Genomic DNA, 144,179 nt, shown 5'->3' with positions numbered 1-144,179 from the left:
ATCATCCAGTGAAGGCATCATTTGCGAAACCTAGCTGGCAGGCAGTGTTCACCACAAGTAGTCTATGCCTGCAAGTAGTGTATGTCGACAGAATCATCCAGTAAGGATTGTTAGGCATGTTGGTCCTGGCACACAGCTGGCACACAGATACCCTACTCATGGGCCAGAAGTAGAGGTTGTGACAGTCCTCCCCATCAAAAATAGACATACACAGTTAACGCGGGCATGCAAATGTGTTTTATGGATTATTTTATCAAACAGGGCGCGTGCACAGTGTCCCTAGGTTCCTACAAGTACTCTTCTGTACTATATTCCTTTCCCGGAAACTAGATACCATGGTTTGCCTCTTTGTTTTCTGCTGTCTCTGGTACTGCATACCACATACTCTATATGAGATTTGATCTCCCCTCGCACTAGCAAAATTGAATCTAGTCAAGAACTCTGCGAGGATATCGCAAGTTTTTTCCTGAACAAGGTGGAGGTTATTTTCTCCGCGTTCAATTGTAGTAATATAGATCATATTCCCCGTCAGGAGGGAGTAGAACTTTTAAAGGATTCCCCCCAGGTTTTTAATACATTTTAGGATATTTCCTCAACTGACACTATTAAACTCCTTTTGACAGTGAGATCTGGCTCGCCTTTTGATCCATGTCCGGTCGCAGTAGTTAAGTCTGCCCCAAACCCTGCAGCTCAAGTCCTCACCCCTCTTTTTAACAGCACTTTTGACTCAGGCCTCTTCCCAAAAATGTGGAAAATGGCTTCAGTGTTACATTACTAAACAAGGTGAATCTTGACTGTAAGGACCCTAATAACTTTCGCCCGATTTCTCGCCTTCCTTTTCCAGCTAAAATGCTGGAGAAGGAAATGAATAGGCAACTAAGTGCCTTTCTACGGGATAACAAAGTGCTGGACCCCACGCAATACGGTTTTAGAGAGGGTCACAGCACGGAGTCAGCACTTATAAAATCAACAGAAGAGATTAGGGAGGCCTTAGATGGGGGAGTGAACGCTGCCTTGGTTTTGCTGGACTTGTCGGCAGCTTTCGATACGGTCCACCATGGCTTATTGATGGACCGTCTGTCAGATTGTGGTATTCAAGGGAAAGCCTGGCTGCTTTTAAAGTCCTTTTTATCAGATCGTTCACAGACAGTAGCATTGGCCAATTTTCACTCTAAGCCTTTCTCCTTGCCTTGTGGAGTGCCTCAGGGGTCGTCTCTTAGTCCCCTACTTTTTAATGTTTACGTTTCCTCTCTTGGCTCACTGATTAGTTCATTTGGTTTTAAACTGACCTCCTATGCCGATGATACACAGATTGTTGTATCACTACAGCCAGGTCAGGATTTGGAAGTTTGGAAACAATTCCATGATTGCATGGAAGCGGTGGGAACGTGGATGTCTCGCAACTGCCTTAAATTGAATTCAGGTAAAACAGAGGTCATCCTGGTTGGGAATGATATAAACTTCTGGACTCCTAATTTATGGCCTACCACCCTCGGTTCTCTTCCCACACCATCTAAAAAGAACATAAAAAACTTAGGAATCTTGATAGATGCCTAGCTTCATTTTGGTGACCAGATTAATTCTATCTCATCGGCAACCTTTTTTATCCTCAGGATGATCAAAAAGATCCTCCCCTTCTTACCGCCTGAGAGTCAACGTACAGTTGTTACTTCTCTCGTGATGGCCAAGATTGATTATTGTAATGGTCTATATTTGAGCCTACAGGAATGCCATATGAATAGACTGCAAACGGTTCAAAATGCGGCAGCTAGGCTACTGTCAGTTACAGCTAAGTTTGCGCCTATTTCCAAAGAAATTAGCAAACTACACTGGCTTCCTGTGAGGAAGCGGGTCTGTTTTAAAGCCCTTTGTATTGTGTTTAAGGCACTTCATGGCATGGGCCCGGAGTTCCTGAAACAAAACATCCAATGGTATCATCCTAAAAGGACTTTACGGTCAATGGAAGCCAGGCTGGCAATAGTACCGCGGATAAGGAAGGCTTCCTGGGGCGGAAGAAGCTTCATTTTGCGAGCCACCAAGGCATGGAACGCCCTTCCTCCCTATCTTAGAATGTGCCCTGATCTTCTGGCCTTCAGGAAGAGCCTGAAGACCTGGTTGTTTAATAGGTAGTGTGAAAGCTTTTGTCCCCTCCTTTAGGAATAATGGGTAGCGCCAGGACACCCTTGGGTTATCGCGCGCTATATAAATCCCCGTAACATAACATATATGGTCTCCTACCACCACAGGTAGGGTTCGATCTTGGTTGTTGTTCTTGCTGGGTTTAAAAACAAGGTGTGGAACACCAGATGAATTGTCATGGTTTTTGGGAGTTGCAGTTTGAATGCTACAGGATTGATACATTTGAGGTGTTTGAATGGACCAATAAAGCGTGGACGGAACCTATACTTGTTCTTAAATTTGAGGTGCTTGGTGGACAACCACACCTTATTGCCAGGTTGATAGTCTGAGCCTGGCTTTCTGGTTCAATCTGCAAACTTCTTAAAGGTAGTCTTTGTTTGGCTATGTTTTTGCATAATTGAAGTAACACGTCTGTCATTTCCTGTAACTTGGAAGTTACATGTGGATTCTGTGTGTTGCTCTTTGATACCAATAAAGGCAAGAAACGGGGGTGGCATCCATGATTGTCAAAGAATGGTGACATGTTTGTGGAAGCATGACAGAGAAAATTTTAAGTGAACTCAGCTTACCAAAGCAGATCAACCCATGACCTTTGTGTAGTAGCTAGATAACAAAGCAGGTATTGTTTCAGTCCCTGATTAATGTGTTCCATTTGCCCATCTGACTTAGGGTGGGAAGTGGTTGACATATTGCTTTTGATGTGTAGTGCCATAGACTATGCTCTAAATAATTTTGAGGGGAATTGTGAACCTCGGTCTGATGTGATTGATGGCAATCTGTGGAGTCTGACCACATAGTACAGCAACATTTGTACCACTTCAGTTGTTGTTCATACTTCTGAACATGCCACAAAATGAGCCATTTGGATGGATGATTGACTATCAACAAGATGGATTTTTTACCTTCTTCCTTTAGAAGCTCTGTCACGAGGTCAAGAAATCTGAGTTGGCATTGGTAAGGGGAGCATTTAACCCCCTTTCAGAGAATGGTCAGTCTTGGATCATATAAACATAAGAAATGATGTATTTTTTCTAACTGGGCCACTAGAAACGATGACTGACTTACTCCAGTGTCTTTGTACAGCCAGGATGACCTGACAATGATTGTTTGTGACACCAGTTAAGGATCTGTTTTTGTAATCTTTGTGGAGGAACATGCAACAATTTTCCTTGGAACGGAAGTCCATCAAACATTGAGTGTTTCTTATCCCTTTGTTGCCAAAGGAGCACCTTCAACATAGACATGGTGTTTTTAATTTCTTCCAGAAAGTAATTGGAAATTGTGATTTCGATGATCTGATTGCTAGATATCATAGTAGGTGGATTTGCATGTTTATTGACCTTTGGCGTTCCATCGTTATGGGAGAGGGTGTATGCCTTGTTTTTAGCAATACCTAGTCTGAATGTTCTGATATAATCATGACCCGAAAGATTGCACCAAGCAAGTATTGATACCCTTCTTGGAAGGCTAGTCTAATGGCCAACAGTTCTTTCTTTGCCACTGTATAATGTCGTTCTGTAGGTAAAAATGTCTTGGAGAGATATGCCACAGGATGAAGGTGGTTGGCTCCTACAGCCATATCTGAAGCATCAACTTCCACTATGAACAGTTTACTTGTATCTGGGTGTTTGAGTTCAGAGGCTGTGATGAATGCTGTCTTAATATCCTGAAATGCTTCTTCGCTTCTGATGTCCACATAAAACTGATCCTTTTCTGATGGAGACATGTTAGTGGTGTAGCTTTGGCAGAGACGTTGCTAATGAATCATCAGTAGAAATTCGCAAATCCTAGGAATGGCTGCATGTCCTTAACTGACTTAGGTTCAGGCCAATTCTGAATAGCTTGTACCTTGTGGGCAGCCATAGTTAAGCCAAGTGGTTGAAGAATGAATCCTGGAGACTCTAGTTTGCTGAAATGAAATTTGCATAATAGCAATTTGCAACACAGGCCATGATTGCACAAGGATTTCAGGATGGTCTTTACATGTCCTTTGTGATGGGCTTGTAAGTTGAAGTATATTAATAATCATCTATATAGATGATTGCAAACTGATCCAGTTATTAATGAAGAACATTGTTCACTAACAACTGGAATGCTGCAGGGGCATTGCACAGTTCAAACACCATTACTCTATATTCAAAAAGGGCATATTAGGTTCAGAATGCCATTTTGCATTCGTCCCGGCACGGATGCGCACTAGATAGTAGGCCCCACTCAGATCTAGGAGCACTGGACTAAGCGGTAATGGATCCCAGTTCTTAATTGAGATATTATTTAGTGTCCTGTAATCAATGCAAGCATGTAACTAGCCATTACTCTTAGGCATGAAGAAAAGGGGTGAAGTGGCCATGAACTTGGAGGCCGGAAAAACTCATTCTTCAGGTATTTATTCAAGTATTTACGTAGATGTTCATTTTCTAGCTTGGTTAGAGCATAAATCCCACTACAGTGTATTAGGAAACCTGGCACTAAGTTTATCTCACAGCTGTAGGTGGGATGGGGTGGCAAAATCTCTGTACTTGACTCACTAAAAACATCTTGGAATGGTTCATATATAGTTGGCAACTCTATATCTTTTTTTGCTGCTGTGGCTATGAAATTGACACTTGCTGTGAACTCAGGTTGTCTTCTCTATTAAGCTATCACGATGATCTTCTTTTGACAGACACTCTCTCTTGCTGACACCATTCTGAGTTAAAGGTAATCCTTTTGGCCCAATCAATCGTAGGGTTATGCTCTGTTAAAAGAAAGAAAGTTCGAACACGCACACCTGGAAAATGAGTAGCTGGAATGTTGTTGTGTGCTCCTGGGGTATCACTCCTTGACTTGGGTGTGAAGAAAGTTCCTGAAGTTGCAGTGGTTAAATTAAGTGGCGGCCCCCTGGGCACAACATTAGAGTCTCACCGAAGGGAAAATGTTTTTTAAATGTAATGAAGGTACATCCAACCTGATTGATTGTAACCATCAATTGAATTTTAATTCACTCCCTTCAAACGATGTTAAAATGAATTTTAATCCGAAAAAATGCACAACCAAAATTTCCAAAAGTTCAGCATTCCCTATGAATTTTGGGCTCTTGGCCCTTCTTCAGGGGAAATTATCTGAAAAACAAACAGCATTTGATACCTTACTGATACCAAAAACACAACATATGAATTGAGAATGCAAAATGAGGAAGAACCACTGTGTACCGTGATTTGCGCAAAAAATACCGAAATGAAAGATGAGTGATAGGTGACGGAAAAAAAACCTTGAATATACAAGGTGAGCGAAGGAAAACACTAATTAGCGTAGAGGATCGCATTCTATCACATGAAACACAAACGAGAAACAAAGAAGTGCTGATAGGGATGCAAGTAATCATGCGGAGTGAGTGAAACACCGTATGAATTTTTATGCGATAAACGGAATGCGTGGTTAATAGAAAAACAGTGTTCAGGCGTTGAGTTACCCAAGTATTAAAACCAGTGTATCCCAACGACAGAATGCGCGTCTAACCCATAAACAGTGTTACATAAGGAGCCTATGAATACTAGTGAGCGAGCGAAGCCAGAGTATTAAAAAATAAATAGACTTACATTCGGAGTGCAATTCGGCAGATTCACACGGAACTCTGCTGGTCGGCTGTGAACTCCGAGTGTACGCGGGAGGATTAGTTGTATTAGTGTGAAGTAAGTGACATAAAGATTGAACTAAATAAAACCATAAGCGCCCTCTTGAAATGTGCAAACCATCACAGGTGTTTTGTAGCAAAGAACGGTTTCAGTACAAGACTAGATTGAACATTTCATGGACAGAATGTGTAAGAAAGAAAATAAACACAAAAAGAACAAACGACAGACCAAGGTCCAGCTCAACCAATCCACATGTCCCAACAATAATACGGGGGTGCAACACTCTTCCTGCACCCGTCGTTCAAGGGTGCAAATCACAGCCGTAATTTTTCGAAAGAAGATGGACGGTGCACTCATAGCCAAGTTAAACACGTGAGCAATAATTCTGGGAATACTTCTTTTATTAAATCAGTCCTTAAAAAACGGCACACAGCCAACACGTTTCGTTCCCAGAAGTGCCAAGAAGGAAACTTCGTCAGGGCTCTTTAAATGTATAACCAATCAGTGAAGGGCAAATAATATTTCAACAGAGCACGTCCAAAAGGCACAATACACCTCACTTCATTGAATAATATCACATACAGAGCGCCACCGATATATCAATAGATCCTAACTGGTATTCTTACTGACACCTCTTTGACGAGGTCAACAGTCTTCCTTGCAGGCCACATGTTTGTTCGGGTTCTGCTTCGTTTCCCTTCCAGCACACCCCTTATCACAGTGCCTGATCTGATGATCTGAACATCCAGAAACGTAATGGAGTGTGCATCAAATTCATAGGCGAATTGAATCCTCTCATTTATATTGTTCAATGCATTCAGTGCTTCTTCAAGATACCGTAGGTGTCCATTCCAGATGACGAAATGTCATCAATGTATCTAAGAAAGGTGGGGGCATGTCTCATCCAATGTGTGTTATTCAAGATGTTGTTCTCTTCAAAATACTTCCTAAAGATATTCGCATATGAAGGGGAGGCACAATTGCCCATCGATGTTCCAGACATTTTTTAAAGATAATATTGGTCTTCCCATTTAAAATAACTCTGATATAGAGTAAAGTGTATCAGCTCCATGAGGAAAGTTTGAAAATCTCGATCAATATCGGACTGTAGTAGTGCATTTTCCATGGCCTCCTTCCCGAGGTCATGGTTAATCGACGTGTACAAAGATTTGATAAATGTTTGTAGAATTTCTCACCTTGTTGTTTTACAGCTCTCCTTCTCTCCTGTTCATAGGTCTAATTCTGGAATAGATTACATCTTTTTCACTTAATCATCTCTTCAATTCATGACACATGCTGAGATAGACTCAATTCCTATCTCAGATCATGCCCTTATCATTGTAGATCTGGACTTTCCCACTCCCACACCTATTTCACGGAAATGGCAATTTAATAATGCCCTTTTGTTGGACACTCAATTTACAGAACAATTTTCATTGTTTTTACCAGAATTATTCAAGAATAATCTTCCCTCGGACTCACGTATGAACTTTATTTGGGATGCATTTAAAGTATCTGCCAGGGGAATTATAAAAGATTTTGTTGCCAAAAAAAAGAAGGCATTTAAAGATGCGCCACTAATTTTAAAACAAATTAAGGCCTTAGAACACAAATATTTTTCTCCAAACCATGCAGATACTTTGTCCAATCTCATTAAATTGCAATATCACAAACAGTTCTGGGATAATGCATGTGGTAGTCTGTTCAAATTTAACTCAAAAATGTACGGCGGTCGGAATAACACTGGCAAATCCCTAGCTAACTACCTCAAAATTAAAAAACAGAAATCCAAGATTGTTGCTATTATGGACAACACAGGGGTTAGGCATATTAGTGACTCTAAGATATTAGAATGCTTTACTGAATATTACACTACTCTATATACTCCTGGGTCCTCCCCTTAAACTGATCAGATAAATGCATATTTTCAAATCATCCCCAAATCCTCAGAAAACACTGTTGACCTGACATCTCTCGATAGTCCAATCTTAGAACAAGAAATTACATCTATTAATCAACTTCCAAAGGATAAAACCCCTGGGCCGGATGGATTTTCTGTATGTTTCTTTCTCCATTTCAAACTATTACTTGTTCCTTGTCTGCTGCTTCTCATAAATCATTTTTTAGCTACTGGAAAGACGCAAGGATCCTTCACTCAAGCTATGCTCTGTTTGATTCCCAAAAAGGATAAAGACTGTTCTTATTGTAGTAATTATAGACCTATCGCTCTGATTAACATGGATTGTAAGATGTGTGCCAAATTATTAGCCCTCTGCATTAATCAGGTCATTTCTGACATAATTATTATATAACAAACAGGGTTTATAAAAGGAAGTTCAATTATAGATATTATAGAACTTTCCTTAATATTATTCATTTGGCCTCCAAGGCTGATTCACCGTTTACTGCCATAATGTTGGATGCCAAAGAGGCTTTCGATAGAGTAAATTGGGACTTCATTTTGGAGCATTAAAATGGCATGGCTTTAGTCCTCACATCATTCATTATATTAAACTGTTATATTTTGCACCCTCCACCTCCATTTGGGTTAATGGACGTCAATCCAATTACATTGCACTTCACAGAAGAACCAGACAAGGTTGCCTTTTATCTCCACCCTAGAACTTTTTGGGGAAAGAATTCGCTGTTCTCCACTGTTTACGGGCTTTCAATTTAAAAACGTTGACACTAAATTTACTGCATATGCGCATGACATCTTACTATATCTATATAACCCTATCACGTCTGTGCCGGTATTTTTCTCATTATTGAGGGAGTATTCTATAGTTTCGGGATATAAACTCAAGATAGATAAATTCGAGGTCCTGCCCTTAAATAAATATTGTCACCAAGACATGTTTAAAATACTCAAAAGTATTAAATGTTTAGGTATTTTATATATGAATAACATTAAAGAGACGATTAAAATCAACCTTACTGAGATAATTACAAAACTTACGGCATTAATAGATAGTTGGCCCCTATTATGTTTGTCTTGGTGGGGTAGATTAGCAATAATTAAAATGATGTTGCTTCCCATACTTAAATTTTATCTGTCCATGCTCCCTATTACTCTTCCACTCTCTTTCTTTAAAACCATCAACTGTTCCTTGATCAAATTCTTGTGGAATAAAAGCAAGGCTAGGATCCCATTAAACCGTCTTCAACAACACAAAGAATTAGGAGGAGTAAATTTCCCTAACCTTAGACGTTACCATTGTACATTTACAATGAAACAAATCTGGACTTTTCTTTCAGATAACCCACATACGATATGAACTACATGGAGCCTATTAGAGCAGGCCCAGTATACACCATTTTCGTTAAACACAGCAATTCTTTTATCTCAGCCTACTAGTAGCATTTTATTCCCTATACTCACCCATTCTGCAGCTGTAGCTAATTCTTTGGTTGCCTTCCATAACTCTCATATTGATATTATTGCACAAGCTCCTATCTGGTATATTAAACAGCTGAAAGATTGGAATAACAAAGGCATTATTACCATTGGTCATATAATGACTGATGGGTCTCTTATGGACCTCTCAGAGATCCCAAAAATAATACAACATATCCTTTCATCATGTCACTCATTACCTTCATCTTAGAACTTCTATTCTTCATCTCCTTTCTCAGAATTCTTCCTTGGCTCCACATAATCAGACCCCCTCTCTCTCTTTGGATTTCTCCACTCAGTTTAAAGCATCTGCTATTTACAAGATTTTGTATCATCACACTGTTTTGAGAATTAAATCTAAGGTAGAAATTGTATGGGAAAAATATTTACAACAAGAATTCTCCTTCCAGACTTGGGGTTCCATATGGGCTAAGATTCACACGTCCTCTTGATCGGCAAGTACAACACAGACATTGTATTATTTCTACAATAGTTTGGGGCAGATTTATGTTTCTAAGCGCGACGCAGCTCCAGCAAGGCTCGGGAGTGCCCTATTGTTACAATGCTGCGTCAATCCTTACGCTTGCTTCAAGCAGGCACAGGGTTTTGACGCAGCATGGCCGGAAAAGTGACTGAGTGAAATCTTGTAGATTTCACTCAGTCACTTTTCGGAGGCGTTCCTGCGCCGGAACCCCCCCCCCCCTGTGCAGGTACGCCCACATGTGGCGCAAGCTTTACAACGTGACGCATCTCTCTAGATGCGTCACGTTGCAAATGGGGCGCAACATGGCGCAGGGTTTACGCCGCCGCTGCGTCACAAAAGTGATGCAACGGCGGCGTAAAAGTGGCGCAAGTCTGCCCCTTTGATTCTAACCCCCAAGGATCTTCAAAAGTTCAAGCTAATTGATAATGCAAAATGCTGGTCTTGTCCTCATAAAAAGCGTGATTTATTACAAATGTTTTTTCTTTGTCCTTTGGTTCAAAGATTTTGGATACTCATTTGGAAGAAATTGAATGAAATTTTGTCCACAAATATCTCTTTTGATATTTTGCACATTTTCTTGGGAGGTTCCTCCCCTATATGGTACTCTCAGGGGAATGTGGGTAGGTTTATTGATTTGATAATATCTTTTACACTACAGATTGTTACTACAAATTGGAAGGATACTACTAAAATGTCTTATACTGGATGGTGGAATCTTTTATACCATCATCATAGATTAGATCATGTTCATGCTACCTCTGTGCCTTTAATGATTAAAAAATATTTACTATGGTCATCACTCATGGCATTTCTATCTAGGCATGCTGTTCGGCCCATTTCTATGGTGACAAGAAATGAACCTCCTTAAATGTTAATATGTTTAACAAGTTATTATTGCAATGCTGTTGTGCTTATTACATGCTTTTCATTATAACTTTCCCTTTTTTTCCCTTCCTTTCCATATCGTCCCTTGCTTAAAAATTCTAAAATGCATATGCTTTTGTAAAACTGTTTATATTGTTTGAATCGGTTTTTGGTGTTGTAATTGTTAAATTGTTCATATTTTTCTTTTTTATTCACAGTAGTTGATTAGAAGTGATAGAAGTGTTTGACAATTGTAAATATATATCTTATACTTATGTTTTACTTCAAATATCATATCAATAAAGCATTCTAAACTTTAAAAAAAAGAAGGTTTGAAACTTTGTGGAATCCTCCAAAACCAGTTCTGGGGAGGCCAATGGAACAGTTTGCAGTACCATTACCGATACCGTAGGTCCGAGTAGTGTTGTCCCAGAGGCGGATGGAGGCAGGTGACCAGCTGGGTGCTGCGTTTGCATCTGCACCACCGTACTTGCTAATGTTGCCGTCTCAGCTGTTAAACGTTTTGCATATTGGCCAACATTTTTATTACAGCATTTAGTGAGGCCTTGTTGGCGATGCTGCTCGGAGGAACCAAGTAAGTGGATAGATTATTCTGTCAGAGTTCAATTGCTCCTCAGGAGCAGCACTAAATGAGCATCAATAATAAGTTCCTGAATTTAAAAAGGCTTTGCAAACAAACCTCAACAATGTTTGCCTGCACAGTTTAAATGTGGGCGAACACGGCACTCTTTGATTTGGATGCAGTGGGTCTTTGAAAGTGCGGCCGATTACCGAAGGGCGGTTCAGGAGCTGCCGAACCGCATGTTTCTGCTTCCTATGAGCCTCACTAATCCAGCGGTTGAATATAGTCACATTTATCGTGACTGGAACCTAGATGGCAGCCATGATGCGGGAAGTCTTATGGGGCCACCAGAAACTAAAAAGAAAAAAGCACTGTAAGTTGAAGGAATATAATTTCTGCAAGGTACATCGTGCTCCTGACTAGCTTCCCTAATAACACTCTTTTGTTTTCCCAAGCAATAAGCATTGCTGGCTATGTAGTTGATCGGTGAGCTTGCTGTCTGCACAAGCTACCATGCACATACTGTTCCCTTGAGCTTGTTATCTGCACAGTGTATCATGCTGATAAAGTTCCTTTACAACCACCATATAGTTATTATGGGGAAACATGCCTGGCAGGCAGTCTACACCACAAGTAGTCTATGCCTGCAAGTAATCTATGCTGGCAAAATTAGCCATAGAGGGTTATTAGGTGTGTTGGCCCTGGCACACATCTGGCACACACATACCCGACTCATGGGCCAGCAGTAGGGGTCATGACACATTGCCTCTAAAGTTAAGCCTCACTGCTCTGTGCAGAGCTACCAGAGGGTGAGCACACGTTAATTTAGTGTGTGGCTGCTGCTTGACTAAGGTTCACACCCAGTCAAACAACAACCCATTTTAGAACAGTTACATTTTGAGATAAATTGTGGTTGGAATTATTCAAAACCTCTAGATCAGTGAATAGTACTCATGTTGGAGGTGTAGATGGGCACCAGGACGTGTTTGCAATTTCGAACACTCAAGGAGCTGGGAAGGCAGAGAGATCCGTGCACACCACCATTGCCTTTGAGAGACCTCCAGTGACTAGACCCTGAACAAGCAGGGGTGTTGCATACTGTGAATTATGTTGAGCACCAAGATGGGGGCTGCGTATGGCAAGAGGATCATAGTGGGCTGATTGCCTGGAGCACAACAACCCAGACTTTGCTGTGGTGTACTTGCCGGGGGGGCGGCCTTTAGTGTGTCTCTGCATCACAGCAAGACCCAAAGCACAAAGCACTTCTCAGAGGAACCCCTCCTCAGCTCCTGTGCCCCCATGAGACTTTGGATCTATAACTATTGGGAGTCACTGGAGGCGCACTGTGTGGGCAGCATGCCAAGCCCCCACCAAATCTCAGAGCTTGCATGAGGCTTTGAGAGGCCTAGCCCAGACAGCACAAGAGGCAGCACAAAAGAGTCATCAGAGAACAGAACAACCTTAAAATCTTTAGTAGTACTGTTCCCACTCCAACTCCTGCTGCACCTTTGTCTCTACCATCTTCTGCCACCAATTCAAGTTATGTAGAGAGTAAAGTGGGCAGAGAAGGCAAGAACAGGCCTACTGTACAGGTCTAGAATTTCACTCCGCAGAGACAGCCAGAGTCCTCAAACCGCTCCTCAAGTAGCCTGAATCTTCCCCAGGTGAGTGTGGGGACCTCTGGTCAGGCCTGGACCTGTGACAGCAACTGGGATGTTGGCACAGGTAGCCGGTCTGGGCTGACTGGTATAGGTTGCCTTGCAAAACAAGGAGAGGGGCTCAATAAAGTCCAAAGGGATAGAGCGCCAGAAACTATTTAGTTAACAGAATTTTTCCCTTTGAGCTAAAATAGAGGAAAATGTCATTTATACAAATCTAATAACATTAATTCATTCATGCACTTCCACAAAAAATGACAAACACCCCCAAATGTAATGTTGGAAAGAATCAGTAGAGAAAGTCTATTTCTTAAAGACCATTGGTCAAGATTTATTAACAAATTAAAAAACACTTATTAATAAAATTACATTCAATAAAATAATCACAATCAGGTTGTTAAAAAATCACCTCAGAGAAATGAGGATAAAGAGACAGCATGTGTACGTTGTATCTGCACAACAATGAACTCTCACTTTTGAATACAAATTCAAAAGGAAATAAAACAAAAGTACAATTATATGGTAGGAGGAATAATAGCAGACAACAAAATTATGTCTTAGATGTGTGAATTCGTGATTACAGTAAACAGAAGAAGTCTGGTGACAGTGCACCCTTGTTACTTGAAGTTCTGTTCCGTAACAAATTCCACCCCACAATCTATGCGCCGACGCGTTTCGGTGGTATGTCGTGATAAAAACCACCTTCCTCAGGACTGACAAATTAAATCCTCCACAGCATAATTCTAACAATAATCCCTAGATATAAAACATAATACAAAAATTTAGGGAATGGAAAGTGCATAATCTAATATACATATACATTCATTTCATTACACAGTAGAGAATGCATTATTTCATTGAATAATAAATAGTGCCATGTGTACATTCTATGCCAACATCAATCTAAATAATATCACCTGAGAATTTCCAACAACCCATTTGGAGTACCACCTTCTACACAAAGAGGGGGAGGGAAACAAACTTTCATTCCACATTCACATCACCAATAATTTAGATAAGTTTAACAACTTTTATACTTAGAACATTTTTCATTTGTCACCCAAAAAGGCGTACACAACCTCCTAGTCCTGATACCCGATATATTATTATTAAGTGGGTGTACTATAAGTTGTCTTAATCTAATAGTATAAAGGGAGTTAGATGAATACCTACATTTTTGTCGCAATGAAAATTGATGACAAGTGGCTACGAGGTTAAGAAGAAGCCTGCTAATGATAAATCACTTTATCTAGAGAAGATGGAGAAGGAATAAATCATATCGTACTTCATTTTTAGAACTAGATTAAATTCATTGTTAATCTTATTTTCACTCGTTGTCAATAAAAGTAATAATAATCAGGGTGCTTTTTGACTGTATTGTCTCACCTTGGGTCAGTAAGATAGAGCCTCACTTCTTCCACAAGTTCATATTCATTAGTATTCCAGGGCGTTTATTAATGAAAAGGAGAAAATCTCCAAACTGTTCAATAGCACTTCGGGGGTGGTACGATCTATAAGGATGAGTAATAATCGACATCTATTAAAGCCAATATTTCTTGTATATATTAGTCACAGGTCAGGATCATACTAAATCTCTTAACTGTGACACTTACCCTGTATGTGACAACTTTAATAAATTAGTTGTTGGGGTGTCGATACACCCTTTATGCGGACCGTCCTATTGAGGCAAGAGCATAATTTTCTAGTCCTCCCGGAGTTCAGGGTACTCCGGGAGGACTAGAAAATTATGCTCTTGCCTCAATAGGACGGTCCGCATAAAGGGTGTATCGACACCCCAACAACTAATTTATTAAAGTTGTCACATACAGGGTAAGTGTCACAGTTAAGAGATTTAGTATGATCCTGACCTGTGACTAATATATACAAGAAATATTGGCTTTAATAGATGTCGATTATTACTCATCCTTATAGATCGTACCACCCCCGAAGTGCTATTGAACAGTTTGGAGATTTTCTCCTTTTCATTAATAAACGCCCTGGAATACTAATGAATATGAACTTGTGGAAGAAGTGAGGCTCTATCTTACTGACCCAAGGTGAGACAATACAGTCAAAAAGCACCCTGATTATTATTACTTTTATTGACAACGAGTGAAAATAAGATTAACAATGAATTTAATCTAGTTCTAAAAATGAAGTACGATATGATTTATTCCTTCTCCATCTTCTCTAGATAAAGTGATTTATCATTAGCAGGCTTCTTCTTAACCTCGTAGCCACTTGTCATCAATTTTCATTGCGACAAAAATGTAGGTATTCATCTAACTCCCTTTATACTATTAGATTAAGACAACTTATAGTACACCCACTTAATAATAATATATCGGGTATCAGGACTAGGAGGTTGTGTACGCCTTTTTGGGTGACAAATGAAAAATGTTCTAAGTATAAAAGTTGTTAAACTTATCTAAATTATTGGTGATGTGAATGTGGAATGAAAGTTTGTTTCCCTCCCCCTCTTTGTGTAGAAGGTGGTACTCCAAATGGGTTGTTGGAAATTCTCAGGTGATATTATTTAGATTGATGTTGGCATAGAATGTACACATGGCACTATTTATTATTCAATGAAATAATGCATTCTCTACTGTGTAATGAAATGAATGTATATGTATATTAGATTATGCACTTTCCATTCCCTAAATTTTTGTATTATGTTTTATATCTAGGGATTATTGTTAGAATTATGCTGTGGAGGATTTAATTTGTCAGTCCTGAGGAAGGTGGTTTTTATCACGACATACCACCGAAACGCGTCGGCGCATAGATTGTGGGGTGGAATTTGTTACGGAACAGAACTTCAAGTAACAAGGGTGCACTGTCACCAGACTTTTTCTGTTTACTGTAATCACGAATTCACACATCTAAGACATAATTTTGTTGTCTGCTATTATTCCTCCTACCATATAATTGTACTTTTGTTTTATTTCCTTTTGAATTTGTATTCAAAAGTGAGAGTTCATTGTTGTGCAGATACAACGTACACATGCTGTCTCTTTATCCTCATTTCTCTGAGGTGATTTTTTAACAACCTGATTGTGATTATTTTATTGAATGTAATTTTATTAATAAGTGTTTTTTAATTTGTTAATAAATCTTGACCAATGGTCTTTAAGAAATAGACTTTCTCTACTGATTCTTTCCAACATTACATTTGGGGGTGTTTGTCATTTTTTGTGGAAGTGCATGAATGAATTAATGTTATTAGATTTGTATAAATGACATTTTCCTCTATTTTAGCTCAAAGGGAAAAATTCTGTTAACTAAATAGTGACTGGTATAGGTCCTAGTTGGGTAGCAAATCAAAAGCATGTTTAGGGGTGCTGATCTATGGGTAACAGAGGGGGTGACTATATCAAGATAAAAAGATGATGGACGGAATGTTGAACATTGTTTACCATTCACCCCCATTCACAGATGTGGGTTCAATACATCGTTCTTTTTCTCACCATGTCACCCAAGTGTGGACCCAGCCATATGCAAATCAGTCTTGATCCTGCTCCCCATGGAAACGGTGCAGCCGGAATCACCAGACCAGGTCCTTCCTGACTGGAAGCAAACATCCTCTGACCGGCTTCAGGGTATATATGTCTGGGCATGCTCGAAGGGGGTGAGGCAGCTTTGGTTGAGCTTGAGGGGGAATCAAATATCACTATCTTTATTTCATCCTTAATCCCCTTCGCTGAGCGTCAGCCTTGGACCTCCACATAATCAACAGAAGCCCGCACAACTGGCAAGGCAGATTTATCCCTAATCACATGTGCCCAGAACAGTCCATAATAGTCACCACAAAAGAACTGACTTTAGAGTGGACCACCTATTACATCACAGAACAGATTAGTACCTTAGTTCACACGAAGTTTTTCTTCAAAGGAGACCCAATCACGGACCCCAGCTCAATCCAACGGAGCACCAAATTTAACACTAATTACAAAAACAACTTTGACTTAGCTTACCGAATCCTGTTCCTGAGTAAGCTAATAACTGTTTCTGCAGAGAACCAAAGTGAACCAATGTTCTAAAATCAGTGAACATGCCCATTAGCCCATCAGTCCAACACCCAGCAATCCTATTTCAGATGCCAAGTGAGCCATAGCCCCTCAAGGGAAATCTGCTAGCTCAAGGCACAAAATGCGAGCATTGAGCCAGATATGTGCCAGACAAAAGAAAAAACAAGGGTCTATAAAAGCTAACGACCTGCGGCAGGGAACATCGGAACATTGGACTCACTGGGAACCTACTGGAAATACTTAGTGAATGTATAGTTCAAACTAATTAAATATATAACAAGGTCCTACTGTAGCAACAGGAGAAATTGAGGGTAGATCGACAGGGAGAGTGAGAACTACCAGGACCTCAAGACAAGAAGCGAGCCACCAAACATAATTTAGCCCCCTTGGAGTAGGGGGATAAAGAGGAGTTAACAGCTCTCTCAGAGAGCAAGTCAGAAGCAATCTGATAACACCCACAGACACATTCGTAAAACAGCATGGGCACTTTGCAACATGAGAACACCTTGCAACAACAACAAACCACACCTCCCACTGAAACCAAGTGTAGGAAATTCTGATGTGCTGAGGCATTAGTACATAATTACAATAACCTCTAAACCATGCACAATCAATTCTAACACTGTGTGACTTCCTAATCCTGGATTATATATCACCTGGATACCTATTATCTTCCCTAGAAATCTTGGCTGAACCTGAGATCTGAGCAATGATAATACATTTTACACTACTGGATAAGAAGTTCACTGCTTCTCTGTCAGCATCCAATCAAAGAACTGGCTCAGTAACAGAGGTGAATGAATCAGCAGCATATGTCCGGGATCACTGTAACTCTGCACTAATGTGTAAGGCAATGATATAAAGACCAACTCAGAGAAAAATCTGAATAACGATAATAACAACTGTTATTATTAATCACAACATGATGGAAAAAGTAAAAGAACATGTAGTACTTAATTCTCATAAAACATATCAGGACCAAGTGGTACCAGGAGACACAGGGCAATATAGATCCACAAAAGACATACAAGATGCAGTCTCATTGGACAACCCAAAGTATGGACTGATGGAATCTCCTAGATCAATCATCTCCCACCTTTTCTGTGAAAGCATATTAGAACACAGGTTCAGAACTGACCCACTGGCTGAGACTCTGAACTTTGTTGTAGCCCTACCAGCAATAACAGTTGAAACACTGAATAAGAAGTCACACAAAAAATATACAAATTGACAGACTGTTGAAGATTGCATTACAACTACAAAAGTATGAAAAGAAATCGCCTCTTTAATATCTTTAAGAAAACATGAAAAATATGAGAATAAGGTAGGGTTTAAGCAAGAGAGCAAAGCCAAACTGGAGACACTCTCCAGCATCTTGCATTCTATGACAAACTCCTGGCAAAAGATTGTAAGGCAAGGAAAAATAGGATGATTGCGCACTCCAATTATCAATGTTTATCAAACAAATATCTCCCAAATTGTTTAATACGTGTGCTACTCTCCTTAAATGCCTGCCAGGCACTTGAAATCAACAGCATGGGGGGAGGCCAGATTTACTAGATCACTTGGGCTGGAAAGTGCACTGCTATGTGGGGCATGGAGGCCTCTAATTATAATCAATTAATTTAGCTGTCGTTTATGTGTTTGTCGTATGGATAAATTTAATTTTCAAGATTAACTCATGTTTCTATTCAGGTGTATATGTGTCTGTATGTTTGACATCACATACCATGTTCATTAATGATTAAACAATAACAACGAAATAATTGAACAATGAAATTTAATTTTCAAAATTTTCTCATGCTTCTATTCATGTGTGTTTGTGTCTGTATGTTTGACATCACATACCATGTTCATTAATGATTAAACAATAACAACAAAATAATTGAACAATGTACATATACATCAAGTTGCAACAAAGGTTAATAAGAGCCCAATGCATTTCGGGATGGTGGTCCCTTCGTCAGGGGCATAACCTGTGAAAATACAAATAAAGAAATACAACAAAACATAAATGCAACATGAAGCTCCATGAGGTTATCAACAACAACCAGTTGTATAGACAGTAGTTTCTCCTTATAGTGAAATGCATATCACTTTAGATTTGTGTCTTTTACAAACCAATGGAAAAAGTGTGTTGCTTGTCAAACCAAATGTTTATGTGTTCTGGTGAACTCGTGAAATCTAATGATGTGTATTAAATACCGTTCGCCATACACACGGACTGCGTGAACCCATGCATGAAAGACAAAACACTCCCGTCACCTTAGTGCTAATATCGCGCTTTGAATACCTTCTCATTTTCTGAACTTCTATGGGCTTTCCTGGAGCTCCATCTTCTGCTAACACCTTCATGGCGAAGTTTGAGGAAGACCATATTTTGAACAACAGAGCTTGGCAAGCAGGACTAGGCGTTACATAGATGACATTTTTCTTATTCGGAACATAACAGAAGAAGCACGGGTGGAGAACATTCGGGCATTGATTGCCAAAGACCAGCGTATTCAATTCACTCACAACATTAAAAAGACTGGAATAGCATTTTTAGATGTATGGTTAAAGATGGAGACAAATAAGATTTCAACTAGTACTTACAGAAAACCAACGGATCATAATAATGCATTAATGTTTGACAGCTTTCATCCTCCAGCATTGGTTGGAAATCTACCATACTCAATTCCTACGTACCCGCAGAATAACATCAGGTAATGAAATCTATATTACCAACATTGAAGAACAAAAAAAGCAGTATATGAAAACAGTTTTTTGCATTGGGCTCTTATTAACCTTTGTTGCAACTTGATGTATATGTACATTGTTCAATTACTTCATTTTTTGTTTAATCATTAATGAACATGGTATGTGATGTCAAACATACAGACACATACACACCTGAATAGAAACATGAGTTAATCTTGAAATAATTGATTATTATTGGAGGCTCCCATGCCCCAAATAGCAGTGCATTTTCCAGCCCAAATGATCTAGTAAACTTGGCCTCCCCCCATGCAAAAGATTGAAAAAGACATGATAGAGCATGCTATTGAGCAGATGAGTGCTTTGGCAAGCATATCCTCTAAACATGACAATAATAGGGAGACTTTGCCATTGCAGTTACCTTGCTTGTTCTTATCGCTGGGAGCTCTCTTTCTTTGGACCCATCGCCCCTCTGGTAGGTGGCTGTGCGGGTCACTCCATTGCTGGCAATTAAGCTGAGAATTGCCCCATCACCCAGGAAGAAGCCTACAACACTGAGGGTGCACCATCAACAGCGCAGCTGCCGTGAGTGAGGGGGAGGCGTGGTGACCGCGCTTAAAGTCCTGCCTCTCCACCTGCGACGTGGGACATGCGTGGGACGAAGACGGGATGAAGCCCGTACAAAGGGCGGGCCCATCAGAGCCCGTCAGACACTGTCAGAGACTGGGCTGGGCCACCCTCCTAACGTCCCACTTGTAAGCATTATATTTGCTAGCCCTTGTTGCTGATTTTAAGTCATGACTAAAATGAACAAACGTAAGGGGGGTGTGGGTTCTGGAGCTGTGGGGACATTAGACGTGTCATTTTCTAGGGCTGAATCATTATTGATTCATGAGATCCAGCTCACTGAACGCAGATTGTCGCTGGAGCCCTCATTACCTTTGAGCAGTACAATATCGATGTCGCTCTTCGAGTGCATCGTCACTAATTATCCAACTTCACTGACTAGTCAGACTCCACCGGCACCACTAAATTCTCCACCCCCTGATTTGGGGAACATAGCCAACACCCCCGTGACCCCTATGGTTCACACTAGGAGTCAAACGTCGAGCCAGGCTCATGGTGGGGAACCACCCTCAAAAAAAAGAAAAGCTCGGGGTCCCACAAAGCCCAATCAGCAGGTACTTAGAGCAACTAAACGTAGGGTGGGTGAAAAAGGGTGTGAAGGCAGTTCTAAGATTAATATTTCCTCTAACAACGCCTGTATAACCAACTCCAACATAACTACTGATCCAGTATTAGGTCCGTTTGAGGCTGTACTCTTCACATGGATTGAAAATAAACTTTTAGCCCTGATAAATCTGCTCCTAGACAAGCTGACCCTGATAGAAGGAAGGTTGGCTAAAATAGAGCAGTCTATTTCCAGCACCCTGCTAACCAATTCCAACGTGTGGCAGGGCGAAGGGTCAGCTTCTCAGTTGGTGAGCGGAATACACTCCAGGGCACTTACAAATACTGCACCCTGCCATCCACCTCCAGCCCCTGCAGCGTTCATGGCCAAACTATCCGTGCATCCCATTCATAGCGGCACAGCTCCCACATCACCTCTGATGGCAGGGGATTCCCGCATTCGGGTTCCCCAACAATGTGTTTCCAGCAACTTTTATGCCCACACGTCCTTAAACCTTCCTCCGGAGGCCACACCCTATACAGTTGTTTTGGCCAATGTCCCAGTGCTACCGCCTGCAGCGCAGGAACACTGGTCTTTAATGAGGAATAGGGCATTTCATCTGCTGACCGTCAGGACAGGTATTAAGCACGATCTCTTCCCTGATTTTAAAATGGTACGAAGAATACCCTGGATTGGTAAATCACATAAGTCCCTATCTGGGGACTGTGTGGTTCTAAGCTTTGGGTCCCCAGGGTTGGTTCAACATATCTTGGACAGGGCAGGAAACTGACAAATCAAGATGGGTGATATTAACATCCTGCCCCTGGGTTTCTTTTACCAACCAACTACAGATAACAGGGGCACCAATCGGGGGGTAGCATCACTAGCTCGAGGCACATACTACTGTCCAGTCCCTGTACAAAATCGCTTTGACATTTTTGCCTCTTTAGATGATATCGATTGACTTGGAACTGACATTGACCTATCGTTCTCAGGCTCACATGATTTCATAGGTAGTTGTAAGACCGGGCCAGATCCGAATTCATTGTGTATTATGGAACCACTTACAAAGAGGCACTCCAAACAGGTAGGGGTAGGACTTGCGCGAGGCACACATGACTTGGTGGATACTGGCCAAGGTGGGGAGGACAAGAGCAGTGTAGCGAAGGAGGACCATTTCACCACTCCCATTCTTGCAGGGCTCCCCATGTCCAATAACGGTTCTAGACAGGTGGATATGGATAATATCACAGGTTCCTAACCCCCTGGTCTTCTCCAACACTCCTATCCAAGGGCCTAAAAAACCTAACTTATCACTAGTCTGCTGGAACATTGCTGGCCTATTAACAAAAACTTCCTCAACTGAATGGTCCTCATTCATTGATAAGCATGATATTTGGGCATTTCAGGAAACCTGGGCAGTTGAACAAATTTATCTCCCAGGCTTCCTAAATTTTTTCAAACCAGCCCTGGGGGGATAGAGGGGTCGACCCACAGGGGGACTCGTATTTTGGGTCAGACAGCAAGCAGGCTATACAGTGGAGGTAGTCCAGGTTGATAGTAGAGATATTATTGTCATCAGACTCCGGATGGGAAATGTACCGGATATATTGGTCATTAGTGTTTATGCAAGAGGGACCCCAGGGGGCAGAGGTTCTAGCACAGTTGCGCTTTTAGATGGGTTTTTAGATCAGCACAGGGGACGCAGCAATTTGATAATTGTAGGGGATTTCAACTGTACCTTCGAACCCCTTGAGCATGAGGATGGCAAACTCAGTATTGAGGAGGATGCTCAATGGGACATTCTGTCCCTTGACCTCCCACCTATTAAGAGATGGACTGAGTCCGCATTAGAGCTGAAAGGGCTGAGTCTGGAACGGGGATTAAGGACAGTGAACGGGAGGTCCGAGTCAGACAGGCGGGGCTCTCACACCTTTAATAATGGGAGGAGAAGCAGTCGTATTGATTATATTTTTCTGAATATGGAATTCTGGTCCTCCCTACAGGATATGGTAGTACAGCATCGGCTTGAAAGCAATCACAGCCCCTTAGTACTATTGTTGCAGGTTCCTGGTCTTGACACTCAAGATTGTCAGGGCACAGCGAAGACTACCGTAGAAGTTGAGCTTACCAATGACTCTAGGAGAGTCAAATGGGCTAAGGTTATTACCAATGAAGGGTACTTAGAGCAGATGAAGGTGTTGGTTGAGCGTTCGTTAGCTACCCTTTTAAATTGTGACACTCAGGAGGATATAAATGTAATTATTCTGCAGGTCCATAACGAGTTGTTCTAAAATCTCATAACCTTTTTTACTAAAAAGCCAAAAAAATTAAGGAAAGAATCTCGTCCAAAGGCTGCTTCATGGTATAACTAACCATGTAGAGAGGCCTATAGGACTCTATCAAGAGCCATTAGATTAAAAAACATGGACGACATTAAAAAGGCAAGGGCTGGGTACAAGCAGGCCCTATCGGTAGCCAAAAAAGAGTGGGACGAAAACTATTGGCAAGACCTGCTTAGAGCCAGTAAGGATAAAAATGTGGTTGGTCCTCTGGGGGGCTTGTGGGGTTCTGGTTCTCCTCCGTACTTGCTCCGGCAGCGTCCATTGTGCTTCGCTGTTGTTTGGCATTTGTTTGTGTTTTTTTTTTCCTACTTTTATGGTGATTGTTCCCGCCTGACGCATGTGAATTGCAGGCCTATTGCTTGTTTTTGCTGATTTTTGTATCGTGATTGGCCTTATCACAGCTTTTTTTGCGTTCGTGTTTCACATTTTTGCAGCGTGTCGTTGATTTTAATGCGGTCAGTTGACGCGTTATCTGGAGACTATCGCATGGTACCGCCGTGTTGTGAATACTTGGTTAACACGGCGTAGATTTCCCGCGATGGACTGCGATGTTGAAGGTTGCGTTAAGTTACTTTTGCAATGGTTAGCTCACGTTCTTGAGAATATCCCCCTATGAGTCATTGGAACAGGTTTGCAATAATAACAGTCTATCAGAAGTCAGGAGTGGCATTACCAGGTCCTGTTAGGACAGCTCAACAAGGGGTGATTTCAGTGTTCTGGGTGACATTCAGGGATGTTTTCATAGAGGATGTTTGTAATGCAGCCACATGGGCTTTCCCAAAAACTTCTATCCTATTATATTCTATTTTAATTTATAGAGCTCACAATTACCTGAAGGTCCTGACACTGTAACTGTTCCTAGCCCTGCACATAACCCTTTAATGAAATCAGAACACTTTCAGAAGTTTAAGATATACTGCATACTTTGTTAACCATTATCAACTGCAAGTGAGGGTGGGGTATTTGTCCTCTGATTTTGTGGGACAAGATTTGGATTCTGTAAAGATATTTAAAAAATGCTGCTAAATTACAGTAATTCTGATTATGCTGATTTTTCTTTTTATACTCATCTTTTTGTGGAAACTGGTTCATTAATAGTATTACATCATATTGAAAGGAATGTGGCTAGGATGGCAGATGAGAAAGTACTGATTTAGTTACTTATTGGTAATCTTTATTGCTCTGATTTTTAGTCTTCCTTGTCACAGTCGTAAGCTCCTCCTCGCCTGTCTTTGGGTTTTTGGTAAATCCAGCATCCTTACAAGATGTAAACTTGGTAGAAACAGAAGTGTGTTTATTATGCTCTATTGTATATTGTGAGCACTATGGAAGGAATATGCTGGCACATGCATCAACCAAAAAACAACTCGCTAAAATACCGAATCGCAAAAATCACCCGAGTGGCAAAAAAATATTTCCAATGTATCAACACAAATAGCGAAAAAATAAAGAATCGCAAAATATTTGCCTGGTAAAATAAAGAATCGCAAAAAAATGTCCCGCTAAAATAAAGAATCGCTAAATCAAAAATCGCAAATACCGAATTCACTATTAGCGCCTGGCATTAGCCAATCGCAAATAAAGAATCGCTAATGAATGCATCAAAAGTTGCAAATACTGAAAATCTCAAAAATCGCTATTTTGCATGAGCAGATTAAGGGGGATCAGAACCAGGAGGTAATGTTGCATTAAAAAAAAAAAATCCTAAAAAAAATCTAAATGTGCCACAGATGCTAACAATCAGTAAGCCATACAAATAGGGCCAGGAGACCCTGTTTCCTTGCACAAAATGGCAGCCCTCTACATGCTTGCAAGGAGGATGCGAATTAATGCAGCAGGACAGCGCAGGAGAAGGGTCCAGGAGAGAGCCTTCAGAGTGCGCATCACATTGCTTGGCCAAAATGAGGATGAGGTTTACGACAAGTATCGTCTCAATCGTGCCATGATCATGCGCCTAATTGCAGACCTTGAACCACTACTGCAGCACCAGACATGTCAGACCAATGCTATTCCTGTGCACGTCCAGGTCCTATGCAGCCTGCACCTACTGGCCTCTGGAAGTTTTCAGGGGGTCAGCGCCGTAGCGGGAGGTGTATCACAAAGCGTACTATCACGCTTCTTCCACAAATTCATTGATGTCATGCTGACAATGATACATAACCACATCAGCTTCCCCACAACACCACAGCAGTTGGACCACACCAAACGGCATTCTACCAGGTGGCCCAATTCCCCCATGTCATAGGATGCATTGACTGCACGCATGTCCCCATCTGTCCACCCTCAGCCAATGAGTACATTTTCCGTAACCGCAAGTCCTACCACTCCATCAACGTGCAGATCGTGTGCGATGCCAAGCACATCATCACGGACCTAGTGGCACAATTTCCAGGGAGCACACACGACTCCTACATATTCCGACACAGTGGCATCCACAGGCGCCTACTCAATGGAGAATTTGGAGAGGGACTCCTGCTTGGTACGTACACATACCTCTTGATAACATGAGCATCACACATGTATATTCATTACTGTCGCTAAGCCTTTGCTTCCATCCTGTAGGTGACAGTGCATACGCCCTGCGTGAATATATCCTCACCCCTACATCAATCCAGCAACACCACAGGAGCAAAGCTACAACGCGGGCCACATAAGCACCAGAAATGTGATTGAGAGGACCTTTGTGATTCTGAAGAGTCGCTTCCGAATCTTACATAAGACTGGTGGTGCCTTGCAATATAAACCAGACACCTGCTGCAGGATTGTAGCAGTATGTGCCATGCTGCACAACATCGCAACCAGAAGGGGGATACCCATTGAGGTGGACAGGAATGACGACTACCGGGATGACCAACCACCTGCACAACACCGACAGGCACACGTTCCTAACACAGCTGAGGGCCAAAGGAGGCGGACATACATCACGCAACATCATTTCTGACCCAGGTAAGAATGAGCCATGATGATATCATTAGTGGTGCTACTGTTTAATGCACAGGAGCACTGATGTATGTGCGGTCACACATAAATGCGAATTATAGTTCCCCCAAACAATGAGGACCAAAACATGCCCGTTGTAGTCACGGGTGTGCAATTGTACAATTGGACAGGGCCATGGTTACCCCACCATGGTCAGGGATGCCGTACTGTATGACTAGTGGCGCTTGCCACGAACGCCCAGCCTCCTATCACCTGTCTCCTCCACCTCACCACAGCCTGTCCCTGGTGCTGGTCTTCACCACGGATACGCTGCTGACACTTGAGGCAGCCTCACTGCCGTCCTCCCCTCCCAAGTTGCTGCCACTGAATGTTCTGCTCTGCAAGTGTTCCACTGCAGTGGTCACCTGGCCTAAGGCCTTTGCCACATCACCACAGTAATGGCCAAGGTCCACCTGCAGTGACACGGAGCGTCGGGACAATACAGCAGTGCTGTTGCAGAGCCTAGTGATGGCCCTGGTTGATGCAGTGGAACGGAGCATGTTCTGTCTGTGCCTCCGTCGCTCTCTGTGATGTCCTGCTCTGATGGCACGGGTGAGTTCCTGGAGGTCCTCACTCAGTTTTTCATTCCCCTCTGCCACAACTGTGGTCATGTTCCGCACTGCGTCTGTCAGGGTGCACATTTGCTTAGCAAGACGCGACATGTGTAGGCTAACGGTCCCCATGTGTCTCCCCTGCAGGCGCTGGACACGCAGCATCTGCGCCTCGATGCCGCCATATGGGGAGCTTGCCTGGTCGGCTACATCAGAAGTACTGCGCAGGGACCTGCGCCACTGCGTGACTCGGCCACATGCTGGTGGTGGTGCTGGCGGTGTGACAACTGACGGACTTGGCCCAGTTGGGGTTGCAGGACTCGGGCATGCATCCATCACCTGCATGGGGGGGACTTGTGCCCTGCGTCTTGGTGGTTTGATGCAGTTTGCACAGCAGGTGGTGGTGGTGGTGGTGGTAGTGGTGGTGGTGGTGGTATAGTTGCTGGTGGAGGTGGGGATTGACCCTCCTGCGGAGTGTCGCCATCTGAATCAGCTGGTGTTTCCGAGATGATGAGGCGCCCGCTATCGTCAGAATCGCCAGGAGATGCATCTGTGTGTGAAACACTGCATGGTTAGTTGGATTATTACTACATCTGTTTGTAGATTTTCATACATGTCCTCCTATTAATTACATTATTTGAGTCCATGTTTTGCTTGTACTGCTGATCTATTTGTTTTGGCATTTATGACTATACTTGCACACCTGGCTGACATGACTACGACTCCCATGATGCACTACTGATATGAGGGAATCTGTGTGGTGCACTTCTGGCTGCACACTGTGATCGAGCTAGGGGGATGGGAATGGGTATACAATATGCAGAGTGTGGTAAATAATTTAATTACCGGGACTTAATTTGATACAGAAACATAATAAAATAGCTCAGTAAATAAGAGGCAGAATCCGTGGTATTAGAGGTTCGGAATGGGCTTTATTCCAATGGTCGATTATAATCGGTTGCTCCAAGTTCCATCACCACGAAGGTTCAGGAAGTGAAGTACATACGTTATTGACAATCAATTACTTTTATACAATAGGCATTACAGTGAGGCCAATGCAAGAGGCGTAACAATTGATAGCAAAGATAACATTTCACATGTGTAGCAAAAATAGGCGTAACTGGGAGTGATTTAAAGAACGTCATCAGATGTGATGTCATAAGAGGGCGGTTACATGAAAGAATTTCGCAATGTCAGCAGAAATACTTGACAGAAATGCGCGCGCAGCAGCATGACGTGTGATTGACGTGCAACTAGGGGGTGAAGGGGACTTGACATTTAACTCTACATGTGGCGACAGATGTCTGGAGGGTCAAGTCAACCTAATCCCAAATCATATCTAACATCCTATGTTTAAAGAACTATGTTATCCAAAAGAGAGGTCTCTCAGAGTAGAATCTTATTCTATACTGACTATACTGAATGTTAGTGCGTGTACAAGCGTCTAAGTGTCTACACTAGATGCGAGGGCAGGAGTCTTCCATAGTAACAGGGCTATGAATTACTTGCATGAAGACAGAGAAGCCGGGCCTTTGCTCGGTAGCTGGCAGAATGTTTACTTAAACTACTAGACAGGAATGCATTGAGCAGGAAGCGGAGCAGATAATTTTCGAAGGTGAAATACAGTTCTTGGCAGGCAGCAAGCTGATGTCGGGCATCGTGAGCCGCGCAGAGGATGAGACAAAGTTCATGGTCACAGATGCAGGCTCGGACTGGAGCTTCAGAGACAGAAAGCAAGGAAAGCTTGATGACAGAATCAGGGCCTACTTGCCTGGACTGAAAAAATGGCATAAGTGAACCATATAAAGGCGGTGGCCTTTTGTACTTAGGAATGGAATATCCGGCCTATTCATGGCGGATCTGAAAGAGGAAATGTTAACGGTGGACGCACATGTATTTGCGTCTTCATAACTGGAACTGGAGGGAACATACATGTACTTGTAACATGTACATAGAACCGTTGGGGTCCAAGATAGGGGACATAACTGACCAGAAAAATCCATATTTCCACATTCCCTCCTTGTCCCCTACTTGCCCGTCAAGAGATATCAATCTTCATTAATCCATTGATCTGTTCATATAGCATCATTTGTTCTTCTTTCTTCTTCCGGGATCTTGAATGAAAATCTTGATGTGGAATGCACGATGTGGCACACAGACCACAAATCGCTGGTCCACATTGCAGGCATAAGCAGCAACTGAATAGTATGAGAAGGCCAATACCTAGGAAGGATAGGACCTTCCATCCAAAGGTAAATAATACACTCCAAAACCAACCGGACCAAGTCCAGGTGCCTGGGTTCTGGTGTATCTGGCTTACAATCTTATGAAGGCGGGTTATAGCTTTATATACCGATGGCGAATTTTCTGGTATGAATATGCAACAGCTTGATCCGATGACCCTACAAGCTCCGCCCCTATCAGCCAGGATGACGTCAAGAACAAGACGATTTTGAAGCACAACAATCCGCATGGCAGACTGCTCTTCTGTTAAATTGCCTAGGGCGGAAATAGTTTCGTTCACTACTGCTTCAAGGGTTCTAGTTAATCTACGTATCAGCTTACTATTAGTAACGGTACCTATATAGGGAAAGAGACCTTTATTGAAATCTGTGTATTTTTCCCATGCTGTTTCAGTGTAGTCGACTATTGGGAGATCTCTCCTTTCTCTATTGTGTACTAAACGAGTATTTCTGTGATAATCAGGAGGAGCTAGAAAAACAGGTGGCAAAAGGAATCCAATGTAGCAGGTACCATCCCAATCTAGAGGCAAACGTACATATGCCGTCTGACCACATATAAAATAGGAATGGCGGGAAGCTCTAAATGTCGACTTGCCTTGATCACTAAATTCTATTACAGTGGTGCATCTACTATGGCCCATATGTATGGAACCATTCTTTCTTACACATAGTTCACCTTTTACTGGAAATATTGACATAGCGGGCAAAATTGGAGTAGCTTCGGATTCGACATTTAGGATCATAAGATTAAGCGTAAAATTACCTAATCCATATACTTCATTTTCTAGATCAGTTCCTGTTCTTTTGGGAAGTCCCTCCTTGTTGGGGTGGCAGACTTTAAGTAAAACTAAGTTCAGATTTCCCCATACCCAGTTGTCTTGATAAACTGCAGAATTTGAATCTAAGGAATTGATTAAGCTAAACCATGCTCCACAGGAGCCATTGTGTGTGAACGGGTATGGAAAAAGAGGTAGAATTCCTTTATAGTTCTGATAGGGAGGGAGTCGGCCACATATCCAACAATTTGTAGCATTGCTAACCTGATGGGAATGATGTAACATACTAATAAAAGTGTTATTGCGCAGCGCAAATCTGTATGACAATTCAAACGGAGGTAATTCACTAAAAGAATGTTCAGCAGTAACATTGTAAACATGTCTAGAAATAGGATAATATATGTGCAACAATATACTTGTAGTAATTAAAAAAAGACTTAAGAAAAACAAAATTATTAATGTCACTATGCAATAACTACGCAGTGATTTACAGTACGCCTGTCGTTTCAACATTTTTCGGGTGTTTTCTCTATTCAGGTCCAAGGGATACATGTCAGAGACAATTCAACCGCTTCACCTTGGAGAGGACTTAAACAATCAAATTGCTCGACTGATTGGACCTGAGTTTCAGTTTATAATGTTCAGAATTACTTCTTTCAACAAGAGGAAGTTTTGAGTCAATGGGTGAAGACACACGAGGTGTGGTATTCACATCTGCTGGTAGTCCATGAAATTTCTTGATATGACTTGAATGAATCCAGCCTTTCCTGCCTTCGATCTTCACGGCTGTCCTCGTCGTTAATAACACGAGCTGAGGCGACCTCCACCTAGGATCCAGCTGAGTCTTTCGATCAAAGTTCCTCACTAAAACGAGATCCCCCGGAATTACGTCATGGGGTTTCACTTCAGTGTTGTCAGGAAAAGCTGCAGCTACCTGTGAACGACAAGATTGTAGTGCAGACATCAAGGAAGCCAAATAATCTGTCAGCATATTACAGTCAATATCAGTTATTTTACGTGGTATAGGCGTCCCCCACATATTTGGTGGTCTGCCGAAGATCACTTCATACGGGGATAGCCCCGTTCGAGAGTGTGCTACCATTCTCATGTAAAAGAGTGCAACTGGTAATGCTACTACCCAGTCGACACCTTTCTCCCTGCATACTTTGGACAATCTGATTTTCAAAGTTTGATTATGTCGTTCCACGAGACCTGCTGCCTCGGGGTGTCGGACACAATGAAACTTCCACTGATATCCTAGCAAAAGTGAAACGTGTTTCATTAATTCGGAGGAGAACGGCTGGCCGTTATCTGAGTGAACAACACGTGGTAAACCGTATCGTGGGAAGAATTCTCGAACCAACTGTTTGGCAGTAGTCGGGGCAGTGTAATCTGAAACCGGGTATGCCTCCGTCCAACGGGAAAGAGCACAAACAACTACGAGAACATATTTGAATCCTCGACATCGTTCCATCTGGATATAATCCATCTGGAGGACTTCAAAAGGGTGATCAGGAGGCTGAAATCCACCCTGCTCTACGGGAATGCTTTTTCCTGGGTTGAACTGACAACAGATCATACAGGTACGAACTTTTTGTTTCGCTGCTGCTCGTAAATGTTTGTTGAACCAAATATGTTGAATGCTGTCTAGCATAGCTTTCTCTCCTAGATGCGCTGGACTATGGACAGTGTTAATAATGACTTGGATCATTGAATCAGGAAGGAACCACACAGATTTTTCCTTCGTCATCCATCCTTGATCTGTTTGGATCCCTCCTAACTCAGTCCATTTCCTTATTTCGTCTGGAGTAGCATGTGTCTGTATATCAATTACGTCAAGAGTAGGATCTTTAACCGTCATACAATGTGTTGGCGTCGGGACTATTGTCTTTGTTATGTCGGATGTTTGAGTTTGAGCAGTCTGTTTAGCTGTTCTGTCAGCTAAATCATTGCCTTGAGAAATGATATCAGTAACTTTCGTATGTGCTTTGCATTTCATAATCGATATTGCAATGGGTAAATGTATTGCATCTAATAAGGCATGAATGAGGGGTCCGTGCTGAATGTGGGCACCGTGAGAAGTTAAATAACCTCTCTCTCGCCACAGCACGCCGAAGTCATGTACAACTCCGAATGCATAACGTGAATCAGTGTATATGTTGACTTTTTTATTTGTGGCTTGAATACAGGCTTGTGTCAGAGCGACGAGCTCTGCTGCTTGAGCGGACAAGGTATTTATGCAATTTGTTTCAATAATTTCAGTATCTGTTGTGACTGCGTAAGCGGCCACTAACTCTCCTGTACTTGTTCTCATACATGAACCATCTACATACAACGTCAGGTCTGGGTCTGACAATGGGACATCTGTCAAGTCTTGTCTGGGTTTCGTCGTGATTGTAATAACATCACTACAGTCATGAGCTAGTGGGTCTGTTCCATTTACAGGCAAAAGTGTGGCAGGATTCAATGTGTTACAACGTCTGATTTCTATATGTGGCTGAAACAGTGTTAACTCGTACCCTGTAAGTCGCGCTATCGTCAAGTGTTGTGTTTGCGTTCTATTCACAAGAACCTCTACTGCATGTGGTACTTGTACTGTCAATGGATGTCCTAACACTATGGCATCGCTTTGTCTGATTGCTAAAGCTGTCGCTGCCACTGATTTCAGGCACGCAGGCAGAGCCTGAGCTACGGGATCTAATGTACTAGAAAAATAAGCACACGGTTTGTGTGATCCTGCTTGTTCCTGTGTGAGTACTGACAAGGCAGTACCTTCTCGTTCTGTAACAAAAAGTGTAAAATGTTTTCTGTAACATGGTGTTGCTAAAACCGGTGCTTGACATAAGGCTGTCTTTAAGCTTTCAAAAGCTTGTGTATGTTCCTGAGTCCAAGGGAGGACAGTCGATGTGGCTGCCTCCTGTGTTGTCAACTGAATGAGTGGTTTTGCTAGAAATGCATACTGAGGGATCCACTGTCTACAATATGAAGTGAGGCCTATGAACGCCCGCACCTCCTTTTGTGTCTTGGGTATTGGCATGTTAGCTATTAACTGAATGCGGTCGGGTGTAAGCTGCCTTCCCTCCTTGGACAGCGAGTGACCAAGGTAAATAACTCGCTGGACACAGAATTGCAGCTTAGAAGGAGACACCTTGTGCCCTTTTTCGGCTAGAAATTGTAAAACCGTCAGTGATGCTTTCTCACATTCGGGTTCGCTTCTCGCGGTGATCAGCAGATCATCGACATATTGAAGCAAAGCAGTGTTAACTGGCATGTGGATACTGTCGAGTTCTCGTTTCAGTGCTTGGCTATAGATGCTGGGGCTTTCTGTAAATCCTTGAGGTGCGCGTGAGAATTTAAAGCTACGTCCATTTAAACTAAATCCGAACAAATATTGGCTTTCCGGATCTATTGGGACGCTGAAAAATGCATTCTTGAGATCAATTACAGTAAAGAATGTTGCTTCGGAATCAATAGCTGTCAGTAATGAAGAGATGTCTGGAACTACGGGGTATTGTGGTACAATACATTTATTTAATTCGCGCAGATCAATAACCAATCGATATACTGGCGGGGCCTTCGGATCTGTTCGTTTAAGAATCGGGATTATCGGTGAATTACATACATTGGAGTCTGTTTCCACAACCACTCCTTGGGCAATTAGTTCGTCAATGATTTGCAGTAATGCCACTACAGCATCTGGGGGTAACTTGTATTGTCGCATCCGTGGTAGTACCACTCCTGCCTTTAGTGTGACTCGATATGGTGTAATATTCATGCAACCAACATCAGTAGGGCCTTGTGCCCATAGATGTGTAGGTAAAGTCTGCAGTCGGGAATCCATGTCTCTAGACACATAATGACCTTTAAAATCACGTAAAAACAATCTTACTCCTTCCGGAGAACAACATATTATAGCTCCTAGAGCTTTCAGTGTTTTGATTCCTAACAAGTTTTCTGGACATGATTTAGTAAGCAATAAATCTGTAGTTCGGGTCAAAGGTCCTATCGTAAGTGGAAGAGGCTGTGACACTTCATTAACAATAGGTTTTCCTGAAAAACCAAGGGAAATATTCTGTGAGCCTGAGAGGGGTGCCCCTGGAACTTCACTACGTTTTATGGTTGTTCGACTTGCCCCTGTATCGAGTAAAAATTTTCTATCTTGGCCTAATAATTCACTATGTACATAAGGTCCTTCTTGGTCTACAGGGACCTCAATAAGGGGTAAGTCAACTTCCCTCTCTAGGCTGTTTCATGCATATCGTTGATAATCAGGATAGTCATACTGTGCGGTCTGGTACAGCTGTCGTGTCGTGGTTTGTGTGGCAGCAACAGGCAGCGCTGGTGCAGCTGGCACAAACTGTATAGACTGTGGTGGAGCTGGCATGGCTTGTGCATGTTGCGGAGCTCCTTGTTCATTCTGATCCTGTCTGGGTGGCCGTGGTCTTTCTTTTGTATTACCTATGGCGATATTATGTTTTAAAACTGGACAATCGTGTACGTAATGACCTGGCCTTTTACAGTAATTGCATGTCCCTTTTACAGGTCCTGTTGAATCACCGGAATGTGTCGTACCCTTTTTATGTCCTTCAGCTGGAACTGTCTGAGAGACTAGCATTTTCATTTTCGTGTCTTTCATGCGTCTCTGTTCATGTTCTTGTTCTTCTCTAATTCTATTGTAATGGTACTGTAACATTTGTAACATTTGTGATGGGGTATTACCTTGCCATGTACTCTCGAATTTTAATACTCTATTCTTCACTTGGGGCAAAGAATTTTCAACTAATTTTGTCACAAACAGATGTGGGTATGACTCGCTACTTGCTTTTATACCACTATTTATACCAAAACATTTTTCGAATCGGGCATAGAAATCACTAGTGTCTTCATCTTGCTTTTGTTTACAGGCTGAAATTGCACCCCAGTCTTCCTTTTTCGTAGTTAATAAACGTGGCAGCACCTGTACTAATAAACCTGGTAATGCTTTAGTTTTGTCCCCAAGCCCCGAACCTGGACCTCGGGCCCTTTCCTCGTTTTCTAATGCTGTCCAATCTATCTTTTGGTCTCCTACCTCCCACTCTTTTTCCTTGAGTTTTTCATAAATGCCAGCAGGCATTAATACCTTCAATATTGTCATAATGTCGGGATAGGTATACTCTCCCATGAGTAACATGTCTTTAATTTCTCGGTGGAAACCCGCTGGGTCTTTGTCATGACTGGGTACCACTTTCTTCATTTCTAACAATTCTATTTTTGATATGGGCGTATATACATATACACGTTTAAACTGATTGTCCTCGCCCTTTATTGGGTGTACTTCTCGTAAGGGATTCTGTCTGTCCATGTAATACATCGGTCTTTCCTTGATGGGCAATGAAACATGTTCTGGACATACAAAAAGAATGTACTGCCTTCTGGATTCTAGTATTTCCTTAATTAACTTAGTACCTGAACCTTTCCATCTATTCGTGAGTAATTCAGTCAATATATCAGGTAAGGGACCAGGATCTGAATGTTGGCTTTTATATAGTATAAGAAGTTGTTGAATCATATAAATCCCAGCTAAACGCTGTTCATCTGGGGTGAGGTTCAAAAATGTGTGTGCTATTGTATCATCATCATATTTTCCGGGACTGTCAATCCAATGAACGGCTGACCTGGCTAATTCTTGTTCATCCATAGAATCGAGAAAATGATAACCCCTCCGTTCTCGGAGTAATTTGTCAGCGGTTTGGAACGAATGCTCGGAGGACCTTATATTTATTATAGGTGTATGAGAATTTCTGTTATTTTCTAGACATATCGGACGTATCGGGTCAGTAAGACATCTGGTACTATTACAAGATCTTCCTCTACCTACATAGGCTATGGTTTCTGACTGTCCTGTGGGCAGTCCTGATCCTTCCTCCTCATTTTGTTCAAACTGGTCTACCGCTAATCTCTCTTCGTGTAGGCGTTCTATTTCTTTACGGATCTTTCGGCACATGGCTATTATACAGTTTTGCTTATCATGTCTCCCTTCTGATATATTCTGACTCCATCTGGTAAGAATTTGCATTGCTTCCGGGTCTACCCCCGGTCGGTCTTGATTTCTGATCACACAATTTATAAGGAAACGTAACAGTTCCCCCTGTATTTCCACTTTCTGGTATTCCATAGCTCTGTTAATACATTCTGAATCTCGCCCTGTTTGGACAAAATGGTATATATTATCTAGATGCGCAGCCATTCCTGGTAACTTCCCTAAATACACTGCGGCTCGTCTGATACGTAATGATGCCATGATCATTTCGTCCTCTTTGCCAGGCACAGGGTCATATCTACAATCTACAAGAAGTTCCTTAAGCGTACGGGCATTTATGAGTTTGGGGGTACGTGAATGTGCTGACTCTTGAAAAGTAAGTTTATTTATTCTAGGTGGCGTAGAAAAGATATTGGTAGCACCTCCGGTAGCCCCGTCTGGGGTATCGGGTGTGAAAGGATTCGTTGAACGTGATACAGCAACTATAGGTGTGGATACAGCTATAGAAGTAGCTGTAGGAACAGATGCAGAAACAGATGTGCTTGCCGGAACTTGTGTCAGAACTTGTTGCTGTAGGGATACGGGTACTGGATCTTGGCGTTGAACCTCCCTGGCAGGCGGTCTATGTGGGGCGGGATTAGCATACTCGGGAGCTGCGTCATCTAAATATGAGGAAAGAAAAACATCTTCTGCGGTTCTAGGATGCCCCTTAGAATGTACTTTTATTGGAAATAATGGGGGTGGCAAGTCTTTTGGTATCCCCGCAGTAGCCTTAGGTAATCCCTCGGCCAGAAGGGGATACATACCCTTCATAAGGGCATGTCTTTGTCTGTCTACTTGTTCTGATTTCACTCGTGCACCTTCTTCAATTAATAGATTTTCTCGGACTTCATTTGAATTCTCTTTACTCTTCTCTTCCTGTCTACGTGCTTTTTCTGTACGTCTATACGATTCTTTACGCCATAATTCAATGGCGTCTTTCTGTGATTGTCTAGCTTTCTTTTTCCATAATTCTTCCTCTACTTTCACGATGCACTCTGCATCCCAGGTCCCAGCTGCGGGCCACCTCTGACTTTCTGGTAATTCCTTAGTGTAGTCTACCCATAAATCAAGAAATAATATAGCGTCTAAGCCATGTTTATGATACATGAAGTACCCTGGAGTGTCCCTAGGAGGAATAGGAACGGCTTCTTCGAGTACCCCTTTTCTTGTCGTGATCTGTCTTAATTTCGAAAAGAGCGGCATATTGAAAACTGATCTGATACTTGATTTTGAACAAACTTAATACAGTAATCACAATAATGAACAGTCATTCACACCACAATATGCAGAACGTACTTAAAACATTTAACATTTAACATTTAACTGAGCAACAATGATGATGACGATTAAGAAAACTTAATCACTAAACATAATACTCGACTTTAACTGAATTATTCTGAATTCATATACTTGACATACTAGATATACTGCTAAACAGTACAGATACACTGCTGAAACAGTGCAGACCGGATTTGTGTACCCAAATCCGTCTTGACCGGCACAACCTATGTGCACGTCAGAACGCCTCCCCAGTAATGGTACTCACCGGGTAGCTCGGAAACGGAAGGCCTCGGAAACTGAACTGAACTTGAACCGGACTGGACTCGACTTGAACACTTCGGAAGCCGAACTTGACTTGGGACTTCGGAAACTGGTGGGCCTCTGTATACCTCGGATCTTGCTCTCTCAGCTAGGCTCTGGTCGGGATACTTCGCACTTCTCACCGCCTCGTCTGGGTGTTGATCGCAGCCTCAGTCGCCCCCGCTTGACCGGAGGGAGATACAGGAAATCCTGCTGGTACGCGTTATTGTCCGTCCAGCTGTGGCAGGAGACCGGGCCTGCAACGCACCGCCGGCGCGTGAGATGAGAAAGTGTCCCTGTTCGGGCGCCATTCATGTGTTAAATAATTTAATTACCGGGACTTAATTTGATACAGAAACATAATAAAATAGCTCAGTAAATAAGAGGCAGAATCCGTGGTATTAGAGGTTCGGAATGGGCTTTATTCCAATGGTCGATTATAATCGGTTGCTCCAAGTTCCATCACCACGAAGGTTCAGGAAGTGAAGTACATACGTTATTGACAATCAATTACTTTTATACAATAGGCATTACAGTGAGGCCAATGCAAGAGGCGTAACAATTGATAGCAAAGATAACATTTCACATGTGTAGCAAAAATAGGCGTAACTGGGAGTGATTTAAAGAACGTCATCAGATGTGATGTCATAAGAGGGCGGTTACATGAAAGAATTTCGCAATGTCAGCAGAAATACTTGACAGAAATGCGCGCGCAGCAGCATGACGTGTGATTGACGTGCAACTAGGGGGTGAAGGGGACTTGACATTTAACTCTACATGTGGCGACAGATGTCTGGAGGGTCAAGTCAACCTAATCCCAAATCATATCTAACATCCTATGTTTAAAGAACTATGTTATCCAAAAGAGAGGTCTCTCAGAGTAGAATCTTATTCTATACTGACTATACTGAATGTTAGTGCGTGTACAAGCGTCTAAGTGTCTACACTAGATGCGAGGGCAGGAGTCTTCCATAGTAACAGGGCTATGAATTACTTGCATGAAGACAGAGAAGCCGGGCCTTTGCTCGGTAGCTGGCAGAATGTTTACTTAAACTACTAGACAGGAATGCATTGAGCAGGAAGCGGAGCAGATAATTTTCGAAGGTGAAATACAGTTCTTGGCAGGTAGCAAGCTGATGTCGGGCATCGTGAGCCGCGCAGAGGATGAGACAAAGTTCATGGTCACAGATGCAGGCTCGGACTGGAGCTTCAGAGACAGAAAGCAAGGAAAGCTTGATGACAGAATCAGGGCCTACTTGCCTGGACTGAAAAAATGGCATAAGTGAACCATATAAAGGCGGTGGCCTTTTGTACTTAGGAATGGAATATCCGGCCTATTCATGGCGGATCTGAAAGAGGACATGTTAACGGTGGACGCACATGTATTTGCGTCTTCATAACTGGAACTGGAGGGAACATACATGTACTTGTAACATGTACATAGAACCGTTGGGGTCCAAGATAGGGGACATAACTGACCAGAAAAATCCATATTTCCACAAGAGTATGGGCGCAGGCATGCATCTTACCTTGTTCAGTTGTGGCTGCGCCGGAGGTGTCCATCTGCGTGACTCCCACGACCGCCTTTGCCTCGATGGTCCCCTCGACTAGCTCCTCAAGGGCATTGTTTGCAGGCACTGTGGATGGCCCCTCTCCTGTGCCAACTGCCTCCTTGACCCTTTGTGCGATCCTCTTCTTGGCCCTCTTCCTGAGGTCATACCACCTCTTCTTTAGTTCATCGATGCTGCGGGGCGTCACTCCCACGACATTCACCCTCTCCCTGATGCACAGCCAAATGCGTCTTTTGCCCGCCTCTGGCACCTTGAGAGACAGCTTTCCGAACAGCCTATCATGCTTGCTGCTCACCCCCTCAATCAGGTGTTCCAGTTCCCGGTCAGAGAACTTTCTCTTCCTGGCAGTTTCAGCGGTGCCTGGTGCATCCTTGTCCATCCTGGAAAGGGCAGGGTGGATGGGTTGTCAGTGGGGATTCTGTAGCCTCAGCCTGTGTCCTGTGCCTCCTCCTGTGAGCTCCTCAGGCGAGTGAATGAGGGTGGGGCAGCTTGACTTCCTGGTAGTGATGTCATAAGACCGCTCCCAGTGCGACCCGTTTTTACCGATTTCGCTATTACCGATTTCACTATTACCGATTTCGCTAATACCGATTTCGCTAATACCGATTTCGCAAATACCGATATCGCTTTTTGCTATTCGGTGTTTGCTCTACTCGCTATTGTGGATCCGGTCAATATTAGCGATTTTTAAGAAATCGCTTTTTTTTTCCGAATCTGTTGATGCATTCCGAAATGCGATTCCTGAATAACGATTCCTTATTTCTCGCTAATAAGGAATCGCTTTTCCGAATGTTGATGCATGTGCACCATGGTGGGGCATTTAGAACATGGTAAATAGCATTACCCTAGGGTGAGGTATTTACCATGTGTGGTAAATACCTCCTATTATGTGTTAATCAATGGGGAAATGAGGTATACCATTCAGAATCGACTTTTAACACAATAAATTCTGCTTACATTGCCTTATTATGGGCCTTTTTGCGTATGAACTTCAGGGGACCTTCCAGACCTTCTGGAATCTATCAGGAGAAAACTGTGAGGGTGTGATAGTTGTCACACAACTCGTAATTTTCATCCCAATGTAAACATGATTTTTGCTCTTGTATCAGCATTTACAGGCATATGCATCAACCATTTTTGCAAGCGCAAATGGTACAATTCGCAAAAATCGCCCGTTTGCACCCACAAAAAGGGCTTCTGCAATGCATCAACCTGTCAGCCTCTCACAATTTAAGAAATCGCAAATTATTGAGATTTCTTAAATTGCGATTGCATTTAAGGAATCGCAAATTGCCATTCATTAAATGCATTGCATGATGGAATTGCAAATTGCGATTTTGCTAATAGGGGGCGCAAATTACCATCAATTTGTACTTGATGGTAATTTTCAAAAACGTTGAAAAATGCACTAAAGTGCATTTTTCAAAGTTGTAGGTTACACACACACATGCCCTTGGGTTATGTGTGTGCACAACATGTGTGCACAGATCATTTTCAGGGGTGCAACAGGGTGTCCTTTTGACGCCCTTGCACCCTTGAAATTGCATGCGCAATTTGTGAGTACCTATTGGTACTCGCAAATTGCGCATGCAATCTCCCATTCATTCCTATAGGCGCGTAGGCCCATAGGAATGAATGGGAAGGCAGTCCTTAATTGAGACTCGCAATTTGCGAGTTGCAATTAAGGAATGTTTGGGAATCGCTAATTTTATAGTGATTCCTACATGCATAGGCTTTTGCAATTCCTTAATTGCGATTCCTTAATCATCGCAATTAAGGAATCGCAAAAGCATTGATGCATGTACCTGATAGCTCCTAACTTGCAATCAGAGCCTTAGATGTGGAAGTTCACAGGAATCTGGCCTTTCGCTCTAAAAATCTGCATTTGATTTTCAGTCTGTGGGGGAGACAGATGCCTCACATTGCGAGGCCTGTTGCGAGGAAAACCAGAACTCAGAGTTATGAAGGTTACTGATAGGTAATCAGATCATTGAAGGTCCAAGGCCAGCCCATTTGCAACAAGAGACTACTCTTGTACGCCTTTATTACAATTTACCAATTGTAATAAAAGCACTCAGAAGTAACCTGAAGGTGACAATATGCTCTATACATAAATAAATGAACAAATAAAGCAACATTAATTGACAATCCTTTCTCTGAATTATGGCATTCAAGCCTAAGGCAAGTGAGGCTGAAAAGTCTAATATACTTGTGAAAGCCTAATAAAACTTTCTCTGGATTCACAGCACAAGTTGTACATGCCAAGAAAACAAAAATAAGAAAAAAATGCAAACAGCCGCCTGCTACATTATTTACTGCTAATTGTGTACTGCTGAAAGAGAGTATAATTGATCATCTTCCTATTGCCTTGCCTAATTATTGAACAGTGTCTCAGTAACAATGCAGATAAGTATTTTAATGAGGCTAATGTAGTACATTTAATCAAGGATGCAAATAAATGCCTGATTTTTAATATACTTTAATTTTGAAAAACATCCAGTAGAAAACAATGAAATGAAAACAATGAACATAATAATTTAGAAATTCACATAAATCACGAGAGGCTTTTCTTGAACAAAGCAATTAGGGGTAGGCTTTGATAGGGTGACAGAAAAGAAGGAAGCATTATTGAACAGCAGTTTTATACTACCCACAGCAGTAGGACATGTGGGGCTTATTTACAGTTATGTCCACAGTTTGCCTTCTGTCAGGGTGGTGAAGGTCATTACTTCTGTCACCCTGGTGGATTACCACCTTCCACATTTACAGACCTCTGCCTGCCTGGTTGAGATCTCAATGCCACACTATGCCCCTCTAAAGGTTTTGCAAATTTGCTGAGCGGCAGCCATGCTTCATGCGGTCACTCTGCAAACTTTTATGCTTTTCAAAAACTCACTCTCAAAGAGTTTTCTACCCTGGGAGTTCTCTCCAAGGTTGTTGTGGGCCATTTGTATTATTTTCTGTTCATGATCACCAGGGTTTTCCAAGTGGTCTCAAACAGATAAAGAAAGTACTTCATAACATCCATCCTAAATATCATGCACTGTCTGATGTACATACTCCAGTGACCTCAAGTCCAATGAACCTTCATTGTAAGGTTTCCACTTTAGGAACAAGCTGGGGCTTCACTGGCAGAAACATGATAGTCTCTCTGACTGTAATGGAGTAGGAGGACTGGCAGTTGGCTGCACAGGGGATATTCAACAATTTTTGTACAGAGTACCCTGTCCACCAAACACTAAAAGAGTCTCTGTGTCCTGCTGGTTATTTAAGATACAATAGGACATGATTCACAGAGTACTCCTGGCTTACTCCTGAAAGTCATGAACTTATCACCTAATTTCCACATAACAATCTAGTTTTGGTTCTGGTTTCTTACCTGAAACAGATTAGCTTAATGCAGCTAATTCTATTTGTTACTCTTCTCACAAAAACAGTCCTCAGTATTAATTATTTTAGATTGATCTCATGCTTTCTTCTCTCTCCACTCTAGGTTTTTCAGGTTCTGTTCTAGACAGGTTCTCTTTTTATCTAACTCATAGTTCTTCCTCAGTTTTCTGGGAGGTATCTTCCACTCAGCGTTGTCTTTTCTTTATGGTTTCCATTAGTGTTTTATCTTAGGTCCTTTACTCTTTACTTTATATACAACCCCTCTCCTCTCTTTTTTCTGCTTCCATATTTGACTTCAGCATTTACTCCAAAATATTGTGGGCAAGAATATCATGTATAAAACATTGGGACAACAAAAAATTGTGGGGCATAATAACCAGGATAACTATGGGGTCTTTTAGGATGGCGGTCGGAAAACCACCCCGACGCCATGGTAGCGGAAACCAACGATCTGCCGGTACCACCGCAAAACCGGCGGTCCGATTAGGATCATCCGCCAAAAATATCTGACTGCGGCGGAACAAGGCCAACAAAGACCGCATGTAGCGGACGGAGCAGGCGAAAATCCATCTACGGCGGTCTGATTCGTGGCGGAAACACACCAAACCACCGGCAGGACAGTGGAGAGACTGCATGGAAAATTAGGATATCCCCGATGTGACAGCGATACGTTCCGCTGTTTCCAACACCGCGGTCGCAAACAGTGATGAATGGGAGAGCCGGCAGAAGGGCTGTAGCATAGCCATCGCTGCGGACGCTCCGTGAAAAATATGGCGGCCGACCCAAAAAAATCACAACAAGGCCACCAAGTGCACACAGCAAACTAGCCCTGCCCCCCAAAACACTTTACACATCCCAATGACACACCCCCATGGCAACTTCAAAAATACAACTCCCAGCACAAACCACACAACACACCTGACAGCAATACTCCATTTTGACACACCCACAAAGCTGAGTATAAAACCAGCCCCTTCCCTGACCAGAATGCTTTGCAATACTCCACAACTGTAGGGCCCAACACCAGAATACAAAGGAGAGGCAAATCTGCACACATCACACCAGCACAATAACACACACACACACACACACCACACACACCACCCCACCACCCCCAAAACACCCCGGCACCTCAAAACATTAGCACATCACACACCATGGCAAAACATAAAATGCCCAAGTTCACAGTTGTCAGTCATGGTAGATGAGATAATCAGGGTAGAAATCGTGGACATGTGCTCGTGCACAGCCTCTAATTTAAATAGAGGTTCAACTGAGGTAGTAGAGGTTTGACGTGCTCCTGGGGTATCGCTCTTTGATCGTGAGCGTGTTTAAATACAAAATCAATGGTTCAATCCTGTTGGGTTGAATCCCCCTGGGCACAATCTTTTGCTTTCTATGAAATAGAGGGTTTAAATTTTGAGTTGTACGTTGAATTAAGCAATAGTCGTTTTTGTAATCTGATCAGTTTTATATAATGAACTTCAATTCAATCCATTAATATGTAATTTTCAGAGTCCAACATCGTGATACTTTCAATATTCCAGAATCCAATGCATTTTGGGCAGGGTGCCCTTCATCAGAGATCACTCTATAATTAAACGAATAATGCTTTGATGTAGTGATGAAACCATAATGGAATTCAAAATAAATAATGAAATTCAAAATGAGTGCGCTGGATGTCTTGTGGTGCACGATTTTATTCAGGGTCTAGTGGTGTTAAGTTTGACCATTGCAGGACGAGGTATAAACTGTGAGGTTATGTGCGTTAAAGTGCACGTTATGTAATCTATGTGATTAGATCTTGTGGCTGTTGTCTGATTAATCTAGGGTAAGGAAGACGGTGATTTAAAAACTAGGTATCCGTATAAACATGCAAAGATTATTAGTGCGTCCGTGCTTGAAGAAGAAGTAATCGTGACTGAATTACAACACAGCTAAAATGATACGGCGGCTTACGTTAATGAAAACATGCTTAAAGTGGGTTAAATTAGGTTTTTAGACTGTGGTGCACCAGATAAGAATAACATGCTTTAATAGCATTGTGGCATCAGTGGAAGCATGCTTAAAAGTGTCACAAATTATTATCGAATAGCGACATCTAGATAAAGCGGCAATGACGGCTTATTGTGTGATGGTCTCTATGAGATTATCATGCAATCGTTTGGTCACAGAGTGCAGAAAACATTCTCAAAAGTAGTTGAATGACTGGCCCTGCCATTGCACCTAAAAACATTAACTGCATGGGAGGAGAAGGTGCTTGCCATACTGCATCCAGAGAGTCTCACAGGAATAGCCGGGGGAGTGCAGGCTGGTAAGGACAAACAAATGTAAACCATTACACTGCCATGTACTGCCTTGCACAACTACAAATCTATACCTCCTAGGCCCAAGTACCTTCATATGCACCACAATACCCAACACAGGTACCACAGATGTAATATCCACTCCATCTAAATCACCCCAAAGTTACCCTGCAACATTCCCAGGGTTGCATGTGTACAGGCAGCCAGCACTACTACTCCCACCATGCCCCCTTGTTCCCCAGCTAATCAGGATGGAGCACTCCCTTCCACCCAGAAGCATGTGGCAGCCATTGTATTGTTCACCTTCACCTAACAGATAGGTAGCCATCTTAACAGGGAGGGTGTGTGTGTGTGAGGCCAGCACAACAACTCTCAACAGTCCCCCTTGTCCCACCCCTGAGCAGGATGCAGCACTCCACCACACTCAAAAGCATGCGGCAGCCATTGTATTGTTTGCCTTCACCCAACAGGTAGGTAGCCATCTTACCAGGGAAGGGTGTTTGGGGGTGGGAGGCCTGCACTACTACTCCCACCAGGTACCCCTGCCCCACTCCTGAGCAGGATGTGGCACTCTCTCCCACCCAGAAGCATGTGGCAGCCATCGTAGTACAACAACCAAACTTACAGGTAGGTAGCCATCTTCCCAGGTCGTGCTGTTTGGGGCTGGGAGGCCTGTCTGCACTACTACTCCCACCAGGCACCCCTGTCCCACCCCTGAGCAGGATGTGGCACTTCTACCCACCCAGAAGCATGTGTAAGCCATTGTATTGTTCACCTTCACCTAACAGGTAGGTAGCCATCTTATGCTCTCTTGTTCCACCCCTGAGCAGGATGGAGCACTCCACCACACACCCAGAGAGATGTGTCACAGATTCCACCCAAATGTGACAACAGAACAGGTAAGTAGACAGTGCATGCACCCCGCCATTCCTCTCAAAAAGCATGGAGGCAAATGACAACACCAGCCCTCACATCCCAACAAAACTGACACAGATACAATATCAAATCACAGTGTGCAGACAGCTAAGCATATGTAACTATCACAGAAACAAAAGTGTGACTCATCAAATCCCATGTTGAAGCAAATCAGAGCACAAACATGCACAGCACTGAATGATATCTGTAAGTTCCATGGGGGGTGAACCATATCAAAACAACAAAATCATGGTCTGTAGAATAAATAAATCAAAGCACAGGACATGACAAAGGTATGCATGAGATGACAATGGCAAGTTCATGCGCAGATGTAACGCCTGCCAGACAGAGTATTCAGCAAAGATGGTTCACATCAAGTTGGATTGCCGCCAGTTGTCAGATGACAACATGTCCTCATAATCACAAAATCTGCACGTGGGGCAAGGTATCCATTGACATGTCACACCATGGCAAATTAATGTATGTGCCTCCACATCATGGCATGATGCACATTACTGTGCAGAAATACAATGTGATTAATAGTTAACTGTGTTTTGCATAACCTGTAAATAAGATACATCGAACACCAAGCTTGAGGGGTGCACGTCAATTTCCATTTCCCCTCTGTCCCACAGGTGACCAAGAACTGACTGCAGAGGACGAAAACATCAACCTGCAGAGCCAGTCTCCACCCCCGGAACATGGACTCTCGAATGAGGACTCCCTGGATTTCGAGGACACAGAGCTCGAAGCCGGCCCATCTGGTGAGCCAGGGTGCAACAGGTCCCAGGACACCACTGTCCCCCTACCACCTCTGCAGCAGCAAAAACATCTATGCTGAACTCTGCTGTAATGACCTCTGCGGCCAACACCACCATCACCACCACCAGTGCTGCCTGCAACACTCTCCCTGCCCCAGAGGATGACCACCCCACCCCACCAACTGAGGAGGGCAGGGAGAGTAGGCAGGTGCCTACAGTGGTGAGGCAGCAGGTCTGTGGCAGCAGGGCAGGTGGGAGTGCAAGGGTCTGTGGAAGCCAACAGGACACTGGGACCGAAGCCCTGGACAACATCACCAGAGTCCTTGGGGCCTATGAACGGGCTCAGGGAGGAACATCCGGGGCTGAGGAAGATTCACGTGAGCTCCGCCTGCTGCTGAGGTCCATCGACATCTCATGGGCCAAATTGTGGACCTCTTGGGCCAGCTAGTGGCTGTTCTGAGGGACAGGCCTGCCGCACAACCAACACCTCCACCTCCCTCCGGTCGCCCGCAGGATGACAGTTCCACATCCTCCCCTGTGCGCACGGAGAGGGGGGACTCCTCAGACCCCACTAGCCCTGCAGCAGAGGCCCCCCCACCAAATGACCAAGGGGCCTTCCGAAGAAATCTGAGGGAGGAACCCGTGGCAAAGCACATGCCAAAAGCCAGTGAAGGAACCAGGCATGATGGCAACCCTCTTCACTATTGTATTGACTTAATTGACTGTCCTTCCTCACACTGCCTTGTTAATGGCATCCGTCTGTTGGACTGGGTCACCACATCAATGTGGTGACTATTCGATTGTCTCATCTACCATCACTGACAACTCACAGCTTCACTATTTATCTTTTTGTTGTAAATCTCCACTCCCCTGTGACATGTACCCATTGTAAATAAACACACCTTACACACCCATGTTGTTGTGTCTGCTCCGTGTATTTTCCAGGATGTGCAGTCTTCACCATGATTACAATGTGCCTGGAGTACGGATTGTTTGTAAGCAAGAAGAGGCAGACGGGACCTAGGAAAACACAACAGAACAAAATTCACTAGTCAGGTGGTAGCATCACAGCCATCACACAACACTTGTCATCAGGGTACTCCAATCTGCACACATTACAATGAGCAACAGTACCGACATAAACATCTTGTATCTGTGCCAAACTACTCCCAGAAACATTGGCAGCCAGCACTGAGTCGACAAAAGGTTGCACTCACAAAGCTCACATACACCTTTCCAACAACAACGACATCATCAGACAATGGCTCAGTTATATATTGTCACTCACCTTCGAGTGAAGTAGCGGTTGATGAGCTGTTTATGCAGGTTGACACCTTCCTCCTCTCCACTATCCTCATCATTGGATATGGGTAGGTTTGCAGGAGGGGGTCTTGGCTGCTCATCAACATCCAGGAGCAGCGGGATCTCCTTGCGCAAGGCCAGGTTGTGGAGCAAGCAGCATGCAACTACAATCTGCCACACCTTTTTGGGCAAGTACATCAGTGCACCTCCGGTCTTGTCAAGGCAGTGAAAACGTGACTTCAAGAGACCGAAAGTATGCTCCACCACACAACCTGTCCTCCCATGGGCATCATTGTAGTGGACTTCAGCTGGGGTCCTGGGATTCCGCAGTGGGCTCAGCAACCAGGGACGGTTGGAATATGCTGAATCACCTTGGTGTGAGATACACTGAGCAACTTTGTAATGTAACTGTGGCAGAGGACAGCATGTCACACACACAGCACGCTACCTGACTCTTCGTACTCACCCACAATCCATGCATGCTCCGGAAGCAAATTATCCATGTCAGGGCACAATGCTGTTACGCATGATGTACGAGACTTAGGGGTGGACGGAATTTGCATAGTCGCGCTGCGCAAATCTCTGCGAAATGGTAAAAAATCTCCGCGAACGCGCAGAAATTCTGCGAACATGTGGAATTGCTTATTCGCGATGCTTTTTCCTGTTCGCGATCGCAGTTTGTGTGCTGGGGGAAATATCTCACTAACACGCATTTTGAGAACGCAAACAAGCAAAAAATTCCAGGAAGCAGCGGAACGCAGAATTTTGGGCAATTCTGTGTTCTTTGCGGAATGCGAAATTACCCAAATTCCGCAAGCAGATCAGAATTTACCGCCCAGGCCTAGTACGAGTCATGGGCTGAGCCAGCGATTTTGGCACAGACGTGTGAGATGATCATATCCGCCTGGCACACCACTTGCACATTGATGGTATGGAAATGCTTCCTGTTCTTGTAGATGTGCTCACGTGCCTGTGGTGGAACCAGGCCAACATGTGTGCAGTCAATGGCACCAACAACATTGGGGATGTGCCCAAGTGAATAAAAATCTCCCTTCACAGCCGGCAATTCATGCCTCCTGGGGAAATGGATATATCTGTCCTTGTAGATCATCATAGCGGACAGGACATCACGTAGCGCCATGCCGAACACAGGTTGCGACATCCCACCTGAGCTGGACACCGTGTACTGGAATGATCCAGAAAGCAAAAAAATGCCATCACCTTAGACATTGGTGTGAAAGCACTCGAATATGTCCTGCGAGGCTGCAGTTGGGGCTCCAACATAGCACATAGGTCTTGTAGAGTGGCTCGATGCAGACGGAATTTCTGTATGACCTCTTCATCCCCAATGTCTGCCAGCAATGTGAAGGGACAATGCACATTTGGTCTCCTCCTAGGTGAGATGAGAGTAGACACGTCAATGCAATCCACTAGGAGATGTGCCCGACATCTTACATTTTGACTGACAAAACGCCAACAATGACTAGCATCACAGTGCAGATTACAGCACAACACACATGTAGGGACACATTCAGCGACAACATCCGTACACATGTCCAATTTTCACACAGCTAGCACCTCCCAAACAATATCAGACTATGTGACTGCCCAAAGGGAAATGGCCACATCTTGCATGATCAGCACTGGGAGTAGTTCCTACAGCATATGTGTGAAACAGCAACACTACTGTCTCCTACCTAGCTGCTGTACCTGCCACACCTTCTTGTGTAAGTCAAACCGGGCACACATCGACAACACAATGAGCTCAGTCTGTGCGTAAACAACAAGTCTGTGCATGAGCCACGACAAGTAGAGAGTCAAATATGCACAATGGGTAGTCAGACATTCATTACTGTGAGTTGCTCTGCCCTTTCAGACATTAACATGTGTACCCATTGTAGAGTCCATCACAACACTGTTCTGTGTACATGCCCAGCAATATCACAAGTGACATGTGAGGGAGTTCATGCCAATGTTTAAAATCATATACACAAACATGGCATGTGTAGTCATCAGTGGGCTAAATGTTACATTGGCATTGTGTGCACAATCATGTGCCATTAATCATGTGGACACTGTGCACTGTTGAGAACTGCCCATTTGCCATTGACACAGCATGACGTGCCCACAGGGGCTCTCAAAGTGCTCTACCACTTAAATCAAGGTAATTGTTAGCAATGTATGCCAGCCATATCGTGGTAGCTACCGCCTGGCCCCTGTGGTGTGTCACCGCCAATGCCAGAGCCAAAATTGCGGCAGTGATAGGCATATACCCATGGTCAAAGGGCAGTTGGCATGCTCCGCCACCCAAATCACGGTCATTCTTAGCAATGTGCGCCAGCCATATCACGGTAGCCACCGCCTGGCCCCTGCGGTGTGGCACAGCCAATGCCCATGCCACAATCGCGGTAGTGATAAGCATATGCCCATGGTCAAATGGCAGTTGGCATGCCCCGCCACCCAAATCACGGTCATTCTTAGCAATGTATGCCAGCCATGTAGCAGTAGCTACCACCTGGACCCTGCGGTGTGTCACCGCCAATGCCCAAACCACAATTGCGATAGTGATAGTGATATGTGTATTGCCAAATGGCGGTTGGCATGCTCTGCCACCCAAATCACGGTCATTCTTAGCAATGTATGCCAGCCATATCGCGGTAGCTACCGCCTGGCCCCTACGGTGCGTCACCGCCAATGCCCAAGCCACAATCACGGTAGTGATATGTGTATTGCCAAATGGCGGTTGCCATGCTCCGCCACCCAAATCACAGTCATTCTTAGCAATGTGTGCCAGCCATATCATGGTAGCTACCACCTGGCCCCTGCGGTGTGTCACCACCAATGCCCAAGCCACAATCGCGGTAGTGATAGTGATGTGTGTATTGCCAAATGTCGGTTGGCATGCTCCGCCACCCAAATCACAGTCATTCTTAGCAATGTATGCCAGCCATATTGCGGTAGCTACCGCCTGGCCCTGCGGTGTGTCACAGCCAATGCCCAAGCCACAATCGAGGTAGTGATACGCATATACCCATGGTCAAATGGCGGTCTGCATGCTCCTCCACCCAAATCTCGGTCATTCTTAGCAATGTATGCCAGCCATATCGCAGTAGCTACCACCTGGCCCCTGCGATGTGTCACCGTCATGGCCCATGCCCTTACAGCCAATGGGAACTGCAATCGTGGTAGACTAATGCAATTATGAAAATCGCGGTAGGCATGCTCCGCCAGCATGGGGCCAGTTATTGGATGCAATCGAAAGATACACGACAGTGGTAGTGACGGCCTGGCCCCTGCAGTGTGTCACCGCCATAGTCCATGCCCTTCCAGCCAATGGGAACCGCAATTCCAGTAGACTAATGCAATTTTGAAAATCGTGTTAGGCGTGCAATGCCACTGCAGAGCCAGTCATTGGATGCATTTGAAAAAGGCTGACCTGGAACACCAATTGCAGCAGCTTAGAACCACTGAAGCTACCCCAGGGGGCTATATTTGTGTGGGAGAGAGCCTCACATTTCCACAGCTCCCAGAGCCTGCTGCCTGACACCCCTCACCACCAACTGCTGCTGCTGCTGTCTCCAGAGCCTGCTGCCTGACACCCTTCACCACCAACTGCTGCTGCTCCTGTCTCCTGGACACAGTGATGGCAAGGACTGAGAATATCTGGGCCAGTCCCTTCACCGCCGAGGAGCTGGAGGTCCTGGTGGATGAGGTGCTCACACAGTATGGGAGGATATATGGTGCGCCAACTGTAGTGGTAAGTGTTTCAGAGTAGAAGTGAGAGTGCAGAGGGTGCACACATGACGTTGATCTGCTGCAATATGTACATGAGAGTGTGGGGTTGTGTCATGCACTGCCTAGCATGCTGTCACTAGGGGAAAGGGCTGTGTAGACTATTTCACATGTTTCCCTGCCTGCACATCAAAATTGGAGGGACATGTATTGTCTTGTCAGTCATACCGTGATGCAGCAAGTTGGTAATGCAAGAGTCAGGACAGTAATTGCTTGTGTGAATGAATGTGTGGGTCCCTGATGTACTTCACAGGCTCATCTGTGGCATTAGCAAGGGTTTACGTCCAGAGGGTACTGATGGAATTGTGTCTGACTCAAAATTTGCATCATGTATAGGTCAGCACTATGCTCAGGACTTCAATACCAGAGGGTGACACTCTTAGTGGTAATTCACCTATGACACAACAGATTGTCGTACTTTTGTGCACAGCCCCTTCCATTTCCATTAGCATGTGTACTGACTGGCATGTGTAGGCACTGTTTACGCTCTCAATTTGTCCCTTCATGTGACATTTCTGATGCCCCACGTTGGACCTCATTGTGATCCCACCTGGCCTGCACAGTCACTGCCCAATCTGACAAGGACACATCACTGAATGTACAGAGTGTAACATGTGTGTTGTTTGCTAGACTATCCATCAAAGAGCCATCTCAGCCCTGTAGATTGCACACAACAGGCCTTGTGAGAAGGGTGTGGGATTGTAAGATCATGTCCCTCAATGTGACCTCCATGACCCAGTGAGCCATTCACAGGGCAAGGACATTGTTGGCTGCACAGTGTTGGACACAGTGAGTCTGCCCCTAAACATATATTGAAATGTAATGTATGTCTTGCTCACCCTCAAACTGGATAGTAGATGTGGGCAGCCTATACATAGCTTTCTGTCCTGGCATTCTGCATGTGTATGAGATGGGCAGGTACTGTGTCCACCCTCATACCTGCATGCATTTTCGTATGATTCTTCCATGATAATGTACCATGTGAAATGCTGTATTGTCTCTGCTAGACCTATCTGTGAAGTTGGGCTAAGTTAGTATCATGCTCCTGTACTGAGAGATAGTGGTACATAACACTGTGTCACTGATTTGTACCCCTCTTGTCTCCCATGCCTGCAGCTCAACGTCCACCAGGATAAGGCCATGTGGAGGGACATTGCACGCAAGTTGCGGGTTCTGGGTGTCTCCAACCAATGGCACACACACTGTCACAAGAGGTGGGATGACATCTACCGGCTGAGCAAAAACGTGGCAGAGATGATGCTGGGGCTGCTCCCTCGGACTGGCAGGTTGACGCGCAGGAGCATAACACCACTAATGGCCCGCATCTTAGCTGTGACACAGCCTGTGCTGGATGCACGTTTGAAGGAGTATAAGCAGCAAGCAGGGGGTGAGTATTCTGGGAAGGGTGAATTTGGTTGTGAGTGGCTGCATGTGTTCACAGCCTGGGGCAGCGCTGGGCTCTGTGATGTTGGTAGTGTGATGCAGTGGCTTGTAAGTGGCCTCTGTGTTGGGTGCAGCTGTCATGCATTTGCCCTACCTGTACTTTCTCATGTCATTGGAGTAATGGCCCTTGACATTGCATTCTGAGTCGTGGCCTTCTGGCATCATCTGGGACATCCCATGGAAGGGAACGGCAGTGTGCATCATGTAAGTGTGCTTTCTTTAATGTGTGCATTGCCTGACATCAGAATTGTGAGGACTAGACATCTGACACCAATGTGCAACTGTACTTGTGCCCCAAAGTACGACATGGTGGATGACATGAGCTCTTGTCCATTGTGGACTGTTATGTTGGAGTCTGTATCTGTGTTGTCCACTTCTGCTCCCTACAGATGTGACAGTGGCAACATGTTGGGAGGTACATCTTTTCCCCCCTTAGGGCCCTAGGTGTGCTCAGAGGGATCTGTGTGTCTGGTTACACGGAGCCACTGGCAGGCTATTTGGCTGTGTGGTAATCACATGGCTCACTTATGCCATGTTTGCATGATAACACGCAAAATTTGATTTCAGAATTGAGGTTGCACAATGTTACTGCACAGGGTGGTGTGCAACATGTGGATATCATCATCTTGTTTAGTGCTTTGCTTGCATATGATGGTTGTGCTGATGCCACAGAACTGACCCTACATCTCTGTCTCATGCAGCATCTCCCATGGGCACGGAAGGACAGGGGACAGACACCAGTGGTGAGTCATCGAGCATGACTGCTACACACGAGCACAGTGACACTGATGTGACCAGCGCCTCGGAGGAGACCAGGAGTCTGCTTGAGGAATCACAGCCAGAGACACCAACCTCAACGTCATCTGATGCCAGCGGTGACACATCCATGTTGGTGGGCACAGGGAGTGGGAACTCTGCCTCCTCTTCCACCACACAGCTTACAGTGACTTACACTAGTGCTGCCCGTGTTCGCACCAGTAAGAAGGGAAGAGTGTCCTTCACCCCAGGCACCGCTGCCCCTACCCAAGTCTCCCCTGCTGCCATCAGTGTTGAGTCTGTGGACCTTTTGCGCCGGACAACTCTCATCAACGCCTTCCTAGACCACGACAAAAAGTTGGCACAGGTCGTTGCTTTCATGGAGGGCATTCATTCAGACGTGGGTGGGCTACACCGGACTGTCCAGTCTATCCTTCGCAGTGCATCCATTCAATTGGCACAATCTTAGAGTTCAGCTCCAGGCCCTTTGGCCACCCCCCTGCCAGTGGCTACATCTGACAATAGTGACCACACACCACAGACCTCAAGGTCAAGATACAGCACACGCAGCACACAACTGCAGCAGCCCAAGCGGTCTAGGGCGCAGACATCATCTCCCCAAAAACTATAGCCACCCCAGAGCGCAAAGGCAAAAGCCCTTCAGGCGACACCCAGGGCCATAAAGCCAAGAAGCAGGCCTCAGGCTCACATGCCAAGGACTCTCCTATCCCAAAAGCGTCTCACAAAGACAAGCAGACAGTTGCTGTTCCCGCTGAGAAGCTGGTACCTGCTAAGAGTCCACATAAAAAGAGCTCCAAGGCAGATTCACCCACAACCTCAACTCCCATCCAGAGCCCTGTGAAGCAGGGAAAGGAGGGCACTATAGGGGGTACACCTGGTAAACAGGGGATGGAGGGGCAAAGGCAAGGCCAGGCCAAGCGTACCGCTGTAGTCAGCATGTCCCCAGAGGGAGTGCCACCGGCTGCACCTGATGCAGCGTTGGTGGAGAGTGTACCTGTTGTGCCTGCCCCACTTACCCCTCCTCCCAAGACAGGGAAGCCATTTAGAATCCCCAAGAAGTGGAAAGGCACCCCTCCACATTCTCCCACCCATACTGTATCTTAAGGCAGCATGACTCCACCTCCATGTGTCACCACACCACCCGGTCCAAGCAGCCCTCTGGCTTCCAAAGCCACTGATGTCTCTAACTCAGATGTTCCTCTCTCGCCCCGGTCCAGTCCTCCAACTCTCCCTGACACTCAACCACCTCCCAGTCTGACTGACAGCCAAGTCTGAGTGGAAGTCCCCTCACACACCTGTCTCTCCCACAGCGGTACCTGGACTGCCCATTGTTACCCCATGACTGTGTTGCTGACCATGGCAGGGTACAGTCTAACACATTCCCTGTGCAGGATCTCATGTACCTCATCTGCACCTTGGACTGGCCACTGGCCTTGATGTTCACTGCTGTTTGCCCATTCCCAATGCAGATTCTCATGTACCTCATCTGCACTTTGTACTGGCCACTGGCCTTGATGTTCACTGCTGTTTTCCCATTCCCTGTGCAGCTTCTCATGCACCTACTCTGCACCTTGGACTGGCCACTGGCCTTTATGTTCACTGCTGTTTGCCCATTCCCCGTGCAGGATCTCATGTACCTCATCTGCACCTTGGACTGGCCACTGGCCTTGATGTTCACTGCTGTTTGCCCATTCCCTGTGCAGCTTCTCATGTACCTCATCTGCACTTTGTACTGGCCACTGGCCTTGATGTTCACTGCTGTTTGCTCATTCCCTGTGCAGCTGCTCATGTACCTACTCTGCACCTTGGACTGGCCACTGGGCTTGCTGTTTATTGCTGTTTGCCCATTCCCTGTGCAGCTTCTCATGTACCTCATCTGCACCTTGGACTGGCCACTGGCCTTGATGTTCACTGCTGTTTGCCCATTCCCTGTGCAGGATCTCCTCTACGTAATCTGCACCTTTGACTGGCCACTGGCCTTGATGTTCACTGCTGTTTGCCCATTCCCTGTGCAGGATCTCATGTATCTACTCTGCACTTTGTACTGGCCACTGGCCTTGCTCTTGTCTACTTTTGGTGCCTATCTGTGTAATATGTGAATAAAGACAGTTACCCCTGTTGCCTGCTTTGTCAGTGTCCTTGCTAAATAAAGGGGTTTCTTTGTGGATATGGTTTACTGTGACACATGCTCTCTATGCCACTTCACCATTGCCAATGGCTTGTTTTACTTTTTCAGGGTTTTGCAGAGGTGACAGGCACTTCAGTTCTTCTTGACTCTGAAGCTTGGGGGTGCAATGATGGTGGTTTGTGATGAACTACTGTTATCATAATCATTCTTTGGTCAGGTTAGCTATATTGTACACATGTCATGTTTGTATGCACTAAGTGAGATTCTATCCACAGGATTGCTGGCAGGCTGGCCAGGGTCATCATGTTTATGTGATCTTTCTTGATGTGTGACCAGCAGTGTTGGTGTATGTTCATCTTGTGATGGCCAGTCATCCTAGTCACATGGGTAAATTTCAATGTGTGCACTTTGGTGGTCAAGAAGTGTGCAGTGTGAATGGGGTGACTTTGTCAGTAGTGCTGATGTGTGTGTGTGCCCCTGCAATGTCAACTGCACACATGTGTCACCCAGGAGTTGAGTGCCTGTTAGTTGGATTGGTCTGCTTGTGATTGTGCGCACATGTGGGAGTTGTAGGTTGTGAACTGTGCAGTGTGTTGGTGTGTCCTCACACTTCTGGGGGACACCTACTTGTTGTTGGTGCCAATTGAAAGTATGCAGAGTGTGTGACTGGCAAGTCAGTGTTGTATTTTGTTGATCAGCCATGTGTCTTGATACTGTTTGTACTCACTGTGCAGACCAGCTCAGCCACACTGAAATTGTGGGTGTGTTTTCTCATGCATTGCTGTCACTTGAGGCTTTTTTGCACTCCAGTATGGCATGTGGGGTGTGGAGTCATAACATCCCCTATCTGTGCTTCTGATGCTTACCCATTGTGAGTCTGCACTCCATCTATTTTTGTAATGGGCGCTCCTCACCTGTCCACTACTGACGTACACATCACGTCACTCTCATGTCAGCTGTCCCCTTGGGTTGCCAGTGTGTGTGCCTCCCCACCACTTCCTTTGTTACACTATGCTTAGTGGTGCTGATCTGTGCACAGGACCAATTTGCCACTCAGGACAGTTTCCCAATTGGTTATATGTGATTTTCTTGTACTGTTTTGCAGTCATGGTTACTCATATGCAGTTCAACTGTTTGTGCTGCAGAGTCCTCTGGTCATGTTGTTTCACCTGGGTGTCCCAGACTTGTGCATCTGTGGGTGTTGGGTTATCTGAATGTGTGTTTGCTGATGTACTGCTTCCCTTCCTGAGTGTGATGTTGTTTGTGTGCTGTGCTGATTTGTGTTGTGGGGGTTCATGGTGTGTCACTCATATTTGTGTGGAACTAGGATGTTTGGTGTGCACACACTGCTTATCGTGCATGCAGTGCTGTGAGTGTATGTTGCCGTGTCCTTGCCTGGTGTGCATCCCCTGATGTCCAGCTGTGTTTGCAATGTGATGTATTGGCATGTGCATCTGTTGTGTGTTTGATGTGGATGTGTGCAGTGTTTGGGCTGTGTTGTCTCTTGCAGTTGACAGATGCTCTGTGTCTGATGTTCTATTTGCATGTCAGTGTGTGTGTTTTGTTGGTGTGTTGTGATTCATTCAGATGTGTGTTGCCAGTGTAGTGTGCATTACTGGTGTGTCTGTCACATGCACTTCGTGCTATTCTTGTTCCTGGGCTTGTTTTGGGTGCACCCTTGGGGTTTTCTCCTCTCATAAATGAAATGTCACTTGTCAGGATTGTGCATGTGCAAGCATGTTGTACACTATGACATCATGTTGACTTGATGGGTGGTGTGGTCTGTCTGTGTTTCATTGTAGGCCCATTGATCCCAGTTTGTGTTCATGATTGTTTTGAGATGATGCACTTCTTGTCTGTGTTGGGGTATGTTGTCTGTGCACTGTTCCTGACTGATGATGTTGTGTACTCCTGTTCTGTCTGGGCTCCCATTGCCTTTCCACAGTTTTGCTGCATATGTCTGATCTTGTTGTACTTCTGTGTATGTTGTTAGAGAGTTTTGTGTTTGGCTGTTGTTTTTGTGCCAGCATTGGTTCAGGCATCCCTGAGTGTGTGTGTGTGTGATGTTTGTGGATGCCCCCCAGGGAGTGTGATTGTTTGTCAGTGTATTGACTGGACATTATTGGCACCCTTCTGTGTGTTTGACACTGGTGTTGTGTGCTGCAGGTGTGAGGTTGTGGTGGGGGTATGTGTGAAGGATCCAAGTTGAGTTTGACAGTCATTGAGTGTACCAATGGGCCCTGTGTGTTGTGCTGCTGACGTACACCTGTCAAGTAGTTGGATACAGATGTGTGGCTGTTCACTTGTTGTGTTTCGATTTGGATACCCGTATATAGGTTTCCCTGAATCATGTCCTTATATAGGCACAATTCACATTGCCCTTATTTTGGCATAGAATCCCGGTCCTTTTTAGGAATTAGCTATGCTAACCAAATACAGGCATGGTCACCTACATCCGTCCATCCCACGTCACAACGAGTTCTTAGAAACCAGACCCTCAAGCCGAATGGGACTTTCCCAAGCTAGGATTATATATTGATAAGAACTCATCTTTTATGCATGAACTGCTATTCCTTAGGGGTTCATCCCTGACGTCTTCTTCTGCCCGACTTTACGTCAATGCTAGCATTCCTAAGCACCTTCCAGGTATAAATATGCCTTCCCTTACCATGGCAAACCACAGCACGACTCAGCACGACTTGACTGCATGGTTCGCCACGGCAAGTTCGGAAGAGACCATATCCTGGCCTGACGCACTGACCAGACGCTGTCATCCCTGCTTGCAGAGAATCCAGCTTCCAGTGAGCTGACTCACTTTGTGGGGTGTTAGAGTTTGAGACCCGGTTAGAGATTCCCACCTCGCTCATTCTAAAGGTATGTAGCCGACTATAACCTAGAGGGACTCTTGGCATACAAAACTTAGTATATACCATACTATAGAAAACAGCACCTACTTTTACCTCGCACTACACTCAGGTTAGGTACACCGGGGTAGGACTATTTTAGAAGCATCAGACGAGTATTCACATTTTAGCCTGTGTTATTTATGTATGTATATATGAATATATGTCATAGCTAAAAGACAATGCTATTGCAGTATTATTTCTTCTTACTGCTTACTCTGTGCATATTATATCTTGCTTACTGTCTAATGATTGTAACAGCTCATATCTCTTACACGAGAAACAACACTGTTCAATAAACCCTTTTATGAAACGCCCGTCTTTCTATTTCTGTGTAACTCTGGAGAAACTAAGCAGGCACAATTGACTGAGTGGAACTGTTATCTATTGTTTCCACGATTCTGAGACGCTGTCCGATTCTAAGGGAAAAAACATTGTCATGTTTATCCGGTTGTCAGAAACTAATCCCTTCTTGTTTATTCGAGAGGTTTCTAGTGACCTCTGAGTTAGCTGGCACACACAAGTAATTAAATTTAATGTACTCTATAGGAGCATACTGACCTTGGTCCTATGCAACAACTATAGTGTATATTATTCCAATGCGCAGAGCCTATAAGGGAAATAGGAACTACACTACATGGCACCCAACGGTTTGGTAAGGCACTAATTTAACGCTAGATACTGAAGTAACTCAGTCGTGCTTTTCTCAGAGACCCCTACTCATAATACTCCTTAAGATGTCTGGAGTGGGTAGGGATAATATCTGCCATAGCTGAGTAGGACGAAAATCCTATGTATTAGCTGTTTGATTTGTTCAACGTTGAAGGATACAGTGTTCCAAAATATTGTGCACCTTATCTTTGTTTCCTTGAAACTTGTTCTACATTTTTCAATAAACAAAATGTCTGATACAGAGGCTACGGCTGATCCAGTCGTAACAGGTTTAAATACTACAGGTTTAAATGAAACCAATGAGGGTGTTATAAGCATTCATCCAAATTTAAGGAGAGCCATCACTCTAAAACTTATAAAACATGGCCTTACACCAAGAGGTGGTAGAGCGGTTTTTGTGATAGAGGCACGTGAATTTTTTCAGACAGAGGTATTCTATTCATGGATTACATTCCCAGAATCAAATCCAGTAACAAAAATGTTCCACTTCTTCAAAGAAGATGAACCACCTGAGGAATACATTCCCTTCGAGGATGTTGAAATTCCACTCACATACCAGGAGCATCATCTCTGGTTTAAAGGCGCCCTAAAACATTACAATCACATCACCAGGCTCGGTCCACTAGGTAGACCAGGAGCAACATCATCCTGACATTGAAGCAATGTCAGAGGATGAATTACTCACTCAACTCAAAGAGTTGATAAGAATTTACAGATAGTTAGTACAATATGTCATGCAGACTTTAACAGTCCAACCACCAATAACCATTCCAAATCAAACCCCTCATCAGGGGAATACACAAAAAATTACTCCACAGACGTTACACGCAGTCATGGGTAAAAAGCCCACAAAACGTGAACAAATCTCATTCTGCATAGCTCAAAAAATTACTCAAATTGAAGCAGTATTTCTAATACTAGCCCTTATGAGAAACAAAGAATCCTAACAATCAGTTTACCAATGGGGATCACACCACATCTGGAAGACTACACCACTTGGGGCACAGTCTTTGCTGCCATCTATACTAAAACACATGATGTTCCTTCTATTGCGGTAATACCGGATGTCCCGAAACAAATTCAAAACTAATACGGGACAGAGCCTGCTCTGAACTTCGGTATGAAATTACTGAAAAACTTCGACCAGGTCTCAACAATAATATTATCTAATTTTAAAGGGGAGGCAGCATCAGTGGCGATCCACCAGAAATTAAGGGAATTTGATGTAACAGAACATCAACTTGAACTACCCAGAATACTAGAAAAATCCTATGAAGAATTAGGCAGAGACAGGTTAGGTGGAAAACCAGTTAAACCACAACTGTCTGAGGGTCCTGAAAAGGACTCAATTAAACACCATCCTACATCTTCTAAAAAGAAGTGGGAAAACAAAAAACAACATTCAAAAGAGAAACGTTCTCAATCCTGAGGTAGGTCTCCTCAAAAGGAGCACTCTGAAAGGAGGTATAACCTCAGGAATAGGGTTAATTTGAAAAAACCTGACAGGTATCAAGATACTGATACACGGTCCTCTCGTACCTTTTAGACATCTTCACAGACATTCAAAAGAAGAGGACGGTCAGATCACAAAGAAGAACGCGTGAAGTCCAGAGACGATCAACACATTCAGGAAAAAAAAAAAAAAACCTCAATTCATCAAGAAAAAGGTAGCAGGTCTGAAGATCAGACATGCCGAAAATCCTAAGGACACAACTCAAGAACGGAGAATGGGCTCAGACAATGCTGAACAGTGCAGCAGAAGTAACAATAGCTCGCCAGAACCTGAATGAACTTCTGGAGACAGTGGACTTGAATGAATACATAACAGTTGAAACTGTAGACACCAGGGTTACTACTCCACAAAAGTTATATGAAATAACACTCTGGATGGAGGGAGACATACCAAGAAAAGTGAAAGCACTCTTTTGGGAAAAACTTTCTAGGGGTTATGATATACTTCTAGCAGAAAAAGACTGGCCACCAGAATTTGTCAGGGAGTGCCCACATGGAGAATACATCATTATGCCAGCCTTCTCCAACCATGTTCCTATACATTTAAAATATACTTATGCCAGGGAATGGGCAGTAGCCCAGGCACCTGCATTATACAAAAATCATGTAGGATGCGATGAGGACTCACCTCACCATAAAATCCAATTAAAATGTCAACCTACTGCACAAAGGCAGTACCCAATTAAGCAAGAAGCTAAAAAACAGGTCAGGGAGTTTTTAGATCAACTTGAATACCAAGGGGTGATTGAAACATGTACCTCATCAATGAACAATCCTTTGTTTCCTGTTTCCAAACCAGACAACACATATTGTCTAGTTTTGGATTACAGACACTTGAACACTTGTTCTCAGAAATTTGCTGTGCAAAATGCACACAGTACAGCATTAATGAATAACATTGTGCGTAAAAAATATAAAACCACATTGGATATTTAAAATGGTTTCTTTTGTCAAAACATAGCACCTGAAATAGGTACTTGACAGTTTTCTCAATAATGGGGACCCAGCATCGCGTCTGTCGACTCCCACAAGGGTTCAAGAACAGCCCGGGGTTATTCTCAGCAGGAGTAACAGAGTTACTACAAATTTATGATGACGACACATTGTCATATGTCGATGATAACTATCTGCCAGATGATGACCTGGATAGGCACTTGAACAGGGTGAACACCATTATACTGGGCTTTGCCTCTGAGGGCTATAAATTCAACTTTAAGAAATCAAGAATTGCTCATCTCAATGTCCTTTTCCTAATTTAAAAACACAAGCATTCTTGCAATACGAACACGAATATCCTCTGCCTATTGAGATTCTCCCTCTTGACCAGTATGAATTTATAATTTATACTGACGGATCAACACAACCCGCTACGGTAAGTAGGCAAGCTTACAGTGCGCAATGTTAAATTCCGACTGATGGTCACTAAAACACAATCTCTAGGAGATTGTACAGCTCAGCGAGCTGAACTACAAGCATTCAAATTGGCACTTGAAAATATGGATCACGAATTCCCCACACTTATAATGTGCGATTCTTTTTCCTGTGAACAATCATGCAATGAATATTTACAGAATTGGCTTCAAAATGGTTTCAAAGATGCAAAAGGTAGCACAATCAAGTATAAAACGCTTTGGGAACAAGTAGTTCAGTTGCGAAACGGACTACAAATCATTGAGTCATCAATGTGATGGCATTCACGTTGCAGGGAATTCATTGGCCGATGAAGCCGCAAAGGGGGCTGTGCAAACGGCTTCCGTAGCTGCAATCACTCGTTCAAAAATGAAAATAGACAGTGAGATATTGTTGGCTGTCAATGCTTCAAGCAAAGACAGTGGTGCAGCGTTACCTAAAAAATGTTCACTCAAATACTCGTACATTATTGATGCGAACAACGTTCCGTTTGCTCGAATCCCTGTAGTGGGGGATAGGTAATTCCAAACATGGAACGTAGAGCAGCTTTGATTTATGAAGCACATCTGGGAGAGGGTTTGTCACATCAGGGGATCTCTAAAACAATCTTAACATTAAAAGAGATGTACTGGTGGCCTGGAATGAATACGCATATTCACATCTCCATCAATAACTGCATAGACTGCAATAGAGGTCGCAGTGCAGAACGCCACCAGACACCAGACTACGAAATAGCCTGCCCAGTACAGGCACCATTGTTAGACAGCATTAGACTATCTACGTGCAGGCGTCCTCCAACAGTAAGAAATGAAGAACTAAGCAACAATGTTATATGTTTCTTCTCTTGCAAGTGATATACACATGCTTACTGGTTAGCTCCTTGGCCTTTCATTTGTGTGCACCTCACTTTAGCTTTCCCATTTGTTGTCCTCCATTGCTGCTGACATATGGTCTGTGTATGTAGCTGTGTGTCAGTGTGGGGTACGTCTGTACAACTTGACAGGCTGTGTGTCCAGTTGAGTGATTGTTCAGATTCTGTATGAGTGTTCCTTTTGTGCTTGGACTCTGTTTTCTTGCCATGAGTGCAGTGTAGGTGTGGTGTGAGGGTTGCCCTGGCCCTGTGCTTCTGTGCTGTGTGTTCCTCTGCAGCCCCACCTGCTGAGACTGTCTCCCTAGTTGTTTGGTGTGTAGTGCAGGGTGTGTGTTGACATGGCTGGTTATTGAACATGGGGGTACACAGGAGAGGCACATGGCCTGTCCCCTCATGTTTGGAGTGGCTAGTGTGTAGAGGGTGGAGGTGTAGCCCTATGATCTTTGTGCACTGCCCATGCCTGGTGCTGGCCCTGCCTTCTGCATTGTGCGCATGTTTTCCCATGTCTTCACTGCTACGGTGACGTGACCGGGACATTGCATCAATATCGCGGTTGGTGTGTGACCTGGATGCGGAGGGGTGACAGATAGGACATGGGTGGGGACACTTGTGGATATGTTCCTGTCCCCACCAGGGTGTCTGGTGTGGACAGGATCCCTATATCTGTCCATGAATTATGTGTTGTTGTTGTGTGTGGAGTTGTGTTATTGCGTACCTGAGGCAGCGTCCGCGACGGTGCATAACTTGCTGGTAGTGTATCAGGTACAGCACCGGGAAGACGTGTAGAGCTGGATCCATTGCGGTCGGGACCGGGTGGAAGGGACCGGGAATCTGGTTTTGCGCTCCGCAGTCTTGCTTCCGCTGTCTCTGGTTGGGGGTTTTCTCCGCTGCGGTGCGACTGGCTGTTTGGGGCATCCTGATTTGTACAGCGGATGGGACTTCATTCCGCATGGCGGTGGGTATCCATTGGCTCCCACCGCCGTGGTGGCGGGTGCATTTTGATAGTGGTTTGCGTCGCACCGCGGCGGATGGAAAATCGGCTATGTTTGGCCATACTAATATGGTGGGCGTGAGGACCACTGCTAGCGTGCGGAAAATTGCATTTTCTGCCATCCTAATGGGCCCCTTTGTCTTGTTGGATAGGTTATGCATATCAATGTTAAAAAAATTGCACACCTTGGGGTCTGTCACGATGTCGGTCAGGGTTTCCTGCGACCAACACCGTGGTGGAAACGGGACCGACCGACCTCAGGTCGGCGGTCCTGACCGCCTAATTATGATGTGACTGCACATGGTGCGGTCAAATTCTCCCATTTCTCTATGGCAGCTTGTATTACAGCCGTAAACCGTCCATAACACAAGCTCCCATAGAGAAATGGGAGATTGTGCTAATCCCTGCATCCCATGGCAGACACCTCAGGTGTCTGCCACAAGGTGCAGGGATTAACAGAGGTTTCCCAACCGTAGGCTGCAAGGGAAAGGTGGCAGTGCTAGAGGCACCCAAACATGCTTTCGAACAGGGTTTCCATGTCGGAAAGGCCGGCATAGAAACCCTGCTGGACACCGTGCATCGTAATCCATACAGCGTAAACGGTTGACCATATGGATTACGGGCCAGTTCCGAATGGCCGATGGGGTCCTTGAGCCCATCGAAAGCCAGCCCGAATGACCGGCTGGTTTCAATTCCGATCGGCTGTATCGTAATCAGCTGGTTGGAAATGAAACCAATGATGTCGGTCGTAAAGCCTCCGACCTAAGGTTGGAGGCTTTATGGCCGACATTGTAATCACCCCCCTAATGTTGGATGAGCTACTGTTCGATTTAATAATTCTTTTCCATTTATAATAATGTGTATTTTAAAAATGTTTGTGTATCCTGTTTCTAAAGTGTGATTTATTTTATTAATGAATGCATTATGTTTTGTTGAAGACTGAGTTTTATCCCTAGCTTGTAGTTATGCTTTTTAAAAGAATACACACTTTTAAAAGTTTGTAAACAATGTATTTATTCATTCTTTTATGTGTTTTTTTAAATGTATAAATTACTCAAAAATTTATAGTATGAAATAAAAGTAATTACACTTATAAATGATAAAATCTTAAAATTATTACTTAATACTCACTGTTTGAGTTTTTCGATGGAGGATTTGTTTCTTGTAGATTGGTCTTTTTGAGTTTATGGTAGTGTCAGTAAAAGTAGTGTCACCACTCTCTTTTCTTCCTTGCTGCAGAAACCGGGCTGATGTTGTTAGGTTTCGCAGTACAAAATCATATGTATGAAGTGAGCAGATTCCGGCAAGGCTGACATTCCCTCAATGAGGAGCAGAGGAGCAGGATGTTAGAGTAATGTGTGTGCTCTAGCATATAAGTAGCCTTGTTCTGAGTTATTTTCTAGTATTACTTATTTTCAAGTATCTGAACTTTTATAGCTAGCATTTTGTGTATTTGTCTAGTTTGATTGTAAAGTTTAGGGTGGAATATAGGACTAATGGTAGTTTTTGTTGTAAATCTTGGTTGTGTGTTCTTTAAAAAAAATTCTCAATACATTTATAAAGGGGGGGGGGGGTGACTGCTTCCAAGTATGTCTTTAAAGGAATTATGGCACCCTTCTACTGCATTTTTTGTTTTTGTTGACTGGTTTAGAGTTCTGTCATACACATTACAGTAGAACCTGAATGGAATCCTATGGCATCAGTGGTGCATGCAAACAACCCAGATGTCTGAAAAGTAATCCTGAACTGAAAGTCATAGTGCAGGGTTACCTAAGTCAAAGTATTAGTCTACAATTATATTTTTTCAAAAACATATTCACTTTTAGTTGCAAGAGGTAATGCTTAGATTGGATTTTTGTAAAGATGGGCTGACTAAAATGAAAACCGTTTGTATCGCTTTTGTGGTTCTTAGTTTAATGCTGTATGGACCATTGCTTATTCAAACTCTGTCAAAACATTTCTAGGGATATCATCTTTAGCTTTTTGCTGTATAATTGATAGGCGTTTACAATAGGTATTACTTTGTAGGTTAGGGAGTAGTATATATATATATTAATAGTATGTTAATATTTTGGTACTTACATGTATAGTACATATATCTGTCTTGAGAGAAGTGGGAAGAAATTAAAAGGAGCATCCATTATCCAGATGTTAGATGATAATACGGTTATGAGATTTTGAGATGTCCTAAAAACCGTTATTCTTTTTTAATTACTCTGATTGTCAAATAAAATAAACTCTTCTTTTGTATGTTGGTGTAAGGAGGGCAAAAATGGAAATATCTGAAAATATTTTTGGTTCAGGCATAGCTTATCTTTGTACTCCTTGCACGCAGCTTTTTGTCCTTTTATTTCAGGTATAGAAGACATCCATCCTATCTCTTTTACAGGGATATATAGCATATGGTATAAAAGGTCTGGTTCTTAAAAGCAAGTCTACATGTGTAATTATACTCACATGTAGATTTACTCCTGCACCTAGATGTACATCTCCACTTTTTTGCTTTTTACCATTTCCAAGTGGAAGTTTACATTGTTGCAGACTTTAGAGTCTTCATTCCTCAAATGGGGGATGAGGAGGTGAAGGGGAGAATCCTACGACTGAATTTCTGAGTGTAAACCTACTACAGGTAACTTTCTGCTTATTTATGGTAGTCTCCACCACAGGGACAAAGCTCTCCCTAGGATTCATCTCTCTCAGGAAATATAGGGAAATTTTACAACATGTACTATTGTTTTTCTTTTATGAAATAAAATGATTTTAATGTACAATAACAATGTAAAATGATTTTCTACAAATAATGTTATTGTAGGGCAGCATAAAGGAAATTATACAAATTGTACTAAATTGTAGATGTATTTAAATATGTTAATTATTTTCAAATGTTATTTTTTTAAACATGCTTTAAATTTAAAATCCCCACTCTCAGTGCCATTTTTACTTGTATTTAATTTCTAACAATCATGGTTATAAGTTTTGCTTTTGAGCAATTTTGATATTTATCCTACCTTTTAAAACAAAGTTAAATATTTAACTTAATTTTATATATAATGTATTATTATTGTGAAAAAGAATAAAAAGTAACATTAATTAACATTAATCACACTTATGATTTGTAACTTGAATATATGTGTGTGTGTGTGTGTGTGTATGTAGATATTCAATGAAAAAAACAAATGTTAAAGGTTCGATAATGTTAGGCAAACGTAATTTATTATTATTATACAGAACCACCTTAAACTACGCAGACATTCAGAAATTCAAAAATTATAGATATAACATACGCTCCACCTTAAATTACTATAATTCAGAGACCTCCATACACAGTGCTGTCAGTTCGCTAACCACACTACATTAACACATGCCTTCCCAATGCACTGCTTATGCTCTTTGCTATTACACTTTTAGCATGTGAAATCATAGAATTCATAACAATACTTATGACATCTAAAGTGACATAATTTCTTAGAACACTGTGTATAGTAGAGTACCAAGTTAATTTTAGTTTTGAAAGGCAGGCTGTCCCCAGTATCAATGCCATGGGTACACAAATGTGTAAGCACAGGAGTGAGGGAGAACAGTTAGGCAAACTATCTCAGCAACGGGTGACAGTCCCTCTGCTGTTCTGGGGTCAGGGTAGGAGAGATGTTGACACCTTCCACTGACCCATATTTCTCTTTGGATTGCAGGAGATCAGGGAGAGGCCTCCCTATTACCTGTCGTCAGCAGCATTGTGACCTTAAATGTCTCATGGTGGGGCTTAATGCAATTGATGTGGTGTTCCCTTAAGGGGTTTCTGGGGGTCTTGATATCCACCAGGCAAGTGGTAGCCCCCTTCCTCTCATACAGCTCACCTCAGAGGGCCCAATCCAACCATTTTGGAGGGCACTGGGCTCCATTGGTTCCATCACGCACACTTTCCGCACAGGCTGGAACTCAACCAAGATGGTCGTCTGGTAATTTGCCAGTTTTATAACTTCCTGGCTCGCCTCCAAGTTCTCAGAAGCTTTCTTCTAGAACTTGGCCATCTGTATTTTGGCGGTTAGCATGTAGCTAACCACAACCTGGTGGGGTCTTCTTGGGTGCCTGCTTCCACTCCTCCTTTACCAGTATGAGAGGTCCCCTAACAGGGTGACCATAGAGAAGTTCAAACGGGCTAAACCCAACTCCCTTCTGTGGTACCACTCTGTGGACAAATAACAAGTATGGCAGAAGGATGTCCCACTTCTGCCTCATTGACTCAGGCAGGCCCATAATCATTGCTTTTACGATCTTGTTGAACCTATCAAAAAGCCCATTGGTTTGTGAATGGTAGGGTGTGGAGAAAGTAGTGGTTTCCCCAAATTTCTTTCACATGGATTTCAGGTATGCAGATATGAAGTTGGTGCCCCTGTCGGACACCACTTCCTAGGGGAAATCCACACAAGCGAAAATCCCCATCAGGGTCCTAGCAGGTACAGTCACACTTAGACCTGTTTCTTAAGGCTGTCTTGGGTGAGGGTGGGCAGTGAACTCCATTCCGTCGTCGGATTTCATGGAGTTTTGACCACCCTGCACTCGCTTGGAAGTTCAGCAGAGCTCTGTTGACTGCTAGCAGAGCGAATGTAACCACCTGCCATTCGCTAACCATGTGCATGTGCCATCCTGCCTTGAGATGAACGTGCATCTTTCACGGGGTAGAGTTTCTAATGCTCCGATAATACTGTTGCTGACCACTGACAGCCTCCCTTGGTCTTGGTCTGACTCCTCACTCCCATAGCTGCCGCAAACAAGCATCTCCCCTGGCAACAGGCTTCCCAGGCAGGCACGTGACTAAGTACGAAAGATGATGTCGCTCGTAAGATATAAAAAAACTGTCATAACCCAGGTGCGTTGGTGGGAGGGAGAGTGGGGGGTGGAGGGAAGGTGACTTCACCTGGCAGCATTAGGGATTGACACCAGTGAGAGGATCATGGCAGTGTAAGCATTTCAGAGAAAGGAGGCAAACCCCAGGCAGAATAACGTTGAGTGCGGTGATGTAGGCTCAAGGGCAGCTGGGGTGATGAGGACCCGACCAGAGTGAGGGAAAGTGAACATAAAGTGGCTGGTGGCCGCTCCTCCCACAAAGTGGCTAATGTGCTGCACCGTCCATTACCTGCTCCCTCTTTGTCTAGAAGCTCCCTCTTCTGGACCATCCCTTATGCTTCATTAGCGTTGCGCAGGCATGGATGCTCCCTACCCGCCTAAGGCCCCTGACCACCCGTATTCAGATGAAGCCACCTGCTTATTCAATAGTGAAGTAGCACCTTACCAATGTCACATTCACCATATTAATACCATGCTGGGCACGTAAATTGGCGTTGCCAAGCATACTCCGCTCTCTCCCGGAACTCCACGGAATTTTACTGAGCTTTCCTGTTACTCTACGGAATTCTATTGAGTAAAAGTCTGCGAGCTCTACCCTGGCTTAGTTGTGGGGCACAAGCATCCTGCAATGTCAATGCCCACCCTTTTGAAGGGGGTATCAATGACAGGTAGGGGATTCAGGAGAGCTTTCAGCTTTTTCCCTGTTGTTCCACTGGCCGGGCTGGTGAGACAGGTCCTGCAGAAATTATTCAAGGCTATCCTCATCCAGAGCTAATAGAAGTGGAAGACAAGCCTGGTAAAGGTCTTGTCCTGCCTGGGGAATGCCACGGGCTAGTCCCAGTAGTCAGTCGTGTAGTATTGGAGGACCACCAACACATGTGCGCCCCATGCACAGGTGCCTTAGTCTCATTATACAGGAGGTCATTATCCCGTTATATAAGGTGATCTAGAGAGATGTCACCTGCTGCCTGGGCTTCAGCCTGATGCATCATGGCCTCTAGTGTTGGGAATTTTCTCTGTGCCTTAAAGAACCCCCTCCCGGTGGGCCCACCCTCTGCTTGCCATCCAGCAAAATCAGACATGTCTTCACGAGAGGCAATGTCCTCTCCGGTAGGCTCCGGGGAGGCCTCCTCCTGCAAACTATCCATCTGTACCATGGGAGTTTCAGGAACTGGTTTCCCACACCCCTACCCTTCCCTTGCTTGGCCAGTTTTTCAGGCTCTGGACTTCCTTGACTCCCCTCCTGGCCAGCCATGGGCCTGATGGTCACACAGACCGGGTAAGGCAGCCCAAACATTTCCAGGTGTAACCTGAGCTCCACTTCCTTCCAGGCAGTCTTTCTCCAGATCATTTCTGAGCAAATAGTCCAAGGACATGGCAGAGATCATAGCTACCTTAAGACGACCTGAGCCCCCCCACCCACTAAAAGGGAATCAGAGCCACAGGGAAGTGGTTCTCACAGTTTTCTGCTACTACAGCCTGGTGCTCACTTGCTCTGAGGGTACTAGGTGATAACTGTCAGTAGTCATACTGGCTCATGTGTCCTTCAGACCCTCCATCATTTGCCATTGATGGTGACCCACTGCCTCTACTTGGAATTATTAGAAGGCATTTGGGCTTTGGGCACCATCTCTCTGTCACCCAGGGACACTTGGGTAACCTCAGCTTTCTCCCCCTTACTATTAGGGACCATCTCCTCCCAAAATATTATACTGGCCAACCACTGGGTCTGTTCACCATATGAGGGTAAAGCGTTCTTTTTAAAACTTGGAATCCACCTTGTTGTGTCCATACTGGTAACCCTCATAACACTCCGGAACAAACTTACCAGTGTTCTTGTCAACAAAATCTTTGTTCTGGTGGCCAGATTGGGACCCACTCCCCTGAGAACAATTTTGGGTGCCTGGCGAGAACTCCTTCTTGTTTTTATCTCCTCCCTCCTGGTGGGAACCCTGAACACTCTTTTGGGAGTCCCCCCAGATTACTTTTTGGACACCCTGGTGCTGACCCAGAGTACGCTACTTCATCATGTTTCCTGGACTCAGCAAGCTTGCGATCCTCTAGGTGCTGGTACAGCTTGGTATAACAGGTATTGAGCATTTGATCCCTCAAAATCATGTTGTACAGCCCAATATAATCATTAAATTTGCTGCCCTTCACACAGTCATTCAGTGCCTTGCTGTAATAGTCCAAGAAATCCATCCAAGTGGGTTTGGGAGTTTGTGGCTGTCTCTGAACCTCTGGCAGTACATCTTAGGGGTTATTCCAAATTTAGCAAGAAGAATGGCTTTCATCGGGGCATACTTTGTCTGGTCATCCACTTTAAGTGTGAGAAATGTTTCCCTCCACAGTAGGCATGTGTTCCACAAGCTACCCCCAGTACTCCTCTGGGCCCTTTTGTCCCCTTAGGGATACCTCATATGCAAATAAATCACTTATGTATATTATCTCCCACCTCATAATTAGGCACAGGTTTTGTGGTATGCAGACCCTCTTCTTTCCAGTGGGTACTGCAGGTATGCTGCCAACAACATTGGGAGACTATGCCTGCTTGGCTCTTGAAACTGATCTCGTGGACCATCCTTCTTTCCTTCATGGCCAGTCTCTCTCTTGCTAAAGCTCTCGCTGCCTCAGCTTTTACCCTGGCAAAGGCTCTTTCTTTCTCAACCTCTCTGTCTTCTGCTTACAGCTTTATCTTGGCCGGCTGCGACTTGAGCTCCCTCTCCACCATCCTGTCCTCCAACTCCTGGGGAACACACGTGGAAAGACACACTGCACCCTGCCCCATCCTGGTCATCCTCTGGGGGTGAGTTGTACTCAAATTGATGCACAGGACCCAGGTGTGGGTCCTCCATCATCATCTAAGTGTGCTGCGTCCTTCTCATTATCCTTCTCATTATCCTCCTCCAAGGTGGACTTTGTACTTCCTCAAAGGCTCAGAGGTCTACCTGGAGATCCAACTTGGTAACCTTCCTGCCTGCCACCACCCCTTCTCTTTGCAAAGATTCAGCAGTTCAGCACTGCTGAAGGTATCAAAGTTAATCAGATCCAGCTCCAAGGTACATAAAAGGGAGGTACATCACTTAAATTCAGAAAAGGGAAAAACTAAGAAGAATTTAAAAAGTGTTGTCAAAATATTTATATGGGTTTTTTGTGTTACCAAAACACTTTATGGCACTACACAAAAACACTCGTATACATCGCTGAACACCAATGTGAAAAATTAGGTTGTTGGTAGAATGGGGAGTTACCTCTGTTCAAGCCTTTCAGGTTGAACCAAAAACACCACTAAATTAACATGTGCGAAACTCTGTGGTAGCGTGGCACAGAAGCAGTCAGGCTTAACTTAGAGGCAAAGTGTGAATTATTTATGCAGCATGCAAACAGTGATAAAGTGATAACACAACATCAAAAAAATAAAAGTAAATTTTAATAAATTATTTAACAACAAGGGGTCAAAATTTCAATCAGTAGAACCAGAGTTATACTAGTACTTAAAATATCAAAACACTAACATTGGACATCTAGTCACACTGGACCAGGTCAAAGTAAAAAAATGTGGGTGACCACAATGGATTTTGGCTCAGATATAAAGAGCGGATTGGGCCTCATCTACGCTTATCTACGTACTTAGGAAAAATTCCAACAAAAAGTCTCTGAAAAGGGAGAAGTTTAATTGGGCAAGGCTAGACGCGGTGTCTGAAGAGGAAGCGTCGTTGTCGGGAAGTCACTGGATGAAGTCGCATTGAAGATTTCTATGTTCAGAATTAGTCCGTTTTTTGGAAGTCAGGTTCAGGTTCCGTAAGCTTTATTCGGATTGTTTAGCAACCATAAAAGCAACAAATATACATACACAGACAATTAAATCCATTTACAGATTCATAAAGGCAACAAATATACATATACAATCAATTAAATGCAATTATAAAAATATAATCTCAATTGATAAATACATAAAATTAAAAAAAACATGCTTTTTCTTGCATGAATTGATTTTCAAATAAATGTCGCAGCAAATCTCGCGCTCTCTTAGTGTAAAAAATAGGCTCATAGCAGCATTGGTGGTAAGAACATTATATTTCTTGAACAAAGTTTTTAGATAGACAATTCTATAGTTCAAATACAGATCACGTAAAAGTAGAAAGTGCATAGTGCTCTGCTTAGAATGCTCATCACATGGGCATGGGGTGACTGGCCGCTTTTTCATTTCGGGGAATGCATCTAAATCATGAACAAGACCCAATCTCATCCTTGTTAATACAAAACGATGAGAGGGTCTTGTAACTAATGACAGATAGCTTTGAAAGCCATCGATATCTATAAGTGATTGGTAAAGCTGGTATGTGGTTTGTTTCCCCACAATTCTCATCCTACACTCCTTCTTATGGGACAAAAAAGTGTTCTTTATCTCCTGTTTGGACAGACCTAACATGTCGATTGGATTTTCCCAGATCATGAGCTTAACTAAATCTCTATTACCATTTGCTATATATTTAACCAAGGGATCTTAAAACAATTGTCCATTCACAGACAATCCTTGATAATTGATTGAGTGAATATTGTCTCCTCTTTAGACCAAATTGATCTCCAGAGCATTAGGGGTCTCAGTGCGATCAAATCCGACCGGTAATTTAGCCGCACATCACAATGGATTAACTCAGAGGATGCTGATGCAGGCAGGCATAGATTTTTTTTTCAAAAAGAGTTTCCTCTAATTGCAGTTCCTGACTGGTATGGTAACCCCATACCCCTGCACCATATAATGCAATGGAGGCGCATCTAGCTTTATAGATGTATGTCATGTCCCTAATACGGTGGTCCCCTAGTTTAGAAGCAAACCGGAAGACCACATGCACACTTTTTGACATCTTAACCCGGACATTAGACATTTTGCGTGACCATTTACCGTTACCAGGTAACAAAAGTTGTCGACAGTTTCCACTCTTTCCCCGTCTATAAAAAAAGGTTTCAATTTCCTGGGTTTTGTACCACAAACCATTGTATATGTTTTGGCCTTGTTTATCAGCAACTTCCTTCCGTTGATAAAATCTGTGAACCCATCTATTAATCGCTGTAGGCCTACAGATGGTCTAGATAAAAGCACAGCATCATCTGCATAGAGCAGAACCGGTACATCCTGGCCCTCAGCTTGGGGAGCATGAACCTGTATCAGCTTAAGAACTGCGTCAACTTCATTAATAAATAAATTAAAAAGCAAAGGTGCTAAAACGCAGCCTTGGTGGATGCTGTGGTTAACCTTAACATTAGGAGTGCATTCGTCCAATGGCCATACCGGACTCTAGTCGATAATTTCTCGTACAGCCTTGCAAGAAAGTAGATAAAAGGCTCCAGGGCACCAAGGTTAAGTAAAAATGGCCAGAGTATAGCATGGTCCACTAAACTGAAGGCACTACTAAGATCAGCAAAGCATAAAAAGAGGCCCCCTTATTTAGCAGATATATATTTCCCAATTAAAAGCTCTAAATTAATGCACTGTTCTAACGTACCCAGCCCCTTTCTAAAACCATATTGAGCCTGTGATAAAATCCCGTTATCCGCAACCCACACATCCATTCTTACTAATAAAATTCTACTCATCACTTTTAGTGATGAGTCTAATAGGGAAATCGGCTGATAATTCTTGGCTTCTGATTTATTCCCCTTTTTATAAATGGGGATAATAACTGATTGGCCCCAAGTCAGGGGAACTCCCTCTATAACTGCAGCATTAAAGACTCTAGTGAATATCGGGCCCAATAGATCTGGAACCGTTTTATAGACATCAATGCGTACACCATCGGGCCCGGCGCTTTTCCCCCTTTACTACCTCTAATTCCTAGCTCAACCTCTTCAAGGGTGATATTTAGGAGAATAATGGGCCATTTGCTGGGATTTATAAAATCCTCAATATCTTTATCTTGTGGCTTAAAAATGCTAGAAAAACATAACACCCATTCCTCACAGCTAACATGGCACAAAAATTCCGGATAAGATTCATATTTAAGAAATGTCAAGTTAACAGTTTCCCAGAACAACTTATTGTTAGATGTACCCGCAGCCAATGAAAGTTTATCCCGCGCCTCCTCCTGAAGCCCCCTCTTCCTCTGTTTTAGGGCTAGTTTGTAATTTAATCTTAGATTTTGAACTAATGCCATATTCCTGGGTCTGCTGCAGAGTGCCAGAGATAACTGGTTCAGCGCGTTAGTACAAGTGCGGTTAAACCAACCCCTTTTTTGTGTATGCTTCCTACTCGGTGATGCGGTCAATAACTTATCAATGATATCATTAATTTTACTAAAATTAGTTAATATTGTAGCCGGTTCAACCTCCACTTCAAGACTGTCGTATATCTCCTTACCACATTCTAAAACAATATTTTTTAAAATTTTAACTGAGTTGGTGCCTTTCCACCTAATTCTGGTACTATTTGGTCTACATGGGGTAATATTACCAGTAGCCGTTTGTTGTATTACAAATGTGTTGCCCCACACAGCCATTGGGATGAAAATACAATTGTGATCACTAAGTAACAATTCGCCAATCCACGGGGTGGAACATAGATGTACAATGTTTGGGGATACTAAAACATGGTCAATCGTGGTATTGGCATTTCTTCCAGTGAAAGTTGGTATCTCCCTCCCATACCCATCCTGTGCATATTGCATTAAATTGAGGTCATATTTCGCCCAAACTGTATTTAAGGTATCTCCATAGATGTTGTGTGGGAAGTGTATACAATCATCCCCTTCATCACTTCTAAACCCACAAACTTTAGTCATAGACAGTGAACATATTGGAGTGTTGAAATCCCCGACCCATATAATAGCAGGGTTTGTATTCACGGCTGTAACCAGATTATCTATTTCCTTCTCTAGTTCAATAACTACATTGTGGCGAGTTGAGTCGAAAATATTATTGTTAAAATTAATCAATAAAACATCGCAGCCGTCTTTATGATGTAACTACAATATCTGAGAATGGTTTCCTATGTTAATAACTTTTTTGACTACCAAAGGCAATTTGTTTGACAGAAGGATTAACAACCTGCCCTTCGCTCTGTCAGAGGCAGAGGGTGAGGCTAATAGATCATAGGAGGTAAACCCTTCAAAATAAACATGATCAGTACCCCAGGTTTCTTGTAGACAAATTATGTCATGTTTATGAATAAAATCCGTCCAGCCCAACGTATCCTTTTTGTTTGGCAGTCCGGCTATTTTCCATGTAACGATGGTATAGCCGTTAACTGGGGAATTCCGTGTATTATCAACAAATTGTTTGCTTATGCTAACGTCTCTCTCGTTAATAAGGGGGTTCAATACAGGCGAGTTTATAACAATTTCCGTATATTTCCCTTTGTTTCTGTCTGAATGAACCCCTAAAATGACGTCTTTCTCCCTATTTAATGGGTGTGAAACAAATGGATTTCTAACCTTAGATAGAAATTTAGGCGTGGTTAGGTACACGTTCTCCTATCAACTCTACTCCCGTCGACCCGACTCCATCAGGTCCCATCTCCCTAACGGGTAGTGCTCTGTCAATCGTTATCTTCAAGAGTTCTGAGTGATTGAAATCTTTTAAATGTAGGTAATGCGTAATATGGCTGTGCTAGCACTGCCAGTTTAGTTCTACATATCTCCTGATCTCCTCCACTATTAGGTGTAGACCTTAGGTGTCTATAGAAAAAGCCTAAAGGTAATAGTGATACATTGGAATCATTGTGTGATAGTGCAACCGTTCTTTCCAGGGAGGTTCTGGCCCAATTGGGGTTCCTAAAGTTAATAATTACGCAATCACCTTGCAGTGTCTTTCTTAAGGGTCCGATCCAGTTTACTCTTCCGGTTAAGAGTATCTGGTCAGCGTGACCCACTGGATAACCACAGTTCTTATTTAACCAGTGCGCCACTTTATTGTTTAGGGTATAATCCATTTCCTTTTGACCAGGCTCAAGTTGGGGTATATTCACCAAAACTGCCACATATGGGATGCATTCTGTAGGTAGGTTCATCGACATACCAGTTCTTCCCTCAGGTACCCCTTCTCCCTTAGTTTGTTAGGGGCCTGGATCAACTCTGCTCTTTCAATCCTATCCCCTCTGCTGGGGCAGGATTGTATGCTCATAGTCGCTTTCTGTTTAGAGCCTGTTGAAATCATGTTGGCACCTGTTTTGAACGCTTCCAGTTTGCTGCCTTGGCCCCCACAGTCCCTATTATCCCTACTGTTAGTGCTTAGGGTACGAGTTGCTGTGTTAGCAGTATTTGTTCCTTGTTGTAGTAGTTCATATGGTCCCCCCAGTGACCCATTCGCATTCTCCCTTGGGTTTTCACTGATAAGTTTTAATATATTGCCAAGTTGAACAACTTCTCCATTAAGTTTGTCTAATTTAACGTGGAGTGGTTTTATTGATGCTTCTAGCTTTTGGGTTAAAAGGGCTACGATATGATTAATTTGCAGATCCAGCAGAGGCCCTATACCAGGTTTTTTTTCCGATGCCTTGACAATAGTATTCGGTAGTGGGCCTTTTTTACTTTTACTAATGGTCCCTCTTTCCACCTGACATTTCCTACAATCCCTTTTCCTTTTCGGTGTAGGTGAACCACTAGGTGAGTGCAGTCGTGGCGCATCAAATAATGTAAGTGAATCTGTATCAAGGTTCCCAGTATTCACTGTTATCAGGGGGGTACTTTCTTGCTCATTACTGGGGACAGTCTCTGCTACATGCTGTTGAATCCCACATTCCAACCCAGCTATTTCTTCCATCACCGTGCCTGCACCTAGTGAAAGGCGGCATTCCGCCCTATCTATTTCAACATTAATGGCGCTAATCGCCGGTACTAAGTAGGAATCTATGGTGGTACATGAGGGATCAACTGCAAGTTTATGGGTTTTTTGTAGTTTGTGTTTCGACATCCTGATTACTACTACAATATCAACGTGTCCTTAGAATAGAAGGAACACAGGACAAGATGCAAAAGATGCACAGTACAAGGCATGCAGTGTGCAAAACTGCTAAGTGCAAAACTGCAAAGTGGCAGGGATGTAAAGTGCAAAAAGTGTAAAAGTGCAAAAAGTGCCAAAAAAGTGCAGGGCGCAAAGTACAAGTACCGCAGAACCAGGTGTGATAAAAAGGGCTAGGTACAATACAACAATATAGCAGGGACGGTTTAGCTAAAAATTATATAATCAATAAAATCAAGTTAAAAGACCCATTAATTCATACTAATTGCCGAAAAATAAATTATTTGCAAACAATTCAATACACACAAGTAGAATATATAATATGCTGCTCAAATCCTAGCTAAACCTTTTAGCTGTCTTACTTACAGATTTGTCTTAAATTAAAATCATCAAGTATCACATATTCTATAGAGAAAAGAGTGTCACTGCCAGATTAAGAAGGGTTTGTTCCTTCACTAATTATCTCACCGCCTTTCTGCTCTTCACAGTTGTTGGGGGAAACTGTGCAGCAGGAGTTCAGTCTAATCTACGATTGTTAAGCTTTCCAGCCAATATCCAGTTCCAGGGCCGCCAAATCACAGTTTTGAAAGACCAAATGGGGGTGGCCCTGCCCTGCCCTGCCACAGTCTGTAGCAGAATGTAAAGGACATGGCCTGCCCTGCCTCTTTCTGGCAATGATGGGCAAGGACAGGCTTGCCCTTGGCCCGGGCATTGCCTGGGAGCCTCCCGCACGCGTCCCATGCGGCGAGGTAGAAGCAGAGCTTTTATGCACGATGTTAATTAGCGTTTCCCCCTCACTGGTGGCACCTGCAGATGGAGCGTTGGCCTCTGGGATTCGTAGTCCCCTGCCAGGTAGTAGAAGCCACTCAAATACTGGCGGTGCTGGCGTGTGTAGACCATGGGACTCCTGTCCCACCAGGGCTTTGAAAAGGGAAAGAGCAGTGTTCCCCGAGCAAAGGGACAGCAACAGCAAAGCAGGCTCCCGCACCACGGGGGAGAAGCAGCGCTTTTATGCGCGATGTTAATTAGCGCTTCCCCCTCACTGGCGGCAGCTGCAGGTGGAGCGTTGGCCTCTGGGATTCGTAGTCCCCTGCCAGGTGGTAGACGTCACTCAAATACTGGTGGTGCTGGCGTGTGTAGACCCTGGGACTCCTGAAGAGGGAAAGAGCAGGTCCCCCCGAGCAAAGGGACAGCAAACAGCAAAGCAGGCTTTTGGAAGGCAAAAATCTACAGCGGGACAAGGCAGGTGGCTGTAGCTGATGAGAATTCCTCAAGGCCAGATACCCCTTTGGTGAAGGGCTACTGACCAGGATTTGATGCTGTGTAGAAAAACATAGCGAGAGCTATGGCGAAGTCCATCCAATCGGCGCTTCACTTTGGGCGAATAGACGTCCAGTTTGGTCACGGTCTCCCTTCAGTTCTCAGAGTAGTTTTTAGCACAACATTTTGTACATCCCAATATTGGATTTTGGCTATCTGGGCTCATTTAACACCACAACTAAGGTTCCAGTACTGGAGGAATACCACTTGGGGATTCAGGACTCATTCAGGTTGGGTACAGGTAGGGATTCAAGTTGTTTGAAGCCTTAGATGTCCCTGAGGGTCCCGCTCAGCTCTGCTGCCCGCTCCTTGTTGCTTACCGACACTGGTCCCGGGAGTGCCACAAATTCCAGCATGCCTGCTTCCGCGGCACCCAGCTGCTGACGTCACCATCAAGCGCCAGGAGGCGCTTCATAGGCGGCTGCGGGCACCTGCAGCAGGGGTCCCGCTCACCTCTGCTGCCCGCTCCTTGTTGCCACTGGTCCTGGCAGGACCACAACATCCAGCCTGCCTGCTTCTGCGGCACCCAGCCGCCGATGTCACCATCAAGCGCCAGGAGGTGCTTCATAGGCGGCCGCGGGCTCCCGCAGCGCGGGACGCGCGCGGTAGTGCCCGGGCAAAGCCTGGGCCAAGGGTGGGCCCGTGTGCGCCCGTCCGTGACAGGACGAGGCTGGGCTGGACCATCTCTCTTGGCTCCAGGATCTGAAACTATCGATAAGGGGATTTAGCACATTGTAACTGCTTTTTGTGTATTGATAATCATTATCAATACCACCCAATGGAGGGAAGCCAACTAAAAGTGTGCCAATTATGAGATTTCTGAAAACCGCGGTGGGCTGATTAATTATGAAATATCCCAAGTCGAGGAAGAACTCGCGGCAACAAACAACGCCTTGGATGCTGCAATAAAAGACTCCCTAACAGAGGGTGGGATAGTATCCTCTTCTACAGTGAAAAATTGGACAGCGTCGGACTTTGTAATAGAGAGACCTAGTGTCTGTGAAAACAATATAGTCGCCAACCCGGTTATGATTAATCCTTGTGTCTTAATATCATCACTGGAGATCTCGGTGTTATCTGACACTACAGACCTGGTCTTCCCTCCGTCTTAAAAATCGAAACAACTCCCCCAACAAACTAATACACCCTCAGTAAACTAGGTAACAAAAACAAAAACAAAGCCTAAGCCAAAACCGAAAAAAGGAGGGATAAATGCAAGGATGGTAAAAGATCTGGAGGGTAGCCCTGTGAAAATCTATGCTCAAAAACCACAAAATCTGGAAATTCTTTTAAAAAAACTGCATGGCAAAATAGACAGCATTGAATGCAGACTGATGTCAGAAATTAAATTAATTCAAAAGGACCTTGCGTATTTAACAGATTTGGTCTAAAAAAATTTACCACTAAAACATTGAAGAAAGCATCTAGAGCAAATATTGCAGCTGAGACACAAAAAGAAGGTCCAGAGATCACTACCTCAGCCGGCACAAATTACTCAAGCCCGACCCGTCCCGTAGTCCATCTAAGGACCCGTCAAAACACACAACCTGGATTTGAAAACAGGGTAAATAAAGATAGCAACACCAACACGCCAAGTACAGCAAAAGCTAATCAACCGGACAAAGGAACTAGGACCCAGCACTTAACTGACAACCCTGTGAATTCATCACATTTACCATCTCAGGCGACCCCATATGTTATTATCCTGAAAAACGTTCCAAAATTACCGGTCAACAAAAGGGAAACTTATGAATCACTAAAGAATCAAGTTGTTCACTGGATCTGTGCAAGGACTGATTTTAATGTTAACTTACTACAGTATAATATTTTAATGCTGAGAAGAGTGAATTGGGTGGGGAGCTCTAGAAGAACATGTCAAGGAGACTGTGTGGTGGTTAATTTTCGCAGCAGGGACCTAGTAGGGAATTTCATTGATATTTTCTCCAACCAATCCGTTGATGTCTTTTTTGATCAGGATGATTACATTAATGTTGTTCCACTAGGATATTTTTTATAGGCCTAGATATGTGCAAGACTACAGTAAAATAAACACCACTTACAGGCACGACTTAAAAATGATTACCCCCCACGTAATAAGTACAACTCGTGTAAGCCCGATTAGCAATCGCCATCCGTTGATTATGACCTTGAAGATTATCACGCCATGGCAAAAAAAGGGGAGGGCAGCAGATATAAATATTGAGATACAAGGAAACAAAGGAGTATCAATAAAATGGTCAGGCTTTAACCCGACCACCTTCATGGAAAATCTTGTAGGTAAAAAACAGAAAGATATTAACATCTGTCTAGATAGTACTTTAACTAATATAGACATCATAAGTGCCTTTTGCAACATTCCTACCGAAATAGCGGTATACCTAAAACTAAAACAGAAGAAGAAAACTTGTAACCAAAATCCCAGATGGTTCAATAAGGAGTGCACAAGGGTAAATAAGGAATTAAAAACTACCCTAAAAACAAGGCGTAGGGATAGTGCAAAAATAAGCATGTTAAGGAAAACCTATAAAGACACCCTGAATCTAAGAAAAATAGAGATTCGTGAGGAAGCTTGGGATAAGCTAGTTCAGGCTGCAGTGACAAGAGATACAACCTTATTTTGGAAAACCATAGCTCATCCATTTTTTTAAAGATAGTTCTGCAGCGAAGATAGACGTTTTAGTCCCGTCGGATGAATGGATAGCACACTTTGAAAATATTTTTAATCCAAGAGCTGTTTTAATCAACAAAAGGGAAAAGAGCAACTTTATCATAGTTGAGCCCGTTAGGTTACCCCCGTTAACCCAGGAAGAGATTAAAGCAGCCCTAAACAAAATTGTGAATGGCAAAGCTGCAGGACCTGATGGGTCTCCTATCGATGTTTTTAAACATGATATCGATTTCTGGTCACCTATTTTATTGAATGTTTTTAACACCACCTTAGGGGGAAAGCTACCAGCATCCTGGATAGAAAGTATAATAGTACCCATTTTCTCCAACCAATCCGTTGATGTCTTTTTTGATCAGGATGATTACATTAATGTTGTTCCACTAGGATATTTTTTATAGGCCTAGATATGTGCAAGACTACAGTAAAATAAACACCACTTACAGGCACGACTTAAAAATGATTACCCCCCACGTAATAAGTACAACTCGTGTAAGCCCGATTAGCAATCGCCATCCGTTGATTATGACCTTGAAGATTATCACGCCATGGCAAAAAAAGGGGAGGGCAGCAGATATAAATATTGAGATACAAGGAAACAAAGGAGTATCAATAAAATGGTCAGGCTTTAACCCGACCACCTTCATGGAAAATCTTGTAGGTAAAAAACAGAAAGATATTAACATCTGTCTAGATAGTACTTTAACTAATATAGACATCATAAGTGCCTTTTGCAACATTCCTACCGAAATAGCGGTATACCTAAAACTAAAACAGAAGAAGAAAACTTGTAACCAAAATCCCAGATGGTTCAATAAGGAGTGCACAAGGGTAAATAAGGAATTAAAAACTACCCTAAAAACAAGGCGTAGGGATAGTGCAAAAATAAGCATGTTAAGGAAAACCTATAAAGACACCCTGAATCTAAGAAAAATAGAGATTCGTGAGGAAGCTTGGGATAAGCTAGTTCAGGCTGCAGTGACAAGAGATACAACCTTATTTTGGAAAACCATAGCTCATCCATTTTTTTAAAGATAGTTCTGCAGCGAAGATAGACGTTTTAGTCCCGTCGGATGAATGGATAGCACACTTTGAAAATATTTTTAATCCAAGAGCTGTTTTAATCAACAAAAGGGAAAAGAGCAACTTTATCATAGTTGAGCCCGTTAGGTTACCCCCGTTAACCCAGGAAGAGATTAAAGCAGCCCTAAACAAAATTGTGAATGGCAAAGCTGCAGGACCTGATGGGTCTCCTATCGATGTTTTTAAACATGATATCGATTTCTGGTCACCTATTTTATTGAATGTTTTTAACACCACCTTAGGGGGAAAGCTACCAGCATCCTGGATAGAAAGTATAATAGTACCCATTTTTAAAAAAGGGGATAAAGGGAAGGCCAAATGTTACCGTCCCATATCCCTACTTGACTCTACCTTGAAATTGATGGGCAGAGTATTGTTGGGAAGATTAGAAAACTGGGTCTCTGAGAACAACATCTTAACCGAGGCCTAGTATGGATTTAGAAGGGGTATTGGGACGGTGGAACAATGTGTAAACTTGGACTCATTGGTAGGGAAATATACCCTAGCCAAGGAAGGGGTCTTACCTTTTTGCTTTGTTGACCTCACCAGCGCGTTCAACATGGTTAACCATGTTAAACTTTGGCAAACATTGGTGGAGTTAGGCGCCACCACTGACATAGTTACCTATCTCTCCCAGATTTATGCTTTTCTAACATCTGGAGTGCATTTTGGCTTAAAGGGTGAATGTACCCCGGACTTTAGGGTAACCTGAGGGATACGACAGGGCTGTGTTTTAGCTCCTCTTTTATTCTCATTGTATATAAATAAAGTTGATTATTACTTACAAAATTTAGAGACAGATGCCCCAAGAGTAGGCGTTCGTCCCACTCCAGTGCGTTTATATGCGGACGATGCTATCCTAATTTCAAGGGCAGCGAATGGTCTGCAATGCCTTTTAGAAAAATGGACGCAATTCATGACTGAAAAAGATCTACAGCTGAATCTTACAAAAACCTTTGTCATGACTTGCGGCAAAAATAGAGCAAGGATCAGACAGCATCATGTGGGAGGCGTCAAAATCAACAGAGTTTTGAGTTTTACATATCTGGGGCTACTGTGTAATACGAATGGAACCTGGTGTGTGCATATTGAAGTAACCAATTTGACATTGTTACAGACAACTGAGGGCATTTTTAGATTCACCTCAAAAATAGGTAATACACCAATAAGGGAAATCCTTGCCCTATATAGGAGTAAATCCATTACAACCGCATGTTACGGGGCAGCCATATGGGGAACGTCCAATACTACCTCTCTACAAACTCAAGAGAATAAGTTTGTTAAACGACTGCTGGCAGTCCCAAGCTCTACATCTAATTATATAGTCCATAGTGAACTGTCCGTCCCCTATATTAGTGACCTCATAGGTTTGGTAGGAATTATCCTATGGCATGGGATATGGACAAAATAAGAGATAAAGTTTACAAAAAATATAATTTTGGACTCCCTGGCTCTTGATAACTGCAGGAAAATCCCTTGGCTAGAAGATATCTATACCGTCCTAACAGATTGTAAGGTACCCCTAGACCGAAAAGAACCCTCACTTATACAGGACTACAGTAAGAATGAATTGAAATCAAGGTTTATTTCCTCCAAGGAGGTGGTGAGAGAGGCGGAAACAGGTTGGAAACACAGTGTTACCTCATATTGTGAGTACCCTCTGTTCGTGGGCACACAACCTTACCTTATTATGGTAAGAAATACTCAGCAAAGATTTTACCTAACGAGTCTTAGGTTTGGTACTCTACATTTTTTAATTGCATTCCCTAAAATGGGAGAGTGGTGTCATAAACTATAGGGATATTGGAAAACTAGTTTTGAAACCACACTTTTTAGCCAACAAATGTTATCACTATAAACAAGCTTTTAATTTTATTTGTAAACTGGAGAGTGTTAAAATGATGAATGCTGTTATTAGCTTTATACAGATGTCTATCAGGAGACGAAAGGACTACTCCTATTTAGAGGCTTTAGTCTATGAGCAACATAATGACTGAACTTGGAGTTGTAAAGCCTGCATGATTTTGATGTACGCTATAACTTTGCATTATGATTTTGATGCATGCAATAACTTTGCACTATACGCATTTCAGGAGAACTTTGTTAAATGACTATCAGTCTAAGGAACTACCCTGCACTTTACACATCTAACTGATATGCACTTTGTCCAAATAATAATGAAATATGCTGTTTTTATATTGTTTATCAGGTTTTTATTAGCCTAAATCATGACTGACTTAATATCTTGAATCATCGATTAAAATTGAATGTATGTATGAATGTAAAACATTCTTTGATTGTACGGAATTTTAACAATTTTATAACCATGTAATTTGTATTTCATGATTAGAATGCTTTTATGGTCGTATTCAACGCACTGAATAAAGCTGTTTTGACTTGACTTGTCCCTGAGGCTCTGATCAAGAGGCCAAACAACTAGCCATTTGAGTCACTCTGGGAGTCCTGGGTTCATGTGATGAAACAGGGCTCAAGCAGCAGGGTAGGCATCTGAGGGTTCATGTCAGGCACCAGGCAGCAAAGCAGTCCTTCTAGGTGCAGCAAAGCAGCCTTGTGGAGTACACAGCAGGCCAGAGGAGCAGGCAATCCTCAGACAGTCCTTACACAGGTCCATAAAGTGAACTGAAGAGTGGGTCTGAGGGTCCAATTTGAAGTAGGAGAAGTTTCTAGAGAATTCCCTTTGAAGTGATTGAAGTTTCCTGCATCCCCTGCCCTGTCTTCTGGTTGTCTGCATGAACAACAAGTCCTTTGTATGAAGGCAGAGCACAGCCTATTCAGTTGCAAGTGGGTCTCTGACCAACTCCGCCTCCCCATCCTGTCATTTTATGGCCCATTCAGAAACAGCTAATCCACTATTGTGTGGCTGTCTGGGAGGAATAAACAAAGTCCAATTGCCAGCTACACCCAGATATGTGACCCAGGGACAGGCTGCAAATGGTTAGGGTAGGAAAATGCCAACTTTCTAAAAGTGCCAATTTCAAAATTGCAACTTAAAATCTGGCTTTACCTTTAAAGAGGATTTTCAATTATAATTTGTCAGGCACCAAACACCAATGTTTACCTGTTCCCAATCAAACGTTAGCATCATTGAGGTGTAAGCCACTCTTACCATGTTTTAAGGAGTCAGCACAAACATGTTAGCACTGGCCAGCAGTGATAAAGAGCACTGAGTCCTAAGGCCAACAAAAATGAATCCCTTCAAAAAGTGGAGGGCAAAGGCAAATTGTTTGGTGGAAGACAACCCTAAGGCTGACTGGTCAAAAACCGGGGTAAAAATGTAAATCTGACACCCACTGTATGCACTTTTCCTAATGTTAGATTAGAGTTAGTATAGTAAATCTCCCCATCCCAAATTCATTTTCCACATTGTTTGTAGGATTGCAGTCATACTGTAGTTGAATCATTATTCATTTGGTTATTTTTTTCAATTGTTTTCTATAGTTCTTTTTTAAAAATTTCTGTTGGCGTTCTGTTTTGTAATATTTTTAAATGTTTATTTTTTGTTACATATTTAAAAAAAACATTACATTGGCTTATTAACTGTGAGATTTTTCTGAAATTGTATAAATATATATATCTATATATATATATGATTAGATAATTTAATATTAATTAGTTTTTACTGAATATATTGTAAAATTAGATGCAATTTTAAAAATAATGTTTGTTATTAAATTAAAATGTATATGTTATTTGTTTATTCTATATATGGGTTTACATATATTTCAATTTTAAAGAACAACATACTCAATATTTTACATTACATTAAAGGTAACTTCACTTCAATATGTATATTTACCAATTTAGGTCCCGATTCTGATGCAGTTTGGAAAGCTTCCCGACCGAATGGGTTTGGGAATGGTTTCAGACCGAATCAGAGCAGGCGAGCCCATGCGACCGAGTACAATGCATGCGGATACTTCCAGATGCGATTTGGTTGGATACCTATTGACTTCAATGGGAACCTTTGTTCTGACTGAATGCATAGGCTCCCATTGAAGAAAGGGGTGCTGGGGAGAATCGGGCACCCTGTGGCGGGCACCCCCTGGTGCCTGCCACACTGTGCATGGCTGGTAGGGGGGAACCATAAGTACCCCCACAGGCCCGATTGGGAAGGCTCCGGGAGCAGGGGTGCCCACTACGGGCTACCAACGTTTAATTCTGACTACCGATTTGAGTCGGACGGCACGATTCGGACAGGCTGTTCAAATCCTGCATCGTACTTGGTCGTTCGGAAATGCGGCCCGTAGAGGCGTACAATTCTGCACCGTACCACTCGATCATTCCAAATGCCGTCGTGTTCAGATTGGTAGATTCCTAAAACATAACTAGCATCGTACTCAGTCGGTTGGAAAGACACGTTCCCGATCTGATTTGGACGGAGCAAATGTCATTAGGAGGCCTTCCTAAGCGCATTGGAATCAGGCCCATAGTGTGGATATCTTGAACCACAAAGTTTGGTAGTCGATTTTGTTGTACTTTACAATATATGTGTGTAATTGTAAAGTCAATATTTTTTGTGGTACTATATTCTTGAGATGAATATTATTTCATACAACCAGTTAAGGGTACAGATTTGAGAGCAAGGCCATGGGTGACAATTAAAGTAGGCATGAAAGGTGATGAGCAAGTATAAGGTTAAGGTAATTGTCAAGGTTATAGTTAAGATTACGAGACTTCCAGAGAATTCATTTTAAAGCCCTTTGCCTGTTGTTTAAAGCTTTACATGGACAGGGGCCAAAATCTCTGCAGGAAAGTTCTAGCTGGTATACTCCACCTCGGCTGCTCCGTTCCTCATCATCTAACCTTGTGAGGGTGCAGAGAGCTAAGAAAGTCAAGTCAGGAGGTCGAGCTTTCTGTATAGCAGCCCCTCGACTCTGGAACACACTTCCACTGGATATTAGGCAAATAGATAATCTGACGCAGTTCAGAAAAAGAATTAAAACCTGGTTATATCCCCGGGCTATCTCCCAGTTCTCCCGCTAAACTCTACGCTGATAGTATTCTTTGTTCATCCAACACACACTCTAACATAGCGCCAGGTTACCCGTAGGGTGTCAGTTGCGCTCTATAAGCAATTATAATAATAATAATAATAATTAAGGATAAGTTTGAGTATAATGGCTAGGTTAAGGTTAATGTTAGGGTAAGCATAAGGGACAAAGTTAAGGCTAGGGGTAGGTTCAGATTGAGTGATGTGTTTAGGGTCAGAATCGGGGTTCAAATAAGGTAAGGGCAATTTAACATGTTTGTGTAAAGATTAGGGCTAGGATCAGGGAACAAATTACTTTAATAAAATAAAGGTAAAAATGAGTTAATAGTGTTGAAACTGGCAGAATGTCCCCGGGAAATCATGATTCATTCTGAATTTGGTGCAGGAGGCAATTTCTTTATTCATTGCCCCATTTCTGAGGTAAAGCTTGGAATGAGAGGTATTTACCAAATTTGGCTAATACCTCAACCACATCCACCTGTGCCACACGTAACCAGGGACAAATTGTTATGCATTTACAGGTGAGAGAATGGGACTGGGCAAATATTATGTGTTAGTGGTTACTATGGCAAAGACAGATGAGTCTGTAATATAGATTAATGATTGATGGTTGTATCTTAGCATGACAGTGCTGCACATTCCTTCTTCAGATCCTCTCACTCTATATTAACAGTGCAATACAAGAGACATCTGCCAAAAAACTCTATACAATGGACTCAGAAAAAATAATTCAGTGGTTTATTTTAATCCAACAGTGTGACTGCCCACATTTACAAGGCCACGTAAAGCCACCCTGTGTAGCTTTTTATGATCTTCTAAATATGCCCCGTTTCACATATTTCTTTGCGTGAAGGGGGTGTTCCATACGTGTTGCTGTGGGTATTCCCACGCAACATCCATGGAACCTGATGCATTCTCAGATTCGCAAGGTTTTGTAAATCTGAAAATGCGTCAGATTCCTACACCTCACCAGGAGAGGCGTAAGGGTGGTTAAACGAGGAGAACTACCTTTATTTCTCAACATTTTTCTTCTTTCTATGTGTACATCAATCTGCAATCTTTAGCACACATAGTGAAAAGAAAACACCACTTGTGAATGATTTTGTGCAGGAATGTGCCCCTTCCTGCACAAAAACAATCACCCCTACAATGCATACCCCATTGCACCATGGTGCAGGGGTGCCTGCATTGGAGCATGGCAGCCCATTGTGCATCAGTGCAGGGGAAAAGGACAGGAATGCACCTTATCTTGTAGATACAGCGCATTCCTGCCATTTTCCTTTGATGCGCTGCAGTGCAGCAGGAAGACTTGCTGCACTGCTGTGTGTCCAAATATAGTAAATGAGGCCCTCAATCTGCTAGAAACAATGGGTAAAATTGTGTGTCACAATAGTTCATACTCATATCTGTAGATACTCATATATTTGTTCTCTGAATTGGAACAAAGAGAGGATTTCTAAAAGAAAAATGTTACATTCATTTTAACAGTTGGTGAATTTGACACTTGCTTGCTAAGAGAACAATGAACTCAAAGCAGATGGCATTGTTTTACATTCTGGCAGATGTAAATGTTTCTGAAACTAACAAAAGAATACATTATGGTAGATTGGCAAAGCACAAGAAAAGTGCCCATTTTATAATGTACTACCGGCAAGATGCATTGTCGTAAGGACAACAAATATGTATGTCTTTAGAGATGAAACCTATTTGGTCATAAAGCACATACATACTTTTGGAAATTACCATCTTTACTGTGGTATGTCCCCATATTCTTGCTTTTAGTACCTTATTTTTGCAAAACTCGTTTTTGTTGGCTTTAGCAACCCTTTGATCCAGCTTACCAGTGGTAAAGTACTTGTGCTTCCCCAACTAAGCATGGTACAATTGGTATACACCTGATTGGTACATTTAATTTGCTTTTAAGTCCTTAGTCAATGGTACTGCATGCACTCAGGGCCAGTAATCTAAATGCTACTGGTAGGCTGAAGCACTCATTGTGCCACCCACTAAAGCAATAGTGCAAAACAGGTCTGAGACCTTCTACAACAGGCTGTAGTGCAGTTTTAAACTGCCATTTTGACCTGGCAAAATTAGCCTTTTGCCTAACCCAAACCTCCATTTTTAATACTTTTAAGTCACCCCTAAGACAGCCCCTAACTGCTCATAGGGCAGGGTGCATGGCATTGAAAATGTGAGACATGTGCGCTCACGTTTTACATTTCCTAGCAGTGAAAACCCCCAAAGTAGATTTTCATTGTGACAAGTCTTGCTTGAGATAGAACCAACCCTGATCTACGTAATTGCATTTCATAAGTGATACATTCAATAAGGGGCAGCTAGGAAAACTTTATTCCACTCATTCAATTTAAAAATCCTCTTTAAAGGTAAAATCAGGTTTTAAATTAGTCTTGAAAATGACACTTTTAGAAAGTTTAAATCACCACAAAAAATGCCAGTACTGACTTGCCTTCTACACACCCTTAGTTTCCTTCATGACCACTGTATTCATTACCAGTGATCACCACTTACTTTTGTATCATTGATTGTATTACGTTTTGGTAGAAATTATCATACATGAAAGAACAATATGAATATATCTTGAGTTTAAAATATTTTGCACCTACCCAACATCACTGTACAGCCAAGACATTAAACACAAACACCAATTTACATTCCAAAAAACAAATACATCAGTTCTGGATTTGGCTGCCTGTAAGGAGATGTTACTTATTACACACTGTACAAATACTTTTACACTCCTTATTCAATGGGCAAAGCAATCTAACAATTCTGCGCTGGTTAAAACCAGGGGTATTTTTTAGGGCACTTTGGTTGCACACTTGTCAACGTGTTTTGAATCAGTAATCTTGTTTTTGGGTTCCAAGCAATACCAAAGGGAAAAGATGTGCTAAGAACAAGATTATTTTCGAAATTTGTAAACCCTTGTCCACAAGACCTCCTTTGGCTAACAACCCTTGAATGTTATTCCTATTTGATACATGAACTCCGAGCAGGGTTGCCTTGAGAAAATTGACTGGTTGAATTTGAAAAATTTGTTTTGCTATTCATGTATTATTGTTATGTGAAATGTTGTTGTTGATTATGTCTAAGTTTTGTGTCTGATTTTGGTATATGCTCTAATGTAGGCATGAGGTGTTATCTTGATCTGTACTTGAATTAAGTATTTGAGTATTCCACAAAATCGTTTAAAGAAATTTCATAATAAATTATGTGGATCAAGACATTAAGCAGTTTGGTCTAATAATGCTAATGTGAAACGGCATGTAGAATTAACAGCTAGATGTCAATTGTTTAACGTATATTACTGGCCCAGTCTACTGTGTGATTTAGGGCCAACCCCTTTAAGTATAAAGACTTTTAGAAAGTTGGCATTTTCCTGCCCTAGTTATTTGGTGCCTGCAGCCTGTCCTAGGTCACATGACTGGGTGTAGTTGGCTGTCAGGCTTTGTTTATTCCTCCCAGAGAGCCACAAAATAGAGGGATTAGGTATGCCTGGAAGGACCATCAACTGGCTGGATGGTGGAGACAGAGCTGGCCAAACCCCCACTTGCAACTCAATAGGCTGTGTTCTGCTTTCACACAAAGGACTTGTCACCCCGGTATTGTTCATGCAGACAGTCTGGAGCCAAGGCAGTCGAAGCAGGAAACATTAAGCTCCTTAATGGTCATTTTATACAAACGTCTTCTACTTCAAAGAAGGCACCACGTATAAAAAGAGGTCCCAAAGACCCACTCTTCAGTTCTCTTTCTTGACCTGCTGCAGGACTCTCTACTTTTTGCTCACCCATTGGTTAAAATAGTAGAACCCAAATATATAACAACAATAACAGTGGAGCCTTCAATTGGCCAGCACCTAACCTAATATAACTCTCCCTGTACTAACCCTCTATATAAGGGGAAATCGTGTGCACACTCAGTGGCACCCACTGTTACAATGCCTATTCCCTTAGGAATCAGAGTATGTACCAACAAAAGAGAGGTGCACCACACGAGAAACTTGAGAACACAGAATTTATTTCTAATTATAAAATTTCTTCAGAGATCATTCCTTATATTCCTTTTATTTTCATTTTTATGATAATTTCAAGAGACATAACATTCAGTTCATATGACTCTACAAAAAGACAAGCCGACGCATTTCGTCCTGAACCAGGACTTCTTCAGGGCTGTTAATCACAAGCAGAAAAGTACATAATAACACACATATAAAAATACATATACATATATAAAAAACATATACATATATAAAAGCACCAAAAAGACAGAACGACATTGTGTACTAGGGGAAAGAAGAAATAATTCCCAGTTCTGGAATAAATCTACAATTAATAGTAACAGTCTTCTTATGTTGAGAATTCAAGCAAAACATTCCAAAAGATACATTATATTTAATGAAAATCCAATATATTTTTCAGGGGCCAAACGAGAGGGAAATGACTTATATTAATTACTGAATACAAACCAACAACACATAAGACTTGTGACATAAGGTGAGAGAGGAAATGGAAGGAAAGGAAATGAAATAAAGAGGAGGAAAAAGGAGGAGACACCTAACCTACCACTGAATTGTAACGGAGATCATAAAAAGGAGTATCTTCGTAAGTGTTCACCAATCTTTTACATTTTCATACTGAAAGGCAGAGTTCCATCCAATCATCCAATCAGTTCTCTTTCTTGACCTGCTGCAGGACTCTCTACTATTTACTCACCCACTGGTTAAATAGTAGAACCCAAATACCCTAATTCCTAAAGTGTGAGAAACATCGAGCCTGAGGAAACTTTATGAGAACAATATATATATTCAAGAGTCTCACCCTTAAATCTAAATGTTTTGGAAATTTCTGAACCTTAATAAAAAATGGCATTTGAGTGCCGGAATCCATCATACCTCGGCCATCCAGAACCATGCACACAAATCTAAAAGAGCCATCTGTTAATCACTCCGAAAATGGGGAAAAGCCAACCCCCCGTAAGATGTCAATTGCAAGGCAGGATATTGCGACACTATGTTGTTCCAGATGAATCGCTTTAAAAGCACATCCAAATTAGCAAAATTGCTGCTGTTCACTTTAAAAGGAAAAGCAACAACGGAAGAACGACATCTTTATACCTATCTATTTCACTGTCTCCTGGATCCTGCTCTTCACTTGTATCCTCCTAGGGAGAGGCTGGATCTAAATGCAATGTAATCTGTGCTTCTAGTTGTCCTGAGAAAAGAGAGTCATCCACCATTCCTTGCTGTCTGGGTGTGCTTGTGTGTCTTGGCTTTGACATTTTTGGGTAACATTATGGAGTACTTTTGGGTATTGGGAAGGGGTCTCAACTTCAGGGTTCTCAAATTCCACTGTGGCTCCCAGTAGCTGTGTCAGTGGATAAATACAAGGTACCTTGGGAGAAGAACTCATAGGGTCATATGGAGGTGGGGCAGCAGACGGGGTATTAAGGGTATCAACTTTTGAGGAGTCCTTAGACTTCCTACAAAAGACTTGCCATAAAGCTAAGATGGCTTCTCGCTTCTGCAGTGTGGCTGCTGCATATTTACTTTTAAGATGCGTAACAATATGCTCTAATATTTTATCATCAAATATCCCTACCTTTGGCCAGGTATACATGTGTTACTGAGTGATTTTAAACTACTCTTGATAGTATTTTTGTAATTTTCTCTGATCTCCTGAAAAGGTCTTTTGCATGAGCTCTAAGTGAGTCACCATACTTTTTTGTATTTTTAACAACTCTTACAATGTAACTTTTATCTGTCGGGGCAATATTACTTCTTCTTTAGATGTTTTAAACAAGTCCTCCTAAACCAGAAAATCCTTCAATTTGACTGTTAAATCATATATTGAACATTGTACATCACAATAACATTATGCAACATTATACAACAACTCTCTGTGGCCACATTTCCATTCACATGCACACACATATATATATTCACTATTAACATATTTAAAATATGAACACTTCAACTACTTCTAAATATTAATCACCATTATTCCAACTCTAAAGGGTGAATGCAGTTGGCAACCTCTGACCACTTTCTTTTGCACATAGAGAGAATAACACTCAAACAACTTCAACCAGGTGTCTCATAGACCATGAAATTACTTCTGGAAATTTTGTCCTAGACAGTAATTTGAAGTTCAGATCATGCTTGGAGGTAAAGTTTAGTGACATAAGCCTTGTAGCCATCCTTTTATGTCAAATATTGGAACACATATTGGTAACTCAACTTCAAATAAACCACATTGAGAACTTCCAACTTTATATTGGTAAAATCACGTTAACCGACTATGCAGCGCCCTAACTTAATATTGTGCAACACATGTGCACAATCTTGCATGCGATCACCTTATATCTCTTATATCCATATATCTACATCTGGGTTTACCATTGCCGAAAAGGCAAGTCATTCAATATATACAAAAACATGGAACGAAGTTAGCATTGGCCTCGCCTTAAAAATGGCAATCTCTAGGTCCTACCGGCTTCCATGGAGAAGCAGAGCTTTAAAGAACACAGTGTCTGCTTAGCTCATTAAATATGTGCAATGATCAATGCAGCGGGTCTAGGCAGTGCTCCGGTGGCAGCAGTCTGTTGAAGGCAAAAGGGACTCCTTTGCTGGCTCGCCAACTGTAGCAGGGTAACTTACAAATAGAGAAAATTACAGACTCCTCTTGACAAGGTAAAACCAGCTATTTACTGTAGCGGCAAGGAGCGTGACAGACTTCACACAAGTAAACAGCCGGTCTCAAATTGCTGCATCACTGGCAGCTACTTTTATTCACAGTCAGACAATACTTTTTACAAAAGATTAAACAACGACATACTTAGTAGTTACATCTTGGTTTTAGAAAAACATCTCGTCACCTGCGACCCTACACTTTGACCTAGTTCTTTACACATCCTTTATTGCAGTTCTAACAATGTTTAACAAACTAACTAATCTCTACTCTTAAATGCATGTGTATTTGCGTGTATGCTTTATCATTCTGCTCCCAAAACCTCACATCAGATTCTGTGGACTCTTGGCTAATTCAATCTCCTGCTCCTATGCTTCAATCAGGTTTTTAATTTACTGGGACAACAGAATACATGCCTGTGTGCTAAGGTCATAAATTCCTTCAAGCTTGCCAAACATTGGTTTTCCTTAAGCACGACCTTGCGTGGCATGCACTTTGTTTTCAAGTGAACTCTCTCTCATCAGTACAAGAATTTAGGCCTGCACTGATCTTCCACCACTTATAGCTATGTGACGCTCTTTACTGTTGTCTGCTATTGTGCCGCTTTTTCATATTTCATTTCTTCTATAACAATTACCTAAAGGCTCCATGTTAACACACCTCTTTCTGCAGCAACTCAGTACATTCTGAAAGTATTCATTTTGGTCCAGCTCAATTAAACAAATCCGACTGAAACACCTGAAAGCAATGATTTGCAAAAGCAAAAACCAGAACTGGAAATGTTCTATCCCACTGCCATAGAGACATCTAAAATTTAGGGCGATATCATCAAAATAGAAACAATGACATAGGACCCCTTTAAAGAGACCAACACAGCATATTTGAGAGGCTTCATTCCAATTTCATGACGAAAGGAAGAAAAATGGTGGGCCTAATTTAGGGTGTGGAGGAGGCAGTTAACTTTGTCAGGATGACGAGGGACAATATTGCCACCATCTGGAGGGTCCGCCACCTGCCAAATTTAGAATTATCTGCTGACCCTGTGAGCAACCGTCTACATTGACAAAGACGGCTGCCATGGTGGTTCCTGTCTGCAGGAAATGTTTGAAGGATACTACCGTTAGACATGATGGCCAGGCAGCAAGCTTTTTAAACATTTTTTGATTTTCAAAAACGGACTCCCGAAGCGGTTATTTGTTTTTGAAAAGCAAACAATCTAATGGTCTCACATGCTGGGAGTTTTCTCCCAGGTTGACATGGTCATAATGTTTTTCCTGTCCCCGACAGCCAGGTTTTAGACGGTACAAAGTTCTTACTTCAATGGCCTCTGCTCTGTCTGGCCATCAGTGGAAGTTTTCTGTTGAGGTGCCACAAGCAAAGGAATGGGACTATAATTAATTGAACTGAATTGACAGGGGCATTAATTTATTCCTGTCCCTGACAGACAGGTTTTACTTTAAATAGGGTAGACTGTATAAAGTCCTTTCTTAAATGGCCCCTATTCAGTCAGGCCTTCAGTGGAAGTATTCTTTAGAGGAGGCATAAGCAAAGGAATGGGACTATAATTAATTCAACTGAAAGTCATTGCAATATGAATGAATTTTCCCAGTAAACGAGAGAAAGACATACAGGCATTTAAAACACACAGAAAAAAGCATTGCTTAGATTTCTATTTATTTACTTTATTAGAAATATTGTAAGAAATATGAGACTGAGTAATCAGAAACATGTTGTTATCTCAATTCTTGTGACATATATATTAGTAATTTCACATGTTTACATTAATACTCATTATGCAGGGTGTGGGACCACTATTGAAGTCTTAGAACTGATTTTGGGGTGATTGTCTTTCAAATATCATTTTCTGGCTGTAGCTCAGACACTGCATTTGTCCTGGGTGATGGCTCTAGGAGCAATAGCAATAGTGCTGACTCCAAGCAGAAGTATCCAAATTAAGGACACAATGAAACATGAGATCTCAGTACCTGGCAGTCAAAAAAGTTCCTGAGCGCTCATCAGGCACAAATAAAAGAGTAGCCCTGATTGGAAAACTTTGACACATTTAACAAAAGAAATCTGTGACCTACCCCTTACTCCTTCCATCTACCAAATGCCATCACTGAAGAGCAACTAATCAATAACCCTTCGCTAAAAAGGAACTCACAGAATTTCTTTGGGTATCCTTTTATCCATTTTCCCTCACTTCAGTCCTGGGTCTCCATACTTCATCCAGAGGGAAGCAGTCAATATACGTCACTGTAGAGTGGAGCTCTGTCTACTTTCCATCACGTCATGCAAAATAAATCACACTGGTAATCACACAAGGAATCTTATTACTATAAACTTGCTATATTCCCACAACATATCTGGGGGTCACACAGAATCCCTTTTAGGCCATTTGAGGTGATCGGTCTTCTGCTCATCAGAGACGTCTTATGATACTGATCTCCCGTTTGCTGATTGCCATAGCCCTTTGACCCCTTTGTTAGCTACTAACCATTGTTCTTGACTTCAGCCATCTGGGTTTCTCAAACCCTTTCTGCCATCCTTCATAGACCACAGTCATTTTAATCCACCCACCTTTTAACTCCTCTGCCAAGTTTCGCTCCCAATGCCCTCAGACCCACCCTCAGACTGTTGTGCCATCATCAGACAGAGAGTGTCTTCTATCACTCAGAGATCTGAGGGTATCAGTCCTGGTTTATAACTCATATTGCATGGCTCTGGTTTTACAGTAAATACTTACCGGTTCTATACAAGGGCTGAAGAGGTGGGTGTTTCTAGGGGTTGGTGCATTTGACAAATGAATAAGAAACATTTACAAAAGGGATGGCCTAGACTAACATAGGTGTCCTCCTGTCCCAGTCTTCTTCATTCTCTTCCAAGTCCTTCCGTGCCTTTAGGTGTTGATCCTCCTCCTGGTCCTGTTCCAAGTCCTCCTTTTCATGGCTGTTTTCTCATCCTGGCCCTGGTCTAAATAGTTCTGGTCACCCAGGTACTGGGTTCCTGAACCTGGTGCTCCTGATTTTAGTCCTTCCTGACCCTGGTTTTCCTGGCATTGCTCCTGGCTCATCCTTGTATTAGCCCTTCCCAGGCATTCTGATCCTGGTAGTTCTAATCTTCACTCTGACCCTGCAGGTATGCTATCCACCCAGCGCTGTTGGCCCAGGTCCCTTGGGATGGCACTCCTAGTGTTCCTGGTTTGGGTCATCCTGATTATCCTTGCCCTGTTCCATGTGGTCCACTAAGTACTACATACACTGGTTCTCCTTATTAGGCTGTCCCTTGTAACTTTGCTCCTGTTCTAGTCCAATTCTTCCTAGTGGCTCTTGTTGTACTGGTTTCCATGATCCCTGCCAACCTGGTCTTAATACCTCAGTTTCTAGTCCTCCTGATCCACTTGGAACTTTGGGTTATGGTCCCTTGGTCCTGGTCTCTCTGTCCCTCCTAGACATGCTCCTGGCCATGCTTACTCTGATCCTTATACTCCACCTAATCCTACTACAGCATGTAATGAGACACTTGGCCCTGGTCCTCCTGCTCATTGTCAATGTGGACAAAATGTTCCACTGTGTTCAGGTCATCCTGTTGTTAGCCAACTGGCTTAGTCATCATGACTCCTGTCATCTTGGTCTTCCTTGTCCAGATCCTCCTTTTCCTCCTCGTCCTAGTCCTGCTATCCCAGTACTCAAGTCCTGATACTCCTGGGATTCTGTAACTTGAGTTTCCATTTTCCCTTGTATGAGGGCCCCCTGGCCCTCCTTTCCCCAGTGCTCTGGCCACATTCTTATGCTACTTCAGGTCCTGTTAAACTAGTCTTCCTCACTCTCTTTCTGGTTTGCGTAGCAATGCTTTTCTTTTTTTTGGTCCTCCCAGTCCATGTTCACTACCTGGGTTTGTGCCCACTAGACTTGATCCTTTTGTTTCCCATTCTCCTTTTTGAGTATTTGTATGTCTAATCCTTTTGGTTCTGCTTCTCCTGGCCATTCTGGTTCTTTTAGGCCCCCTTCTACTAGCTCTTCCTTTTCTTTCTGGAACCTCTTGACTCTTGTCCATTTGACATGGTCCTTCTGATCTTTCTCACCCTGCTCATCTAATTCCTAGCATATCACTTCCTGATCCTGCTAGTCCCCTTTGTCTACATGGACTCTTGTGCGTTGGCACTCTTGGGCATTCTTCTCTTAGCTTGTCTTTGTGACCCTTGACCTTGTCCTCATGGCCCTTCTAGCTATGTACTAAATGCTCTGGGCCCTCTTGGTCCTGGTTCTCCTTGTATGGCTGCTTCTGAGTCTCAAAATTGAAATCCTGGTCCTTCTGGACCTCCACATCCAGTCCCCTGGCTGTTCAGGTTCCCCTGATCTTCTTCATCCTGGTCCTGCTACTCCAGGTGGTACTCAGGGCCCTGGTCCTATGGTCATGGTCCATTTGGTGCTCATCCTTCTAATCCTCTGTCCTCTGGTCCCGGTCCTCCTAGCTCTGGTCCTACTGGCATTCTTGGTACTTGACCCTCATCTTCCTTGCTTATTCTGGTCCCCTGGATTTATTAGCCATAATCCACATGCTTCTAATCTTCCTAGTCAACCTGGATCTGGCCTGGATTGTTCTGCTCTTTGTCCTCATGCTTCTATACCAACTGATCATGGTCCTCCTTGCTCGGGTCATCTTGGTACTGGCCATCATTCTCCTCTGCCTGTTCATCTTGTTCCTAGCCTAGCTCTGTGGCATGGACCTCCAGGGTGTGGTCATCCCGGTCCTGATCTCAATGGTCCTGACCCTCCTTTTCCACCCTTGTCCTCCTGGTCCTGGTACTCAGGGTCCTAATCCTTTTTGCCCTGGTCATCCTGGTCCCCCTAGTCTTTTTTCCTGGTCCAATTTCAATGTTTCCTTCTGGTTGCTTGCATTCCTGGTCTCCTTGCCATGGTCAGGCTATTCTTGTTTTCATAGTCCTTCTACTTCTCGTGATTGTGTGCATGTTGTTCCTTGTCCTTATAGTTTGGTTTCATCTGGGCTGAGTTCTCATGGACCTGGCTCACTAACCATCCTAGCCTTGGTCTCCCTGGTCCTGGTCATCCTCATCCTTCTTATCCTATTGTGCTTGTTATCATAAACCTTGCCTTTGGTCATCCTGGCCCTTCTTGGCTTCCCTTTTCATGATACTCTTTGATCTTTTCCTTTCTGATTCTCTTAGACCTGGTCCAATTGTCCAGGCTCTTCTTACCCTGAACCTCCTAGCCCTGGTACCACAGTGCTTTGTCCATCTGGCCTTATGTGTCCTGGCCTCCTTAGTCTTTGTCCTTCTAGTTTGGGTTGTTTTGGTCCTCCTGGATCTTTTCCTTGTCCTTTTAGTTCTCCTGGTACTACAGCCAATGATCTTGGCCCTCTTGATCTAGGTTGTCCTTGTTCGGGTCTTTCTGAGCCTTTTCATTTTGGTCTTGGTCCACCTAGACACCACTGCCCAGTCCCCTTGCTCTGCCCCACTTTGCAATCTACGCCCTGGTCCCTTAGATCCTAATCTTCATGGTTGTCTTAGCCCTGGTATGGTCATGATATTTTTAGCGCACCTACACCTCCTTGCTCTGGTCTCCTGAATTCCCTTGTTACTGGTCCCCTTGATCTTCCTAGTTACTATCCTACCTATCCTGTTTCCCTGGTACTACTGGTCATTGCCCTACAGGTTCTGACCTTCGCAGTCCCCTTCACTCTGGTCACGATCCTCCTGGCCCTAGTATTTCTGCACCTACCCTCATATGGCATTCTAGTCTTAGAACATTCTGACCCTGTAGTTCTTTGTCTATCTGGTCATCACTCCCATGTACTCCTGCACATAGTCCTTTGTATCATGGTTCTCCTGTATCACAGAATCCCGGATCTTTTATCTCCCCTCACCCTAATACTCATTCATCAGTTGTCCTGGTCCTGCCCCTCCATTGTTTATCTATTCCTCTGGTTTGCCTGTTCCTAGTCCTTCTGCTCCTGTCAGGACAGTAGGGTTTCAAGAAAGAATGGAGAGCCTCAGTCATATTTCTTTAAAGAGGAGTGTCTTCAAGAAAGCCTTAAAAGTTGTACTGAAGATGTTCAGGCATAGAATTCCACAAGTTGGGAGCTGGGAAAGTGAAGGATTGACCACCTACTCTTGCTTTGTGAACCCAGTTCTCCTGCCCAATCCTATTCCACAGGTCATCTTGGCCCACGGGTTTCCCTGTTCCGTCTTGTTCTTGACAATCTGACCCTGATCCCCTCTATCACGATCCACCTACTAATGGCTCCTCTAGGGCTTGTCTTCCTCATCCCACTGGCACTGGTTCTCCTAGTTTCCATGTTGTGGGTCACCCTGATTCATGCAGCCCTTCTCATATTGGTTTAGAATTCCTCTGAGGCTGACCCTTATGGTCCTTCATATCCTGGCCCCACTGGTTCTAGACTTCCTGGTCCTGTATATCCTCCATGGTCATTCTAATCTGTAGTCTCCAGACCCAGCTAGTCCAGGGTCTTTGAGGTTGTATTCTTCCCTTTACTTGTCCATTCCGTTATGGCCCATTGGTCCTCCTTGATCTATTTTATCTCTGTGGTCTTTGCCTTCCTGTCTCTGGTCTCTTTGTTCTGTTTACCTGGGTCTGCTACTCCTGGCCTTGGCCATCCTCATTCAGCTGGTCCTGGTTGGTGCTCTATGGTGCTCCTCATTATAATGGTCCAGGGTCTTCAGTTCTTTCTTACTCTGGTGCTTCTGTTCCTTCGAGTCCTTGTCCACTGGGTCCAAATGCCCCTGTTCCACATTCTCCTGGATCTCTTGATTTTTCTCACCCTGGTCCTGGTAAACCTAGTACTGTTTTTTCTTTGTTTTTTTCATTATCACCTATTTGATCATGCTTCCCTCTGGCATTAGTAACACTGGCCTTGTAGATTAGGTCTACTGGGCCTGGTTTTTCTTGTCCTGGCCTTTGTGGCTCATGTCATCCTATCCCTCATGGTGGTCCACCTTTTGGTCCATATTCTGCTCCCCTACTTGTCATCATCCTCCTCCTGCTGGTCCTACCCCTTACTTCCCCAGACCTCCTCCACAAAGACTTTAGTCAGGTGCAGCCTCTAATCCTGTCACCTAGACTTTTTTGGGGGCTTAACTTTTTTTTGCTCAGACTACACTGTCAAGGACAGCAATGAGGGCTCAGTAGAGACAGAACTTTATCAAATTAAAACACTTTTTTGCATTTAAAAAACAAAATTACCATTCCCAAGATACAATGCGCAGGTGACAAAGATTTTAGTGTGTCTAAAGGGCCCACTCATGAGATGTAACCAATAAGCATCTAAGCTTGAAACCCACTCTGCTGGGTGAATACTATGGACAAGAGTCAATCAATCAATCAGCATTTGCAAAGCGCAACACTGTCACCCTTAGGGGTATCTGGGTGATGTGTCGCCGTCGAAAAGCCACGTCTTGAGTCTCTTTCTGAAGTCTGCCAGTAAGGGAGCTATACGTAGCTGGAGGGCAAGGACATTCAATTTCTTGGCAGTCATGTAGGAGAAGGAGCAGACACCACTGCAGCTGCTACGGATGCGGGCGGTGTGTGCGAGGGCGAATAAAAAGGATCCCAAGTATCTAGAGGGATGGTGGAAAATCAGTTGAGGGTTGATGCAGGCAAGTTCGAAGGTCAAGGAGGGCTTTGTAGGCGTGCATGAGGATCTTGAAATGGCATCATGAAAAGCCGGGTCTGGTGGCTCAGTGGACTAATGCGTCTGCTGCAGGGGCCTGTGTTCGACCTCATGGTCACAGGTTCAAATCCCGGCGGGTCCACTCAGCCTTTCATCCATCTGAGGTCGATAAAATGAGTACCATTGAGTTGGGTAACAATAAACATCTGTTATTCAGCGCCAAGATACCCTTAGTGGTGAACGTGCGCTTTACAAATACACGTGTTATGTTATGTTATCTCTTCTGGATGGGGAGCCAGTCGAGGTCTCTCAGGTGGGGACGTGATGTGGGTAAATTTGGTTGAGGTCAAGGATGAGTCTGGCTACAGCGTTCTGTATGGTTTGAAGTCTTCTGTGGAGCTGGGTGGAGAGACCGGCATAGAGGGCATTGCCGGAGTCGAGGCAGCTGGTGATGAGGGCCTGCCACTGGTGTTGGTTGGGATCCATCTGAAGATTCTGTGGAGCATGTGGAGTGTGTGGAAGCAGCAGGAGGCAACTGCACTACTGTTCTTTCTTGGTCAGTTGGCTGTGGAAGATGAGGTCATTTGGTGTGGGTGTATGTCCAAGTTCTGCAGGCCACCAGCTGTGGTCCCAAAAGGAGGTGTTTTCCCGAAGATCAGAACTCTCTCATCCATTTGACTATGTTGGTTATGGCGTTACAAAAGTTGGTTTCGGCATTAGAGGGGTCCTCGGTAAGTGAGAGGATCAGCTGATTATCATCTGCGTAGGAGATTATGCTGAGTCCATGGGATCTGATGATGTCTGCGAGGAGGTCATGTAGATGTTGAACAGAGTGGGGCTGTGGGATGATCCTTGTGGTACACTGCATATGAGATCTTTGGGTGCAGAGGTGAAGGGAGGCAGTCAAATGCTTTGCGTGCAGCCTGTTAGGAATGAGGCGATCCACTTGAGGGTGTCTTGTGGTATGCCTATTTTGTAGAGTCTGTTGATGAGGGTGTTGTGGAAGATGTGTTAAACGCTGTGGAGAGGTCGGGGAAGCTCAGAGCCACAATTTCTCCACAGTTGAGAAGTGTTCTGTTTTAGTCTGATGCAAACAGAACAGATGATGGATGGGATGCTGAATAAATCAAACATTCACCCTAAGTCACACATTTGAGTTAAACCCATCATTTCTTTGCACGCCACGCCATTCAAGTTTAGATCCAGTCATATGTAATTCAGTCTTCACTCGGCTCCCCATGGGAACAGGCCAGCCCTAACTGCCATGCCAGGTCCTCCCTGGACGAGAAAGAAGCATCCTGGAACTGGTTTCAGGGTATCACCCCTCATCAGCGAGGCTAGCTTGAATCTGGTGGCATAGCGAGAACAGCACCCACGTCTGGGCATGACCTTCCCACTTAGGGCGAAAAATGCAAAAAGAACAAATGATGGACGGAATGCTGAGCAAATCGATCATTCACCCCCCCCGTCACAGATCTGGGTTAAATCCATTGTTTTTTGCACACCAAGCCATTCCAGGTTAGGCCCAGCCATATGAAAAATCTGTCTTGTCCCTGCTTCCCATGGGAACAGTCTAGCCGGAACTGCCTGGCCAGGTCCTCCCTGGACCAGAATCAATCAAAGTAGGCCCTTTGTTTCTTGTTCTATAGGCAAGAGGAAATAAGGTTACAGCCATTTCTGGTCAGTCATATGTATGATATATATCTTGAGAGAGACATTAACTTTTATTTTTGGATGCATGTCTTTCTGAGGGATTGCCTTACTCATGATCAACAGACCTTGAGATTTAATAAAGCATAGGGATCATCATGGCTAAAACTTGAGGTTTGTCAGGCACTATCATCCATTCTAGGAGAAGCAATACAGCACAAGAAAAATCCCAAATCAATTGAGGAAAACAAATTACATATTAATATATGCATTTACACCAAAATGACAAAAATCAAATTAGTAGTATTGGAGATATTGAATTTTAATTGTTTAGATAAAAGTAGTTGTTAGAGTCGGGGATCTCTGGTTGGCGCAAGGTTGCCCTTGTGTCAAGCAGGAACCCTCTACTCCACGTCAGGGCGCAGGATAACCCCTCGCGAATGACCCTTGCTCACCCTCTAGGTGCGTGGCGTGAGCAGCCAAGGCGATTCCTCAGGCGTTGTTGGTTAAGCACTTACAATCATACACACAGTAAATACATCAATCCCCCCAGAAACGGACACCAGACCTGGATATATATAAAAATACGATTCTTTATGTAAAAATAAGGTATATATATCTCAGCAGACTTATCACAAGACCAATAACGTTTTCGCTATGCCACCAGGTTGTAAAGCGGGCAAATGTTCGTTGTTCGTAGCTTCAAATGGATACTTTATAGTCTCTTGCAAATGTTACTCGTGGTTCCAGTACTCACAGAGATCGACTCCTGCGAACGGGGAAATAAGGCGTTGCGGGTCCCGAGCCCGATGTTGGAACTTCTTTCGTGATGTGGAGAATCGGCACAGGTCGGTGCGACTCTCGGCTTAAGAAGTGTTCTTGGGTCCTCAATCAGCAGGTGTGGGCACGTAGGCAGGCGCGGCCAGCGACCCTTTAGCACGGCGGTGCAGGAGGGTCTCCACAGCGGGGGCGGCGCGGCCTGAGATGTCCGGGGATAGCGAAGCGGGGTCGCAGGGCACGGTCAGTGCAGCTGGATGACCCGGCGTAGATCACAGTCGTCGGACGGCTTCCGGCGGGAGGGGTGATAGCGCGGTCAGCGCGCTCCAGTAGCAGGCGGTGACAGGGATGCAGGCGGCCTGGCCCGGGAACAGAGAGCGGCTCGGGACGGAGCGGGGCTCTCACGGGTTTGAGGCAGGCGAGCTTCTGAGTGTCACGGCCCTAGGAGGGGCGATGAGGGGCGCAGTCTCTTTCCAGCGGGATGCACACACGGCTCGAATTGGAGGACGAGCAAAAGCACAGAGAACCCACTGTTCCTGGGGTTCAGTTCAGGGGGCAAGCTCAGATCAAGCCCTTGGAGAATGTTCAAGCACAAAGTAGCAAAGTCTTTTCAGTAAGTCTCTTCCTCTCCTTTCTCAGCAAGGCAAGCAGCAGGCCAGCTCCTCCGGCGTCTTCTTCTCCTTCTAGTCGGGCAGAGGTTCTTTGTGGTAAACAGGATTCTGATTTCTTAGGAGCCAGGCTCCTACTTTTATACCATGATTCTTTTGTTCTTTAGCGCCAGGGGGCCTAGGCCTGGCTCAGTCCAGTTCTGGAGCACTTTGTTATGGTGACTCTGCTCTTTCCTTTCAGCAGCAGGGCAGAGACATCAGCCGCCCCACAGGGGGCGGCGCCGGCTTTGTGGTGGCAGAGCACAGGGCTATCCAAGAGTCAAGGTGTACTCCTCCCACCCATCCAGGTGTCACCCCTCTACCCACCACCTGGCAGCCAACCTGTCTCTGGGGATCCCCCCACCCTGCTCCTTACTGTTGCCAGGCAGAACCCACACACACAGCAGAGGCGGACTGAGATGGTCAGGTCAGTAAATACTAACTTTCTAAAAGTAGTATTTACAAACCCAGGATACTAAAATAAACTTGACTACAAGAAGTATTTTATCATCCTGAGTTCAGGCATACTAAACTTGACACTTCTACCCTGCTCTCTGAGTCCACTGGGGTCACAGCGTTGGCGTGATCCCGGCAGCCCATTCTGGCCTATGGAGAGCAGGTAGCCTTCAATAGTGAAGAACGGACATGGCTGTAATTCACTACTAAGACATGCCACACACATCAGGGCATGTCCTACCTTATGCCTACAATGCACCCTGCCCTTGGGCCTACCAGAGGGGTGGCTAATATGTAGGTAAGGGAAGGTTTAGGGACTGGCAAGTGGGGGCACTTGCGCAGTCAGCGCGACGGTCCCGGACCGCGCACAGGGCCTGCGGTGGCAGACCCTAGACACACTTTACAAGGCCGCTTCCGTGGGAGGCGCAACCAGCGCTGCAAGCCCACCAGCAGCATTGGCATTCACAAGCCCTGGCACCCCTGGTGCACTTTACTGGGGACTGACAGTGAATCCAATAAACCAATCATGGACATCAATTACAGGTACATTTTACTTCGGGAGCACTTGCACTGCGGCACGGATTAGCCGTGGCGCAGTGCCCTGAGCGGACAACACCAGCAAAACAATTGAGGCACACCATCAAAAAGTGGAAGGGAAACTCACGCCAAGGTGCCAGGTCTAACACGTGTCCCCTCCAGCTGAAATGTGGGGAGAACTACCCTTGCCCAGGGGGTTCCTCGTCACTAAGGCGGAAATACCTGGACAGACCGTCAGCGTTGGCGTGATCTGTACCAGGACGGTGTTCCACCGTAAAGTCCTTACCCTGTAGGGAGATGGACCACCTCAACAGCTTCGGGTTTTCACCCCTCATTTGCATCAACCATCTGAGGGGCCTGTGGTCCGTCTGAACCCGGAAGTGAGACCCAAACAAGTAGGGTCTTAGCTTCTTCAGCGCCCAGACCACAGCAAATGCTTCTCGCTCAATTGCACTCCACCTACTTTCCCGTGGAAGTAACCTCCTACTGATGAAGGCTACGGGTTGGTCCCAGCCCTCCTCAGTCATCTGCGAGAGAACAGCCCCTACACCATGCTCTGAAGCGTCTGTCTGTACTAGGAATTCCCTGGAGAAGTCAGGGGCCAAGAGCACGGGCGCCGTGCACATGGCAGTCTTCAGGGTGTCGAAAGCTTTCTGACAGGTGTCAGTCCAAATCACGTTCCTGGGCTGCTTCTTGGAAGTCAGCTCTGTCAAGGGGGCAACGATCGTTCCATAGCCCTTGACAAACCTCCTGTAGTACCCAGTGAGCCCCAGGAAGGCCCTCACTGCGGTCTGCGTCTTGGGGGGTTCCCAAGCCAGGATGGTCTCGATTTTGGGTTGCAAGGGTGCCACCTTGCCACTCCCCACTTGGTGTCCCAAGTACACCACGGAACCCTGCCCGATCTGGCACTTGCTTGCCTTGATCGTGAGGCCTGCTCGGCGCAGAGCCATCAACACTTCCCAGAGGTGGCGCAGGTGTTCGGGCCAGGTGGCACTGAACACTGCGATGTCATCCAGGTAGGCGGCACTGAACGCATCCAGCCCAACCAGTACCTGGTTGACCAACCTCTGAAAGGTGGCAGGGGCATTCTTCATTCCAAATGGCATGACTCGGAACTGGAAGTGCCCATCTGGAGTAGAGAATGCTGACCTCTCTTTGGCCCCATCGGTCAAGGCGATCTGCCAGTACCCAGACGTTAAATCAAACGTGCTGAGGAACCGGGCAGCCCCCAGCCGATCAATGAGCTCATCAGCTCTGGGGATGGGGTGCGCGTCAGTCTTCGTTACTGAATTGAGTCCTCTGTAGTCCACACAGAACCGGAGTTCAGGTGTGGCTCCCGGCGCAGCAGCTTTGGGGACCAAGACCACGGGGCTGGACCAAGGACTGCTGGAGGACTCAACCACCCCTAGCACAAGCATTTTGGAGACCTCCTCCTTAATGCAAGCTCTGACCCTGTCAGTTACCCTGTAAGCCTTGTGCTTTACAGGTAAGCTGTCTCCTGTGTCCACATCATGGACGCACCAATCTGTGACACCAGGAACCAGGGAGAATCGGTTGGAAAACTGTCCCAGCAAGTGGCGGCAATCTTCCTGTTGTTCAGGCGTCAGGGTGGGTGAGAGGTTAACTCCATCCACTGACCCATCTTTCTCAGAGGCCACTAAGAGGTCAGGAAGAGGCTCGGTCTCCTCTTCCATTCCATCATCAGTGGCCAGCAGCATGCCCACTTCGGTCCTCTCTAAGTGGGGCTTAAGGCGGTTAACATGTAGGACCCTCAAAGGGTTCCTGGGAGTCTGCATGTCCACCAAGTAGGTGATAGGACTTTTGCGCTCCACAACCTCAAATGGACCTGTCCACTTATCCTGAAGTGCACAAGGCTCCACTGGGGCCAAGACCCACACCTTTTGTCCAGGTTGAAGCTCTACCAGAGTGGCATTCCGGTCGTACCACCGCTTCATCTCCTCCTGGCTGGCTTCCAGATTTGCCTCAGCAAGTTGCCTGAAACGCCGAGTCTGGTTTCGGAAGGCCAGCATGTAACTATATACATTCTGGGGAGGTTTCCTGGGAGATTGCTCCCAGCCTTCCTTTACCAAACTCAGAGGTCCTCTTACCGGGTGACCATACAGAAGCTCAAAGGGGCTGAATCCTAGAGACTTCTGTGGCACCTCTCGGTAAGCGAAGAGCAGGCATGGCAAGAGGACGTCCCACTTACGCCTCATTGGACCGTCCAGGCCCATGATCATGCCTTTGAGGGTTCGGTTGAATCTCTCAACCAACCCATTTCCTTGGGGATGGTAAGGAGTGGTGAACTTGTAAGTTACCCCACACTCCTTCCACAGGGATTTCATATATGTGGATATGAAATTGGTCCCCCTGTCGCTCACCACCTCTAGAGGGAATCCCACTCGGGAGAAAATCCCCATCAGTGCCCATCCCACCACGGGGGCCGTCACTGTCCTCAGAGGGATGGCTTCAGGGTACCGGGTGGCATGGTCCACCAAGACCAGGATGAACCTGTTGCCCAGGGCTGTCTTGGGATCCAGAGGCCCCACAATATCAATACCCACTCGTTGGAATGGCGTACCGACCACAGGGAAAGGTTGCAGAGGAGCCTTGTGCTTCCCTCCGCTCTTACCACTTGCCTGGCAAGTCTGACAGGTTCTGCAGTAGGAATCTGAATTCTTATGCATTTGGGGCCAGTAAAAGTGGGTGACAAGCCTGTCATAGGTCTTGTCCATCCCCAAATGTCCTGCTAAAGGCACATCGTGAGCCAGCCCCAGTAGGAAGGTTCTGAACTTCTGGGGTACCACCAGCACACGGGCTGACCCAGGTTCAGCAGCCTTAGGCTCGGAATACAGGAGGTCACTCTCCCAGTACACGTAGTGTGTTTTGGCCTGAACACCATTGGCCTGGTCTGCAGCCTGTTGCCGCATACCCACGAGAGAAGGGCATTCTTTCTGCTCCCTGCAGAATTCCTCCCTGGAGGGACCTCCTTCTTGCTGCCAATGGGTCAGCTCAGGCAAGTCTCCCAGTTCGGCGATCTGTTCCCCGGTAGGCTCCAGAGCATCCCCCTCCGGGTCTGCTTCCTCCTGGGCCGTGGGAACTTCGGGGGCCGGCTTCCCGCGCCTCCTGCGCCTTCACCCTAAGGCCGGTTCCTGGACCTCTCCCTCAGGCTCCAGGACCCTCTCAACACCCCTACTGGCTGCCATGGACCGGGTGGTCACGCACGCCCAGTCGGGTAGACCCACCATCCTCAGATGCGTGGTCTTCTCCACCTTTTCCCAAGGGGAGCTCTCCAGGTCGTTCCCTAGCAGACAGTCTACAGGCATGTCAGTTCTCACAGCGACTTGTAGAGTACCAGAGACCTCCCCCCACTCAAAGGGAACTTGAGCCATTGGACAACGACTCTCTACGTTGTCAGCATTGACAACCCTACAGTAGGCATTGGGTACAATTTGCTCTTGAGACACCAGGTGTTGCCTCACCGAGGTCACGCTGGCTCCTGTATCTCTAAGAGCCTCAACCTTCTTTCCATTGATGGTCACCACTTGCCCATATTTCTTAGTGTTAGAGGGCAGGTAGGTTACAGGGACCATCTCACTGTCTCCTAGCGAGACTAGGGTCATCTGCCCGGGACCCCCACCCTCCTGGACTGCTACCTCCTCCCCAAAGTTAACACTAGCTACTTGCCGGGGTGGAGCACCAGTGGGTGCGGTCTTACCAAACAGGCGACACTTAGGATCAGAGGCAATGTGACCCGGGTCACCACACCTATAACAATTGAAGGGCCCCTTTGGAACAGGTCTACCTGTCGGGGCCCCGTTCTGCTGCGGGGGTGGGGGAGGCTGAGAACCCTTCTGCTGGTTCCCTTGGGAATTACTTTGGGGGCCTTTTTGGAACCCCTTCTGTTTACCCTTGTCCCCCCCACTCTTCTGCTGGGGACCCTGCCCACCTTTGGCGGAGTCTCCCACTTGACCCTTGTGGACCCTGGTGCTGAGCCAGCGGTCCGCCTCCTCAGCAAGCTTCCTCGGGTTGGACAGCTTGCTATCTATCAGGTGCTGGCGTAGCTCAGGAAAACATTGACTGGACAAGTGCTCCCATGCAATTAAATCAAGCAGCCCTTGATAATCATTCACTTTGCTACCCTTCACCCAACCATCCAGCGCTCTGCAGAAAAAGGTCACATATTCCACATACGTACTCTCAGGGATCTTCTTGGTCTCCCTGAACCTCTGTCTATATAGCTCAGGAGTTAACCCATACCTGGTCATTAAAGCTTCCTTCATATGGGGGTATAAGGTCTGGACTTCTAAGGGCAAATCTAACAGTGTGTCCCGCCCTTCCGCAAGGAACCTTCCCCACAACCCCGCTCCCCAGTCTTTCTCAGGGACCCGGTGTGAGGACATGGCCACCTCGTAGGCTCTAAACCACTGCCCTATGTCATCCTTTCTAAAATACTCCTTTACTACATCTTTGGGGATGTACACCTTGGACTCTACCTGCGCTGGTGGAGTGCTGCCACCAGAAGGAGCGGTGTCCAAACTTTTCGCCTTCAGCTCCAACTCCTTCAATCTTATATCATGATCCATTTGGCGTTGTTGTGCCTCCAGGGCCAACTTCTGCTTTTCCATTTCCATTTGTCCGGCCAACTTTGCCATCTCCATTGCATGCGCCCTGTCGGCTGCCCTGTCTGCCAGCTCCTCTGGCGACCGGACTCTGCTGGGTTCCTCAAGGTTGTCGGGTGGAACGATGTCCCCCGCATTCCGTGGGTCTCGTGACTCCTTCCAGGCTCTCAGCGCCTTGAGGTACTGGTTCTTCTTCCTGAATCCAGCATGGGGAACTCTGAATTTTACACTGTAGCCTTTCAATTGCTCCGTTGTGTAACCTTCCAGTCTCTCCCAATCCACCTCATCTATTCCAGAAATCACGGAGAGCGCTCTTCCAGCAGAGAGTGAGCCAGGCATGGTTGCAGTAATGGCAGATGTCTCAACAAAGTTCAACAATTAAAAACCTGTGGCTGCGTTATTTGGTCTGCTCTCACTATCTGGTGATTAATAATTCACTGTATGCAAATTACAAGTGCAAATCCGAAATCCCAACCGCTGCCAACAATGTTAGAGTCGGGGATCTCTGGTTGGCGCAAGGTTGCCCTTGTGTCAAGCAGGAACCCTCTACTCCACGTCAGGGCGCAGGATAACCCCTCGCGAATGACCCTTGCTCACCCTCTAGGTGCGTGGCGTGAGCAGCCAAGGCGATTCCTCAGGCGTTGTTGGTTAAGCACTTACAATCATACACACAGTAAATACATCAATCCCCCCAGAAACGGACACCAGACCTGGATATATATAAAAATACGATTCTTTATGTAAAAATAAGGTATATATATCTCAGCAGACTTATCACAAGACCAATAACGTTTTCGCTATGCCACCAGGTTGTAAAGCGGGCAAATGTTCGTTGTTCGTAGCTTCAAATGGATACTTTATAGTCTCTTGCAAATGTTACTCGTGGTTCCAGTACTCACAGAGATCGACTCCTGCGAATGGGGAAATAAGGCGTTGCGGGCCCCGAGCCCGATGTTGGAACTTCTTTCGTGATGTGGAGAATCGGCACAGGTCGGTGCGACTCTCGGCTTAAGAAGTGTTCTTGGGTCCTCAATCAGCAGGTGTGGGCACGTAGGCAGGCGCGGCCAGCGACCCTTTACCACGGCGGTGCAGGAGGGTCTCCACAGCGGGGGCGGCGCGGCCTGAGATGTCCGGGGATAGCGAAGCGGGGTCGCAGGGCACGGTCAGTGCAGCTGGATGACCCGGCGTAGATCACAGTCGTCGGACGGCTTCCGGCGGGAGGGGTGATAGCGCGGTCAGCGCGCTCCAGTAGCAGGCGGTGACAGGGATGCAGGCGGCCTGGCCCGGGAACAGAGAGCGGCTCGGGACGGAGCGGGGCTCTCACGGGTTTGAGGCAGGCGAGCTTCTGAGTGTCACGGCCCTAGGAGGGGCGATGAGGGGCGCAGTCTCTTTCCAGCGGGATGCACACACGGCTCGAATTGGAGGACGAGCAAAAGCACAGAGAACCCACTGTTCCTGGGGTTCAGTTCAGGGGGCAAGCTCAGATCAAGCCCTTGGAGAATGTTCAAGCACAAAGTAGCAAAGTCTTTTCAGTAAGTCTCTTCCTCTCCTTTCTCAGCAAGGCAAGCAGCAGGCCAGCTCCTCCGGCGTCTTCTTCTCCTTCTAGTCGGGCAGAGGTTCTTTGTGGTAAACAGGATTCTGATTTCTTAGGAGCCAGGCTCCTACTTTTATACCATGATTCTTTTGTTCTTTAGTGCCAGGGGGCCTAGGCCTGGCTCAGTCCAGTTCTGGAGCACTTTGTTATGGTGACTCTGCTCTTTCCTTTCAGCAGCAGGGCAGAGACATCAGCCGCCCCACAGGGGGCGGCGCCGGCTTTGTGGTGGCAGAGCACAGGGCTATCCAAGAGTCAAGGTGTACTCCTCCCACCCATCCAGGTGTCACCCCTCTACCCACCACCTGGCAGCCAACCTGTCTCTGGGGATCCCCCCACCCTGCTCCTTACTGTTGCCAGGCAGAACCCACACACACAGCAGAGGCGGACTGAGATGGTCAGGTCAGTAAATACTAACTTTCTAAAAGTAGTATTTACAAACCCAGGATACTAAAATAAACTTGACTACAAGAAGTATTTTATCATCCTGAGTTCAGGCATACTAAACTTGACACTTCTACCCTGCTCTCTGAGTCCACTGGGGTCACAGCGTTGGCGTGATCCCGGCAGCCCATTCTGGCCTATGGAGAGCAGGTAGCCTTCAATAGTGAAGAACGGACATGGCTGTAATTCACTACTAAGACATGCCACACACATCAGGGCATGTCCTACCTTATGCCTACAATGCACCCTGCCCTTGGGCCTACCAGAGGGGTGGCTAATATGTAGGTAAGGGAAGGTTTAGGGACTGGCAAGTGGGGGCACTTGCGCAGTCAGCGCGACGGTCCCGGACCGCGCACAGGGCCTGCGGTGGCAGACCCTAGACACACTTTACAAGGCCGCTTCCGTGGGTGGCGCAACCAGCGCTGCAAGCCCACCAGCAGCATTGGCATTCACAAGCCCTGGCACCCTTGGTGCACTTTACTGGGGACTGACAGTGAATCCAATAAACCAATCATGGACATCAATTACAGGTACATTTTACTTCGGGAGCACTTGCACTGCAGCACGGATTAGCCGTGGCGCAGTGCCCTGAGCGGACAACACCAGCAAAACAATCGAGGCACACCATCAAAAAGTGGAAGGGAAACTCACGCCAAGGTGCCAGGTCTAACAGTAGTTCTAAAAGGCACAAAGTATCAACTTACGGTATCTGGTTGCGCTAGACTGTGACAAAGTTTGGCCCACTGGTATATGTACCTAATGCCCTTGGTGTTAGGTCTACGTGTCGTTGCTTTGTGAGGCTTTGCGCCATCTGGTGTCGGTTCAGATGAAGCTGTGCGGTGAGGCTTTGTAGGGCTTTCCATCACTCTGCGTCGATTCTGATGAAGCTGTCAGCTGTGCAGCAAGGCTTAGCAGTGGCTTGCATCACTCACTATGGGTTTCTATGAAGATTGCAGCTGTGTGGTGAGGCTTTGTGGTTCTTTGCGTGACTCGCTGTCGGTTTCTATGATGCTTGTAGCTGTGGCGCGAAGCTTTATGGTGGTTTGTGCCACTCAACATTGGTTCCTATGAAGATTGGAGTTGTGTGGCAAGGTTTTGCCGAGCTTCACATCGCTTCATGCCGGCTCCAATGAAGTTTGCAGCTGTGGTGCTTTAAGTTGGATTTGATGGAACCTTCAGTTAGGCAAGGAGGAGTCGTCTCTGATGTCAGCCATGTGTCCGGGACCTTTGGTGGTAGCTCTTGAGGACCAGGAGCTCACTCCAGCAGAGGCCAGCAGGGCTCATGGAGGCCCAGCCACAAATCCAGGGCAGCAGATTTGCTGGGTATTTGCATGCAGGCCCCTGGAACTTGTTGCGTTCCTTTAACTCCAAACAGGAGGTCAGACACCTGACCCTTAGAGTCACTCAGTCTGGAATGAAGGGAAAAGGTACACTGTTCCTTCTCAGACATCCAGATAGAAGCTAAACTGAGAAAAAAATCCAAACAATATCTGACTCATTGCTGAGGCACAGTCACGCACATCTGTTGCCCAACAAGCAGCCAGAGGCTGTTTGAATTTTTCTTTACCTTAGAAAAAATTCAGCCAATGTCTGCCTCTTTTCAATGGCTCACACATTTGTACCCCAGCAAGGCGCTGCAAGCAGTTTGCATATATATTATACATATTATACATATATTACACATTATATATTTAGCTCTTTGCCCATGTACCAACTTACGAGTCAATGCTCAAGCAAGTCGCCAGATGCTTTCTGGATTTTTTTTTTTGGTTTAAGAAAACAACTCCATTCAACTCCTAGGTCCTTTCTATGCACAGACATGCAAGCATGTCCAAAGAAAGGACCCAAAAGCTGGTTTGGATTTTTTTCAGGAGCAGTCTCTTTTCTTGAGTACAGACAGGCTTATTTGTGAGCCAGCAAAAAAGCCAAATGTTGTTTGGATTTTTTCTTAGCCCAAATAAAAAACTAATAAGTGTCAACTCCTTTGTGGTGTACAGACATAAATGTTTTTACACTTTTCATATAGTTCTTAGTTTTAATATCTGCCATCAAATGAACCGTGCATCAAAAATAATGAGTATGCCACAATGTACTGAACTGTGATAATATTACATTATTGATTGTGAAGACTATATTGCCTAGAAAAGCCACACATTTTTGGTATTGCTGGACTCCAGGGCTTCAGTGCAGTATTTTCCTTATTAGCATTCTGAGATTTATGTTTGTTCATTTGAGAAATGCTGAAAATATTTTTCTGTTCAATGAAACTTAATTTTTGCAGCAAGCTGATTCTAGCCCTGGCTGAAATTTAAATTATGATGTCGTATTTCACATAATTTGAGAAATTGTACATTATGTTTGTGTTGGACTTGGCCCTTTTTGGCAGGTTCACCCTTAAACTTTTTGCCTTGTCTGTAACTCTGGGCACTTTAGTACTGTGGTCCAGTGTAAAGTGCGTGCACTCTCTGTGTACGTGTGGTGAGATTGGCCTGCCCTCCCATAGGAATGCATTGGGGATAAGTGTGTCCATGGTAATTCCTGGTATGAGAGGAGCAGCAGGGGCGAGTTTAGTATGTATTAACTTGTGAGAATAAATGCTGTGCCATGGTGTGCGCAGATTTATGACTGGTGGAGAAATGCCACTTTTAGAAGTTGTCATTTCTGTGTGCTATATGTCTGCCTGCCTGATGTGAATTGCATGTCTGCCTTGTGAGTGACAGGGGCTGGGAGGCGTATGTGGCTCCAGGAGGGGCAGGGTGAGTCAGCGCTAGTCTGAATGGTACATCTGTGCTAAGAGTGGTGGGAGGGGTAATCCCCTGACTCTGAATAGGATGGTGCCTGCCCTAGTGAATGCTGGCTCCGCCCCCGTGTGGTGTGTTTGATGACGAGCCCCCACCTGACAAAGGGGAAGAGGAGCTTGCAAAACAAAGTGCCCCAAATCCCCCCTGAACCAGTTGCATCTGGTTCCCCATGCCCTGCACTCAGACAAAGAGAAATGTGGTATAAGAAGAGGGGCTGTGACCCCATGAAAATGCTCAGTTCTGGTGTGCTGATCCTGCTGGGGCGTGCTGCTGCTGGGGCCCAGGGGGGCCATGAGAGCATGCCTCCCTGGACCCTGCATTGCCCCTTGATCTCTAGAGTAAATTTTTTGCTTGGGCTTCTAGCACCTTGTGAGCTCTTTATTACAAATTACCCGAAGGAGAAGGAGCACGAGGGCTCCGCAGCGCTGAGCTGCCCTTCAGTGAGAGGGAATCCCCTGGTGTAGGGATTCCTCATGCTTCGTGATCGAGCGGGAGCCCACCCCGCTGATTTGTGCTTATGTTTAAGAGCGGGTGCCCACCCCGCGTTGTTGCCGCCTTTTTGCGGTGGTTTTGAATGAGCGGGTGTCCACCCCGCAATAGTACTCCTGGCGGGAGCCCACCCCGCATTGCCAAGATCCAGAAAGGGAACACCGCCGCGACCCGGGGAGAAGAAGCACCACAGACGCGACGCCGCAGCCGGGCAGCCTTGCCTGTAGGTGGGCGGGCGGGCCTGCTGAGCCGGCCGGAAGGAAGCAAATCCCGAGCGGGGCTTCTGGGAGCTGAGGGAAGCTCTGCATGTGCAGAGTGGAAGTGGAGAAGTGCTGCAGTGCTTAGCGGGCTCCCCATTGAAGTCCCGGGTCCCAGGCGGGGGCCCGGGTGAATGGAGGCGGGGTGGCCGAGGCCGCCGATGGCAGCATGGGGCTCCCATGGCAAAAGGGGAGCCCCGCGGTATGGAGATTGCGGCACCGGGGGCACAAAGCACACTGTCGGTGCCTGCCTCCGTGAGCTGAGGGAGCCCCACATGCAAGGAGAAGAGCCCGGAGGAGTCCAGCGGGAGGAGAGCCTCCCCCGCATAGCCCGGTGAGTGGGGCTGAGGCTGGTCTTGTTGTTGTTGGTGTCACAGGGCACCCGGGCAGTATTGGCATCTCCTGAGTGGCCCCGCCTGGCAGCTGGCCGCTCCAACAACGGGGCAAGGTTATTTAGTATAGGCCTGAGGGCCCCAGTGAGATGGTGCACTTCAGGGCACAGTGTTAGTGCCTGGGCGGTCCCGCAAGAGAGCGGGCCGCCCCAACGATGGGGGCATGTTTGTTGGTACAGAGCTCCAGTGGCGCCACAGGTGTCAGTGCTTAGTAGTTGCCCTCAGCTGTACCGCCGTCGCGGACAGCTGCAGTGTGAGGTAATTAGGAGTCCCGGAATGGGGCTCCAAGGGCATAGTGGTGCCTGGGCTCTGTGATCTTCACAGCTGCGCCGCATTTGCTGGCAGCTGCAACGTTTGGCCCATATTTGAATCAGAGTCCCTGAATGGGACAAGAGGGCACAGTGAGTGCCAGTGAGTTTCACAACTCCCATGTACGGTGTAGCGAAGAGTCCCAGGAGGGGACCCAGGAGGCACCGTGGTGACCGCGCATTGCACACTTTTTGCTTGAACAGCAAGTGGCAGCCTAGCGCCCTGACATTCTGGACAGATTGCATTTGAGCCCTAGAGAAGGCCAGATGGCCTGGGGTCATTGTGAGTGAGAGGGGTAGAGCGCCAGGCTCTAAAAAACTACACAATGTGTTTTATTCCCCTTGTGATTGCATAATGTGATTTAGGTGATGTGACTTATGCACCGTGTTTTTTTTTATGCCTCTAATGATGTTGATGCTCATGAGGTTATGGCGTAATGTGTTTATGCTGGTGAGGCCTAATGCGTCATGTGTTTATGTTTAGGAGGTTTGGGCCGAATGTGTTTTAGGCCTAACGTGATAATGCTGAGGTCATTATTGTACCAGTAGTTACTGGTTGTGTTTTGCATTTACTTACCTGCATTCTGATGGTTCTGACCGTGGCCCGATTGGCCTGGTCCTGTATATAATCCTTTGTAGATATTATCTAGTGCCAGGTGGCACAATGTATATTATGTGTTTACTATTCTAATGTGTAATGAGAATACAAAGGCTATTTTTGATATAACCTTGTGTGGAGATCCTTCCAAGTGTGCCTGGTATGTTGTTTCTGTGTGCGTGTTGCGCAAACGCTTTACACATTGCCCCCAGGATAAACCTGACTGCTCGTGCCAAGCTACCAAGGGGGTGAGCAGGGGTTATCTTCGGCGTGTAACTCCCTTGCCCTGATTAGAGTGGTGGTTTCTGCCTGGCTTTGGCACAAGCCTTAGCCAAACAAAATCCCAGTTTGCTACTCCAAATTCCTCAAAATACACCATTATGATATGTTGCATAATTATGCACAATTTGTGGTAAAAACTTACCACAAAGGCAGAATTAGTTGATTTTTTTTTACCACAAATGTCCAGGAACAGCAGTGCGTGAGGGACTGTTGTTAGTGGTACTTTTGTTTAAATGTGTCTTCGTGTCAAAAATCAATGAGAGGACGCATTATGAGTTTAAATATAGGGTAAAATGACGGATTCACATTTTACATAATTATGCCCAACTTTACATACTTTTGCTGTAATTTCCAGCAATTACATGAATTTCACACAAACCTAGCTGATACCCCATCTCGGGGCTAAGGAAGTTGAAATTCCCTTTTTCATATTCAAAGTAATCGGATGTGAAAATGTGGACAATTTAACCATTATGCAGAGGAAATGTCCTAAAAAACAAGAAGTCCTCTTGCCAGTCATTGAGAAATACAAAGAACAAGGAGTTCTTGTACCACGGTGCACCGTAAGTGTCTGCCTCTGTAAGTAACCTAATGGTAATTACGTTCACTTAATTACAACGGCTGGCCCTTGGTAGTGTTTGTCAAAGACAACTTTCCCAGTAACAGAGCCTCCTGCCAAAAGGGCCCTGCGGGCAGGTACCACACACAGGCTTTCTTGGTGGGGAAGTTGATTGGAAGTGCACTGTCAGGGACCTGGGCTACGAATTTACCTTAATGCACTTGGCATTTAAGCACTTAAGGTACATACATTACGGAGCTACTCACAGTGCTTCAAAAAACAACTGTGCTTTTATTTTTTTCTGCCCACTGAGCAACAGATCAGGTACAATCCCACTCCACAGTTGGAAAAAAAACAGACCACTTGATAAATGGCTGGCTTGCCAAGAATAGTCTCTTATAAAGATGTTAAAACATTGCACAGATCTTTGAGAAATAAGAAATTAGCTCAACTAGGTGTGGCTGGTGGATTGGACGAGGCATATCCACCATCCACATAGATTATGTGGAGAACAAGGAGACATGGGTGGGATCGACGTCTGCATTGCATATAGGCACTGAAGTTCATGTATGCACAGGCCATTGACCGGGATGAGTCTGCATTGCTGTCCCTCTAGCCGAAAGACACATTGTTGTGGCATGCGCTTTTGTACCCAAGGTGAACATATACTTATGAGGATTTAAAAAAAAAATATATGTGGCAAATTTGAGAAGCACTATTAATTCATATAATAGAAAAATGCCTTATTTGGATATTGAAAAGGGTATAGTGGGCCAACATTATGATTTCGTTGAGTTCCCAGGCCTCGATTGCACACAGGGTGGTTACTCCTGTCTGACAGTAAGTTAGACTAACAGTGATCAGACGCTACCATGCTACCATGTCATATTACCAATAGCAGCAGTGGCAGGGAGGTGTTACCGCCAGCAGCAATTCACAGCTGGCGGGCCATTAACCAGTGCTTTAAATGGACGAAAATAAGTGCAGGTACTCATCAAAAGGAGGGATAGACTGGGGGTGGAGCTTGGGGCAGGCATAAGGGTGGTGCTAAAGGCGGAACAAGGGGCAGGGCTACATTTCTTTACCTTTCTAAGGTTTTTATGCAAGAAATCTGCATGCATTGTTAGGATATTGGATGTATCTGTCCATTAGGTTTTTACACTAATAACCATTAATGTAGCACTTACTAATACGTGTTTATTACTAGCCAAAGAAACAGTTTTTAGCAACCTTAAAATATCAAAAGATTGAGTAAAAACCAGTAAGATTCTATATATATGCCTTGTTATTGCATGCGGGTCCTTGCTGCAGGGGCATCATTCACTAAGAAAAATGGAAAGGCAGATAACTTATGACCTACAGGGAAGATAAGGATCTATGCAACAAAAACAGCATCCAACTGAGCTATCTACATAAAAAAAACAAATCTCTGATCTACATGTTGCGTGCTATGCTTTCCAGCAGGCACAATGACCCTCTATGCAATTTTATGGTGAGCTGAGCCTTAGATTAGAATGTACACAGATCTTTCTAGCAAGCGCATTAATCACCAGAGGTATCCACTTTATTGCGACTTATGGTGCCCCAATCTTACTTACTTAAGAGAAAGGCACTGGCTTCCTGTTTCATACGATTAGTAAATGCATAACTGCAAAAAAGGTAGCCTTTCATCAGACACTCTTTTCATTCTCGGCCCACTACAGGCATCATTAACTGGAAAAAATGCTTGTATGTGTTTTGAAGATGCACAATATCAAGTATTTGACTGTTTTGTGATAGATGTACTGGCGAATTTGTGTTAAAAAGTCTAATGGCAGCAGTTTACAAAAATCGCTTTCTGCTACAGAAGCGCTGTGTTACCCTGAACAATGCCTCTCACACCCTCGCCCATTAGGTTTAATAGCCACCTCTCTGCCCCCGCTGTGTAAAAACAAAGGATAAACGAACCTCCCTGCAGCCACACCTCTGCTCTGATGGCTTCCAGAGCAGTACATGCAGATCAGTGTGTACTGGTGACAATAGCAGCTGTTCTCTTGTAGGAGTCCAGCCCAGGCTTCCACTGTGATTAAGAGTGGAAGGTGCTGCCGAGGTACGAGGTGATTGATGACCGGAGCGCCACCTGCATCAAAGCCAGGCCCTCGTGAGTACCGGTACTCTCCTTATTCAAGGAAAAGTGCCGGTACTCGATGCGAGAAAATGAAAAACTGCTGGTACTCAGTACCGGTGAGTACCGGCCCTTTAAAAGCACTGCAAATAACGGTGGATGGGTTTATAAGGTATTTGCTTGCAAAGCATTATCCACAAGATAATATTATCCAGTCAGTTGGTGATGAATACCAATGGGTTATTATGGTGCTCGCTTTAAGAGGGCAAACGCTGCCATCATTGGTCCAGTAAACCCTGTGATTCACAAAAACACATGGTTTGTGACCTCAGAATGTACAAAGCCCTTTTGTGCCTTTACATTTCTTCTGGCATGTAAAAGGTCTTTTGGAACTCTTTACAAATTGCAAATAGGAGAGGGCATATTTCAGATTTGGAGAGTGATGTAGCAATGGTTTACGATCGCAATTTGGCTTGCAAACCTTTGATGAGTTACCAACCACTGAGTTGAGGTAGTAACTGATTCCCATATAAGAAAAGGTACACCCTAAAATTGCTGTTAGGTCCAAGAGTGAGGGAGAAAAAACAACAACTACTATTGGAATACTCTTGCCAGACCTATATTATTTTTCTAGTGGCCAAAAAAGGCTCTTAACCTGGGCAATTCAACAACATAGGATCTTTCCAACACAGGTGATACAAAATTCATAACTTTTTATTAAAAGATTTTTTCATGTGCAAACATTTTTGGGAGATATATTGTGTTACTTTTCTTAGAAATTTCATCTGTGCAGACATATACAATCGATTTCAATCATCAAATTATTAGAAAAACATATCAAGTTTGACAAACACAAAGTGATATTATTTACAGATAAATACATTACAAAAGAGATACAATGTTCACATAATAGCCTCATATATGTAACCCCACACACAAGCATCCATCAATCACTCTCACCAATTCAAATACTCTCACACTCACACACAGAACAATCCTACAGAAACTTCTGCTTCTTTTTATGACATACACTAGCAAAGAATTCTGTGGATTGCTTTAATCACAAAGATGTCCACTGATGTGCTGTCGTTAGAAGATTTCCCCCATATGGTCGGTCAACGTATGTTTCGGTGGATAGGCATTACAATCACCTTCATCAGGACCACATTTGATAAGATTCAAATCAAGAAAGGTGTATCTGTCAAATGAAAAAATAATTTCAATTTTATTCTTAAATGTCAGTACTAAAGGGAACTGCCCAGGGCTAACTGAGTCAGAATTGGTATCGATTTGGAGGAATAGCATCCATTGGTGCAAACACGCTGAAAGTGCTCTCTACTGAAATCCATGAAATAATACCCGAGTTGTGAAGTTAAAGGTCTAATCACCATTAAGAGTGCTCCAAAGTGCTGCTCCCTATTCCATATCTTGGTAAAAACTGAGGTCAAAGGTGTAAAGGATATGGTATGAGGAAAAAGTGATCCAAGAAGACAGAAGAGAAAGAAAAGGAACAGAAGAGAGAAGAAGCGTGAGACAAAGAGAAAGAAGAACTAAAACAACATATCTCTATTCTATCACCTTAAGTTGGAAGATGAGAAATCTCCAATCACATTGGTACATGTCAATATGTTGCCGGTAGCAGGTGGCTGGGGTGTTACTATTTCTGCGTGTCAAACATGTCAGGGCAAGTAATTCCTTACCACTAAAATGGTATGTAGAGATACAACTGTGCCCAGCTAGTGGCATGAGCTTTCAGAGCCTCCATAAAATGTTGCTAGCAACATGCAATAATTATATATGTCTCTAGGTATCTTACCCTTATGTTTAATGATCAGGCTCCTTTGTCAGCAAAACTGTGATGTCACTAGCCAATGTGCTTAGTCTGGCAGTGCCCTGAAATGGCAATATATTGTTTCTAATGGGGACACAATAAGCTATTTGTCTTACAGCAGTGGCCACTGGGCTTTCACAATTGCCAAAGCTAGCACTGTTATATTGCCACGCAATGCCTGCGATGATGATAGTAATTGCCGATAACATCCCGTGCCGTCAAATTCTATTTGTACAGTGCTCAGTATTTGTGGTGCTAGACATTTCCAATGATACCTACAGTACCGCCGAAACGGTTAGCCTTTAAACGCTGAGCGGGATATGATTTAGCGAGCTGTAAAAGATGGCCCAACTTGACAAGTATAGTACTGAAAATGGCATAATGTCTCCCAACACACATATACAAGTACATTAAAGCCTGAAATGACACAAATATATGACTAGGATTCAAATTTGGAAAGGAATGTATCAATGGTTTACGATTGCAATTGCTCTTACAAACCTTTGATGAGTTAACAACCCCTGAGGTAGTAACTGATTCGCCCTGGGGGCAACTTCCCCTTTGTAATTTGCAGTGGCTGCTCCTCCGCTAAGGCAGAGGAGCCTTACCCCACTGCTTGGCAGCAGTGTAGTAAAGGAAACATGTTGATGTTATTATCATTTTATTTTGTCATGCTGTGGCAGCTTTGCAGTCGGGCTGCTCTGCCCTGAGAGCAGGGGGAGGAGAGGTGAGTGCACTCTGTAAAGTGCGCATAAATGTTTGGCTGGCCGTCTCGGGCTTGCCAAACATTCATGCGCACTTTGCATGTTCTTCACCCAGGCTGTATTGCAGCCTGACAAGAGAACATGCCCAGGCTCCCAATGCCTGTCTGTGTGCCGAACCACGGCACTCAGACCAATCACAACGCTGCATTGCAGCGTTGTAATTGACTTAGGGGAGCATGGGTGTGTTTCCTGTTCTGGAGGAAGACACGGCGAGGAAACAGTGGGAAGGTACGTTTTTCCTTTCTTTTCTTTATTTACACTATCACCTCCCCGTCACCATCCACCCCACCACCCCGATCTGTGCTGGCTGCTACTGGTAATTTGTGTCAGTGGCCTTGAGGGGAAAGGATCCCTTCTAATGTTATCTAAATTGGAAAACAGTTTTTAAGTACTGCCTGTACCTATAATGAGAATGAGCTGCTTTAAAAAACGTGTCTCCTGATTTAGAAAGCGACTGCTAGGATTGAGGTCTGCTGTGCCTAGCACACCTCCATTCCTGAATTGACAGCCATTCAGAGGGTGGTAAATTGTGTCCTGCCTAATCAATATTCATTCAGCAGGTCATTTTGTAAGTCCCTGCAAATGTACAAGTTGCAATGGAACCCAATAGTACATAGGTCACGTGCCAAATTGCATGCCTGTTCCCAAACCATTCGGTATGCAAACAGCATATGCCTGGTTTGCGAATAGGATTGATACGTCTAATCCCAAGTGTGGGCAGTATATGCATGGGCATGGACAGGTCACCTTAATACAGTACTATATGTGAAGAGGTTTGAATGGGCCACATTTACCCAATGTGATGGGATCACAGCTGGCCCATCCCTACAGAAGGTAATAATAATACGGCATGCATGCTGCCCAGTGGGGGCATTTCCACCCAGCAGTTTAGAGGACCTCTGGCCTGAAATGGCTTGACAGGCAGGAAACCAGTGCTCTTTGTCCTTTAACAAGGCACCCAGGCAGAAAGGGATTATTTTTTGTGATGCTTTTGTGCTAGGGTTTTACTGCCCAGTGGACCAACTCACCGTCTGCATAGCATAGCTGTACATTTGATGCAATAGGGTCCTAATACTCCAGACTGCCATTCAATGAAAGTGAAATGTAACTTGAAAGTCATGTAGCTAATAATCAACAAATCATCTCAGTTCATTTCAAGCTATGACAGACACAGTGAATTAAAATCACAGAGTAAAACACCAATTGCGGTTTGCATTTTGGCCTGCTAGTGATCAAGGACTCTGATTTAAACCAGGATTCAATGAAATAATCACTGGTCACCGAATAAAACACATCTTGCTCTAGAGCCCAAAGCCTGTGATTTAAGTTTGTAACCCACAATTTTCCTTCTGACACGGAAGATCAAAGAGGTAGAACATTAATTTAGATTACAAGGATATGGCCACAGATGTTTATCTCGTTCGAGGGAAGATGATTTAAAAGCTGGACATAATTATCTCAGATAACCTTTAATCACTTGAATCAGAGAAGTGTACTTTTCCCAAGGACACTTTGCTTGCTGTACTGGATTTATAGTATTCGAAAGAAATGAATTGCACATTTAATGTAATATGTATTACATTAGATGTCGCATATATCACTTTAAACTGGGATGATGTACAACATTTGAAAACCATAGATACAACTTTATTCTAGAGAAAATATTCATTAAATGTTCTGAAAAGCTAGTTGTTGATTAACACATGACCTTGCAAATATTAAATTAAAACATTGTATCTGCTCTTGCAGTGCATGCTTGTTATGTGAAAAACGCATAGATGTGTACTGCTGACCCTGAGTCCTAAAACAAGGTGATGAACATGTCCCCCTTAAGCCAAAGAAAAAACATAAGTTTGGTGAAGAAAGTAGTTGGGGCAGTGGGGTCCATAGTGTCAGAGAAGCTGAGAAAAGTGTTTGGAAATAAGCCTAGAAATAGTATCCGTGTATATTAACGAGTAGATAATACATTGTGGCATGCAGAAACCTGGTTTAAAGACAGAAGAATAAAGTTGTTGCCAGTCGGCATATAGTGGCTTGTTTACCAGCCCCTTGCGCTGCCGGTGTGTCACTTTTATTATGGGAAAAAGTGATGTACCGACGGCGCAAGGCGCTTGTAAATAAGCTCCATTGTGCCATGATATAAGAGACTGTTGGGTTGTATGACATAAGAAATATCAGTCACCAAAGTTATACAAAGAGACCATGGTTGAAACGATGGGAGATTAAATCATGTCCATACCAATAAACAGAGCAATTTAAGGAGCATTCAGTAACAGAATGAAAACAAGATTAGACATATAAGCCAATAAAAGTGTAATTTTATCTATGCACACTGTGAGAAGTATGTTGCGTAATGAAGTAATATGCTACATTTACTATGTTACATAATTTGGTTATGTCAGATGGTTACAGATCTAGCTGAAGACTTGCAGTAGAGTGTGTTAGTGTCATTGATATGAGTGGCTTACCTGTGAAGATGGTAGGGATATCTTTAGACAAAGGAGCTGGTTTTTACCCTGCCACAGTAGAAGCTACTCATGCTACAGTGTTTGCTATCAATGTGCTTAATACAAGAACAGCATAAAAGGAAGATAGAGAGCAATAAGAATTACATAAAATATTTTCAATATAAAGTGTGGCATTAAGCTGAATGAAAGTGAGATGTGAGAAATGAAGTGAACCTCCCACTTTGGGGGGTACACATGCAAACACACATAGATCACTCTTGCCCCTAAAGGAAATTTACTGATCATACCCTCTTCAGAGAAAAGGAGAACTGGCAGGCCAATAGATTCAGGGGGCAGAATAAGCAAGGACGATGAGGGGGTCTGTACTAAGATTATCAGGGGGACCTGAGCCAGGAGAACCAGGCCCAGAGAAAAGAGGATTAGAAGAATCAGCAACAAGAGGACCGGTAACAAGCCTAGGAGTACTAGGGAACAAGCCAAGGAGTGCTAGGGGCAGGACCATAGGGCCAGGGAACAGAGTGCCAAGTGGAGCATTAAGACCAATACCTAGGGGTAGCAGGACCAGGGTGAAGAAGATCAGAAGGGCCAGAACAGTCAGAACCAGGAACACTTAGGGTGCTGGTCCAGGAGGACCAGGATTAAGATGATGAGCCTCATAAAGAGGCAAACAAAGAGAACTAGGATCAAGAGGGCCCAGACAATTGGATGCTGCGCTAGAAGGACTATGAAGGCAAGGCTCAGGGCTGTGAAGACAAGTATGATCCAAACCAGGAACCCCAAGGTAAGAGGGCAAGGCCTAAGAGGGCCAGGACACAAGAGACCAGGTAAACCGAGGCGACCCAGCAGGACCAGGAACTAATGTACTAGGAATGAGATGAGGAGGGTGAGAAGGAGCACAATGACCAAGTGAAATGGATGAGGGTGAAAAGGGTTTAAAAAACAACAGGATCAAGTTTAGTGGGTACAAAGCCAGGAAGAGAACACCACTGCTAGGAAAACCAGACTAAGGGGCCTATTAGGATGGCGGGTGGACCTGAGTCTGCCCGCCACCCTAGCAGGAACGGTACCGCTCACCTGCCATGCGATGGTCCCGCACTCCTGATCATGAAGCGACCGCCACCGCAGCGGTCGCATCTGGCATTTTAACATTGCGGCGGGTTCTGCAGGCTGAAGCTCCTGCTGCAATTGTGAAATGCCATGTTGTGCATTTCCATGCACAACGTGGCAGGCACCACAACGGGCCCCCAAAGCAAATCCCCACCAGCCTTTCTATGGCAGCATAGCTGGCATGGAAAGGCCTTAAATTCACTACATCCTAATATGGATGGCAGTGCCTGCTAGGCACCGTCACCATATTGGAGCCCCAGCTCCGCCCGGCCGGCAATCATAACGATTGCTGACTGGCGGAAAAGCGGCAGACGGACTTTCCGTCCGCCATGATACCCACCACCATCGTAATATGGCGGTGGGTAATTCACGTTACGATGGCGTAACGGTCGCCGTGCTGTAATCAGCCTCTCAGAGTGAAGGAGACTAGGGTTACAGGACCTAGATATTCAAGAGGAGAGGGCCAGGCAACCAGAGCCAACAGGACAAAAGCTAAGAGGACCAGGGCAAGGAGGACCAGTTGGGGAATGGAAGCTAAAAGCACAGGGGCACAGAGGCACAAGAGAATCAGGACCTGGCATGCCAGGACAAGGAGTATAAGGAGGGCCAGGACAAGGAATGCCAGGATGACTGGAGCCACAATGACCAAGCCAGGTATCAAAGAACAGAATGACCTGAGCAAGAAGAATCAGGACAAAGTGGACAAGTTAGTCCAGGAAAACAACAAGCAGGAAGACCATGGAAAAGAATATCATGATACGTTGATACCAGAATCAGGAGGCCAGGAAAGGGCTAATCAGAATGACCAAGAATTGGGGCTAGGAAGACCTGGGTCAGGTAGGACAACAACCAGGAGCACTAGATTCAGGAAACCACCAAGAGGGTGATCAGAACTAGTTACGCCAGGGCCACAATGAGGTTCAGGAGGACAAAAACAGCTCCTAAAACGAAGACTTAGAACAGGACTAAGAAGGGAGTCAACTCCTAAACAGAAGAACCTGGAAGAGACGTGGGAAGACCGGGAGCAAGAAGACACCTACATGAGTCAGAGTCACATTTAATAAATTATCCCTTTTGTAAATGGTTATTTTTAATGCTTCTTATGCTGCCAACCATGAGAACCCCCCACCTCTTCACTTCGCGTATAAAACTGTAATGTATTTGCCGAGAAATAAGACCATCAAAGTGAATAAAAACATTCTACTGTAACAGACTGACCTCTGAGTGTGTCAAATAAACCACTCACCTGAACTCAAGTTGATTCCACTTGGGTGAGAATTGTCCCCAAATCTCTATGAAAGCGCACTGGAATCCGATGAATAGTACACCGTTCACCTGTGAGGGGTAAGGGGGTAATGGGATGAGAGAAAATAAAGAAATACCAGGACGCCTCTGCTTTGATCTGTCATGTTGGTGTGGAGGGAACTCAGTTATGGATTCCTTGTGTGTTAGGTCTGGGTTGTTCAAATAGTACAAAACATCTGTAATTTAGTCAGTGGCCCAGTAACTAGTGCAGTTTTCCTGGCATGTGCACAATTGCCAGCCAAAAGGATCACTGATACAGCATTGACTACTATAACATCGAATTACAAAAATATCGAGTCAACAATATCATATGCAAAAATACCGACACCCAATATACAAAACAGAAATAACACAAACATCGATTAAAAAAATCATTAAAAACATTATCGACAACAAAAATAAAGATAAACTAAAATATTGATAGCTTTCAAATAAAATAGAACGCAATGAAAACATCAATAAAAATAATATCAACAACACAAACATCTATAATGTAATGAAATAACACATTCAAAACATTATAAAAAAGCACTAAAAAAATTATAAAATTAAAAAAATTAAATAAAACAAATACACTGAATATCCAGAAACAAATAAATAAACAAACAATACAAAATACAAAAAATATCAGAACTACAAAAAATAAACAAAGAAAAATATATATCAGATATAAAAATATATACCACAGTTAGCTACATCTACATTTCAATAACAATAATAAACAAAACACAAACACATATCAAATAAACATAATAAATATTAAAGTCATTAAATGGTAACTGCCCAAAAATTATAAAAAGTGATCTCAACCAATAAATTTCAACTAAACCAACACAAACCAATAGAAAACTCTAACTAATAAATAAACACTATAAAATAATCAATTAATTAACAGAAAATGTTCTGTACAATGGACAAACACGGAGGAAGCACAACACTTTGCGAGACAGAAAACAGAAAAAAAAGAGCTACACAATCAACTATTCAGAAAATCTGTCATTAAAGGTAAGAACAAAACATTGTAACTAAATAAATCAAATTAGCTTTAAAAAACGGAAAAAAACTAAAACTATAACATGTTTTCTTTATATGTTACAGATTAAACTTCATTAAAACACCACCTAAAAAATTCAAAACAAATATTTACATCCAAAACAACAATACAAACAACATTAAAAGAATATGCAACAAAGTAAATACATGACTTAGCCAACAAATAAAATAAACAAATAAAAAGTAATAAATGTATTAAAAGAGCAAAACACAGCTAACAAATACTTTTATTTAAACAACTTCTACAGAAGTCAACTAAACAACATCAACAAAAGAAACTTCATCAACTAAAAGTAGTAAGTATACATTTTATTACGACTAAATAAAAATAGAGACTAAAAAATAGAAACAACCAAATTAACTAAAACTATAATGTTTTCTTCTACGTTTCACGGATTAAACTTCACTAAAACTCCACCTAAAAAATCTAAACAATGATTAACTTCAAAAACAAGGACAAAATTAACATGAAAGAAAAATATAAAACTAAGTATATAAATTAACCATCAAATAGAGCAAACTAATAAAAAACAATAAACTAAATGAAAAAGGAAAATATAACTAACAAATACTTTTCTCTTCACAGCATCTACAAACTTCAACAAAACAACGACATCAACAAAATAAACTTCATCACCTAAAAATAGTACGTATTTCTTTTTCTCAGCTAAGTCAAAATAGAAACTAAATAAACCAAATGGTCAAATTTTCTTTTCTTTCTTTCTGTTTCTCTCACCCCATTACCCCCTTACCCCTCAATGGTCAAATTAAATGTAACACTTTAATAAAAATAACATTTTTCTTTTAAACCAAAAGAAAAAAAGAAAACGAGGAATCAACCACAACCATCGATAAAATATCCAACAAGAAAAATAAAGCAAGACAAATGTAATTTTATTTTCAAATATAATAATTATACAAACATGTTTACTGTTTAAGACCTTATAATTAATAAATATAGATATACACATATTCACAGATAGACAAAAGAAATGGCAGAAGGAGCAAAATTCATCACATCAAAAAAGGGAAAACTACTTCTGTGCTACATGGACTATACATATACGACAGAAAAAATAACTGGAAACATAACTCATTGGAAATGTAGTAAATACTTCTCCAATTCATGCTATGGGACAGCCACAATAGTAACAACAAATGTAATTAATGTCAAGGAACAAAACCATCCCCCCAATGTGACAGAAATCGAGGTCAGAGATGATCTAGAAACAATCAGAGAAGCAAGCACCAGGTACCAACAGACCAGTACCCAAATACTAAAAAACGTATTAACTAGGGTTCCTGAACATGTTTCAGGACAACTACCATCTATTCCCACTCTAAACAGATTAATAGCCTGAACTAAAAGAGCAGCAGCTCAAACACCCCCCACCCCCCAAACTTTTACAGAAATACAAATCATACCGGAATACCCTGTAACCCACAAAGAAATTCATTCTTCATGACAGTAAAAGTCATGAAAAACAAATTATTATCTTTGCCACCAACAACAACATACATAAATGAAAACACTGCGAAACGTGATTGATGGATGGTACATTCAATGTTTGCCCCAAGCCTTTTTACCAACTATATACCATCCACGGTGAATATGAAGAAACTAACATCCCCTTCATAGACGCACTACTCCCCAAAGAGCAAAATACCACCTAAATAGAGCTCCTTACAATAATAAAACAGCACATCAATAACTACTTCCCACAAAAAATAATCATTGACTCTAAACAAGCAATGATTCAGTCAATTTTTTAAATATTCCCACACATTTCAACACAAAGTTGCTATTATCACTTCAACCAAAGCATCTGGTGACACCTACAAAAATCTACCCTTAGTATAAATTATGCCATCAATAGCAACTTTGCCTATCAAATCAAAACATTAATAGCCCTGGCCTTGGTAACAACAACTGAAGTAGCCAACCATTATAACACACTTCTTGAAAGCCCTTCCTACCAAGCAAACGAAACAAAACTAACTCCTTTCCTAGACTACTTTAAAGACACTTGGGTCGGAAGGCTACATAGGTCAGGGAACTATAGACAACCAAAGTTCCAAATCCCCTGTTGGAACATCTACAATAGCACCCACAATAGGAAGAACAAAACCAACCTTACAAAAACTAATAAAAGATATAAAAAAAGAACAGAGCTGTCAAGAGTTAAGACTAGAGCAATCCCTAACTAAAATAGGCCCTAAAATCAGTAAGCAAACAAAAACAATGTTTGAATACCTACAATACAAAATCTCGACCATTTCCAAACACCAAAGGGCTAGAATACCTAGACATGATTGGTAAACATCATAAGCATTTTAAAATCGGAAAACATTTAAACAACATAATTCTATTCTTTGTTAAATTAATAATTATAATTATGTCATTTAAAAATGAAAAACTTACATATAAATATGTCATAATATAATTATTAAAATGAAAAAGAAACAAACAAACCAAATGTAACCAAAAACATTTCCCACCCATAATAATAAAAAATCACTTACAGTTGTGTCGCAGTAGACGGTCCTCGAAAACTAACAAATCCATAGTAGATACACTGAAAAATGAATCCATCTGAAAAGAAAGCCCAAACAGAAATACAAAAATACAACTGTAGAAAAAAACGACTCAATCCTCTCAATAATGAAAGCCTCAAAAACCTGAAAACTAGCTTTGAAAAAAGCCCTCCAACAAATCTGAAACATTAAAGGAAATGAAAAAAATGAACTTGTTTCAAAGAAATTAGTTTTTTTTCCTTTTCTTTAAAAAGAAACGCATTGTAACACTATCCGTTTATGACCCCCCACCCGCGTATGTCCGCACCGTACCCCAGGCATACCCCCCACCTGCGAATGTCCGCACCATACCACAGGCGTACCCCCCACCTGCATATGTCCGCACCGTACCCCAGGCATACCCACTCCTCGTGTATGTACGGACCGTACATACGCGAGGATTGGGGTACACCTGGGGTACAGTGCGGACATACGCGGGTGGGGGGTACACCTGGGGTATGGTGTGGACATACGCGGGTGGGGGGTACACCTGGGAACATACACGGGTGGGGGTACGCCTGGGGTACAGTCTGTACATACAGGGGTGGGAGGTGCGGTCCGTACATACAGGGGGTGGGGGGTACGGTCCGTACATATGCAATGTTAGGGTACTACCCTACATGATGACACGTACGATGTGGGTGATGACGTGTACATCACGTAGCGAGCCCCTTTTTCCTCATGCATCGCAGCGTACTTAGCTTTTCCGGCTATTTTTGGCTCCCGTAAAAATATAGCCGTGCGGGTTGCTGTCGGTACAAATTGTACTTGCTGGTCCGTCAAACGCTGCCTGACTCCGTGCGGACGTCGCGAATGCGCTGTCCAGGATCGGAATTGTATGTATTTTTAGCCGTACGGTGTTTTTTACGATTCGTACGGAAATGGTATTTCTGTACGAATCGTACTTGCTGGTTTGTACAGTGGAATTCCCGGGTACGAGTCGTACGGAGAAAATGCTCCTTACGACCATTTGTACCTGGGTTTTACAGGATCGGAATCGGCACCTAAATATTATATTATCAAAATACAAAAAATATAATATTTCATATATATTAAAATGTATGTTTGTTTGATGTACTCAGCTTCAAAATGTAAGACTATTGTAAACATGCAACCAATATAACAATGTTTCATAAAAGAAATATGCTACAAAAATATATTTGTAAAAAATTGTAAATATTTCAATGTATTAAATATTATTTTTTTGAATATTAATATTTAATATACTAAATACTAAACACAAAATGTACACAATGGTGCCGATTCCGATCCGGTAAAAAAAATTCCCGTACGACTCGTATCCGTATATTTTTACGTACGAATCATACAAGTCCCGTCCCACCGGTGAAGTACATTTTGTACGTGAAAAATACATACGAATCGCTTCGGGAAAAGGTCTACGAGATGTACCCGGACAGTTTTATGTACAAATCGTAAAACTGAAGTCCGAGCGCACAAGTACGATCCGTACCGCCCTTCCGAATACACAAGCGTATGTAAAACGTCCCGTACGGAGCGAACTCTGTACCACTCGTATCCCGGGTAAACTTGTGCCCGGGATACGAGTCGTACAGCCCCCCCTCCCCCTGCGTATGTCCACACGTACCCCCGTATGTCAGCACTGTACCCCCCGTATGTCCCCCCATGTCCGCACCGTACTCCAGCCCCGTACTTGGACGCACCGTACCCCAGCACCATACCCCAGCCCCGTACTTGGATGCACCGTACCCCAGCACTGTACCCCAGACCCGTACTTGGACGCACCATACCCCAGCACCGTACCCCAGCCCCGTACTTGGACGCATCGTACCCCAGCCCCGTACTTGTATGCACGGTACCCCACCACCGTACCCCAGCCCCGTACTTGAACGGACCATACCCCACCACCGTACCCCAGCCCCGTACTTGTACGCACATACCCCACCACTGTACCCCAGCCCCGTACTTGTACGCACTGTACCCCAGCACCGTACCCCAGCCCCGTACTTGGACGCACCGTACCCCAGCCTGTACTTGGACGCACCGTACCCCAGCACCGTACCCCAGCCCTGTACTTGGACGCACCGTACCCCAGCCCCGTACTTGGATGCACCATACCCCAGCACCGTACCCCAGCACCGTACTTGGATGCACCGTACCCCAGCACCGTACCCCAGCCCCATACTTGTACGCACCGTACCCCAGCCCTGTACTTGGACGCACTGTACCCCAGCACTTTCCCCCAGCATCGCATATGTACGGACCTTACAACAACATTGCGTATGCGAGCACGGTACAACAACATCGCGCATGTACTCACCTTACATACGCGAAAACGACTCGTACTGAACCAGGACACTGTAAAACAGCACAAGGAGGGTCAATTCGACTAGCACAACACCACAAAACACGTCTACAGTAGAAAATACATCAAAATGACTGACCTAGCACATCCAAACAGGCAAACAGAGGCCCAAACTCACAACCACCTCTTATAACACACCCACCAACATTTCAAACTCAGGCACACCCACAAACGGACCAATAAAAAGGGCCCACACACACAAACCATGAGCCTTTGCAACAGACTCACTGCAGCTACAGAGCACACCCCAACAACTGCACCCATACACCTTAACACATACACCTTCACACAAACTCCTTCACACATACCCCCTCTTCACATTCCCACACACACCTTCACATTCACACCCACAACCATCCACACCCTCACCCCACACCATGCCCACAGACAAGAATCCAAAGTTCACAAGAGAGGAGCTGGTCATCCTTGTCAACGAAGTCATCAGAGTTGAGCCACAGCTCTTTGGAACATTGGTCAGACAGACCAGCATAGCCGAAAAATCACGCCTGTGGCAGAGGATCGTCGATAGGGTGAATGCTGTTGCACCCATCTGAAGGACCAGGAATGAATGCCAAGCCAGGTGGTACGATCTGCGGAGGGCAGTCAAGCGGAAAATGAACGAGGACTACGCCCAGAGCAACATCACTGGAGGTGGGCTGCCACGCAGACCGGTACATTACCATCCCTGGGAGGAGAAGGTGATGGCCCTGCTTCCGCCGGTGAGAGTACACGGAGTCGAAGGAGTTGCAGAGCCTGGAGAGTACACAAACAACTTACGCAACATGGGGGTAATGGCATCCACACCCCAACTACAACAAATGTACGCAACTACCCCCAAGCCCTCACCGGACACAACCACACTCAAAAACAATGCTCATGCCACTAACATGTGTATGCCCCATTCATAAAGCAAGGCCATGCCATGTCCCAGGCTACACGAAGCACAAACCCAAGACTGGATGTCCGGGATGCTGGGAGGGCGGGGCTTACAAAACACATTGTTCAACTCAGAATCAGACACCATTGACCTCAGCCCATATGGCCCAGGTACATACCCATGCACCATGCTCAATGCACAGGGACTGGCAAAGTACTGACAAGGTAGCTGAAACTTGGCCCTGTTGTAGGCAGCACAAGGCCCTCCTGTGACCACTGTAAACTCAAACACCAACATCACAAGCTCAGATATCTAGGACAGGAACTCACACTCACTGTCATGGCAGCGTGCTCCATGAGGGGACAGATACATCACCTGGGAGACCCACTGCCAAATCACACTAAACCCACCAGCAGACCCTGTCACACACACCCCTTACATAAGCACACACCCCCGGGGCAGGCAATGGATTTACCCACTCTCTCAATGGACATGTGACACAACAAGATCAATCCATAGCCAAAGAAGCATCCAAGCCAAAAATCTACATGTCAAACACTCAGGAGAACATATCAATCTGTCCCCCGCAACATACCCATCCACAAGTGAACATTGAGGGGAATGCTAGGCACATACAACTACCTGGAGGTACTGTGCCAACTTATAATATATAAGCACACATGCAGGCCCCTTATCATCATCTCTTGCCTCTCAACCTTTTTTCCCTTTTGAGGTGTCCGAAGTTCTGCTTGCTATTAAGAAAATAGTCCCAGAAAAGGCACCCGGGCCGGATGGCCTGCCAGGTGATCTGTTTCAAGCAGATCCTCCAAACTGGGCCAGGTTTATTACTCTTTTACTCAATTCCCTCCTTAGAGGATCCCCTGTCCCCGAATCGTGGAAAGGGGCCGACGTGATCCCAATTTTTAAAAAGGGCTCTAGGGAAGACCCTGCCAACTATCGCCCAATCAGCCTTATTGATGCTGGCCAGAAGGTGATTGGAAGGGTCTTGTTAGAAAGAATTTTGTCATGGACAATCGAAAATTACGTCCTGTCAGACTATCAAGCAGGCTTCAGGGCAAATGTGGGAACAATCGATCAGGTATTCCAGCTTCTCCTCCTGCACTGGAAGGTGGTCTCGATTGGCAAGGGCAGTCTCTATATGGCCTTTATAGATCTGAAGACTGCCTTTGATTTAGTTCCTCACGACCGCCTCTGGTCGGTGTTGAGGGAACTGGGAATCCCGATACCTATCCTAGATCTTTTGATTCGCCTTCATGAGGGCAATTATGCCCAAGTGAGATGGGGTCGACAGGATCACAAAACGGCTAAAATCTGGGTTACAAGAGGGGTGCGCCAGGGCTGCGTTTTGGCTCCCACTCTATTTTCTTTATTTGTGAATGGAGTGGTAAGTTTTTTACAGGAGCTTCCTGCTGATGCCCTGGCCCTGGCGGGAGACAAGATTCCAGCCCTACTTTTCACTGACGATACCCTGCTTATTTCTAAAACACCTGCGGGGTTGCAGAAGCTTCTTGATAGGTTCAATCTTTTTTGCAATACGAGAGGCCTATCTATAAATACATCAAAAACTAAGCTCCTTTCGTTTAACCCCTCTAGATCTTCTAAAATCAATTTTACTCTGGAGGGAGCACCTCTTGAGTCTGTTAAAATCTTCGATTACCTTGGAATCAGGATTTCCGACAAACTTAGTTGGAGACCCCACATCGACAAAATGCTTCTCAACCACAAGAGAGTTGCGGGGGCAATCAGGAAGGAACACCGATTATCCCAGAGTAGGCCCGTTGCTCCCGCACTGGTGGCTTACGCTGCAAAAGCTGTAAGCTCGGCACTGTATGGGGCCGAACTGTGGGGCTTCGACAATGTTAAGGAAATCTCTATGTCAGAAAACAAATTCTTTAGGGATTTGGTTTCGCTCCCGATGGGTACTCCATTAAAACCCCTTATGAGAGACATGGGCAGGCGTTCAGTTAGGGACCTTGCCAGATTACGCCCCTTGCTTTATTGGACTCGCCTGTGGCACACCCCCGAACTCTCCATATATGTTGAGGGTCTTAGAGAAGTGATGAGTTCGCCTGGGTCCCATAGGATTACTTGGTTGTGTAATATTAAAAGGTCCTTTTCTGCATTGGGCTTAAGAGATGTCTGGGAGTCCGGAATGCGTCTCAGTAAGGCTGATCTGAAGAAGGCTCATTGGATGTGGATTGATACCCAAGAGAATACAGCTGTGGTTGCCGGCAGCTTAATTGAGGCTTTTTATTTGCATAAACCAGTGACGAGGCTGGAGTCTTATCTTGATGTAATCCAGAAGCCCAGAGACAGGCGACTGTATATCCAGTTTAGATTCGGCACTCTGCCCATTCGGGAGCGCACAAGTATATGGAAACCCCCTTACCAAACGATTGCAAGTTGTCCATGCTGTAAAGTGAAGGTGGAAACTGTAGCGCACTTATTGTTTGAGTGCCCTTTCTATAAAACTCCCAGGGTAAGATGGCTGAGCCCTGTTTGTAGACAATTGGGCACCGTGAACCACCGTGTTGCGCTGAGAATTCTCCAATCGGACACTAGTGATTTGCTTGTATGTGGGGTGGCCAAATTTCTTTCCTGGTCCTGGCTGATTAGATTGAAACTCCTGGTCCTTTGTCGTGATGTATCTCTTCTTGCCTTGTTTTAACATTTTTTAGTGTTTTTTTTACCTCCGTGTCAAAGTGCTTTGGGGAAATAATTCTTTCCTCGTGTTTAAATGTAATTTAACACATTTTTAATTTTATAATTGTATTTAATACGATTTTAGATGCCAGGTTTCAGGCCGAGGGGGAATGGAAAAGGGATGTAATAATGCATTTTCATCTAGTCTGCCGATTGATCCTCCGTATTACCCTCTCGCTCCTAGTGGATCTTGTCCTGACTTTTATTGTGTATTTTATGTTTGTCTGTATGCTTTTATGATATAATTTTATCGAAATAAAGCTTTTGACTGACTGATATCAGTAATCATTGGACCATGGAACAAAAACTAAAAAAGTAATATAAAATAAACATAAAAAAGGAAAGTAGCGAGTGAAAAGAGAAGGAACCCTTCAGGAAAAAAACTGAGGAGAAGAGAAGAGAAGGAAGTGTAGAAAACCAGATGTGCAATTTATATAAGTAGTACTCAATGAGGTGTATTTGAAGCGGAGTTCTCAACCCAGTCATCCCAAATTTCCCAATATTTAGTTTTCTTAACCCGTTTACATGAACGATCTAGTAGGGATACCCTCTGGATGGAATAAATCCATTCCTCTTCCGTAGGGGAACAGGGAAGAATTCATTCAATACATAGTTCCTTCCGAGCAAGGAGAACCAGTGCGAAAAAAGAGCTTTATGGTTATTTGTTAAGATTTGATTATCAGAATCCTCTGGTAACACCCCAAAGACTATAGAAGGTATAGTTAACTTTATCTCTTGACCCATAATATCTGATATGGTCTTACCCACTTTCTGCCAAAAGGCTTGAATTGTGGGACACCGCCAAAACATACGGATCTCATTTGCGCTGTCTTCTTCGCATTTCGGGCATTTCTTGATCACACGACTTCCCATTTTTTAAATTCTCTGTGGTGTTAAATATGCTTTATGTACTGTGAAAAGATGGTTCTTTTTTAAAGGTGCAGATTTCATACGTGACCATAAAAGAGACATAGATACTTGCCCTAATTTTTCGAGATCTACATCCGGCAGGTTCCTCTTCCAAATCTCTGTGAAAGCGGCATTCATGACTTCTCCACTTTGGACTAACAGCCAATACCACTCTGTAACTTCTTCCCACGTTGTATGTCGTGAACAGATCTTTGACACCATGTCCGCTTCCCCTTTTAGATCTTTTCCTAAAGATTTTACCCAACTTGACAGTTGAAAGTAGTTAAATTTTGAGACTGAATGTTCACATATCAAGGAGAAATGATGCCATGAAATTAGTTCAGAGTTCACGATAAGTTGCCCCCATGTGCGAATGCCACAGGATCGAAGTGGAATGGCCAGGGCATCCTCCAGACAAGCCGGAGTGCCTGGAGAGTCCCAAATAGGTACTGACGTGCTATAATATGGGTCTTTTAAAAGTCATCTCACCTGTACCCAAAGTTTGACTGCTGCCCCAAGAATCTTCAGTCTCACCTTCTTGAAGAATCCTGGGTGGCTGACTTTAAGAGGAAATCCCTGCCTGGTGTGAGAAGCTAACCATAAGGGCCTTAAAAAGTGGATAAAAAATTGAGCTTTCCGTCAACAATTGCCGAAAGTTCTTTAAATGAAAGGCACAATAATATAAATATAAATCTGGAGTGGCAATACCTCCATGAGCTTTCTTTCTTCTAAATTTCTTTAGGGCTATTCTTGTGCTTTTATTTCCCCAAATGAAGCTAGAAAAAGCCCCCTGTACCTTCTTAAACCAAATATTCGGGAATTCTAACTGAATCGTATTAAACAAAAAAGTAAATTTAGGAAGAATTGACATTTTTAAAAGATTGGATTTTCCCAGAAAGGAGAGTGAAAGAGCACCCCATGATTGCAACTGTAATTTGACCGTCTTTGTCACTTTTTCAAAGTTAACCTGAGCTATCCTGTCAATATTATGAACAATTGGACACCTAAATATCTGATATCTGATTTCCCTTTTTGTGAGGTCACTCCTATATTGGATATTCCATTTCATCAGCTCTGTTTTTTGATGATTGATCACATCCAGACACCTTGCCAAAACTCTCCAGTTGATCCCAGATCACCGGCAGTGATTGCTCTAAATTCCCTGTTAATATCATAAGGTCATTGGCGTATAGTCCGATTTTGTTTTCCCATCCGTTGCACCTAAAGGTAATGATATTCCGGCAAGCTCCTAAATTACATGCAAGCGGTAAAAAGGAGAGGTGAAAGGGGACAGCCCTGTCTAGTACCCTTGCCGATTTTTATTGATCTAGTAATATTACCGTTTACAAGGAGTTTAGCAGATGGATTCTTATAGATGGCTTAAACTGCTGTTAAGAAGGTTTCCCCTAAATTAAGACACTGAATCATTTGGAATAGGGAAGGCCAACTGACTCGATCAAATGCTTTTGTAGCGTCAAAAGTCATTACCGCTAGTGGAATTTTATATGTTTGCACCATGTCTATTTCCCCAATTAGGTTGTGCGTTAATTCAAAAGCTGCCTCCCTTTCATAAAACCTTTCTGATCTGGGTGTATTAGTGATCCTATTACCTTATCCAGGCATTTGGTTGTTATCTGAGTGTATAATATATGGTCCCTATTTAAGAGAGAGATAGGTCTGTAAGATTCATCCCGGGTTCTTGTTAGGTTTCAGTAAAATAGTTATAGTTGCTTCATTCCATGACAGAGGGATGTCCCTACTGTTATTATTATTATTATTATTTATTTTTGTAGAGCGCATAGTCACCCTGAGGTATCCCAGCGCTGAAAAAAACCCTAACTCTTCGGTTCAGAGGGCCAGGGGCAAACAAGAGGTGAAGAGGGGGGGAGGGGACAAAGAATCAGTGTAAGGGAAGGCGTGAGTCATTGGGGAAAAAGATGAGTCTTTAGCTGCTTCCTGAAGCGAAGGTATTGTGGTTCGAGTCGCAAGTCGCGAGGGAGCGAGTTCCAAAGACGTGCGGTTTGAACTGAGAAGCGTCTTCCTCCAGCTCGGGCTTTCTTGAATCTGGGGGTAGTGATGAAATTTTCTGTGTCAGACCGGAGGGATCTTGTGGCTTTATAGGGAGTGATGAGTTTACTAAGAACTGGGGGGCCTTGATTTTGCAGTAGTTTGTGGGCTAGGCATAAAGCCTTGAATTTGACTCGCTCCCTTATGGGAAGCCAATGGAGGAGTTTTAGAGCAGGTTTAGCGGAAGTTCTGACAGGGGTATTTGTGATAATCCGGGCTGCGGTATTCTGGATTCTCTGAAGCTTGTTGAGGGTCGCTTCAGGAGCGCCCAGATAGATCACATTGCTGTAGTCAAGCCTCGATAGTATAAGGCCTTGAATTAGCAATTTTTGGGAGTTGAAGGGTAAGAGGGGCAGGACTTTCCTCAGTGATTTCAGGAGCCCGAAACAGGTCCCGGCTACTTTCTTTGCCTGTACTGTAAATGAGAGGTCAGTGTCGATCCACACCCCCAGACTTTTAACCTCTTCTTTTGGGTCGGGGGGGGGCCCAGGCAGGCTTGCCAGATGTTAGGGGAGAGTGAGATACCTTTCGGGCCGAGGAGCAGAACTTCAGTTTTTGTCCCGTTTAATTTTAGAGCTGACTTATTCATCCAACAATGGACCTGCGTAAGGCAGTTGAATAGGTCTGCTGATTGTTGTCTGGGGTGGGACAAAGACACCACTAATTGTGTGTCGTCAGCATAGCTGACGACGCTCACTCCGAATGGGGTGATGACCTCCTCCAATGTGGACATATAGATATTAAATAATGTGGGGCTCAGGGAGGAGCCCTGAGGCACACCACATTGGAGGGGCATTTCGGAGGAGCAGGCGTTCTTCTCCCAGATCTGGTAGGTCCGTTGAGCTAGAAAGGATGAAAGCCAGGATAAAGCTGAGCCTTCCACACCAACTCTTTTAAGTCTTTTGATAAGGAGTTGGTGGTTAACGGTATCGAATGCCGCACTTAGGTCGAGGAGGATCACTGCCACTGATCCTCCTCCGTCCAATAGTGTTCTGGCCTCCTCAACCGCTGCCAGGAGGGCGATGTCAGTGCCCTGTCCTGGTCGAAAGCCCGTCTGGGAACTTTTTAGTTTATTATTGACCTCAAGAAACTGCGAGAGTTTCCTATTGACCAATTTTTCAGCGATCTTGCTGACTCCTGGGAGTAGGGAGATGGGCCTATAATTAGCCAGATTTTCGGGGTCGAGGGATGGTTTCTTTAATAGGGCTTTTACGACCGCCGTCTTCCAGCTCGGGGGAACAACTCCCTGTTGGAGTGAGACGTTGATCAAATGGGTCAAAGGGGGAGTGATCGTGTGGGCTACCTCCTTAAGGATCCAGAGTGGGGCGGGGTCCCTGGGGGATCCGCTCTTCATGGATTTGAGCGTGTTTCCTACTTCTTCAGTGGTAACTTGGCCCCAGGAAGAGAGACAGATAGATGATGGAGGGTACGAGGGGTCAATTTCTTCACACGGATTCGCAGAGGGAATTGAAACAAGAATTGTTTGAATTTTGTCATGGAAGAAATTAGCCAATTGTTGGCATTTCTCCTGATCAGCTTTAGGATCAGTGGGGTGTCTCGGTCCCGGTTCTGGGGTTTTCAAAAGCTCTTTAAGGATGGCATAGGATTCCTTACTGGAGCATCCAGCTTTCTCTATTCTCCCCTGGAAGAAAATGCTTTTGGTTTTTCGGATAGCGGTTTTATAGGTAAATAGAGAGGTGGAATAGATGTCTTTGTTAATTTCCGATTTATATCTTCTCCAAGAGCGTTCCGTTCTCTTGCATTCTTGACGCAGAGCTTTGAGCTCTGGGGTGTACCAGAGAGCAGAGGATAGTCTTTTAGGATGTTTAAGGGTCGCAGTTTTTGGGAGAAGTGTGTCTAGGGAGGAGGTGATCCACTCATTAAACTGTTTGTCAGCCATGGCAGGGTCGGTTGAAGGCTCGGGGATGGAGTCTGTAAGGGCGGCGGCCCATTCCTCAGGTGCGAGTTTGCGCCACCGTCGGTCGATAACCTGAATTTTAGAGGTTAGGGGGTTCGTGGTGGAAATTTCCCATGAGATGGGGACCATAAAATGGTCTGTCCATGGAAGGGTCATGGGAGGTCTGGAGCTGATGTTGCTATATTAGTGAGAATGGGATCCAACAAGTGTCCCTTCTCATGGGTAGGCTCGTTGTTGACCAGTCGGATGTTTAGAGATGTTAGGTCTTGCCGAAGGTCAGAGGCTAACCGATCCGTAGGGTCCATGAAGTGGAGGTTTAGGTCACCTAGCATAAGGAAGTTGGAGGTGGACGAAGCTAGCTGTGACACTGATTCGATGATAGCATTAATAAAATTACCAGGAGCACCTGGGGGGCGGTAGATCAGTAACCCTGACAGGGAGTGAGCTGGGGAAGTTTGGATGGAGAATTGACAGCTCTCACAGTCCTCAATGTGAGCGTTGGAAGTTCTACAAGTGAATTGTTCCCTGAAGATTATAGCTACCCCCCCTCCCCTCCCTTTGGGTCTGTGTAAGGCTTGGCAAAGATACCCTGGGGGAAGGGCCGTAACGATGTCCGAGTCGGTGCTATCTGATAGCCATGTTTCCGTTAAAAACAGGAGGTCGAGATCCTGATCTTGAATTAGCAGATTGGTTTCGATCGCATGTTTGGAGAGGGAGCGACAGTTAAGGAGTCCCATCTTCAGTGCGGGTTTTGTCGAGTTCGGGGGAGTCGGATTGCAGCGCATACAATTGGAGAAGGTATAACCTTCAGTATGCGTGTGGTAACAGGCAAGAATTTTCTTAGGTTGTAGTGCGCGAAGTGCCTCTCCAGTATATATCACACGGTCACGAGGGCTACCTGGTAGAGTAACTGGGCCTGGGTCCGGCTGGGCCCAGACGGGCCCAGACGGGCTTGCCTTTGGCGCGCCTTCGGCGCGCTGACGGCGCGCCCGCTGCGCCCGTCCGCTGCGCTCCCTGAACTGACACATTATTTATGGGCGGAAGGGGTGTGGGCAGGAGGTGGGCGTGGCCACCCAGAGGGGGCATGTCCTCGTCTCCTCGCGGCCGGTAATGGCGGCGTGCAAGTGGCTCCTGTGTCCCACAGCGTTCAAATCAGCTGTTCCAGTGACACAGGTGAGTGCAGGGGGAAAGGTGCACGGTGGGTTTAAAAACACAGATTCAGACAATTTTAAAAAGAAATTTCGATTTTTCTGCTATGCGTTGCTCCCGGCTTCCGCCTCAGGAGTTTAGGGTGAAGTGCAGCTCTCGTAGTCAGAGCGCGCTTTTATCTGTTTTGGTAGGAGGTGGGCGTGGCCACCCGGAGGGGGCGTGTCCTCGTCTCCTCGCGGCCGGTAATGGCGGCGTGCAAGTGGCTCCTGTGTCCCACAGCGTTCAAATCAGCTGTTCCAGTGACACAGGTGAGTGCAGGGGGAAAGGTGCACGGTGGGTTTAAAAACACAGATTCAGACAATTTTAAAAAGAAATTTCGATTTTTCTGCTATGCGTTGCTCCCGGCTTCCGCCTCAGGAGTTTAGGG

The sequence above is a fragment of the Triturus cristatus genome, chromosome 8 (assembly GCF_964204655.1).
Source record: "Triturus cristatus chromosome 8, aTriCri1.1, whole genome shotgun sequence".
Classification (NCBI taxonomy): domain Eukaryota; kingdom Metazoa; phylum Chordata; class Amphibia; order Caudata; family Salamandridae; genus Triturus; species Triturus cristatus.
This window is presented reverse-complemented; position numbering follows the sequence as displayed.